The sequence below is a fragment of the Uloborus diversus genome, chromosome 3 (genome assembly GCF_026930045.1).
Source record: "Uloborus diversus isolate 005 chromosome 3, Udiv.v.3.1, whole genome shotgun sequence".
Lineage (NCBI taxonomy): Eukaryota > Metazoa > Arthropoda > Arachnida > Araneae > Uloboridae > Uloborus > Uloborus diversus.
The window spans coordinates 28873374-29017552 of record NC_072733.1 but is presented as its reverse complement, the minus strand read 5'-3'; the positions used below and the strand labels follow the sequence as shown (position 1 = coordinate 29017552).

General features: G+C 32.9%; 2 protein-coding genes across 2 annotated transcripts; both read left to right on the top strand.

Annotated features, from left to right (window-relative positions):
• The first annotated feature begins 12629 nt into the window (after window positions 1–12629).
• On the top strand, window positions 12630–15287 carry LOC129218652 (tigger transposable element-derived protein 4-like). Its single transcript, XM_054852972.1, has 2 exons — window positions 12630–14753; window positions 14840–15287. Exons 1-2 carry the CDS (start codon window positions 13499–13501, stop codon window positions 15082–15084), a joined length of 1500 nt encoding a protein of 499 aa, XP_054708947.1. The 5' UTR covers window positions 12630–13498; the 3' UTR covers window positions 15085–15287.
• A 33705-nt stretch (window positions 15288–48992) lies between these two features.
• LOC129218387 (uncharacterized) lies at window positions 48993–132901 on the top strand. The gene is made up of 7 exons (XM_054852633.1): window positions 48993–49839; window positions 58445–58511; window positions 58706–58757; window positions 64494–64646; window positions 74222–74283; window positions 113052–113276; window positions 132599–132901. Exons 1-7 carry the CDS (start codon window positions 49205–49207, stop codon window positions 132722–132724), a joined length of 1320 nt encoding a protein of 439 aa, XP_054708608.1. The 5' UTR covers window positions 48993–49204; the 3' UTR covers window positions 132725–132901.
• The last annotated feature ends 11278 nt before the right edge of the window (window positions 132902–144179 follow it).

Here is a 144179-nt window from a genome sequence, read left to right as displayed (position 1 = left end):
AACACAAAACAGGGATTTTTCATTCCTATTGCATTGTACAAATAATAAGAGATTGATTACCAAACAGTGCAATTAGGCTCTTGGATATAAATACTTAAGTTTTAAGAGCCTCAAAATGACTAAAATTGTTGTAGTCTTACATAAGAAATTTTTACTTTAATATTCTTAAAATTTTTCCTTTATTTATTTACCTTTTTTACGTGTACTTAAGTGTGGGATACTCTGTCTTCCAACAAATATTTTGAACGAGTGACAAAATACCTCAACACTCCTGAAATTGTGGTTCCCCGTTTATGTTTATAAGGTTTGACTTCAGACGATCCCCCAAAAAATGTAGTCAAGTCCCGACTTACGCGTGGGATGCGTTCCAAGACTCCTCGCGTAAGTTGAAATTTCGCGTTGTAGAAAAGGGTATGTGTGAAATTTTTTTTAATTCAAGCCCAATCCCTTAGAGACTTTTGAACACCACTTCAAACTATTTTAAGTCATTCCTTAACTATACATTTTCGTTTCTTACCTGAAGCACTGAATTTTACTCTTTTATTATTATTTTTCTAAAACTGTGTTATTCAACATAAAATACACTGTTAGGATGCACAAAATCAATGATCAATGGGAAAGAGAGACATAAAATAAACCAGTATGTAGTATTAATAAAATAATGCACTAGTACTGTACAGTAGATTCAATAATAATATTTAACTTAAAAAAATCTGATGGTGATTAACGCTGTTTGACCAAACCGTTATTCTTATATATTTCTAAATACAGTTGCTTCGCTAGTTCTTTTATTTCGTTTCCATCTACGGTAACGTCCCTCGACCAGGTTTCTTTGATCCACAATACAAGATCCGCTTCTATTTTCATAATTTATGCTTTTTGCTTACTGTGAACTTTTATGGATTTCCTTTTTTAGGCTTTTAATTGTACATATGAAAGATTCACTCACAACTTACTGTCGTGCTACCTTCGACTCATTTTTTAATTGTTCTATCTTGCACATCTAGAATAGCTTTTGTCATAAACTTTCTCTGTTTCTTTCAATCTTCAGAAACTTTAGATAAAACAGCGCTTTTAGATATCCCTATATTTCATCAACTTTCGCATTAAGAATGAAAAAAAAAGGAAAAATGAGTAGTAGTTATTTGTATACACTAATAAAGTGATGTTTAGACTAGTACAGTGTGGGAACTTCCGCTGTCAGTAATGCTAAAGGGATGGTCTATTCACGAAAAAAATACTTTTAGTATTCAATAACAAAGTCGAAACTTACATACCGTGATTCCCTTCCGAAAATTTTCGTGTTGCGGACGAGAAATTCGCTTTAGGTCTAAAATTCATTTCTGGTGAAAAAAAAACTCGCGTTATAGCCATTTCGCGTTCGTCGGATCGCGTTGTAGCGCGAGTCGACTTATTTCCGGTCACCCACTATATTAATCGGGCCCTGAAAAATATTGTATACGAAGATCCAGCTCATCACACATCGCGCTTAGGGAATATATGCAAACCAAGAGCTTACTAATTGACTAACTTGTTGAAGCGTTATTACTGAACTTGTTAAGCTTTTACAGCATCTGGTGGATTTTCCTTTAAGGGACAATTTTCCTATCTTCATTTGCCAACTTTCAAATGTAGATGGCGCGGATTTTCACTCGGTTTATAGGGGGGGGGGAATAAAGGCCCTCTCTAAACAGCTTCACACAGAGGGGAGTAATTAGGCGTTAATAGCTCCGACGCGGGAGCTATTAACGCGAACCCCTCTCCCTTCAGGCAAATGCAAAGCCGAAGACCGGTTTGCTCTTTCAACATTTCTCCGGATATAGTTGAAGAGCAACAAATGGTCAAATTTTAGCTTCCGCGCGATTTGTGATGGATGCATTTGTGGGAATTAGTTTTTCTGAAAGGTATTGATACCAGGGCCCAATTTCCCAATAGACCTAAGTACGCCACAATTTTCAAGGGCCGCAAATTTTGCTTTAACCACATTTTTTTTTTAATTCTTTTTTTTTTTTTTTTTGTTCTTAAAAGAAAAATATTAGCATTTTTTCATTTTTCAAAGTTACAATTTTTTCTCGTCATTTAATAATGATTACTTTCACACATCTTATGAAAATCAAATGTGTTTCAATCATGGTAATTGATCAGCGTAAAACAGTAAGTGAAGACGAAAAGAGGGTGTCAATTTCAGAAAGTGTCGTTACGTTTATCCAGAAGTTGCAACAAGATTGGAGTTTGACAAGGATTTTAGTGTTATACTTAAGTTTATTCAGTGCTGGTTTCTTGAGTGATTGACGTTTATTTTCTTTTTTACATTATTAATATTTAAATTGTTTTCTGTTAATATTAAGTCTCGAAAATAAATAAAAATGAATGACGAACGAAAAAGGCTGATTGCTTTTAAATAAAGGAAACATGCTAAATTAAAAACCGAAGAACAAAAAAGAGTCATCAAAAATTTTTTAAACTTTTTTTTTTTCAAATATGCAGTTTTCAAAAGCGGAAACTTTAGACTCTTTGCAATGTATTCCAGTTACAATTTACTAATGAAATACCATTGAACAGTGAGGAATTATAAGAACACAAGTGAGTTAACGTAATAACAGAGTAAATTATTCAAATCGTTGATTCGTAGATGAAAAAAATAATAGGATAAAGATGCTGCTATAAATAAAGATGGTGACTGATAAAATGGTTAACGCACAAGCCATTAAAGTTCAGTGCTCATCAAAGATTCAGCGATATAGATATTAAAGAATTAAGCTAGGTTTGATTCCAAAACACAGTTTTGATCAAAAGAGCACGTAAACGTAACTTTTTTTCAAAAAGTAACAGAATTCATTCGGAATGTAATCGTGTTTTTTTTTTTTTCCTTCTAAATTCAAAATGTCTTTTTGAGCAAACAATGAAACAGCAAAAAAGTTTTTTTCTTCCTTCTGAAAATAAAGATGCTGTCTTATGTGAAACATACTAACATGCGTAGCATTCGAGAAAAATCTCGGTTACTCTTTATCTCCCCATTTTTCATCATTATATTTTCCCTTATAAGTCTAACTCAAGTCTATATCATGTTTCAGTAATTCATCTGCGTGCCATTACAAGGAAATGCTTTAAAACTTCAAAGAATGATAGAAAACATGTTTTATGAAACTATAGGGCCATGGAAAAAAATAAATAAATAGATAACCATGCTGTATTAGTTGATAATTGCAAATGAATATACATATTGCAGTGGCGTATATATGTTTTTATTTTGGAGGGGGCCCAAACAACCAAGAATAGCTCCCCCTCCCACTTTTTTTTTTGTAATTTTATTGTTTTGAGGGGTGAGTAACAGTGCCCTTATCTTTTCATTTTTTCGATGCGGGGAAAGACTTCATACTGTTTGTCCTCTTTATACTGTCATGCAGTGCCGCAACCAAAAAATAGTTTTTGGCGGGCATTCTTAAAAAATCTCGCTTCTGGTGGGAGAATAGATCGGTGGTCCTCCCCCAGAATTTTTTTGTAATTGCAGTCCTAAGAACGCAGTTTTAGACGGTCTCTGGCGATGCCACGGGGAGGAAGAATTCGGAGCCCTTCTGCGGAAATTTTTAGAAATTGAAATTTTAAAAATGCCATTATAGGCTATATTTGTTAAAGTTAGTGTAATGAGCGGAATAGGACTTTTTGAAGTTGCCCCGGATTGATTTTTAAAAAAAAAAATAGAGCGAAATCCATCACCTCTAAGCCCATTTTTCCAAATTTAATTTCTAAAAACGCAGTTTCAAACTGACTCCGATAATTTTACGGGCAGGGCAGTTCTGGAGCTCTCCCCAAAAACTCTTTTGAAATTCAAGTCCTGAAAAACGAAGAGATATTCAATTATACTAGGTGGAGGGATTTAAATGATCTCGACTTTAAATTTTTCGCAATTGTAAATTTTTCATTTTCAAATTTCTTACGGGAGCAGTCGGACCCTCGTCCAAATTTTTTCGTAATTGAAATCTTAAAAGCGCGACTGTGAACCATATTTGGTAATGTTTGGGGTTCGGCCATTTTTCAAAATTGAAGCTCCATAAAAGTAATCTTAAACGATTTTCGATGCTTTTGGCAGACAAGGCGTTTGGTAATTGTCCCCTGGAAATTTTTCGATATTGAAGCCCTGAAAACGAGGTTTGAGAAGCTCTTTAGTGGTTTTAGTGGGTGGAGAGGGCTGACGAAGTGCAGCACTTTGAAGACTTAGGAAAAAGGAAAAAAAAATGGGGAGGAAGGGGTAAAGAAATAGGAGGTGTTGGACGTAATTACCTGATCAATAGTCAGTCACTTTTGAAAATTTTATTTTAAGGTTCTTTTCAAAAGTAATTCAGATTTTTCCCAACATTAGGTAATTTTTGGAAAGGAATAGTTCAAGAATCCTCCCCTGAAAGGTAAAACGCAATTTCAGGTCATCTTTGGAGACGTCTTGAGGTAAGGAGTGGCACAATTTTAGACTATTTTCGGTAGTAACTAGTAACCTTAGTGAATAGGGATTGGTTCGGGGATATTCCTCCAGAAATGAATGAAAAACGCCTAAATAAATGCATTTTTAGAACATTCATTTCCATTATTAGTCCAACCGAACAACTAAAACTTATTTTAAATTTCTAGCTGGGGACGAGAGTTAAGAAGAGAAATATTTAGAAAAACTCTTCTTTTTAGAAAGACAAGGGAGAAAAAAAATGTGTGGGGGGGGGGCGGACGAAGAAAGCGAACTTACTTTCCTAAGCTATAAACTGCATCTGTTAAAAACATTTTAATTTAAAGATTTATTTTGAAAGAATTGAGATTTTTCCTTAATATTATTTGCTTTTCTTTTGTAAAAATAACTTCGCTTTCCCAAGACACATTCTTTTCTTGAGTATGGAGTACGGATCCCCTGACCCCTTCTGAACACCATTGCCTGTTGCCATCTAAAGCAGAATTCCCAAACTTTAACGATTCGCGGCAGCCTTTGAAGAATTTGAATTTTCTCAAGGCATCCTAATCTAGTTTTATATACATATTATTGTTACCATGGACACCTCTTCCTGCGGCACCCAGTTCGGAAATCTCTGATCTAACGTATTATAATAGTTATCACTATCATATTTATTTATTCCTTTTTTTTTTTTTTTGTAGCTAAAAGTTTGGAAATTGTTTGTGAGCAACTGAAACCAAAAATAACTACCTTTATTTAAATTTTTTTAAAGATTTTGGAGGGGGCCCGGGCCCCTTCAGCCCCTTCCTTATATACGCCCTTGACATAGTATAAATATTATTTATATTGATCTTATGTGAATCGCTTTATAACGTGCCCCAGAGCAGTAGGGGAGACCGGGGTAAGTTGTTACATTCGAATTTGAAATTAACTGCCAGTAGAAACTGACTTTCCTTGCACTAGATGATAGCACTCACCCATCTGTATTCCCTGACTCACTGGAGTGCTTATATTTAGTCGCAGGGAGAGTGCTCAAAGAAAAGGGTGTTTTTGAGCCTGGAAGTAATTTTTCTTTCCGCTGTTATTTTTCTATTTGTGACGAAGCCGTTGCAGATAACAGATTGATTTCTATACCACGTGAAAGCCTACATTTTCAGGTAAGTGTTAAGATATTTACATTTTTGTACAAAGGTATAACACCAATAATATGTACCAAGATTTAAAGTGGCGTCATATGAAGTTGTTACAGTTTTGTTGGGGTTAGTTGTTACATTTTTGAGGCGCTCCTCAGCAAAATGTAGCAATTTATTTCGAGTATGAATGTTTATTTATAATCACCGCAACTTTATGCATTATCATTAGTCGTCAAATTGCATGTAAAAAAATGTCAATATTATTTTAATTATGTTTATGATTTTATATTTACTTTATAACGGATGCACCGTTTCTTTATTGAAGAAAATGAATTTCGAGAATTATTTAACTATCAATTCCAGTTGAGTGAAACATTTTCGCTTTGTAATGATATGTATATATTCATCTTGTGAGCTGTGATGCATATTGACTGCATAAACTGCAGAGTTCCTCGTGTACAATCGATTTGAGGCGCTCCTCAGCAAAATGTAGCAATTTATTTCGAGTATGAATGTTTATTTATAATCACCGCAACTTTATTCATTATCATTAGTCATCGAATTGCTTGTAAAAAAATGTCAATATTAAGTTAATTATGTTTCTGATTTTATATTTACTTTATAACGGATGCACCGTTTCTTTATTGAAGAAAATGAATTTCGAGAATTATTTAACTATCAATTCCAGTTGAGTGAAACATTTTCGCTTTGTAATGATATGTATATATTCATCTTGTGAGCTGTGATGCATATTGACTGCATAAACTGCAGAGTTCCTCGTGTACAATCGATTTGAGGCGCTCCTCAGCAAAATGTAGCAATTTATTTCGAGTATGAATGTTTATTTATAATCACCGCAACTTTATTCATTATCATTAGTCATCGAATTGCTTGTAAAGAAAATGTCAATATTAAGTTAATTTTGTTTTTGATTTGATATTTACTTTATATCGGATGTACCGTTTCTTTATTGAAGAAAATGAATTTCGAGAATTATTTAACTATCAATTCCAGTTGAGTGAAGCATTTTCCTCTTTGTATGATATGTATATATTCATCTTGTGAGTTGTGGTGCATATTGACTGCATAAACTGCAGAGTTCCTCGTGTACAATCGATTTTAGGCGCACATCAACAAAATGTAGCCTATTATTTCGTGTATGAATATTTATTTATAGTCACCGCCACATTTTTCATTGTATCATTAGTCATCAAATTGCATATAAAAAAATTTCAATAATAAGTGAAATATGTTTTTGATTTTATATTTACTTTATATCCAATAAACCGTTTCTAAGAGAATGAATTTCGAGAATTGTTTAATTATCAATTCCAGTTGAGTGAAACATTTTCCGCTTTGTATGATAAGTATATATTCATCTTGCGAGCTGTGATGCATATTGACTGCATAAACTGCAGAGTTCCTCGAATACCATCCATTTGAGGAATTATCAATTCCAGTTGAGTGAAACCTTCCTGGAACAAAGTAATCTATATTTGATTGATTTAATTTGAAAGTAATAACTTCAGATAAAAATACCTCGATCGCAGAAATAAATTACTTCCTCCAAGCCCTTCCGTACCATTGCAGATGACTATTTAGTCTCTTGTAAGTTTTGACTACATATGAAAAGCCCCCCCCCCCCACTAAAATTTACTGTTATGTGCTGTGTAGGTAATTATTACGGAAATACTGAGCAAAAAGGAGTCATAAATGTTAAATATTTAGATGAAATTAAGTTAATGATCAATTTGCATGAGGGGAAATCAAAAAGAAAATGAAAAGGAAGACAAGAATAAATTTAACAGTATCAAATTCTTTTCCAAACCATTATTGAAATGAGATTCCTCATTTTTTTGAAAAATAGTCACAACCCTAAAACTTTCAAAACAGGAAAGCTTCTTGGATTTGGTCTGCACATTTTTTCACCTTTCGTTTTTCTCTTTTATGGCCCATATACGATGTTTGTGTAAATCATATACTATTTCTTATTGAGATATTAAGTCAAGAATATTTAGGAAAACTATGATGAAAAGTTGAAATTTCAGAAATTATTCTGAGTGTCGATCGAACAACAGATATTGATGGAGCCTGCTTTTTCCAGAGAAGAAATCCTCTTTATTAAGTGACTAAACCGAAGCAGTCGTTAATAAACCGGTAACTTCAAACCAAACTATACAATTACAGCAAACGTGACAGATTTAGGTAAATTAAAAATTTTTGCTCACACATAGTCGAATACACTATGATTTTTCATTTATCTCATAAATAAAAATAAAAAAACATATATAAATGTTTTTCGTTTCAAAATAGCCAAAAAATCGCTTTTATTATTATTTTTTTTTTTTCATTTTATTAGAGAATGGCATTCACAACAACAAAATACAGACCGACAAAATCAAAAATTGCGAAATGCCTCAGTGAAAAGCTGAAATTAGCAAAAGGAACGCATTCAACCCCTTCTCGATGGGGTGTCGATTCCTTGGGCCCTCGGGAAACATCGTTATCAGACTATGAAGAAAGGAGGAACTCGCAAGTGGCTCGCATTGGGAAAAAGGGGAGAAAGCTGAAGTGATTTATGGTAGAGTTAATTAGGAAAAATGCCAGACACTGGTATTTTTCAGATTTCTTACTTCAGCGACATCTGCATGAGGAAGTTGGAACTAAATGTCCGTAGATTGAACAAGTTTTTAAAACATCCACACTTTAAAATATAAAAATTGATTAAAATGAACTTTAAAAATTATTATTAAGACCCTCAAAGTCTTATGAATCATCGATGAATGTTTTTTTTCCCAATAGTATTACAGGATTTGTAGTAGGAAGCTAAGTTGCTCAGTTTTTAGTGCGTGTATGGTTGCTATTCTGAAACCGTCGCCAAGCGAGATTTTCATTTAAAATTAATTTAAATTATAAAAACGCAAAATTTTTCTACAATATTATCTCAATCCATTCTAGACTGAAAATCACGTCGTATGCAACAAAGATCGGGAGGCTATTTGCTGTTGATTTTGATTACGGGAGTAGATTGATTTTCCCTTGGCGCCAATCTCTTGGGACAACAGCCTTAAGTTGCTTAGCTGCAGGCCAACAATAGGGTACATATGCCAGAAGCAATCCTTGTTTAAGAAGTCTACACTTGCTTTAGAAGTGCGGAAAATGGAGTTCAAACTGCACATTTTGGGTAAAATAGCAGCACTTATCTAAAAAAGTAGAGCTGCTAGAGAAAAACTAATTTCATATTTCGATTCAGAGCCCCAAACAGAGTTCTCAAACTCTGGGCACCAAAGAAAAAAATTTTTTTTTGTTGACCTGTGTAATTAATACATTCGTATTGATATCAAAATGACTTCAAAAGCAGCAAAGGGTACAGATCGAGTCGAGAAATTGTAATTAGTGTTACTTTTTCATTATATTTTTTAAATTGTTCACGCACTCCAGGTTGAGATAGATAAATGTTCCTGAACAATGAAAGATTTTTAATAAATTCTTCCAAGTTTGTTTGAATGGCGCTTGATAGATTTCCGTTTCCCCCCCCTCCCCCGTTCTCGTTCCTTCAATTTCAATGTTCGACTTTCTTAAAAATTAAGATTCTGAACTCTGAATTTGGAAAATGTAGTGAAACGAAAAGCTTAGAACTTCTTTTATCCCACTACGCTTTCTAGATTCAAAAATAACTGTTATCAATTTTTATTTATGTTATAGAGCAGTGGTCTGCAACTGGCGAACCGCGGTGCAGATCTGGAACGCGATCGGTCAAAAATTGTACCGCCAAAACTATTTTGGAAGATTAACTTCCGCAAATAAACTAAGTCTTCAGATAACAATACCTTTGGGTATTTAAATTACTTTTTAAAATATTCTACTGAGGATAACAATACCTTTGAGAATCACCCTCACCATTTTTTTAATATACTATTGTTGGAGCAAACCTAACCTGGCAGCATTGCGAAGGCATCGCATCTCCTAATCACATCTTACGTTGCCAGGTTACGTTTGCACCAAGTCTAAGTTTTAGTTCATCATGTTTTTTAACTTATTAGTTGACTGATTTGAGCCATTTACTGGACTATCATCATGTAAGGTTTACATACGTTTGGGAAACTTTTGGATAACTAATATTGCTCAAACTTTACGGCGCCCACCTTAAACACACTCTGCATAAACAAACTTTTTTTGCGTGGTACCATAAATTCTCCCATTGATTTTTGAATACAAATGAACCTATCGATTGTATTTAATATTAATTTGGGAGTGAAAATCAAAATAAATGAATTGTAAGGCATTTGTTTTTCCTGCACCTCAATGAAAATTTTTCAAAAGTATCCGAATCTCAATTAAAATTACTTGCCGACCCCTGTTATATAGGAATTCAAAAATCTTTTGTGAGATAGCTCAATTAATTTATCCCTTTCGGCCCCGCAAAACTAGCTTCTGAACTTCCCTTGCGTTTAAATCAAATCACCAGTAATTTTACACTGATTTTTTCAAGAGATTTTGTTGTCTATTTCAATGTTTCAATTTTCCAAGAAATTTTAACTGCGTGTGTAGGAAGGATTGACATTACATTGTCAGTAAGTAAGAAAGAGTTCATGATGTTGATTTTGTCTTACTAAAATTTACAACCAGATTTAACTATATTGTTAAGTAAACTAACATTAGTTTTATTAATTCTCGAGAGCTCAAATTCAAATAAGTTCAGTTGCATTCTATCCGAAAATAACTTGGCAACAGTAACCAAAAGAGACGTTTACTCGTATCAGCTTGACCACGGAGAGATGGCAGAAGACCTTGAAGCGAAAACATCATCATTTGTAATAGGGGAAACTAGGGATGTTTGACCCATAGGGAGACTTGACCCATGATGATTTTTGCCATGAAAAGAATATTTAGGGAAAATTTTGGTCATATTATTGGTTGACCAGTCACACAACAGTATTTTGCAGGGACAAGCCATTTCGGAATTGTCAGTGGTTTTCAAGAAATTCAGTGTTAAATGACACTTCACCTTAAAAGTAAAGTTTGAAGATTTTGGAACTTTTTAGATTTTAACCTCTAGTTTTGAGGGAAAAGAATTTTAAAAGTATGCATGCTTTAGTCTCTTTTCTGGCTATCTCTTTATATAGAGTAGTTTTATATAACTTAAATCTAAGATGCTAAATAATTAAGGTAAACAAAAGAAAGCTAACTAGGGAGCTTTGACCCAAACTAAGTAGGGAGACATGACCCAAAGACTAATTTGATTTTTGAATAGATAAAATATTTTCATTTAGGTCTAATGATTTGCTTTTATTCATGCAATGACTCTAATATTGTAAGTATGAATGCATACTAATAATCTTTGAGCCCAACGAGTTGTTACTTAGTAAAATAACTGAACTATTGCTTAGGTCTGATCTGATAAAGTTTTTAATTCGACTTCTGCTCTCCTGCTGATATGGAGTAAGATTAATAATAATAAAGAAAATATATGTAACACTTCAACTATAGAGTGAACATTTTGTATATTCGCCTCAAGTATCACTAATTAAAACAAAAAGCATCATCAAACCTGCGTTCTTGATTTCAATACCTGTGATTCTTCTTGCATTCATGAGGGGGGTCATGTCTCCCTATGGATCAAGTCTCCCCAGCTCTAGGGAACACTTTACCCATTTGCAGACTTGATGAATATAATTTTTTTTTTGTACCATTTCTACTTGGAATTATGCTATTAAATTTAGCCATAATAGTGTGCAAACTGTTCATGTGTATTTTTTATTTCGCTCTAACTATTCTACAAAAAAAAAAAAAAAAAAGGGAAAGGAAAAACCAAAAATTGGGTCAAGTCTCCCTAGTTTCGTCTAAGTAGAATCAGTTAGAAAGTGCCAAACAGTAAGAGGCGTTCTCGCTGATCCTATCTATTGCGAAATAACAAGAAACAAACTATTTCAAATGACACAAATGACGTTTCTGCTTCAAAAGCATCCGCCATCTCTCCGTGGTCAAGCTTTGGTGGCATATGAAGAGTTTCTTTCAAAATAGAGTATAACATGGTTAACTCTATCAATATTTTCATAAGTTCAAACTAAATGTCTTTAACAGATGTGTTTTGGATTATTTTTTTACTTTGCGTCTTTGAGTAAATGATTGGGAGTTCTTTTAAATGTTTAAATTTCTGATTGTGTCTTGAAATAGCATTATTTAGTCATTTAATTGCACTAGTAATGAAAGATTTTGCCACATAAAACATTTATTTATGTTGTTAGTGTTCCTAAGGAAATTATTAAATCTGATTTCAAATATCAAATCAGAATTTTTCCATCATCCAGTTCCTGTGCAATCATATGTTTTAAGTTTCTTATTTTTCCCTTTTGTTTCTACATCATATACCGTTAAAATCATATATAATTCACAGTTCAAAACCTGTTATGAAGACAATAAATGTGGTGATAGATAGTCTGGTTTAGCACCAAATTTAATGATATATGCTGTCAGAATTAAATTATTTTCTGTGTTTTTATATATGAATGCAAACATGGAAGGTTTTATAGGTTTTTACTCTAAGGGAAATGATTAAAGCTATATTTATATCTAAACATCCAACAATTTAGGTGAGATTAAATATTGGCTATTCAAAACTAGTTTAAAAGCTACTCTATTACATAGCACTAACATATTGCCCTAAGTACTAATGGCATTTTCAGTTAAAATGAAGGAAACGTGTGCAGATTTTAAAATTTTATCAGAAAAAATGTAGTACAGCATAAACTGTGGTACAGTGACAAACACAGAGGGGGTGCAAAGGAGCCCCCCCCTCAAGATTTTGACTAGAATGAAACTTTTTTGTTTATTTTTTTTTAGTGAACTTACATCCTGGATTATATAACGACTTGAAAATACCTAAAATATGCACTAAAACTAAAAAGATTTGAAGTGCTATTTTTTTTTAAACTTAAGTTGAAAATTTTACACCTGAATATAAAATGTTTGGCCTCTTTTTTTTTTTTTTTTCACTGTGTTATTAAAGCGATGAATGTATATGTATTATAATTAATTTGATTGAAATACAGTAAACTCTCGTTAGTACGCCCCCGCTTAGAACGACTTCCCGCATATATCGACGTTTTTTTCCGGTCCCTGGGACCAATATGCTTTTAATATTAAAATCTATCCGCTTATAGCGCCCCCGCTTATAACGACTTCCCGCTTATTTCGACGTTTTTCTAGAGTCCCCACAGGAAAAATCCCGTATATTGCGTCCGTATATTGCGTCGCTAGTAAACTTTTGTATCTTCGCGTTAAAACATGAGTTCTGTTACCGGAAGGCAACCAGTTCGACTACTTTATTCCGACCCGTGAAGTACGCCTCTTTGTCCCTGTTCGCATTCGTTATCTCGGAATTCCAAGAATTTCTCACCCCCTCCCCCTCACCTAAGGAAAAGGTCCACCTTGTAAAAAGTCAAAAAATCATTGATGGGGAGCTCTCAGATCAAGTAAGTATGCTCTGCGAAAATACTCAATTTTATCTTAAATCGCCTCCAATGTTGACCATTTTTAAATGAGGCCTTCTAGTAGTATGGTTAAATAATTTTTCACATCAGTTGAAAGATTAAAAGAAATTCAGAAAAAATACAAGCTGGGAAAGTTTGACAAATTCTCGTAGAAAAGCATTGCGCGCCCCATTTGCCTGTGCCGATACGAAAGAGCGAGGAATGGCAGGAAAAGGCAACCCGGATTCGTTTGATCTTCGCCGCCGCGTCATCTCCCCTCGATTCTAGCTCCATGACAGGAAACAGGCTGGCGCATCAGCCATTCTGGTTCCAAAGGGTTGTAAGGAAATTTGAATTCGCCAAAAGAGCGGTGCTTTTATTGGTGCCAAGAGAGCGATAACTACGCCATCTACGCTACGTGCTGTGAGGGTCCATTCGGTTACTTGTTCACACGTTAAGAAATGGCTAAAAGAAAAGCTCTTAGTTTCGATGAGAAATTAAAAATTATACAGCAGTATGATGAGAAAAAAGGAGTTACGAATAAGCAGCAATTTGCAAATGAAATAGGAATACCTGTATCTACATTAAAAACTTTATTAAAAAAACGGGAAGAAATTGAATCCAGCGCCTTTTCAGGCATCAGTAAAAGACGGAGGGTACGTAAAGGCAAAAATGAGGATTTAGAAGAAGTGCTGTACCAATGGTTCCAGCAAGCTCGAGGAAATAACTTGCCGATCAATGGACCCATTATGACGGAAAAAGCCAACGAAATAGCCAAAGGCTTGGGCATAAATGATTTCTCTGGATCAGCTGGTTGGCTGGATCGATTTCGAAAAAGATATGGCATTAAATATCGTCAAATTAGTGGTGAAGCCGAAGCCGTAGACGACGACAGCATTGCTCCCTGGATAGAAAATCTCCTCCCTAATCTACTAAAAGACTATGCACCTGAGGACGTATATAACGCTGATGAATTTGGATTATTTTTTAAATTAATGCCAGACAAATCCTTAGTTTTAAAAGATGAAAAGTGCCACGGAGGTAAGCTAAGTAAAGACAGACTGACTGTATTAGCATGTTCTAATTGGACTGGATCTGACAAGTTGAAGCTGATGGTGATTGGAAAATCTAAGTCACCACGGTGTTTTAAAAATGTGCGAACTTTCCCGTGCAACTACAAAGCACAGAATAGAGCCTGGATGACTGGGTGTTTGTTTACTGAATGGGTGCAACAGTTGGACCGAAAATTCGGTAAAGGAAAGAGGAAAGTCCTTCTGTTTGTGGACAACTGTCCCGCTCATCCCAAAGGAATCCCCCTCAAAAACATCAAGCTCGAGTATTTCCCCCCCAACTCTACCAGCAAGCTTCAGCCATTAGATCAAGGAGTCATTAAAGTTTTGAAGCAGAAATACCGTAAAAAGCTGGTACAGCGTTACTTACGTGAAATTGAATCAGGAGAGGACTCTTCCTGTAAAATAAATGTGTTGGATGCTATCCATTATGTTTCGGCTGCGTGGGATGAGATCGCGCCAGATGTGATAAGAAATTGCTTTCGAAAAGCGCATTTTGAGAGCAAATCTAATGAAAATGACCTGAATGTTGCGGATTTTCTGGACATCGAATTTGAGGAACAGTATCCTGGATATTGTTCAGTTGATGATGATTTGCCTATCACGGAAACTCTAGAAATTCAGGATATGATTGACATGGCGAAAGGTAAGTAAGTTAACTTATTAAATTTTTTCCTTTTTAAAGTTCACCCTTACTTCAGTTTAGTATTTATTTTACTTTCTCATTTAAAGATGGAGAATTCGAGGTTGATAATGAGGAAGAGGAAGAAGATGAACCTCCCCAACTTCCCTCTTTTATTAGCGCCTGCGATTCCGTAAGCGTTTTGCGGCAGGCGCTCTCTTCTACCGAAAACTCGGAAGCGATGCTGAGAGAACTTAACAGGATTGAAAGTTTTATAATAAGAAATTTTAGGAAACCAACTTCTTATGATGGAGGAAAGCAACTCCTTATGGAGAATTTTCTTACAAAAAAATAATAGCATAGATGTAACTAAGATGTAATAAAGTTGTAGAGGTTAAAATGCATACGCGTTTCTTTTGCTTTTAGACTGTTATTTTTATTTCAGCGATTAAAAACGAGTCATCAGATTTTTGTAAGGTATGTTTTTTTTTTCCTGTTATCTTCCAAAACGGCATTTTAAAGAGTTCTGCTTATAACGTCGTCCCGCTTAATACGACGTTTTTCAGAATCCCCGTCAACGGCGTACTAACGAGAGTTTACTGTAATTGAAAATGAAAAAAAAGGTAAAAAAAAAAAGTAAAAATTTTAGCTTCTTACTCCAGTTTTAAAGAGTGCTCAATGACCCCTTCATTTAACATTTGCCACAGTATAGAAAAAGCTACAAGTTTGGAAATATAAAACTTCCCCAGCTGTTTTTTTTTTTTTTAAATAATTATTTTAATGCTATGTATATGCATATTACTACTGTATATTATAATATGTAGCATTGTTTTTTCAGTTCAAAGCATTTTTTAAACCATCCTTCCCATATATATTAAGTTTGGGGGAGGCGGTTGAGCACCTGCTTTCAGTTGAAATTGGAAGCTAAAAGTCTTCCAGTAGGTTGATATCCACAAAGCTAAAAATATTGAGGGGTGTCTCGTTATCTAACAGAAACTTTCTTTTTACATGTATTTTTGAACCACCTGGGGAGGGGACATTTCCACAAAGTGGTGGTTAGTCATTTATTTATTTTTTTCAATAGTTATGTTCGACTTTACAGTTTGCGCCAGTCAATTTAATTTTAAAAAAAAATCTCAATGTAAAATGAACGTATGTACAGGAAAAAAATTCTACGTAGAATATTACAATCTTTAGACATCGTGATAAATAAAATCCATAACAAAAAGTAATAAAAAAGTATGGAATACTAAAAAGCGAATTAAAAAATTAAAACAATAATGGCAACAAACTATCAAGAAAATAAATGAATAACAACTTAACAGAAAAAACAATGGAAGAAAAAAAAAGAAATAAATACAAGTAGACAGAAAAAAAAGGAAGATAATCAAATGAGCGAACGCCCGCAGCAAGCACTGAAAGGGATTTGTTTACTGTCTCTGCGCGGAATCAGCTGTTAAAGAACCCTCCCATTCGCAAAATTTTCTCTACTACTTCAATCACTGACCTTCAAGTGACCTGTGCCCGTGAAAAAGCTTCATGAGGCATCCGCAACTATCCCCGCTAGCCCGCGGCAAAAATTCCGAATTATCACCCACATCTGCCTAAAAGCGGAAAAATCACGTGAAAATACGGGGGTCGTCTCCACGCTGCATTTGCCGTAAAGCATATTTTATTTTAAAAAAGGGGGACCCTAATACTTAAATTTTATTTTTCCATCATGTCAGTGTGTGTGTGGGGGGGGGCGGGGATCTATTCAGACTCATTCTATATTAAAAAACTCGTTTTTTGCTGGTGATTGCATCACATATCACACAAACACAAATATATTCAACAAAATTAGTTGCGACAAAGGAAAAACTTTAAAATCCGGACGTTTTGTCCAGCCTGCTCAGAAAACTGGACGTTATGTCCTAGCTGTCCAAAAATGTGGACGTTCTGTCCTTGGACCTTTTGTCCGTCGGACATTATGTCTGTTGGACGTTATGTCCGCTGGACGTTATGTCCGTCGGACGTTCTGTCCTTCGGACATTTTGTCCATCGGACGTTTTGGACATGGACGTTATGTCCGTGGACGTTTTGGATTTGGACGTTTTGTCCGGATCCCAAATTTTCTATCGATCTTAAGTTGATAAAATAATTGTAAACATACAAAAATGCACATTAACATTATTTTCTACAATCCGGTCCCCTTAATCTCGCAAGGCAAGTTACCGACATAATTTCATTTAATTCCGATAACAAAAACCTGCTAAACGCCTGCTAAAAATATGGTTTTCATATTTCCTTATAGCACTTATATTGGTGCGATACATTATTTTGAAATATATCAGTAATTAATTTAATGATTCTCTTAGGTAGGGGAGGGCGGAAATGATAAAATATTTCATGCATATTTTGTTTTAAAAAGGCTGAGAATTCGAGTAATATTAATCTGATGGGTTTCAAGTGGACTCTAGGTCTTTTGATATTTCCGGCAGACAGATATTCATAATTTGGAGCAATGTAATTTAATTTTTCATAATTCTTAAAATATTAATCCATTTTTGAAGTATGATATTAACTTGATTAGAAGTTATGTTGTTATATTCCATCAAAATCAATTGAAGTTTCATGGAAAACATTTTCATGTTACCAGTTGCAACAAATGTTTTGGCCTAAAATAACAGACACACTGCATTGCAGTACTGGTCTTGTTGAAAAACTTCGGAATTAACGTGATGAGTGACGAAACAGGGCTTATTATTCTCGTTACTGTATCTCTCCTTACTTAGAATAGTGAATAGAAATAATATTAGCAGTTGCGGTTGGCCTATTCAGATCAACTTGCTTTAATTAGTTTTTTTTTTTAAACAGATATATGTCAAAAAATAAGTTTTAAATTAAAGAAGAAAATCCCTTGAAATATAAATGTATTTTATGTGAAAGAAATGTTGAATATCCCATCATGGGCCATGTTAAAGCAGTTTATCACCTGTTACATTAACGTTCATTATTTTTTTACACACGAACTTATGTTTAAAAAAAATTATTTTAAGCTTTAACTAACATTTATAGTTAAAATATAAGCCTAAGTGGGTTCAACCAATATATTTATTTAATTCAGTTACAAATCAAAGAGTAAGAAATGTTCCAAACACACCCCATTCTCTCCCATATGCTTCCAATGAACGAAAGCGACTGTAATATTTGTTTAATTGATAAAAAACAATTCCTTATTATTTTTTAAAACAACGATGCACTTGTTTTAATTCAAAATGTAATCTAGTTACACGTAAGCAATGAACGTATCTAACGTATCAAATTTAAGAACTTGATCTTTAAAACGTTTTCATGCACTGTACTGAATTTTCCATAAACTATTTCATTTTCTAAAATTAAAACTTTAAGAACTTTATTCGTCCTATAACACGTTTTTCTTCGTAGATCCAGTTTTATTGCGCAATTAAAAAATAATATTCATAATCATGAAACTAATATTTACTAACGATACATCACAGAAAAGTATGTCTGACTCCGTTTTTCGTGGAGCCCAGATAGGTCGATCGAAAAGAAGCATATGATTAGTGTTCTTTTTTTGTATCATATTTATCATTAACTAGTGTTCCCCCAGCGTTCGAAATTCGACAGTATTTATAATTGAAAATTTTCAGAGAACTTGTATACGAATTTTCCTGTTTCGAAAACATTTTTATTTCCACTCTTATTTATTTATTTCTACTTCGTTTACTGCACAACTGGAAATATACAATTTTTACATGTACTTACAATACCAAACAAACCAACTTACTTTAATTTTTCCTTTTGTATGTTATTCTCAAAATACGAATGAAGAGGGACATTTCGATGATTGGGAAAATGTTGTGGTCGTCAAATTCTTGGCGTGAATAATTTTATTTTGGATACCATGTTTCTTCTTCATAACCCTACGTAAATATATATATTTCTCGACTCTTTGTTTACGTCTGCAAAGGAAAAACACTACCCGCGCTGGCATTGGTGCCAAAAAATTTGAAGACGAAATAGATTGCTAATTTCCCAATTATCAAAATCTTCCCTTATGAAATGATTGATCAAAACTCAGTTTATGCGTAAAAGTTCTGTATGAAAAACATTACTTTATAAAAAGTCTACTATCTTCGCCACTAGAAACATAAAATTTCAAAGCGTCAGATGAACAAACCCACCCTGCTGCCTTAAAATTTGTCCATTCGAAACCACTGGAAGTCGCAATAATCGTAGGGGAATGCGGGGAAAGTGAAATAGTTAAGATAATTTTTTTTTTCCAAGGTGAACAAAGTTCGAAATTTGTTCTGGAAATTGAGGTACAAAGGAACAATAAATTTTACTATAAAATTTGCATTGAAACAATTGCTCTTTAAATTTTTGACAGTAAATTTGTACCTAAAAAATAAAGAAATAAATAAATAAGTAATAATTTTTAAAAAAGTGGAAATTTTTTACTTCATTTTTCATGGAGTAAAGTGAAAAATAAAATATTTTTCTTATGAAATATTTTCTATTTGATTATTAAAGCTATTGTTAATTCAATGAATGAGTAAATAAAAGAATGAAGAATAAATAATTCTTCATTCTTAAAATTTCATTGTTAAAAGGAAATTAAACAATGAACGAATAAATAAACAGGTTAGATAAAGAGGAAAAATAAATCAGTTAATAAAATAGTGAATGAGAATAACAAAATAAGCGAATGAATGAATAAATAAGCGAATCAATAAATGACTACGTAAGTAATTTGATAAAAGATTGAATATGTAAATCAGATGAATTATTTCGCTTTTCCCCATCCACTTTGCCCCTCAAGCACTTGACTAACTGTACAAAGCATTTAAAATACAAATTAGCTTAATATTACACAAATAAATACTGTACCGAATATTAATAGGTAAATGTCATAAACCGAAAAATGGGCAGAAAGACAAGCCCTCTAGCCGCTAGTGGCGGCTAGTTAGGAAAAGCTAGTAAGAAATATATCTAAAATTTGTATATTTATAATACTGTCACTGAAATTTTCATATTAATTTATTTTTCTCTTCTGCGAAATTGCTTAGGTGGATAACTCTGATGTCTCCACATCTTCACTTTCTGGTACGCCTACATCGTCGACTATTTGGGACATAGGTATATATGCAAACTGTACGCAGCAACTGGAAGACGATACAAAAGCTGGGTTGTTGAAAAACACATGGGCTCCTGATTCTTCCTACAAATTCATTTCTGAAAGTGCAAAAGGAAAAAACAGAAAATTTCAAATTTCTTGGCTAAAAAGATATTCATGGCTTGCCTATTCCCATGCTCTTGGGGGTGCTTTCTGTAAAGTTTGTGTTCTATTCCTTAATAATTCAGAAACTGAAGCAGGTAAAGGTTCCCATCAGTGTTTAGGGAATTTGGTTAAGAAACCCTTTAAGAATTGGAAGCATGCTTTAGAAACGTTTAATGCCCATTCACATGCTCAGTACCACAAAAACGCTTCTGTATCAGCCAGCAATTTTCTAGACATACATCAGAATAAATGTTCAAGCGTTATAAATCAGCTGGAGTCTAAAAATGATGAGGACCGAAAGAAAAATAGAGAAATACTGAAAAGAATTTTTAACGTTATAAAAATCTGCGGACGACAAGAACTGTCACTGCGTGGGCATTCTGACAGCGGAAGACTAACTTTAATGGAACCTGAACACAATGACGGCAACTTTCGGGCACTTCTTCGGTATGGAGCCACATCTGGTGATGAAATTTTAAAAGATCACATTTTAAAAGCTCCTGGAAATGCATTGTACCTTAGTCCGACTATTCAAAATGAACTCATACATTTGATTGGAAAAAATATCCAAATGCAAGTAGTGGAGAAAATTCGACGTGCCAGATTTTTTACAGTTTTGGCAGATGAGACGACGGACATAAGTAGAATTGAACAGTTTTCGTTATGCGTTCGATTCGTCGATGAAAGCGAAAGCTTCATACTAAGGGAAGATTTCTTAGAATTTGTACCTGTCCACAACGTAACAGGTGAAGGACTGGCAAACACCATTAAGACACGACTGCGGGATCTTGGCTCAGATTTAACTCTAATGCGTGGGCAGGGCTATGATGGAGGAAGGGCAATGAAAGGATGTTTCAAGGGAGTCCAGGCTAGGATCAGGCAAGAATATCCAAAAGCTGTATACACCCATTGCGTTGCTCATACGCTCAATTTGTGCTTGGTTGATTCTGCCAAAATTTCCTCCGTAAGAAATTCATTTGGCGTAATCAAAGAATGCTGCGTATTTTTCACAAAATCTGCCCGACGAAATTCTATCCTTAAAAATAATCTGCAGAATTCTGGAAATCCAAGGTTGAGTCTTAAAAAGTATTGTGAGACAAGATGGGTAGAACGCCATGAGGCCGTATCTATATTTTGCGAAGCAATTTCAGAAGTAGTGCTGTCATTGGAGCAAATAATGGAGGAAAACCGGGATGATAGTTCTAAAGCAGAGCAGCTACATTCTGCTTTATGCAATTTCCCCTTCTTGGTGGCTTTGTGTGTGAGCGACAGAATATTGGGAATAACTTATGTTCTATCGCAATACTTGCAAGGCACATGGGTTGATATTGTAACTGCTTTAGAAAAGATTGAGCTGATTGTGAAGAAGTTTGAGGAAATGAGGCTAGATGCTGAAAAAGAATTTAATAATATTTTTGAAAGAGCATCAAATTTAGCCCTTTCATATGGACTGTCGCCATCACAGCCTCGAACAGTGGGAACACAAAGACACCGCTCAAATGTCCCTGCCGCCAGTCCTGAGGAATACTTTCGCCGTTCCGTATTCATTCCCTTTCTGGATGAAATTATTTCTTCTCTTCACGAGAGATTTGCGGAACATAAGGAAATATTGATTGGACTACAATGCTTAGTCCCTAGCAGAATCATGAAGTCCACATTTTCTGAACTGAAGCCAGCAATCGAGTTTTACTCGGACGATTTAGAGAACTCAAATCTTTCAATTTTAGAAGGAGAATGGGATGTGTGGAAGATAAAATGGATGGAGTGCGAAAAGCTTCCAAAATATGCCGTGGAGGCACTAGCACACTGTGAGAAAACAGTTTTCCCAAATGTCCATATTCTTCTTTTAATACTGGCCACTCTTCCCGTCTCTACGGCAGCAGTAGAAAGGACATTTTCTACCCTTAAAAGAGTAAAAACGTATTTAAGGAGCACTACTGGCGAAGAACGTCTAAATGGACTTGCTCTGATGTCAATACACAGAGAACTCAAAATTTCAGATGAAGCTATAGTGGAAGAATTTTTAAAAAATAAGAGACGACTGAATTTTTAATGCAAGATAATTTTTATGTACTTTTAAACAGCTATTTAACATTATGGTAAACACATTTCATTATTTCTGATTACAAATTAAAAATATTTACATTTTTTAGCATATTACTGGTGCATTAATCTTAGTGTGATTTATCATCGAAAATATCCAGCGCCACAAATATGAGTGCAATTCATTTTTATTGATTTTTAATCAATAATTAGTAATAATCTATACTATAATGCGCATAATGCATGATGAAATCTTTTTCAATAACGTGATTCACGATTTAATGAAAAATAATTAATGTGGTAATACATTAATAAAATCCCCTGCCCCCCCCCCGAATCAGAATCCTGGCTACGCCACTGCATGTTACAGAGAATAAAATGTACACCAATGGCCTTGGGTCAAGCGTACTGCTCTTCTGCGATTGTTCCAACCAAGCGGCAGGGGAACGTTTCTTCCCATCAAGATGGACACAAGGGATTCTATAGTCCATTAATGAATGACCTAGGCTATTAATGAACCATCTTTGACAACAACAAATTGCCTCCTCCAGGCTTTGGGGATGTTGATTTACAAAATTCCCTGTGTATGTAATAGGTGTGTCAAATAGAGTCGCAAGGTTTCAATGCTATAAATATAAGTAATTGTAATTATATTTTAATTCGCTGTTTTTTAGTTGTAAACATACCTAAATGCTTATGCAGTTTTTAATTTTTAAAATATAAATTTCGAAAAATTATCGATTACTGCTGACATAAAAATATACTGTATTTTCCATAGCTAAAATATAAATTAAAAACAAATCCAGATCGGAACAATGTGGAAATCTATACTTTAAATTAATTTTCTTCTATTTCAGTACATAATCCTTTATTATCATCAATCTCTTGCGATTCACAAGATTTAGAAACCGAAATGGGTATCTATCCTAACCTGTTGAACTTTTGCTTTCTACAGCTGGTCTACCACAATGCAAAAAAGCTTGACAACTATTGGTATCTGCTCGCCTTTCATCACTGTTAGACAAATGCCATATTAGGGATAAAGATGTTGTTCATTTATTTACAGCCTATGTAGATGCAGTAAATTTAAATCCAAATCACCTAGTGATCAATCGTGCATTCTTTAAGAGAGCAAAAGAAAATCTTCGAGAGGTAAAATTAAATTTCATGAATTTAAATTTAGATTTTGTAGTTATTCACTGGGTTACAAAGCTACATCCAGATGTAACTGGAAAAAGAACACCGACAGGATTACCGTGATAGCTTCAGGTCCTAATATTGAACAGCTACTCGGAATTCCTTAGTTATTTCTTCAGTTGTATATGATATCTTAGATGATAGTTCTTTATTGCTAACTGTTCTAGCTGTTGTGTTTGATGCAACGACTTGCAACACAAACCGTATAAATTGTGCATGCAATTTTTTAGAGCAAAAACTGAATGGTGATATATTACATTTGGATTGCCATCATCATGCACTTGAAATCGTACTGCAGAGTGTGTCCTTAAAGAAGTTCTTGCCTTTCTTAGTTCTAGATTAGATATTCAATTATTTAAGCGCTTCAAAATTTTGTGGAAAGATCTAAATCATTCAAAACTTATAACATTTCAATCAAGTACACATACCACTTAAATTCTAAAAGACGAAGTGGATGACATATTATTGTCCGTAAAAAGCGGAATTGAGAAAGATTACAGAGAATTCTCATAACTTGTAATAATATTTCCTGGTGAATTTCCTCCTACAGGGATACGTTTTCGGCAACCTGGAGCTTATCCCTGAGCCCCATGGGTGGCAAAAGGAATTTTTGTTTGAAAATTTTTATATTTAGGAAATAATTTAAATTGACCTTACATGAAAAAAAAAAACCCTTCAATGCTGTTTTACAAAGCTCTTTTACAATTAAATGCTGCATGAAGATATCTTTTTTCGCAGAAAACCAATCGAGGCTCCTTTGAATAATATAATATGTCTGAAAAACTAGCAGCGTACAAAATGACAACAAACATGCAGCAGAAGCAGTGATTGGAACATTCATAAATCACTTATGGTATTTAGGGGATAAACAAGTAGCTTTGTCCGTATTGGATGAAGGAATTAACTTTGAAGATAGGAAAAGACTAGTTCAAAAAATGCTTGTGATAAGGAAGACGTGTCCGATGACTGTTTAACAAATTTCAGATAACAGTAGATGATTTAGAATACTTTCTTAGTAAAGATCTTCCTCTTTATAGAATCAATTACGAGTCAATAAAATTGTATGATAAGTTGCAAATACTAAAAGATTTTTTCCCATTTGATCCTGATTAACGGCAAAATGTTTAAGCTGTTTAAAGGGAAGAGAGATTGTTAAAATACTGAAAATTGTGTGAATGATACAACTGAAAGAAGAGCACAATTAATCGAAGAATTTCACAACTAATTTACCAAATATGAGTCACAAAGCAATTTATTTCACAGATCGTCCAAGACTATCGGAAAAAAATACACACTATCGAGATACATTGAGAAAAGCGTGCGATTAAGGAAAGTTTCTAAAGCATTATTTCATTCTTATTCAAAGTAAAATCTTTAGATGATATAAAGTGATTAAAAAGGTTAATTTTAGTGCTACATCGCTGTAAAAATATTTTGCAAACCTAGGAGAAACGATGTACTGGGTCTGAAGTAAAAACTCGGATGATTTGTGAGAAAATTATCAAAAGTGTTAAAGTTCAACGGCCTAGGGGCACGTGTTATTATTGACCGATCGAGTTCAAATTTTGCACACGCACGTTACTTTATATTATAGTGTCACAAAACTAGGGGGCGTCACTTGTTGAATTCCGAAATTTTTTTTTCCCATATAAATAAGGACCACCCTAATATATATATATATATATATATATATATATATATATATATATTGTGAAGCACGAGTATATACGTACGTTTACGTGTATACACCAGTACATATATGTATACACGAGTATATAAGCTTATATACATGTGTGAATGCAGAATGAGCAAAAACTCTTGGGCAAAAAATCTAAAGAGTGTGAAAGGGGAGGATAAGAAGCAAAGAATGATAAGGAACTTACGTTTGCTGACGCAATACATGCACACAAAGCCAGAAACTGATGGATGGAAACAAATCGCAATTTTGTTACACAAAGATGATTTTATCCAACATTTTAGTTTTTAAGAAATATTTAGAGCAGTTGCTAAAAGTTACGGCCTGTAGTAGCTCTAATACAAGCATCGCAACAAAGGCGCAGCGACAGATGAAACTTTTTCAAAAATTTCTTTATTGCAACAGAGAGTGCTTTGTGATTGCGACGCACATGTATCACAGCTGCTGGCCGCAAATTTCATCAATCGCATTAAAACTTTCTTGAGACCTAAAATGTTGTGTTAAATTCTCTTTCTGTAATATATAAATTTGTGACTTGTTCTGCTCATCCTGTTTACTTGTATATCATATGCTTGTATGTAAGTGTCTACTTAAGTACGTATGCGTATATTCGTGTCTACCTGAGTATATAAGTGTTTATACATATACGAATATAAGCGAGTATATACGTGTATAGTAGAGTGTATATCTATACAGATATAGATTAAAAATACTTGCAGATACTCATATACGTATTTATTGGTGCATTTATGGGAATACGTCTCTACATACGTCCTTACACGAGTATATGCGTATGCATATGCATATACTCGTAAATTTAACCCCGTTTACTGTAAAAACAATACATATTAAGTGAAATTACTATTTAATTTATATCTGTCTTATACTTAACGATTAAGTGGCATTAGAAGAACAATATTTTGTTAAGCTTAATATTATGACCACTTTACCCCATCTTACTTAAATTGTTCTAAAAAATTATCTAAAAGAGATTCAGCTAACTGCTAATGAGTAAGAATTCTTGAGACATGTAGGAAGCTTCCAATCTGTTCATAATTCTAACCAACAAAATTTCCCAAAGAAGTTAAAAGAGGTGTTTAGAGTTAAAAACTTTTCATATTCACACAAAATATTTTTTTTCACCTACTAAAATTTTTCCAGCTGTAAAATTTTGTATTCAAAATGTAGTTTCTAACTGCCCTACTCTATAATAAAACTTTCACATTCATTCGAACATTTATTTCCAAGCTATAGCCATTTATTTCACGAATGACCACTTTACCCCATTGACCACTTTCCCCCACCAGACCCCAGATTCGTTTGAACCACTTCCTGTTTAGCGTTATTGTATTCAAGGTAAAATGAACTGAAATTTGCTTTCCTAATTAACTAGCAACCTTATTTATATATTCAACTCATCTTTACTTTCCTCAATTTTAGCTAGTCATTATTTTATTGTAACTGAAGTATTTTTTATTTCATAATATGAAAATCAATCAAGAAAGAACCTAGAAAAGTCAAAGGGGGTGGAAAATGTACCAAATCAAGAATTTTGACAGATGCCCATGTCAAAACTAAAATTGAAAAGATGCACAATATAGAAAAGATAAAGCAAACCTCTTAAAATATTAAAAAAAAAGACCAGTGAAGAAGCAAAAGAAAGAAGAATTTGTTTTCAGATAGATGGGGTGAACTCAAGGAAAAAAAAAACTCACGTCTCAAGGGATGTAGGCGATAATTTCAACGATTTCCAAACAACTATTGTATCTTTGAAATTGGGGATTCATAGCAAAACTTTCAACCAAATGAAGTTTCTTACATTATATGGGCTGCTCCATAAAAATAAATGGATATGAATTTTCTATGAATTTTCTTAGGAGATCTGATGCATGCAGCTTCAGATTTATGTACTTGTTCTGAAAATAAAGATGTTATAACTGCGCCCAAAACAGATTTCATTAAGCTCCTTCATCCAATGGTTAGTAGAGGCACACAAAGAGTTGCTTTAAAAAAGAAATTTGGCTGTGACATTTCTGACATTTATAATCTCTACAGACTTAAATTTAAATTATTTAACTATTCATGATACTTCTTTAGACGTAATTATGCTGGTACTTCGTAAAAGCATCTCATTACATAAGTAATTATTTCAGCATATTTTTTATAACTTTTAATCTCTGTGGGTCAGGCCTCCCTAATGGTGGGTCGTACTTCCCTCAAGTGGAGAGATTTGCCTAGTTTGGACCCTCTTAAAAAATCGTTAATAAAAAGATTACAGGGAAACTCGATTTTACTTCCCTTGAATCTACGTTTTCCCCACATTTACCGTTTTCCCTCTTATGTCCCAGTTTTTCCGTTATACTTATAATATTAATTTAACCCAGATTTTAAGTTCGTTATTTATGAATTTTCTGCATTTTACATTCTCCTTGGGAAGGAAAAAAAAGAAAAGAAAAGAAATGTTCTAAAATTAGCAATACAGTCAAACTCGCTTATAACGAGCCCTGATTTTACGCGAACCCGGATTTAGCGAGGAAATCAGAAATACTTGGTTGGTACAATGTTAATTCTATGGGAGCATAACTCACTTTTAACGAGCAAACCCCACTTAAAGCGAGCAATATTTTTGCGATTCATAAAATCTCTATTGACTTCCAGAAATAGGGAACAGCCATCGGCCATCTGGATAATAAAAAATCTAATATTTATTCCAATAAGATTAAAAGCAGCGGGTGTGTACCAAATGGGGAGGGGGGCGTGGAGTGGGCCATGGCGCAGACTGCATCAGTCAAAGAAAGGGGGTGTTTTTAAAAACTATCGATTTTTTAAGATATTGTGTTGGAAACAGCCCCCCCAAACCTCCCCCCTCTCCGTAACACATGAGGGGCTACCTATTTTCCATTGGGGGAGGGGTAGTGCCCTTTCCGCAAGAACTGAACATTAAAACTGCAATAGGGAAAAGTGAGGGTGCCATTTCTCACTCCTGTATAAGGTGCCGCTGATGAACAAGCTTTTCACCCTTGAAAGGTGCCAATCGCAACCTGTAGTTTTAACAGTGTACTAATCCGATAATTTGGTTCCAAAGTGAGCTTAGTAAAACTACTAGTCAGTGTAGCCCCCTCCCCCTCCAAAAAAAAAAAAAAAAAGATGGAGGAGATACCTTACATCCATGTTTTAGATTTGATGTTCAGATGCGTTGATTGATATTTGGCTATTTAAGACAATAAGAACAAATGTCATTGAATCAGATTTTAAAACAGTAAAAAATGAAAATGAGTATTGTTCTGTCTGGGAACATTTTACGATAAACTGCTATTCTGCCGCGGACAGGTAAACGGTAGTATCTTCAGAAATGAGTTTTCGTGATTTTTGAAGAAATGATTTTTGGATTCAATACTGCTACTTTGGGTTCAATGGAGAAATGTTGGAATTTAACGCTTTTTTCGTGGGTTTTTTTTTTTTTCTTTTCAGTAAAACCAAATAAGCCAGCCTAAACAGTAAAGCATATACATAAAAGAAAACAAAAATGAAAATTACTGCCGCTACCTGCCCACGGCAGTATTGTTGCATTAGAAGGTTCAACTATCTTGCTAGATTTAATCAAAATGGCGTTTTTCTCAACTTCTGATCGGTTATTTTTATTAAGTAAAAACATGAAACTATATTACCATATTTTCAGACACTTTAAACAATTCTGGATGAAATGCTTTCTTGGGATCGAATACACGTGATTTGATGACAATTTTACGAACGATTTTTTGCGCGCGTTTAGTGAACGATATCCGCGAACATTAGGATATAAAATGTAAAATATCAAGTTCGTTAGGGTTGTAAAGTTTGAAAGTCAAGCCAAGAAACATATCCATTTTACCCGACTGCGCGTGCGCGACGCAAAGGAGGGTAATGTGTTTATCAGTCTATGTATGTATGTCCGTTTCTATGTGGCGTTCTACAGGCTAAACGCTTTGGCCAATTTTGGTAATTCTTACGTCAATCGATTTGCTCAACCTTGGGAGTGTCACTAAATACATGACAGTAATCAAAAGTACCATTTCAAAAACCAGTTGCCATTTTGACAGTTTGGGATCGGCGCACGCTGAGTGTCGCACGCTACCTGCGTACGACAAATGCAGGTAGTTTTCGCTGCCTGAATTTTTACCAGACTGTGCGTGCGCGACGCAAAGAAGGGTAATGCGTTTAGTCTATGTATGTATGTTTGCTCCTATGTAGCGTTCTGCAGGCTAAACGCCTTGGCCAATTTTGGTAATTCTTACGTCAATCGATTTGTCTTAACCTTGGGAGTGGCACTAAACACATGACAGTAATCAAAAGAACCATTTCAAAAACCAGTTGCCATATTGTCAGTTTGGGATCGGCGCACGTTGGGTGTTGCACACTGTATCCTACGCAGGTAGCGTGCGACACAGGTAGTTTTCGCAGCCTGAAAGTTTTTGTTTACTAAGTCTACTAATTGGGGTCTCATTGGCCGAGTGGTCTAAGCGATTGCTTCTTCCACTTGAGGCGGTGGGTCAAGACTCGCTCGCTCCGGATACATTTTCTCCTCTTTCTGATGTAAATTCTTTCATGTGTTCTTTATATGTACTCTGTACTGTAATTAAAAAAATATTATGCGTAACGAAGGCAAGACACTCAGATTGTAGTCCTCATCAAAATAAACCCGTGCAATAAGCACCAAAAGAAAGAGAGTCTACTAATTCGATTTTCACTTCTAACATGTTGCATTTGTTTTTTCCTTGATTCAAGGGACTGAGTTTCGCGACGTGTACTTTCTTGAGAGGCTTTTTTAGTTTTGCGAGAAAGACTTGACTGACGACGTTTCCGATTTCACGTCATCATGAGTTATACAGGCTGTTTATATAGCTGTGTAGTGGTTGACTTAAGTTCGCGCATTTTTGCCGAAGGTCAAGCCCATGTAGCTTTAAGCCGAGCTAGGTTCCTAGAGCGACTAATTACCAGTAGTTTAGACCACCGCAAGTTACTTAATAAACCTCACGATACAAACAAACTCTCTCAATGCAATGACAAGGTTGCGAAATGTACCGTCTTATAATCATAATAACTAAGTCAATGAAAGTTAAGTAAAAAGTGTAAAATAAAAAATTATTAAATAAAAACAAAAAATCCGACTGAGTAAAAACGAAAAAAACTAAAAAGGAAAATGTATAAATCCAGTAGTTTAGAATGTTGTTAAGAACTACTGAATAACTACACCGTTGAAATAGTTTTATAACCGTACACAGATAAGGCAAATCATAAATTCAAACGCACAATAGAAGGATCAACTGTCGGGAACCATTCAAATTTTACGGGGTTCTTTGAATCAGAAAGGAATTGGCCCCGACTGTTGATCCTTCTATTCTGCGTTTGAATTTATGATTTGCCTTATCTGTGTACGGTTATAAAACTATTTCAACGGTGTAGTTATTCAGTAGTTCTTAACAACATTCTAAACTACTGGATTTATACATTTTCCTTTTTAGTTTTTTTGGTTTTTACTCAGTCGGGTTTTTTGTTTTTATTTAATAATTTTTTTTAACAATCGATTAAATTTGAATGCATCGTTTAGCTTTGGTTTCTGCAGTGGGCGCGGTTCACACTGGGTAACATCGTTTCGGAGGGTAACAAACATTCGAAATGGATTCAAGTGTTTTATTCGCAGAGGAGAAGGTGTGAGAAGGGGCACAGGCAGGGCCAATCCTAGCAGGTGGACAACTCGTGCATCGCACGAAAGAAGTCAAAATAAGAGGCGGCTGTATTCAGTGGCGGACCCTGGCGATCCTTTCGGGAGGGGCGAATTACTAATTCATAATGGGGGGAAGGGGGGTGTGAAGTCCTGAAAACGCAATTGAAAGCCCTCAATAAAGACATTAGGCAAAGGCATGAGGTTCAAAACTCTCTCTCCCCCCCCCCCGGAAATATGTTGATATTAAAGTTCCAAAAATCGTTTAGGATTTTTTTTTTTTTTGTGATGTTAGGGAAAGGAAGGTTTTGTAGTTTCTCCGCGGAAGTTTTTTGAAACTGCAGTCTTAAAAACGCGATTGTTGGATGACCTTGGTAGCATTAGGTAAAGGAATGGGATTCAAGAAATCTTCCATGGCTATTTTTTCGAAATTGAAGTTCCAAAAGTTTTAACGGTATTCGATGACATTGGAGAGTTCCCCTGGAATTTTTTTAAAATTAAAGTCGTATAAATACAGCTGCAGGCAATTTTTTGTGATGTTTTGCGAGGTGGGGGGGGGAGGAGGTTTGGAGGTCTTCTACTGGATATTTTTCGAATTTACAAGCCCCTTTTTTGAGGGGGGGGGGAGGCGATCACGCCAATCACTCCTCCCCTGTGGATTCGCCACTGGCCGTATTGCATATAGTTCTATTAATCAGCTCTATTTTTGACCATTATGCTGCCATCAATTAAGACAGAAACTATCCTTTAACCTGCATATTGAAAAAAAGAAGCATACTAAAAAGAAACTTTCAGAAATGATGACAAAGAAAGACAGGAAATGATACGCTTATCAGAAAAAATGATAAGTTACTCGTGAAAAAAGATAACTTAGGTTTTCCCCCCTAAACGAGCTACAGTTTGTGTTAAGCACTGCGTCTGCTAAAAAATATCGTTGAAACTTTTATTTTGGGATTTGTACAATTTACCAAGTGATTATATAAGTGTAGTGGTTATATTTTTCAAAGGAATTAATATCCAACAATAACTTAGTAATCGGAACAAAAAGGAGAAATAGAGCTTTTTGCGTCTTACCACGATGCGTTAGTATTTGTTCTAGAAGTAAATAGGCAAGAAAAGTGACTCATGCTTTTACATCATGGCGTCAAACTTAGACGTAAGTGCTAAATAATTCTATTTTCATTGATTTATATGATGTTTTTTGTATCTACATATAAATAGGTAGTTAATTTCTTAGTACGACAATGCCAAGAAGCAGCAACATTTTTTAATTTAGCGCTACGTAAATGATTATTGTTTACTTTAGAAATAAGCAATTAAATTTTATTTTAAACATATATGTTTTAATTCAAAGGATATTAAAGAATTCATTTAGTATATTGTCAAAGAAAGAAACTTTTTAATGTACTTTTTAAATAGAAGTCAGTTTATTTATTTACTTTATTTTAAATTAAGGATACATGATTTATCTTTGCGTAGATTCGTTTCATTACAAAGTTTCTGTTGAAATGTCGATTTTTTTTTAAATTAATCCCCCGATTTGTAAAAAAGCCAAAAACGTAGCATCATTATATTGAGCATCAAGCTTAGTTATTCCCTGTTTACAACATTTCTCCCCCCCCACCCCCTTCCCCTCTTTTTTTCTTTTGATTTCGCATTCTTTTATTATTCCATTTAAAATTCTCTATAAAACTTACTACTTTCAGTTCTTCTGATCATGTACACTTCTTTCATCGACAATTCAATAAAATAACTATTTTTTAGCCTACTTTCCCAGTAAAAGTCAGAAAAAGAAGAAAAAAGCATGAAAGAAGGCTTAATGCATCTTAAAAATATCGCGAAAAACAAAAAAAAAGTCAAAAATAAATAAAATAATTAAATAAATATCGAGAAATTAAAAATTGGAAAGTAGGGTATTGAGATGGGAAAAATGTCTGTCGGTCTGTCTGTCTGCCCCCCCCCCCCCCCCTAATAACTTTTGAATGAATAGTCCGATTCGAACAAACTTTCTTTTCTTCGAAAGATCTAGTGAGATAAGTGAAATATGGGGGGAAAGGACACCTCATTCTCATACTTCACGTTTTGATTTGAACTATTTTTTGTTCAATTTTGAACAGTTCAAAAAAACTTAACATTAGCGCTTACGGGGAAATTCAAGGCAATTCCGAACTGTGAGGCGAATTTGCTTTAAACAAACTTTTAGTAGGAAAAAGCTTTAGATGAAAAACTTGTATGTATAATATCTTTTTGTTTTGAACAATTTTCCGTTCAATTTTGAACAGTTCAAATCCCTTAACATTAGCGCCTACGGGGAAACTGAAAGTCAATGTAGATTTCGTACTTGAATGCGGATTTTTTTCAAACAAATTTTGTTGGAAATAGCTCTTGACGGTAAATTCTAGACTCCAAATCCGAGAATTTAGGGGCACCTGACTCCGAATCCGACTCCTGTGCTCGACAATTAATCGGACTCCGACTCTGACTTCGTAGCTTTGAAAAAAAATTATACACGGAGGACAAATGACTGACTTCGATTCTTGGATATTTGTCTCCGACTCCTTTATCCCAAAATGAGATTGACTCCGACTCCGCAGCTATGGTTTTAACTGTGAAATAATTACTGTTGATATGACTTGTTTTTATTTTCATGCTAAAGATTTAATTTAGGTATTCAGTTTTCGGCGAATAAACTCGAAGTCATTTATTTTTCTACATAAAGATTTGCGCAGACGATTTTTTTTTTTTTTTTTTTTTTTGACAATGAGAAGTATTTCTTTAAGTTGACATTTTATTGTTTTTATTTATTTTGGTAAGTGCGTTAATTAATTCACTTAAAAAATTATTTTTGGCAACAGGGGAAAAAGAAACGTTTTTTTTTTTTTTTTGATATGATGTATTTATTTTAATGAGCTTATTGATTTTAATTATTATTTTTTCGTTTTGAAAGCTGTTAAAAACAATTTTTTTAGTGGAAAAAGTGTGTTAGCTGCTTTGTTTAAAAGGTGCTGCTCTTTTATTTGTTCGTTTTTTTTTTTTTTTTACGCATCTAATTTTTTAGATGATTGAGGAACATTTTATTCCCAGAAATTAGCTTAAAATATTAAAAAAATATGTTTGAAACAATTTGCGATTTTAGCTATTTTTAAGAATAATTATCAGGTACTAGAACGTAGTATGGGTATGTGAGAAAGTAGGCACGTATAGTTCTAGACGGAACTTCTTGTTTTATTAACATTTGATAGTTATTTACCTTTTACCTCTTCGGAAAACATTTTTACGCTGCGTAAAGATTTGTCAACTCGGGGAATTCAATAGATTTCAAAACTACTTTGTAATTTAAAAGACAATGCAAGTATAATTTTGAAATCAAACAACTGCCGCTACCTCGGTACATCTATGAATTTGATTTATTTAACCATTTGCATTTCGCTTATTTTTCTTTTAAAGGTAAAAAATTACAAGAAACATTTTAACACAATATATTAGGATTCTGCATTAAAGCTTGAAACTTAACCATTGCTTAAGAGCTTAATTCAATGCTTAATATTTCAGTTTAAATAAGTTTTTACTCTAAAACAATATCTGTTACTCTGTAAAAGTAATTTCAGACAGTTTTCTTTCTTTTATTTTATTTTATTTATTTATTTATTTATTTTTGCAATATTATTGCTGCATTTTCCCTGAGAAGGAAAATGGAAGAATCATTTCCTCTAGAATTTTGAATTGAAACAAAAGTTTACTTCAGAATCTTGTCTTCCTTTCACTAAAAATCGGATGACATTGATTATCCGATGTTAAGAACTAACATCGGACTTAGAAGAAATTGTGTTTTCCAAATATTTAAAATGTACTTTTATCAATCCAAATTGAAAAACAATTTTAGGAACCAAAATTCTGCTACAAAATATTTAATTTATAGAAATGCATAGAAACGCAATCTGTACAAACAGTTATCATTGTTTAGTTAAAAGCAATGACGTTCTCTTTATACGGATCTCATATCTTCTTTCTAATTAAGAATTGGTCAGTAAAACTCCTCAAAAGAAAGGAAAAGAGAAACAGAACAAAAAGAGTTTATAATACAGTCCCATTATTATTTAGATCCATAAAGTAAGATCACAAAATGAGGCCTTTCTATGGTTCACGGCCATTGCCTGATTAGCATATTGGAAGGCCCGAGGCCAAATAGTTTTTTCCGCCCCCCCCATATTTAACCCTTTCAGGGCCAGTGGTTGGGCTGTGAAACCACTAATTTATGAATTTTTTTCTCTCTTTTTTCCGAATTTTTTGAATCAAAATTGCTTGAGCCCTCTTCTTTTAAGTTCAATGAACAACATTAGATGGCGGAATAACAAAAAAAAAAAAAAAAAAAATTCGTAGGCTCAATTTCTTGTTCAAATCATCAAATTTTCAATTTTTCGTTTACCCCAAAAATTGGAATTTTTTTCAGATTTTAAAATTTTTAATTAGCGCTGAAAGAGTGAATCATTTTTCTTCTTTTTTCCTGAGGTAGTCAATCATATTGTTCGAAAAGATTCAAATTCATTTTTACATGCATAAACATGTTTTTGTCCTTCCCCAGGTGGGGGGTGTGAATAAATGGAGACACCACTCCCAGTGAAAAAAATTCTGAAAAAAATTTTTTTTAACTGAAAAATCTATGTCTAGATGATCAAATAAACTCATTTGGGGTGTTTTTTCTTAAGATTTCTCAAAAATTAATGATGCGCCCCTGAAAGGGTTAAAACTTAAAGTTTTAGCTTTATTAGGTTTTTGTCTAAGCAATTTTTGCATTTGGGGCCCCTAAAAAGCAGGAGCCCCAGCCACTGCCTAGTTGGCCTATTCACTAATCAGGCCCTGTTCATGACCTAGTATCGCACTCATTTATGATTCAATTGACTCCAAATTTTGCTTTCCTCACGTCACTCATAGAAATTTAGACAAAAAAAAAAAAAAAAAAAAAAAAATCCAAGTAAAAATTTAAGTTTTAACTATGTCTTTCAGCAGTTTTAACAAAGAAAGGGGATTTGATCATATTAGGAGCACTGGTCCATTAAGTCCTCTGAAAAAACGCCGAAAAGTACTATCAAATTTTAAAAAAAAAAGAAAAATTCGTTTTATTGTTGATACAAAAACATATTAAAATGCATTTGGTAGACTCAAAAGCTATGTAAAAAATTACTTCAGTCGAAAAGAGAAAGACCAATCGTCACGTTCGAGGCACTGATAAGTCGCTATTTTCTGTTCTTTGGTCACTTCTGCCTCCTGCGCACAGTTTGTGCAGAAATGTGCAGCTATGCAGCACAGGATCATATCCCTGTGTTTTAATAAGGACATCGGAGTTCTAATAAGATCAATATCACTGGTCTACATTCTACGTTTCTTCTTTATTTTTTTCTTTCACAGAAAAAAATGACGGTGACAACGACATTTTTCCTTCTTAAACCGTTATTTACATAAAATAGTCTTTTTAAAAACAAATCTTTTTGAATTCGTTTTTAACATAAATTAGGTTTTCTAGAACAATTAACATCTTTTTAAATTCACTAATAACATAAATTAGGCTTTCTAGATGAATTAACATCTTTTTTTGCACTCACTAGTGAACTATAGTAAACCATGAAAAAGCAAAATTTTCTGTGAAACAAGATCTGAAAATTTTGACAAGACTCTTTTGTAAAAACAGTTGCTACGATTTTGCCTGTTGATAGCATACTGCTTGTATTTGTTAAGATGTTTTTCTTGTTTTAGTTCACCCAAGAAATGGAAGAGAACAGAATCAATGAAATCATTGAAGGTAAGATATTTAAAGTAATTGCACTACCAAAATATTTCCTTCAATTCTTTTTTAATGTTTCATTCAGTTATTTATTGAAACATTTAAAATAAAAATAAAAAAAATGATGTGACATACCTAACATCATTTTGTCTTCAATATCTACACAATTGTTTTTATGATAACCAGAAAGAAGGTAATTTCACATATAAGATTGCATGGTTTGTAAACCCAAAGATTTAATTAATAAAACATATAGTAGAAAATTGAGGATATGGGCGCATCTAAGGGAAATATATAAGTTAAAATGTCATACTTGAACTTCTACGAAACCACTAAAACCTTTTCTTAGTAATGTTTCTCAGAAAAAGAAATCATTTCAACCATGGCAAAGCATTTGCTCACAGTTTGTACATTTGGGTAAGGTGGGGGAACTAAACGCGGTAAATAAAATATACCAAGCAATAAGTAAATGAAAATATGACTCACAAATGTGTCTCTCAAAAGAGTCTCATCAGTGCCCTCGGTATAACTTCTCGAAAAGCGCTACATATATGCGAGTCAGTACAAGCATATATAGCTCAGTTACGACATCCAGAGACTGAAGTTTCGTCCTTGTGATGGACTCATCAGTCAATCAGTCTGTCTCCTCTCAATGAATCTGAGATTACCCTTAAACTGGTAGATAAAATTAATTTAGCACCCCAGCGAGAGCTCGCAAGCAATAATGCTGCTCAACTCGTTAAATGAATGTACAAAAGCTGCAGGTAATAAACTGAAAATTACCGCCCTCTATGGAATTCAATCAATAAAAATATATCAACTAAGTAATGTTGCAGCAAACGAGCATACCTTGAAAGAGTAAAATTGATTTTTTTGTCACCCCTTCAAAAGGCTAGTAACTTATAGCTTATTACATCTGGATCAGAAATGCGATATAAACAGGGGCGGACTGGTTCTCCCTCCAGCCTGTGCGACCTTGCGCCCTCGAACCTGTAAGCCTTCTATTTTATTTATTTATTTATTTATTTTGTTTGTTTGTTTTTCACTCTTTTGAAATTGTGCGCCTTCGTTTTCTCTCTTTTTTGTGCTCTCGAACCTGTGAGCATTTGTTTTTTTTTTCTTTTGCCCCTTAAACCTGTGCACCTTCGTTTTTTCTTTCTGCGCCCCTAAACATGTGTGAATTCAGCGTTTTTTCTTGTTCTGCGCCCTTAAACATGTGGTAATTCGTAGTTTTTTTTTTTTTTTTTTTTTTTTTTTTTTTTTTTGCGTCCTCGTACCTGTGCGCCCTTCGGGAGTCAAGGTTGGCTCCTTCTTGGAAGATCAAGTCCGCCAAGGATGTAGGTGACATCAACATCAGTCATGGCAGTTATTCGATCATGAAAGAGAAATACTGTTTGCAATTATCAATTTCATCGATTAAGCATCTAAATATTCATCACACATATCTGTGTTAATTTGAGTAATAGATTATAAATATGAATAGCTACTGCAAATCAAAGAATTGTGCAAGGCACCACTTGTTTCTTAAATAGACCAAAAGCACTAGAAGCAATGCGCAAGTGTTGCTTGCAACAAAAACGTTTAGTAGACATATTGAAAATACTTTCAGATGCGTCCATGATTTTTGTCTGTGCCATTATAGAATGAGACTGTTACATAATTAACATCTTTTTTGATTTATACACATTTTTTTTGTAGCAATCTACAGCAGTCAATGAATATAAACCAAAATCAAACAGCATTAAAATATTTTAATCCACCACGTAGTATTTTTCTTCTTGTAGCCACCTGCTGGCACAATTTTAAATTTTAAGGTAATTAGAGGTAACGCCTTTTAGAAGTTCCTGACACAAGAATTCGATAGAGGGATATTCATAAAAGCGGATTGCCTCCTCTTTTGATAAAATCCTAGAGAGGATGCTTCCCCAATTTTCATTCCCCCCCCCCCCCCCCAAGTCGTCACAATGGCGGATCCAGCCGATTGATTTGGGAGAGGCCATTCGAAATTTTTGAACAAACTCCCCAGTGCCGATTTAGCTCCATGCTGCCCCTAGGCAAATTTGAAATCTGCCGCCCCCAACCCCCTAAAAGAAGTAAAATATGCTTGACTCAAAAAAAAAAAAAAACATAAAAAAGTGTTCCCCAGATTCAAACTGTCAAACTTATGAAGAAATGATGACGTTTCACATTCTGAGGCGCCCCGATGAAATGATCATAGTGATCTCCCAAAAAAAATTTTATTCGGCAAATTTTGCTGACGATTCGGCAAATACTATGATTAAAAAACATTTGACTTTCATAAGATGTGTGAAAGTAATCATTATTAAAGTACCAGAAAAAATTATCTCTGCGGAAAATGAAAGAGTGCTAATATTTTACTGTCAAGAGTAACAATTTAATTCAAAAATGTGTATAATAATAGCAAATTGGCCGCCCCTGCAAAGTTTGCTGCCCTAGGCAGCTGCCTACTCTGCCTATTGGGAAATTGGGCCCTGATAACTCCCCAGAAATTTTATTAGAATGAAGTTTTTAAAACTCAATTTTCGGGGTATCGAGACATTAGGTGAGGGGGTGGATTTAGGAATCTTCCTCGAAAATGTTTTAAAATTTAAATTTCCGAGTAATTTTTGAAAATTAGGAAACTAAAAGCGCATTTTGTCTATTTTTGATGATGTACGGAGAAAGGTCAGGTTTCGGGCGCTGCCTCCAAAATACTTTTTGAAAATAAAGCTTAGAAACTAAAATATTCTGTTATTATACATTGAGAAGTTAGAAGAGGAGGGGTGCTCTTCAGCTGTCCAGCCTAAAAATGTACCTTTTGGTAATGTTTGCTTACATTAAAGAAAGTGTGAAGGTGCTTAGAATCCTTCCTTCCTGGAAATATTTTGCCTTTGAGGCTATAAAAATTCGAGTTTTAATTATATTTATACAGATTTTAGAAATAGATGGAAGATTCGTGAGCTCCTCTAAAAACCCCCCTTTTAAAGCTTCATCACGATATATACTAGGGAGGGAGGGATCCTATCAAAACTCGTTTGTAATTGAAGTCCCAAAAAATCATTTAAGTTGCTTTTAAGCAAGTTAAGTGATAAGGACTGGATAAGCTACTTTCCGTTGATATTTTTTCCAAATAAAAGACTTAAAATGCTATTTTTTGCTACATATCAAGACATTTGTGAAAGGGCATGGGAAAAGGGGGTTCTCTTCCTAGTTTCGAAATTAAAGTCATAAAAACGAAAATTTAGGCTCTCTTTGGTCTTGTGAACAATAGGTATACCAGTGGCGGCTCGTGGCTTAATTCGGCGGGTGGGCTCGCTGTTATCAGAGGCGCCCGATGGGAGGTCACTGTGGCCTCCCAAAAGTTTCTTTATTTGGCAAATTTGGAGACCATATAGCTCTTTAGGTCTAATGTATCTTCTAATTATGTTTAAGTATCTAATTTTTTATCATTCAGTAAAGTTCGGAGTTTCATTTTGAGAATTAAGACACCCTCTCCTCTCAAAAATTTTAGTTTGAGGTGTCTCTGGCGTTTGTATAAAGTTTCCACAAAACAAAAGAAAAACAGATCGTGGTTTTGTCGTCGTCAGAAAGCCTAACTGATGATAAAGCATTATCAATAAGCTGTTTGTCAAAAGCAGGCAAAATTACAGCAACATTTATTGCAAAAGAGTCTAAAAGAGTCTAATCAAAATTGCTCGATCTTATTTTACTGTACATTTTGTTTCTTCGTGGTTCTCTGTAGTTTAATGGTGTAAAAAAAGTTAATTGTTCTAGAAAGTAATTCATATAGTTAGCGAATTCAAAGAGAAAAATGTTGCTGGGTATCGTCAGTTTGAATATGATTTGATTCCCTTTGAAAAGTTTAATGTAGTAGTCCAAAAAGACCACGATTGACTTTATAAAGACACCGCGGTGTCCTTATTAACGTACCGACGGATCGGGTGGAGGGATATGATCCTGATGTATATACTGCACAGACGTGCACAGCAGTGACCTACAGAAGATAACGACTTATCAGTGCCCCAAATGCGACGATTGATTCTTCTCATTTCCATTGAAGTAAATATTGAAATTTTAAAAATGTTACGTTTTTGAGTTTACCAGACGATTGACAATAAACAATTTTTCAATTGTTTTTAGTTTCATTGTACTTTTGGCATCTTTTCGGAGTTGGCCCTATTGGAGGGACACGTGCGCCTAATAAGGTCAAATCGCCATTCTTGGTTATAACTGCTGAAAAACATAATTGATACCTTAATTGCTACTATACATTAATACCAGTCTTTATCGCAGTTCTTTTATAGGCTTTATTGCAATTTACTTATTTCGAGCTTCTCCTCAAGCGTCAAAGTTGAAATTGATGGTTTTAGAAAATAATCTACTTGATTATTTTTTAAAAGTTCGAGGAAAGCAACTTCAATAATATATTTTTGATATTTAAAAAGACCAAACACAAGCCACTAGTAATAAATGACAAAAGGCATTAATCTAACTCATATTACACCCTCGATACCAACACGATCTCTGGGATCATGCAGTAGCATTAGCTTTCACTTTAGCATGCTTCGTTATTATATATCTTCATATAAATAGTATTCGATGATCGAGTAACCCGCGTGATTCAACAATGAAAATCGCACCACGGCATGATAATTTGATACTATGTTTTGGTAATGTTTAACATATGCAGGGAAAGACTTCATTGTGACAAGGCTGAACTCGATCCGGGAACTTAACTGTTTTACTGGTAAGACAGTAATTATAAGGAATGAAGACTCGAAAAAGCGGTAAAATTTAACGTGACTGGAGTGAGGATTAAAATTTCAACCACCAAAACATCACTAAACAGACAATTGCTCCGTTCAAATGTAGAAACAATTTTCACTCGTCATACCATGACGGGCGGTTTTCTAGTTGATACCTAATAACATTTGGATCAAATTACGAAACTGGTAACTAATTTTTCTAGAAACATGCAGTTTACTTAATTAGCAATATATTCTTTTCATAAGAAATTTAATTTACTTTTAATTTTCACAGTGTAATAATTTAGGTTTGCTCAGTGTTAGAATACTCTAGCGTAGAAAAGGCATGACAATAAGCCCTACATGATTAAGACTTATTACTTTAACCAAATATCATAACTTATCAGAAAATTGAAAAAAATCTCACCCAGTGAAAACTATATTAGGAACAGCTTTTAATTCAAAAATACAAAGTCTGAACTCTTATTATATTAGCACAACACTGAAAACCAACTGCACCTAAATTCAAACTGCAACTTAAAAAATGGCAAACACCTTTTCAAAAAAAAATTCTCCATTCAGAAATTTCGAGAATGCGATCAAAGTTAAATAAAGAAAAATAAACAAATTAAAATACGTATTCCATGGAATGAAATCAGAGGGAACCCAAAATATTGTAAATCCCAGTACCTGATAGTAACAGTCGTTTAAGATTGAAGAAAAGGAAAAAATGAATTAAAAATCCATCAAAAAAAGGGAGAGAAAACCGGGAGAGAGCGATGAGAGAACTTTTCTTTTCCCAGTGGGGTGGGCTCCGAGATTTCTGCCCTTTGCTTCGCTGAAACATTGTATAAGCGACGCGAGACGAGACACTTTCCTCCCACTTGCTTCTACTATTGCCATTGGATGAAGATGGATTTCCAAGGGGCAGGAAGGACCCGGCCCAAACACATCGTTCGGGGTGACATCGCTTGCCGTTTTCGTTACTTTGGTTCAATCGTCGCAGACAGAAAAGATAAACTTTTTTTTCTTTATATATTAGCGATAAGCAGAGTGCTAGAAATTTAAAATCAGTTTCATGCCCTGATTTTTTAAAAACTGAAACACCAGAAGATATTTTTTAACAATTTATTTAATTATGTACTATTTTTCCGGGTGGGCCTTGCCCACCCGACTCATAGTGAAGCGCCGCCACTGAGGTATACTCTGAGAACCACAGCATTTAGAGATCGTCTAAGTGTCTGTAGTTGCAATCAAGAATAATGATGTAAAAGATGAAGAAAATTTTTGGAAGTAAAAGTTTTGTTTTGAGGATAGGGATATAATTTATCTCCCAATTAAGGACTATACTTTTTTTCAGTAAAATACGTGTGTTAAATTTTGTTATCTTCTCATAATATTTTTTTTCTTTTTTTTCCCTTAAAAAATTTCTGCAATCACAAGGCTTTGGGAGGGGCCCTGGCCCCCATGGCCCCCCTCTAGATCTGCCCCTGAGTCGTCAGGCGTTTAGAATGGATTGAATGAGCACAGTGCTTGAGCATTATTTGCCGCATCCTCGTGCTAATTTCATTTTGGGGACATCAACCCTAAACTTGTAGATGATCGAAAAGTGAGTTTAGTTTGCTGGACAAAATAATTTATGTTCAGTCGAACCTCTCAATAAGGGACTATACCGGGACAGGTTGTTTTGTCCCTTAAAATCCTTCTTCGGAGATACATGAATTGATGCAACTGAGAATAGTGTTAGGGCAGACTTAACCAATTAATATTTAAGACAAAATATTGAAAATGTTTTATACAGGGAAACAGCGGGCAAGGTGACGACCTTCATAGTTTTCTTAGTTTTCACGAGCGTGAAGAAATGTCAATCGATGCTTTGTGATCTGAAATTCTTGAGATTATTCTTAATTAATAAAGCTACGTGATTAGCATAAAAATAATTTTAAACCTCGGTTTTGAATTTAAAAAATGGACATAGTGCTATTTATTTAACTCCCTGGTACAGAAATGGCTTAAAATGTTCAAAATAATTATATAAATAAAAATTAAAAAAAAAACTGTTGTGGTTATTCCGCTGTTACGTGTGTAACTTTCTAAAACTGTTTCCTAGCAAAAAAAAAAAAAAAAAAAAGCAATAAAAAATTAGATGAAAGTATTAAAATATCTCTTTTATCTTTCTTCAGTACAATAACAAAATGTTTGGATTATTTTAATGGCAATATTTTCATTATAGGATCATTCTAAATTCTTTAACAAAATTTTAAATGTAGTGTTACGTGTATGACTCCGTAAATAAGCTGCAACTCATTTTATTTTATAATTTCGTGTGAAGTTTTGAAAATCTAAGTATTTTCTAGAGCTTAAAACTTATTAAAAGTCTTCATTATAAATTTATGACATTGTTACAGCGGAGCATTTGTTTTAATGGTATTTCATAGTTTTGTGGGGAAAAAAATTAATTACTAAGAAAAATATGGCTTTTAAATTTTTCTTACAAGCAATGCGCTTTTTGCCGCTGTCTATGTGCACACTAAAAATTTTTGTGTAACCTTACTGCATAAAATCGGTGGCAGCATAGCTGCCTCCACTCTTCTGGAGTAACTTAACTGATATAACTGGTGTAAAGTTAAACATCGCGTGTGGAAGGTTACACCATGCACTCTAAAAAAATTCCGAAACGTTACTGGTTATTTCCGTGGAACGTTTCGGGATTTCACAAGTTTTTATCTATTTCCCTGTAAAATCAATTATATTTGCAAAAATGTTCCCTGAATTACTACACGTTGCACAAATGCAGACTTTTCACTGTTGTGAAAAATATTTTTAGCTACCTGGTTCAAGATTGACTAAGTGTGTTTATTAAGTGTATCGGCTTTAGTTCGATTGCAGCCATCCAGATTAACTTAACTCCCAAAAAGAACTAATAAGTCCTTGGAAAGTTGCAGCTTTGCAAAGCAAGAGTTACAGGCAAGAGTGCTTGGTTCTTGCTTGCAATTCTCTCTTAGCTTTGGCCATGGTTACTTTAATGCATCTGGTGCTTCCTTGTTAATTAAAGAAAGTGCTAATCAATTACATTGAACCTATTTAATTTTGTTTGACGGTTCCCGAGACATGACTGCGGCTTTAACAGGGTTATTTCATAATTCTTCAGAAAGTTTCAGGGATGATTTCAGAGTGGTTACTTTTAGCGGTAATCATTCCCGTTTTTTGCTAGACATGTTGCTGGTAGAAATTGGGCATATCAGCTGTCTATTATTCCGTTATTTTCTAGAAACGTTTCTGAATTGTTTTTACAGTGTGGTAATTTAACTATAGCGTAACGTCTCACTAATTTCTGCATAAGGTTACACCAGAATTTTCTGCTGCACCTTCTCTCAGCACTTTCAAGGGAAATCCTTTAGGTTGAATGCAGTTGATTAGAACCTTCCTGACCTACTAAGAAAGCTCCAGAAGCATTAATGCAATCATGGCCAAAGCTAAGGCATAATTGCCTGCAATTCTTGCTTGCAAAGACTGCAGCAAGCTTAGCAGAGCTTTATTTGCTCTTATTGGGAGCTTAGTCCACCTGGATTGGTCGTAATCGAGCTAAAGCCGATATACTCTTTAAACATACTCAGTCAATCTTTAAACCGGTAGCTAAAAATGTTTTCCACTACAGTGAAAAGTCTGTATTTGTGCAACTTGTAGCAATTCAGGAAATTGTTTTGCAAAGATACTTGATTTTGCGGGAAAATAGATGAAAAGCCGTGAAATCTCAAAATGTTCAATGAAAATAATCAGAGGCGATTTGAAAATTTTTTTACAGCGTAACAGTATCTACGCAAGCGCTTTAAGATCTACTGACTGCAGGTGGAAACCATAGTGCAACGTTCCTCCTACAATTTGAGTTTTTAAAACAATGATACTACACTCCAAAATTCATGTAACATTACACTCATTCATACTGGTAACCTTACACAAATTCTTTACTTTGCAGAGGTGCCCCGATGGGAAGTCACTGTGACCTTCCAAAAATTCCAAAGTTTTTTTCGAGAAATTTATCATCATTCGATTACATCCGGAGTTCCATTCATAAAAATTATCACCATTTGGGGGGAAATTTGGAGTTCCTTTCAGCAAAATAATCATCATCCTGCAAAATTTGGAGTTCCATTCGGTGAGTCGAGAATTGCCACCTTGCCAAAAATTTAAGTTCGGGGTGCCCTACGCGCTGCCAAATATGGCCAAAATTTGATATAAAAAATGTTTCTATCTAAATACGATAAGTGAAATGGATAAGAACAGACTTTTTTTAGTCTAAAAATAAGATTAGTTTTTTTAATGTGAAAAAAACACTTCAGTTTGCCAGGACTACTTTTCGGGAATTGCCCTGTACATCTTCATACAAAGCAAATTAGTATAAATTGGTCAAAATTAGCTATAAGAGAACTCTTTTCAAAAAGTCTAATGAGAACTTGGTTATGTAAGTCTTACTAGGGATAATCATGTTCCACTTCCCATGCTACCCATCTAGAAACTATTTCTGAATCCGTTCCTGGGGGTCAACGAATTGTCTGTAGTGCAAAGAAAGAAAGAAAAAAAAAATCCGCTTGGGATTCGGTGCGCCGCTGGACTGTTGTTTACACTTTCTTCTGTATTATTAACTTCGGCAATCAAACAGTCTCGAGGAAAACAAAAATTCTCCACTGAACAGTCTGACTAAAACAGAAAATAAATTGCGCATAACATCGAAATTGGACTCTTTCTGTGCAGCGCTGATGAGAAGTTTCAAGTCCTTTTCTTTTTGTTATTGAAAATAGAGAGGGTGAAATAATGGCGTCATAGAAATGCTGATAGAGTTAGTGTAGTGTAATTTGTTTACATTTCTTTTTCGAGTTCTTTTGCAAGATTGAAGACTTTTACACAATATGTTTATTTCACGTTAGACTAGTTTGAAGGAATCCACGGATTTTTCGTGTGGGGTTATTCATCTATATTTTTTTCCAGTGTTGAAGAAAAAAGTTTTATTTTTTAATCAGTGTATTCGAATGTTTTCAATAGATTTAGGTTTTATGCAGACTTGGATTGAGTGAAGACTGCTGAGAAAAGGTATAAACGAAAACAAAATGAGTTTTGAACAAATTTCTGACAAAGAAGATAAAAAAGAAAGAAAAAAAAAAAGAAATCCTGTCCAAATGAATGATTTTTTTTCCTTTTAAAATATTTTTATGATAAAAACTTTTAAAAGACGTCTTTTTGGAAATAGAAATAAGAATTAATAAACATAAATATATGTGTTATGCGCTGTGATTCTCAACCAATCGTACGCGTATCCACGGAGGCACTCGTAACACTGCATCGGTTAGTGAAGGAGTAGCTCTCCTGCAAATAAATTTGAATTTTAGCCTCTGTTGTACATAAATTTTTTTACTTTCATATTTATAATAGATTATTCAATCATAAGGCTAAATTAAAATTTTAATTTAGCTCTTATTTTTCATTTTAATGAACTGATATTTCATTAAGATAAATAAATACCTTTGTGCTGAATAGTAAAGTCAGACAAAACAACGTAAGTAGAAGCACAAATATGTAAATTACAGCAGACACGTGTTTCGGCGTTACAGGGAACGCCTTTTTCAATGCAAAAAATAATGAGCTTGATGTCTTTTCATCCATAAGCTCATTATTTTTTGCATTGAAAAAGGCGTTCCCTGTAACGCCGAAACACGTGTCTGCTGTAATTTACATATTTGTGCTTCTACTTACGTTGTTTTGTCTGACTTTGATATTTCATTGTTTATGAGAACATTTCTACTACGGTAAGCGTGTGATTTTTTTTTTTTTTTACATAACTGAAAAAACTTTTTTTTTTTTTTCATTTTTACTTTTTCTGTTTTGTGTAATGTATTGTTTCATGCAAACAAGTTGATATCTTTCTCCGAACAAATCTGATCACTCCAGAAGCAAGATTATTATTTAAAAGATTTTAAAGATAAACGTGAAAAAAATCACTTCGGTAAAAATGTAAACCTAAAACACGTTTTTAAAACGCAAGATTAAAATTCAGGAATGGCAATTTAAATTTAAAAAACGCAAAAATTTAAAAATTCTAAAAACTTAGAAGATAAAAAAATATATAAAATATAGAAGCATAGTGTACGAAGATCTTACGAAGAGAGCGTGAACTCTCTGGCTGTCAAGTATAAAGTATCTCCCCTTTGTTGCAATTCAGGGTTTGAAACCTGACAAGAAAATTGTTGTGTAGTTAGAAGGAGCGCACATTGTACCATTGATTGTTATAATTTTCAGATGTTTTTAATACTATAAAAGAAATACGAAAAATATCTTATACATTTAGTTACATAACATTTTGATTTTCATGCTTATATCATTCAAAATGAGCCCAGTGAGATTTTTTCTTTTCATTAATATCGTTAATTATTCGTACACTTACTCTGTCAGAATTTGCCCGAGCAGATTATGAAGTTTTTTTGAGCAATTAACCTGAGCCTTAAAGGGAATACTGATCCGGACTCATTTAGAAATGGACATTTTATTTTTCCAAAATAATCTATAAATACTCGAAAAAATGTTCTGTAACTTTTTCACGTAAAGTGTATGTGAAAAAGTTCATCATCTTTTACTGAAAAGCCTCAGCATCATATCAGAATAATCTGTTGACATTCCCGCAGTTATATTAGTTGTTTAAATTTTGATTTTGTTGTACAGTGGCCGCCGTTTACATGAATCATGTTTGTTCTCAACATTTTGATTCCATAAAACAGCTGATTCAATAAAACGGTTGATTCAATAAACCACTGATTCATTTAACCGGCGTTCACTGTACCAGTATTCAATTTCAAAGAGTGATCTAATATTAAAATGATCATTTATATTTTGTAGCTACACTTGCCATGAGCAATAGAATACAGACGTCGCAGCAAGGAATCAATAAATTAAACCATGATTTCTCAAACGATCTGATGATTTTCAAATCAGAAGCTGATTCTAGAGCCCGAACCAACAAAAAGGAAAACAAAAGAGTTATACAAAGAACAAAAAGTTCAGACGAAATCATCTCAAATCATGAAAGAAGGCATATAAATCGGCGATCATATGAGAAGCCGAATTCCAATTCTAAAACACATTTGCAGATTTTGCTGAATAAGAGCATGTCCCTCAATACACTGAATTCTCAGGCGAGAAAAAAACTTATTTCAAGCGTCATACCAATTCTTCAGCAAACCAAACCTTGCTACATGAATGTGAATAGCAATAATGAAAGTCCTCGAAGCTTGATTTTAGGAGAGAACAATAGTCAAACTCAGGATTCAAATTGTTCTGATCCTTTAAATGCTGTTAACAATATTGAAACGAAGCAATTGAACAGTTTTCCAGGACCAAAGGAAAAGCCTGGAATTGTAGTTCCCAATGCTGTTAGTCGTGTTAATAGTGAGGAAAGAGATCCGGGAATGCTTGACATTTTCGCAGAATATGATGATATCTTGCTAAATACAGTAGACAACGAGTGTGAGAAAGAAAAACATGAGGCAACTGCTTCTCCTTCACCCCTAGTTTTCAGCTATACACAAGGTAACTCAGTTACAAAAAAACGTCAAAACTGTCCTTCAAGTAAATTTTCTGAAGACAGTAAAACAGATTTATTTTCAGAGATTTTTCTGGAATCTGCTTCGTCAAAATCATTACCTAGTTCAGGAGGTACATCATCTGCAGAATTTGGGCCCGCTTGTGAAAGTGTAAGTGAAGTTGGTCAATCTGTAAATATTTCTTCTTTACTGGAGAGTTCATTTTCTAAAATAGAGAATATCACTAATACACAAGCAAACCAAAAGAAAAAAAACAGGATATTTTGTCGTTCATTTTCTGAATTTTCCAGTCAAACAGTTGCGAATCATTTAGCATTACCTTCTAACTGCAATAAGTTGCAGTCTAAGAACTTAGAAACACTTGACGTAATTATAGCTAGAAAAAAGGAAGATGATAGTGATGAGGAAGATTTTTTTGAAAAAACAGAAAATATTAAATCAATGCAATTATTAAAACCGCTGTCAAACTCGCAAAACATGACTTTTCAGGCACCCCATTGTACTTCCAGTCAAGAAGGAAAACTAACCTTTGCCAAAGGACTCGATTCTCAGGCGGATATTTTTTCTCCTTTGATCACCGAAACAGGAGTGAATAAAAAGCCAAAACCGCCTGTACCTCCAAAGCCACGTTTAAAATTAAAAGAACATGCTACCGATGCGTCGAAAACGCACTCAGATTGCGGTAACGGAAAAGAAAATCCTGCACTATTTCAAAAATGCCTTGACGAAATGTTTCACAAGCAAGTGGAAGTTAGCAGGTCACAAATGCACAAAGATGTAAAACTTTTTCAGAATGAAAAGGATAAAAGTAATGAGTTTCCGAAAGATATTGCAACCGAATGTGTACGGAAAGTGAAACATAATTTTCAAAGTAAAAGAAATGCAATTGAGTCAGGAGTACTTCAAAACTCTTTAAAGCAAGATATTGCAACGAGTGAAGCTATTACAAATGAAGAGAATGTAACGACTAGCGTTTCAACGGAGACTCCAACGATCATACATCCTCTCATGCCGGAGTATGAAACAACTTTACAAGACGTTGATGCAAACTCAAGCAACGTGTCACATTTTTTCAGGTAAAACAATTGGTGCATAAGTGTATAAAGATTTTTAGAAGAAAATTGAAAATGTACTGTTCAATATCACACGCTTAAACTTCGAGGAGAAGGGGGGGGGGAGTAACATAAATGCATTTAACTCTCGAATAGAATCCCTTTAAGCGGGGTTTGCTCGTTAAAAGCGAGTTAAGCTCCCATAGACTTAACATTGTACTAACCGAGTATTTCTGACTTCCTCGCTAAATCAGGGCTCGGTTCTAGTTAGATCAGGGCTCGTTATAACCCAGTCGACTGTATTCCGAATATATGAGCAAAAAATCATTCTGAGCAATTTTCAAAGTTTTATGGAAATAGTTCAACGTTTTCAGGGTTCTTTTCTGTGTTTAGTAGCTTTTGTACTTGTAAATTAGAGTGGGTCGAATTTAATTGAACATTGAAATGTCCTGCGGTATTTATTATTTCAGAGCCCACAAAATGGATGTGTGTCGTTCTTTAGAATAATGTGAGCAATATTTAGAGCTGTGACATTTCAAGCAAATATGTCGATTCTTGAAAACTAACCTATAACAAAATGAGATACATCTTGAGAAGTGAAACAATTTTGAATTATTATTCCTATCTATAATGCGCTAGACCAGAGATTCTCAACTATTAGTCCGACGACGGACTCACATCGGACCGCGGGAAAAAATTCCCTGTCTTCGGAGATATTTACCCATCTGTGTATAACATTTTCCCCTTTTCATATATTAATAGCAAAACCATTTTAAATGATTTACTTTCTTTAATTATGTGACCACAATTTATAATTTTCTATGCTCTTCTCAAACGTTCTTTCACTAAGGAGCTGTCGATATAGATGATGGCACACTTTTTCCCCCCACCATATTTGACCCCTTCTTCACTTTTTCACAAAGTGTCACACTTCATCTTACCCCCTCAACTCCCTTTGTCGTATGTCGCGCTATAATATATCGTCAGCACCATGCTAAACTAACGAATGTGAAAAAGCGAGAATCGCGTTTTTCAAATTCGATGGCTTGCCGTAGTACTCAAAGAGGGCTACCTACTGGTTCTAACAACTCCAAACCATAGTTTTACACTTAAACTTGTCTATAAAAATTAAACATTGAAAATAACTAAACGCATCAGGTGCGGAAAAATATTGTTTTGGCTTTCTTGAAAAGTGACAATTTTCATTCTTTAGTTTAGGATGGTGCTGACGATATAAATCAAATGTTTTTTTAAAATATGTGACTTCACACTTCTAGTTACCCCCTCGCTCTCCCTTTGTCACCCACTGACAAAATTTTACGAACTCGCTCCAACCTCAATTTGCATGTGCTCAATATAGAGTTACTCGGAGTATGGGGAAAATTGGAAATTTCGGAAGGAACAAACTATTACACAATTTTAAATGCGATTGTAACAATTCATGACAGAAAAAATAGATTTTCAAGTTGGGAAGAAAAAGTTCCAAATTAAATAGTAGATACGAAAAGAGACTTTAAAATACCTATAAGTTGATTTTAAATGAAGTTTAAAAATCTTTATCAAAAATTACTTAAGTAGAAATGTGTGTGAATTACATGTGGTTAAGTTTATATTTTTACTAATATGTAATAAGTGCAATGAACAAAGATTTAAATCATTGCTAAACAATTTGTATTATTTATGATATTGTAAGAATAATTCTATCTCTTTTTACTACCATAGCTTTAAAAGTCGAAATATTTATGAAAAGTAAATTGAAAATATTGTAAAATATATTTTATATCAATGAAAATACACTGGCGTGCAAAATAATAGAGTCATTTTTTTTTAAATTTTGTTTTAATCATAACTTACTCAGTTTAACTTTTTTTCATTAGAATGAAGATGAAGAATTGAAAAATAGTACTGAATTCAGTATAACAGTTCAATTAATTTTAATAAATAACGTCAGGAAAAAATTTGCAAATTGAATATTTTATCAATACGTGAAACCTGGACAGAAGTATAAGCTCAAAGAAAAAACCTTCTGGATTAAGGAAAAGTTTTTCTCAAATAAGTTATTTTAAAACCGAGATATGCATTAATGTTGCCATTAGTGATCGTTGGAAGCATTATTTTCCAAATTACTAACACATTAAAATACACTGTAGGACAAAATTATAAACTTAAAAAATTAAAAAATGTTAGCTTTTTTTGCTCGTAACTTAACACAGTTTAATGTTATTTTGTGAAAATAAATATAAATGGCTGAAAATATTGTCCTAAATTCAATATAACTCATAAATTTAATAAAACAATTAATGTAATTTTTAACAAATGGGCAAGTTTAATATCCTATATTTGTGTAAAACCTGGACAAAAATATGAAGACAAATGTAAAAATTCATTCATTACCGCAAAATTTTGTTCGAATGAGTTCATTTAAAGCCATAACATGAATGAATGTTGTAATTAGTGATCTTTAGTTGCTTCATTTTAAAAACAAATAAGAAACAATAACAATGTTAAGTAAAAATGCAAAATCTTATGAATGAAATTCTAAGTGTCTTTTTCTCCCTCATAAATGTGTTTAATAACTGGAAAGTAAAACATACAATTAATCTCATCTTTAAATATTGTCATTAATTGTATTATTTTACTTTTTAAAAATTACGTCAAACAATAAAATATGACTTAAAACAAAAAATTAGAAAATCGCTGTTTTCAATACAATTGTCACTTTTCCATTAAAAAAAAAAGTTCAAAGAAAACGGTTTTACTATACGATTTTATGATTAGAATGATTTGAGGTTTTAGATATGGTTTCTATCTTGTAGAGTCGTTAAATACTGTTCTCCGTATAATGAAGTTCGAAGGATTTTGAAATTTCTAGAGTTTTAACTGCTACATAAAAAGTGGCCAAAATTATGGCCTAAAGAGATGTTGATAAAAAAAAAAAAACAAAAAAAGAAAGAAGAAAATACCAAATTGCTGGCAAAATGCCCAATTCAGCGTATCCTCTCCCCCTCCTCCGCTCCTTGGGAGCATCTAACTAAAGCAGTAATTTGGCTTTGGATATTTTAAAACTCCAAAGGCTATAATTTTTTTTCCACTTGCCTTTCTGTAAATAATAATACTCCAGGCATTTCGGAGTCTGTTGCATTTCAAAGTCAGAATAGCAGTGTTTATCAACTCAACAAAAAAGAAAACACGCTTTTAAAAACCTTAAACAGTTCTGAAGGTAAAGTCAGACATTAAATGAGTTTTCCTTAAACAATATTTAAAAAAAATGGGAAAATGACTTTATTTACAGAAAAAAAGTTCACTAAATTTCTTTTCTTTTTTTTGAGACATTTTATCGTTTGGCAGAATTTACGAAAAATAAAATGACAGCTAATGACGATATCTAAATACGAGATTAACTGTTTGTTTTATATTCCTGCCATAAAAAGCATTTGTGAGAAGAGCACCAGAAATTTAGAATTTCATGCGGAAGATTTTTTTATTTTTCTTTCATATTTTTATTGTTTGTCATTAGTTTTGAAAAAAAAAAAAAAAAAAAAACTAACAATAACTAATTGCAACATTGCTTCATGTTATAACTTTAAATGGCCACATTCAACCAAAATTTTACTGTAATCCAGGAACTTCTAGGTTAGGCTGTATACTTTTGTCTAAGTTTCACGCAATGATAAGGTATTAAAGTTGCCAATTTCTTTTACTTATATTAATTGTTTCATTACCTTTGAATTTATAATTTTTTCCAGTTTTCGTGTAATGATTAGATATTAAAGCTGTGCATTTTTAATTAAGAAAGGGTGGCTCAAAGCGGGTAGGTCGACCAAAGCGGGTAGGCCTTCGTATGCCCCCCCTCCCATGGTGCATACGTATGTCGGGTTTACACGAACACCCCCGAGTTTTAATCAGTCACAACGAAGCAGCAGTGAAGCGGCATGGCGCAAATAGGATTAAAATTTAAAAAAAAAAATGATACATTTATAAAAAAAATGAAGTTTTGTAACTTGTGATTAGTCGAAGACCAGCTTATTTTTTTGAATGTCAATAGTATTACGTTATTCTGACACCATCCACCTACAAACTACAATAGTCATTTCGTTTGTTTCTTTTTTAAATTTAAGGTTATAATTATTGAAATAAAAAACGTGCCTTCGGGCAAAGCAGATTTTTCAAATGTTTGTAAAGTTTGATAATAAATAAATATTGGGTTTGAAATAATGCAAAAATCACTTTTTCTTTTGAAGTTTTGTGAACCCTGCTAGGAAATAAAACCGAAATTGTTGCGACAAAAATCCAAAAACTACAATTTTCGAGCGTTCTTCGAAAACCTACCCGATTTGGGACACCCTCCCCTACGTCAGTTTTTTAATTTAATTGATGCGTAATACTGAATTGGGAACTATTTTCTCAATCATTTGTCCTTAGTAAAAAATAAATAAATAAATAAAAAAATTAGTTAATTTCTGAACAAAACAAAATCAAAAACTTTTTAGTCTATAAGTTTGTCTACCAGTGTATTTTGTGCCAATCATACTCAAGCAACACGGCAACTGGCCAGATGAGGATACAGAAATACTTTTAGAGGGAGCATCGGAGAGTAAAAGCGGTTTCCCCTCATATAGAATTAATCATAACAAAGTTCACATGAAGTTCTTTTAAATTGTATTTCCGGAACCCTTAAGGCTCCTGAAATAAAACATACATTCAGAATATTTTACTTCAAGGTACAGAAATATTCTGAACTAATTTACTTCGAATGGGAATTTAAAACATTTTTTTATAACATCACCCAATTATAATAATAATGAGCGGGATTAATAAGACACATTATCATACATTATCATAATCAGGGTTCGACAAATCGTGGGGCCAGGTCGCTTGGGACACACAAAAAGAAACAAATGCCGTGGCAAATAGTTCTTTAACATGCAATGTTGCACTAATTTTTCGTTTCAATAAATGATAATGTATTTAGTACGTTAAAAATGTTCTTGGCTCCAAAGATTTTAGTTTTTTTTTTCGGTCTCCTGGTAAAGACAAAAACAATCGGGAAAAAACAGAAAATTTCGAAAAAAACGGAAAAAAGATTTTTTTCCGAAGGGGTTTATTCCTACTCCGGAAAAATTGAAAAAAGAATTTTTTTTAACTTTTCAGGTGGTTTTAATTGAAATTTTCAGCAAAAAGAGATTAGAAATTTCTCACACTTAAATTCTGCTGCAATTTCCTCCCCCCACTCCCTCCTTGTAGGTTGAAATACTGTCTAACTTTCATAATGCAAGTTGTTGTATGATAGTATAATTTGCATTTAGATAAAAAAAGATTTAATACTTTTTGCAAAAAAAAAAAAAAAAATTAAACAAATATCCTTAGTGACGAATTTACCACTCTTGTCTCTTTGGCCGTATAAAGTGGTGTGGAGTCAAATCGAAATGTCCAGTCTACATTGCTGTGCCGAAGGGCTTAGGTCCACAGAAATTTCTAAAATGTCCTTCTCGTACACTTTTTGATTCATTTTATGGCCCTCATTAACACAAAAAAAAAAAAAAAACCCACACAGTTTTTTTTTTTTTTTTGTCGCTTAAGCTGATTTTATCACAACGCCTGACTTTGGATTTTGGCGATATTTAACATTTTCTACACATCTGCTTGGCGTGTCTACAGGCTAAATCCTATTGTTCTGGAGGTTATGAGCTGGTTCAACTGTGAATCAGTGAAAGGTATCTCTTCCAGTGTGGACTTGCGGCCCGTCTCAAACGTTTCTGGCACCTTTGGAGTCATATGAATGGCTGAATTTTTTGGAACTCGTTAAAGTTCTGTTAGAGCTGTTTTTGCCCTTAGTCGCACTTATCGGTCACAAATTCCCATCTTATGAACGACTTGTCTCGTGGAAACCGTAGGATTTCATTGAACTCTCTTATGGATGACGTAACGATTAACTGAAATGTTCACTGTTCGTTTTTGCACACTTTCCGGACATTGACTATCATTTCCATGCCACTTGAAGCGGTACACCGCCTCAAAAGCTGTTTGCCGAGGCACAACAAGCAAACGAACTGTCGTTCTACTTCGTTAAACAGCTTCAGAAAAAGCAGGTCTATTGCTTAAAATTTTAAGAAAATCGAAAAACAATACATAAACTAGGAGATAGATTGCAAATTATTTTCTAATTAAGTGAGGGACAAAATTAAATAAGATATTCATTAAAATGAAATTACTATACTTCCACTCGATGATGCAATCTTTGTCCGAGTTATTTTGTTATCTTTTTTTTTCTTTTGCCGCACCCTGTATATTGCCGTGCTCAGCACAAAAGTGGAATCTGCAGTTGAACTGAAGCTCAACTGCATATTGTGATATTGTGTTATCTGATATTGCGTTTTGAAGTTTTGCTCTTTCATACATTTGATTCATTTCAGAATTTTTTTAAAAAATAGTTCCTGATCAAATGACCCTAAAACATTTTATTTATTAAGTAAAATACGAAATAGAGGAAAAAATCTCAGTTTTGTTCAAAAGTGCAGGTATGACTACTTTTACTACTGTGCTTAGCACGGCCGTATGAACAAACTAAAAACTCTAGTTTAAGTTTTGGATCAGCTTTAGAAACCATTACACAGTTTGTTTGGAGTTTCTGTTGGAAAGAAAAACCAATTTAGTTTTGATTTGGACTCAGAATGGATTGGAAAAAATCAAAACGCAATAGCTTTCATTTTCAGACGGTAAAGTTACATTGTAAGGATGGGAAATCATACTTATTTTTCGCTCAAATAATATCAATCATGTTTGAAAGTCAAAACTTATAACTCTTATTTCAAACTTCAAATTGAATCTAAAATAGATATGTCGTTGTTATGATTAGACACACCTTATCCAATATTATTGGTTGAACGACGACTTGACTTATTTCTGGTGTTTGACCAAGAAAGCTCTCTGTTATAAAGCAAAAAAGTTTTTTTTTCCAATTAAACTTACTAATTAATTAATGTGTATTTCTGTCAAGCAAAAAATGAAAATGCGTGGATCGCATATAATTTTTAATGCTTAACCCTTTATATGTTCCAAGAAACGCAGGGCTAATCAGAGAAAACTTATTTTTATTCATAAAAAATCAATTTTTCCATCTTTTCCAATTTTTCCCGAAAAAATCCGGTAAAAAACCGGTTTTTTTCAGCATTTCAAAATTTCCGGAAATTTTACATCTCTAGTCTCTGGTCATAATGATTGTAACATGTGAACGAACTAGCTTATGAAAGAGACCCATAGTCTCATGCTAACTGATCTCTGACTCCGATATTACTCCTGCAACAAACAAGGGATTTTTTTCAAGTATGTTTTGTGATATTTTTAAAAATAGAAGTTTTAAAATCTTCATACACGTTATGGAGAAATGAGTTAAAAATCATTTAACGGGATAATTAAATTATTTTTATCCTTTTGTGAAGAGCACGTGTCCCCAGTTCACCTTCCCCCTAAAATCTGCTCCTGTCTCCGGTGTGAATCCTTAAAACATTACAATAATAATAGTTTTCTGAAAAAGCGCATTGAAAAGAAAGACAATGAAACAAAAAATACAACGGCATCAAAGAAGAATTGAAAATCCCCCAAAACGAAGACGTTTCAAAATTCCCTATTTCAAAGCGAAGGGGTGAAAAACAGGTAATTTTCAGCAGATCCATTTCTACGACTTTTCCAACAAGTCTTGCCCAGAAGTACTGTTTGACCATGGCTAGCGGATGGGAGAAGGATACCCACGTCGGGGGGGGGGGGGGGCATCCCGCGAAGGTGTCTTGCGTTTTCTGGGTCCTGTTTGGAAACGGGATCCAGTACATGGTAGCAGAGATCGGTACAGGTATATGATTACTTCGACTTAACTGTTAATTCTTTCACTTGAAAATTAATATCGGAACATCTTTCCGTTGCATTCCGGCATGGGGTGAATACTGCAGTAGGTAACTACAATTTAGCTGTTTGGAGGAAAACTCAACAAAGTTTTTTTTTTCCCTCGTTTTTTGGAAAATGTGAAGACTTAATTAAATATTATGTTATTTTTATGTTACTGCATTTAAAAAAAAAAGAAAATTGAAGTTGAAGTCGAAGTATTTTGTTTTTCTTTTCGAACAAACCAAACTTTCAACCAAAGTGGAAAAGTCTCTTTTTTCAAGTTTGTAGTTATGTAATTGTAGTACTCACCCTACGATACATATGTTGCTTTGAAAGATCAGATTTGGTGAACGTCAACATTCAACGGTTAATGTATAAAAATGTAAATAAATATATAGTCGGTCTTTCTCCGGTGTATTTGCTCTGCGATTGCTGACATTCGCTGACGAGTGTAAACATTTACCAGATTTGATCTTTCACAGTCTATTTCACTTTTTAAAAAAATCATTTTGGTTTTTTACAGTATATATATATATCTAACTGCTTACCCATATTTTGTATATAGAAGTCAAATAAACTTCCATGTTGCTTTAATGTCATGGCAAATGATTTTCTTCACGCAAACTGAAATTTACAACAATATTAAAACTACTGTTTTTACGACTGAAAAAAAAAAAAAATTATTTTGATTATAAAAATGGAAAATGTTAGTTTCCCTTATTCAATTTTTTAAATTGAGTCATTTATTTAGTTTTAGTTCTAAATCTGTATCAATCAGCCGAAACGAAGAGATGAATGATGTACCACGACGGAGAAAAGTAAGAAATAAAATTTTTAATAACCAGTACAAAAACTGTTCAAATATTAATGCGCAGCTTGTGTACCGTATTTTTCTGCTTTTTTGTGCTATCGATGAATAATATACCTGATGTAAAGCTACATTATAAACTTGTTTTAAATTTAAACTTTTTTCTCAGCTTAGATCTGAAAGTTTGTTCTCCTTTAATTTCAGGTTGTAAGTTTCTCTGAAAGTATAGAAAATATCTTAGATGCACCTTCTTGGGGTAAGTTAAATTGAATCTAACACAAAAAAAACTTCCTATTATTTTGAGATTTATTTGTGCAATCCATTGATTAAAGTTAAGAAAATTATTTCATAATATTATTCCTTTTCTCAAATGAAAAAAGCAGCTTATGGAAAACTTTGTTTTTTGATTGTTGTTTGATTTTAACTTCTTCAATATTTTTACTTAAATTTTGAATTAATTTATTTTAATGTCTCCATTTTATATTACTCTTATTATTTTAATGTTTTACAATCCCTATATTGCTATTATTTAGAGAATAATTTGTGCATTCCATTGATTTAAGTTAAGAAAATTATTTCGTAATATTATTCTTTTTCTCAAATGAAAAAAAAGCAGCTTATGGAAACAAATTTACTTTAGTTTTTTTTTTATTGTTGTTTGATTTTAAATACTTTAATAATTTTACTTAAATTTTGAATTAAGTTATTTTAATGTTTCAATTTAATGTTACTCTTATTATTTTAATGTTTTATAATCAGTATAATGCTATTATTTAGAGAATAATTTGTGCGATCCATTCATTAAAGTTCAGAAACTTATTTCGTAATATTATTCCTTTTCTCAAATGAAAAAAGCAGTGTATGGAAACAAATTTACTTTCGTTTTTTTTATTGTTGCTTGATTTTAAATAATTTAAAAATTTTACTTAAGTTTTGAATTAAGTTATTTTAATATTTCAATTTCATGTTACTCTTATTATTTTAATGTTTTATAATCACTATATTGCTATTATTTAGAAAATAATTTGTGCGATCCATTGATTAATGTTCAGAAAATTATTTCGTAATATTATTCCTTTTCTCAAATGAAAAAAAGCAGCTTATGGAAACAAATTTACTTTTGTTTTTTATTGTTGCTTGATTTTAAATACACTTTAATAATTTTACTTAAATTTTGAATTAAGTTATTTTAATGTTTCAATTTAATGTTACTCTTATTATTTTAATGTTTTATAATCACTATATTGCTATTATTTAGAGAATAATTTGTGCAATCCATTGATTAAAGTTAAGAAAATTATTTTGTAATATTATTCTTTTTTTCAAATGAAAAAAATTGCTTATGGAAACAAATTTACTTTGTTTTTTGATTGTTGTTTGGTTTTAACTACTGCAATATTTTTACTAAAATTTTGAATTAATGTATTTTAATGTTTCAATTTTATATTACTCTAATTATTTTACTGTTTTACAATCACTATATTGCTATTATTTAGAGAATAATTTATGCAATTCATTGATTAAAGTTAAGGAAATTATTCTGTAATATTATTCCTTTTCTCAAGTGAAAAAAGCAGCTTATGGAAAACTTTGTTTTTTGATTGTTGTTTGATTTTAACTACTTCAATATTTTTACTTAAATTTTGAATTACTTTATTTTACTGTTTCCATTTTATATTATTTTAATGTTTTGCAACCCCTATATTGCTATATTGCTATTATTCAGAGAATAATTTGTGCATTCCATTGATTAAAGTTAAGGAAATTATTTCGTAATATTATTCCTTTTCTGAAATGAAAAAAAAAAAGGCTTATGGAAACCAATTTAGTTTGTTTTTTATTGTTGCTTGATTTTAACTATTTTAATAATTTTACTTAAATTTTGAATTATGTTATTTTAATGTTTCAATTTAATATTACTCTTATTATTTTAATGTTTTATAATCACTATATTGCTATTATTTAGAGAAAAATTTGTGCAATCCATTGATTAAAGTTAAGAAAATTATTTTGTAATATTATTCCTTTTTTCAAATGAAAAAAGTAGCTTATGGAAACAAATTTACTTCGTTTTCTGATTGTTATTTGATTTTAACTACTTCAATAAATTTACTTGAATTTTGAATTAATTTATTGAAATCTTTCAGTTTAATATTACTTTAATTGTTTTAATGTTTTATAATCACTTATCAAAATTGACCGTGTCTGATACAGGCAATCTTGTATCTCACGTTATTTTATTTCCATTGCCCATATGCGATCCGTTCGGTTAAAAATAGATAGGTTACATTATAATTAAATATATGTATCATAGAAAGTACCACTTTGCAGCATTTTTTATATTTATTTATTTATTCATATTTATTTATGTGTGTGTGTCTAAACGTAGTGCATTTTGATGATTAGCAATAAGATTGTTAAGAATTCTGTGTTAAAAAGCACATATTTGGAGTAGAGAAGATTTTATCGATTTTTATTGCGTTTATTAGCATTGAAGTAAACAATTTGTCATAAACTAATTTACGTATACGAAGGATTTTTGCTACTTGTTTGGAAAAAGTTATCTGATAAAGGAGCGTGGATAGGGGGTGCGGGAAGATGAACTTCATTTACTGAAAAAGTAATGTATCCCCTCGTCAAGATTTTGTATAATTTTCATGACCCCTCGATGAAATCTTGAATAATCTCGTACCCCTCTCGCCTCCCTTACATTGTAAGGTACCGACGCTTCAAACTGTTACAAATCAGCCTACAACTGCTTCGAAATATTTTCATTTACTTTGTGTGCTTAATAACCATAGTATTGACAGTATTGACTAGAGGTGTACTGAATATCACATTTTGCTGAACACCAAATGTTCCGTTACAACTCAAAACCGAATATTCGGCCGAATACCGAATGTTTTTTTTTTTTTTTTTAACTCTAAAATTGAGAGTAAACGTCTGTTTTCGAAAGCGCGGGGAATTTTTATGAACCAAAATGCAATAGGCTGTTTTTTTTTTTAACTGCATACTGTCCAAAAAATATTAGCAGTTGACTTCACATATTTACGAAAACTTAATACATACTATGTTTTCCCCCTAATTTCTGTTTCGTATTTAAATGTGTTGGCACTTGTGAGGTTCAAGGTTATCTGATATACGTATAACATGATACATATCCAATATTTATTTTGAACATATGGTATTGCGATCTTTATTTTTTGAACTATGATACTTGCAATTTACAAATTATATGCATTAATCACATTAATATTATTCATGTTTTATTAAAAATAATCAAAAAGCAATACACTGTATTTGTATGATTTATTAATTAGGATAATGTAATAATCTAATATTCTTTTTTTAATTTATATAAATAAAATTATTAGTAATGTTACTATTTTAATAAAGATTAAAAATGTCTAGTTGAAAATTAAAAGTTGGTTAGAAAAAAGGAAAATGTCGCGTGGTTGTGCACTGACTAATGCATTTTGTTTTAATTTTGTAAAAGTAGCTGACTAAAAGAAAAATTTGTATAGCAGTTAATGCTTAACTCAGTTGAAATATATAAAAATTTATAGTGCAATATTAAATCTAAAATACATATAAACATTACACACTACAGTAATATATATGCAATCAGTTTTACAGAGACTATGAATATAATAGTCAATGTTCAAAATAATAGCCAGTATCAGTTAATGCTATGGTATTGTATTTTTATGAATAAAATTGTAAATATCATTCATAAAAATATAGCATTTCAAGCGCATAAATTTTTACACCAAATGTACATCTATACTAATCATATAAAGCTGAAGAGTTTGTTTGTTTGTTTGAACGCGTTAATCTCAGAAACTATTGGTTCGAATTGAAAAATTCTTTTTGTGTTGAGTAGTCCATTTATTGAGGAAGGCTACAGGATATTCTTTTTAAAGAATCAGATTGACCGAAATAATTGCAAATTAAATGTTTAATTAATTGTTTTGTTCTATGAATTCTTAATAAATGGCGGGGTAAGTTTAGTTCTATGAATTCGTAGTAGATGGCGGGGTAAGGCTCATTCCCCGTTCAGGCTCAGACGCGTGGCACTATTGTGGGATGTTGTGGTCAGCGAATTGATTTTTTGATTGCGTTTTTTTTTTTCGATCCCCTATTTTTTGAGTGATAACTTCTTATGGGAGGGTAAACCGTTTTGTGACATAACGCGCGTAACGGCGCAACTCTCGTCTGGCATTCCTTTCGTTCGCGCATACGACAAAAGCGCGCATGGTCGCTGAAATTTTATTTCTTTACTCTTTGGGTCACCTTTAAGCGATAGTAGAAAAAGTAATGAAACTAACAGAAGATGGACGATCGTCGCATCATAACGCACTCTCATAACGAAAGGTGAGTCTAATAATACAATATAATACCAATAACATTGTAAACAATATATATTCAAAACAGCATTTAATCTTTAAATTTATTTTCAAAACAAAAATATTTTTGCAATTAGTTATACTAAAAAAATATATCGCTTCATTTAGGGTTTTGAACTGTGATAATGTGTACATATTTTAAACGAACTTCATCCCTGCAGACTCCGCAATGCAGGGGTTGTGGACGGCCAAGAAAACAAAAAATAATAAACAAACATTTATTTTGTGCATCACAGAATAAAATCTAAACTGACTTTAAAACAATCACTCGTTAAAAATTTAGTTATTTGGGGGGGGGGGGGGAGGGATCCAATAAAGTGTGCGGTTAGGGTCCCTGGTGATTTTTGTAGAAAAGTGGGGGGGGGGGGGCAAAAATGATGATACTGAAATTATTCCATCTTTTAAACGTATTGTGCAATTAAAGCGTCAAAATATAAGAGCAGGAGGCGTAGCAAGTTATCAGAATGATCTTGATTGCATAAATATTGTCGCTCCAAACATAGGATTACACGTTAATAATGATACAAGCTTTAATACGGCACCACAAAACGATATTGGTGAAATGTGAATAGTGGAATGTCTCAATGAAGCAAAGAAACAAATTATTATTGCCAACATATATATATCTCCAAACAAAAGTGTTTCAAGTATTGTTCAATTTATTCATAAACAGCTTTTAAATTATACACAAGAAGGTTCTGCTTTAGTTAATGAAGATTATTATGCAATTCCTTTAATTTCAACCGCAGATTTTAACGTTAATTTTGCTTCTGATCGAGCTAAAAATTTACTATCGTTTGTACAATCCTAATTACAATTACAAATGATTAATAAGCCAGAAGAAGCCACTACAAGTCACGGAACTGTACTTGATGCAGTATTTGCAACATTTTTAGATAACATACAATGTAAAAATTTCGTTGCTTATTATAGCTACCATAAGCCAATTGTTACTTTATAGGATTAAAAAATGATAATAACTTAATCCTATGAAAGTTATCACTTATGCCGAGCGTCCCGTGTTATTTCAGAAGTCGAAATCCTATGGTTTTTTATGTACGGCCATAAGTTTTGGCAATGTTTCGTCCAATACTTCAGTCGCTAGAGGGCTCTAAACACCTCTCTTATAACCACGAATATTTTTTTCCATAAAGATGTTTGTGTGTGTGAACTGAAGAACAGGTTCTAGGTAGCTTTGTAAGTAGCATATATTATATTTCCATGGCTGTTTTTCGCTGTACACTTTACACTATCTTGTATAATAAATATACAGGGTTGCGACATTTTATTTCCTTGTTTCTGTACGTTTGTAATACAGTGTTTCTATCCTCGTTGAAATCACTTTCCGATATGAAGGTGAAAGAAAATTAGATTTATAGCTTCGTTTTTAAACGCAAATATAGCTAGTTTGAGAATTTTTGTTCTATTTTGAAATAATATGTAGAAAGAGAAGTATCTTGTACTTGAAGTATCTTGAAGTATCTCTAGAAGTACCTCTAGAATTATCTTGTACTCTTGTAATAAAAATGCATAAAATATGTGCTTAAAATTTGTAAATACAATTAGTGCTTTATTTTATTTTGCAGTTCCTCCTCGTCCGCCTTTACCTCAAAGGACGCACAGATCTCTGTCCTGCTCGAGCTTAGTTAAATCATTCCAAGAGTTTTCTCTTGGAAAGAAGACTAAAATTACAGCAAAGACTTCAACTGACTTAAATCAAGGTTCAACCGAGGAAGATTGTAAGTATATAATTAACACCGAAAAAAAAATCTGTTGCCAAAAAAGAACAATGTACGCACCCAGAAAAAAATGAACCACTGCTAAGACTCTAATCATTTGCATCGTGCTTGCTTATACATGAGCACAAAGTCAGTGGATAAGAATTTTTTTGACTTGTAACCAGAAGAATCAGTAAAAAAAAGTCAAATTTCAATAACTTGTAAAAGGAACCTTGCTAACTGTACAATTCAATACTCGAGGGTTCAAGAAGTCTATTAAATCATTAAAATATGGGTAGGAAATGTTGACTTTTGGACTGTTTGTGAGCTAAGTAATCATGTCTCCTTTTACTCTATAGACTAGAGAGCAAATGGAAACAACCCATTTATTTTCCCATATTCTTGATGATGGTAGAAAATTTTCACTATATACACTCAGTTTAAAAGCTTAAGACGTTCCACACAACAATACTAAATCTGTGGGCTGTAGGTCGCATGGACCCATTTTAATAACCCAAATGTTATCTCAAAGCATTTAAAGAGAAAAAAACATGCAAAAAATTAACTTTTGCCCAGAATTTTTGTAAAATGCACATAACAGTAAAATTTACATCAAATTTTTATTTTATAAAGCAATAGGAAGAGTGAAAAACTCAGCGCTTTCCATAGACCCCTGAGTACAATATTTATGAGGTAAATGGAAACACTTAAATCTAGAGATGAAAACAGTCGGAAAAAACCGGAAAATTTCGGAAATAAACGGAAAAAAAAAACGTTTTTTTTTCCGAAGAAGTAAATTTCCACTAAGGAAAAATTGAAAAAATTAATTTTTTCAACTTTTTAGGAAGTTTTAATTAAAGTTATAAGCAAAAAGTGATTAGAAATTTCTCATACTTAAATTCTGATCCATTTTCCTCTCTCCACCTCCTCCTTGTATGTTAAAATACTGTCTAACTTTGATAATGTAAGTTGTTGTATGATAACCTAATTTGCATGTCGATGAAAAAACATTCAATACTTTTTCAAAAAAAAAAAAATATATATATGTATAATAATAAATAAATAAATAAATAAAAACCAATATCCTAAGTGAAGAACTTATTTTCCTTCTTTATAAAACAAACAAGCATAACTTAAATCACAGAACTATGTTTCTGCTGACTGTGAACCAAATGTACAGGGTGCGGCAAAAAAAAAAAAAAAAAACGCGCAAGAAATTTTCTATGTAATTTTATTAAAAATAAATGAACGAAACACAAAAAATAACGATATAAGAAGACCTTTAGCAATCAATAAATTAATTGGTTTCAAAATGGCCGCCTTTTGAAGTAATACAGAGGTGTAACTGCTTACTGAAATTTTCATTCAGGGGCCGGGCTACAAGTCCTTTAATAAATCATGTTCCCTATAAAGCAATTGGTTCGGAGAGTCCAAACTCTCCGAACCAACCGTAGTTTAGAGTAGATTTTTGACTCAAGTAGGACAAGTGATTTTTGACTAGTGTAGGTCATACAGTGTAATAAATGGGATTCAGGTCTATCGAGTAGAGCGCCCACTCTAGAGATAATATCATGTAAAACAATGCACCTTTTGCACTACTCCTGTCTTTTTGGCCGTATGAACTGTTGTAGAGTTTAATTGAAATGTCCAGTCTACATTGCTGCTCTAAAGTGCTCTTAGGTCCAGAGAATTATAACGGTTTCTAAAATGTCCTTCTGGTACACTTTTTGATTCATTTCATGGCCTTCATTCACAAAAAAACCAGAGATTTTTTGTCGCTTGTGCTAATTCCATCACAGACAAAAGCCTGACTTCGGATTTTGGTGATGTTTAACGCTTTCTATGGTTCACACCATTCATGGAGTGTCTACAGACCAAATCCTATTTTTCTGGGGATTACGAGCTAGTTGAACGGCAAGTCAGTGAAAGGTATCACTTCCAGCGTGGACTTGCGGCCCGTCTCAAACGTTTCTGGCATCTTTGGAGTCATACGAATGCCTGAACTTTTTGGAACTCGTAAAACTTCTGTATGAGCAGTTTTTGCCCTTAGTCTCACTTGTCGACATATCGGTCACAAATTCTCATCTTACGAACAACTTCTCTTGTGGAAACCAAAGGTTTCATTGAACTCACTTTTGGATGACCTGACGATTAACTGTTCACTATTCTTTTTTGTACACTTTCCAACATCCGGTATCATTTCCAAGCCACTTGAAGTGGTATACTGCATCAAAAAATGTTTGCCGAGGCACAAAAAGCAAACGAACTGCTGTTGTACTTGGTTAAACAACTTTAAAATAGCAGTTCTTTTGCTTAAAATTGTCAGAAAGCCAAAAAACAATACATAAACTAGAAGATATGCAAAAATAAATAAGACACTCATTAAAATGAAATTACTTTACTTGCATTCGATGATGAAATCTTTTTCCGAGTTTTTTTTTTTTTTTTTTTTTTTTTGCCGCATTCTGTATATTGCCGTGCTTACAGACACAAAAGTGGAACTTGCAGTTAAGCTCAAGCTCAGATATGGTGCTTTAAAGTTTGACTCTACCGTATATTTGGTTCAGATGCCTTTTTTTTTCAGAATTAAAAAAAAAAAAGTTCCTGATCAAATGACACTAAAACATTTTATTTATTAAGTAAAACTCGAAACAGAGAAAAATTTGGTTGTAATAGCTCAGTTTTGTTCAAAATTGCAGGTGTGACTACTTTTACTACTGTGCTTAGCACGGCCGTATGAATAAACTGAAATTCCAGTTTAAGTTTTGGTTCAGCTTTAGAAACCATTGCGTAGTTTTGATTTGGGGTTTCTGTTGGAAAGAAAAAGAAAAACCAAGTTAGTTTTGATTTGGACTTATACTGGACGGGAAAAAATCAAAACTCAATAGCTTTCATTTTCAGACAGTAAAGTAACATTGTAAGGAATTGAAATCATACTTATTTTTCTTTCAAACAATATTCATCATGTTTGAAAGTCAAAAATTACAATTGTTATTTCATTTTTCAATGGCAATCTAAAATAGAAAATGTAATTATTATAATGAGACACACCTTACTCAAAATTATTGGTTGAACAACGACTTGATTTTTTTCTGATATTTGACCAAAAAAACTCTTAGTTATAAAAGAAAGTTTTTTTTTTCTAATTAAACTTACCTTTATGTGTATTTCTATCAAGCAGAAAAAAAGATGTGTGGATTGCACATATTTTTTATGCTTAACTCTTTCTATGTTCCAAGAAACACAGAGCTATTAAGAAACCCTATTTTTATTTATAAAAAAATCAATTTTTCCATTTTTTCCAATTTTTCCCGAAAAAACCCGGTAAAAACCGGTTTTTTTTCCACCACTTCAAAATTTCCGGAAATTTTACATCTCTTGTTAAATCTCACATCAAAAATACTTGGGAAGTTGAAATTCCAAAATAAATGTCTTCACAATCCTCGACATGGTGTGTAAAACATGTTGAAACCAAATACTTTCAAATCTGTAGACTTGCTGAAGAAGAAAATGTAAGATCACTAAATTTAATTTTTTTCATTTTTTTATTTTTACAGTGCTATCGTCAAGCAATGCTGAAGCCAACACAATTGTTTGGCAACGCGCAGCACTCTCAGAATGTCTTCTATATGTTACCAAATCATTACTCACCGACAGTATAAAATTCAATAACTGCCACTTGTGTGGTAATAGAACTTGCTCCCAGTTACCTCATGTTTTTATTTTTCACCCCCGACTAATGCTAACTTAATTTTGGATACAAATTTAGAATTAAAGAGCAATGGCAAAGGAGCTTTTTGAAAATACTGCAGCATATTCTTCCTACCTGATTAAAATCATTGAAAATAAGTTGACTTTGAATGATAAAGTTTCCTAAAAAAAAATTTATTATAAACTAATTTTTTCTATAAGCATTACTTAGGTGAAAAAAATCATTAAAATATTACTAAAAATTATAACCTGCTGGAGAGGAAAATGTAAAATTACTAAACTTTAAAAATCATCTTTTTTTCACAGCGTATTTAAGCAATGATGACGCCTGCACAAACACGCAGCACTATCAGAATACGTTACCTAGTCATCACTCACCGTTAGTTTAAAATTCAAAAACTGCTACTTGTGTGGTAATAGAGTTTGCTCATATTTACTTGAAATTTCTTTTTAACCCCGACTGAATCTACTTTAATTTTGGATATAAATTTAGAAACAAAGTGTAATAGCAAAGTAGATTTTTGAAAATGCTGTTGCATTTTCTTTCTACATTAATAAAATCACTGAACATAAGTTGACTTTGAATGATAAAATTTCCTAAATAAATTCTCTTAACAACTAAATTTTTCCATAAGCATTATCTAGGTGAAAACAATCATTCTTTTGATTCGGAAATAGAAAGCACGATCCCTCATTTTTCAAATTTGTGCTCTAGAAACTGGATGATAAAACTGACTCAAAGTTAATACTCATAAGGTGATATTTTCTTGAACTTTTATGCAGTTGTTCTCGTATGGAATCAGGAGGGAATCAGAGCTGCCCCGATGGGAGGTCATGATAGGTCGCTGTGACCTCCCAAAAGTTCCCTTATTCGGCATGGAGACAGTAGTGCAATATGAAATTTTTTTTTAACTCGATGACTAATATGTAATATATATTTTCATTCGGCGCTGATCTGTGATAATGCTCAAATTTTATCATTCCGTAAATTGAATATTCCCTCCTCCCCAAAATGTAAGTTCTGTACACCCGTGAAAAGAGTTCTTCTATACCAACAATTATTTTTATACCTCAAAACGCAAGTTGAAAAATGCGATTTTCCGTTTTTAGTGCATTTTATGTAGAATTCTATTCCGTATCAAGTCATGTGAACGTAGTTCTAAAAACAAAATCCTTTGTAATTTTTTACCAGTGTTAAAAGAGTGCGGTCCCATCCTTTGCATGTGCCAGACAAACGTTTTCCATCTCTCCTGTAAAGTAGCAATTGTATGACTGGCGTTGTTCTGGCTCTGAGGTACAGATTTTAGAGCAGAAAAATGTACAAACATAATGTTTCCTAACTTAAGTTTCTCTGGTTCCAGAAACCCGAAGAAAAAATTCGTCAGGTGATGTTTTCTATCAATTTTAATACAGTCGTCTAGTACGGAATAGTCGGAGAAACATAAAAGCATGTTTTATAGTTTTTATCAGGGCTGTGGAGTCGGAGTCGGAGTCGAAAAGTCGGAGTCGAACTGATTTTGGGTAAAGGAGTCGGAGTCGTTAGAAAACATACTCCTTGCATTTTTTAAAAACTGATTACCAATTGGTTCGATTACATGTATAAAAAGATACTAATGAGAAAATAACTGCCATTATGTCAATCAGCTAGCTTGAATGCTTACCGAACTTTCTGTGGCCGTCCCCTAGTTTGCTTGCTTTTTAACTTAACTAACAGCAACTGTCAGCAAACGGTTTTGTTGCCTAACATTTTCAAGTAACCACTTTCAAATGAAAATAGATATACTGTGTTTTGTTCGATCTCAGTTATAAAATAGTACAAGAAACGTAACAAATTAGTAAGTCCATGCCCTTAGCTAAGGTTGAAACGTTTAAGGGTGATCGGCAAATTCAAAGAAGTTCTGGCGCGAAAGCACGAATCCAAAAGATTCGATGAAATAATATAATGTTTTTTTCTTTATTAAGACTATTTCTATAAACTTGGTTCTCACTAAAAAGTATGGAACAAAATAAGTGTTAATGATTTCTTGATTACAACACTCAATAATTGCAGTTAATCTTAAAATCTTCATATTAAGGTTAATTCTAAAGCAGCCAATAAAATTTAAATTAAAAATTTAGCGAAGAAGAAATTTTGGTATAGTAAAAGCTATTCGTACAAATTTGTATACCGCCGCATTTTGTGTAAAATTAGCTCCTGACGTATATGTGCCCTATTTTCGTTGAAATTTTATTGATGAAATATAATTTAAAATATATTCGCGAAAATTTTCAGAATTAAAATATTTATATTTTTTATAAACTCTGAAATTAACTTTGGGTGTCATCTACCAGATGGGTGTCACCCGGGGCGAACCACCCTCTCTCAAGAACTTGGGTTTAGAAAAAAAGCTTTTTTCCTCTCAAGTTACAGCTTTCAAAAATTGAAAGCACACGATTTGATCAATATCTATTTGTTAAACATTAAAGGGGGGCAATTTACAAATAATCCTTTTAAAATTTTTTGAAAGGGATTTTTAAGTCATCTCACTTTTTAACTCGTAACTATTGGAAAATTTGATTTTTAAATTGAATTTCCAACGTTGTATGCGTCTTGGGATTACAATAAAAAACAAAATGCGAAATTTTCATAAAAAGGAATTAATATTTCAATCTCTGTTTAGAGGTTTCCCCCCTTCCTCTGAAGGAAGAGAGGGAGTTGAAAAAATACAATTTAAAAAAATTAAAAATATCCGGAGTCGGAGTTGGAGTCGGAGTCTGGCGTTTCAAAATCCAGGAGTCGGGGTCGGAGTCGGTCATTTTAAAATCCAGGAGTCGGGGTTGGAGTCGGCCATTTCAAAATCCAGGAGTCGGGGTCAGAGTCGGCCATTTTCCTTCCGAATCCGCAGCCCTGGTTTTTATGACTCCACTAACATGGATGATATCTTCAATCGATGACAGATTCGCGAGATGCTAATTTCGTGCACTTTTAATGCAGATGTTTGATACGGCAGGGATGCCCACGAGGGGGAGGGGGCGGGGGAGGAAGATTCATGGTGGAGTTATGTCATTGAAATTTTAAGGGAGTTTATTTGGAAGTGTTTTGACCTCATTTTTGGGAGCTCTCATCCTGGTGGTGCTCTGTAGCATTTGAGGGGATGTGCTATCATCACCTTTGGGGCGGGAAGCACTCTTGAGTACAAAATAGGTAGGAGCTCCCACAGGTTGCTAATTTAGAGCAAAAAAAATTAGCAATGTGATGTGTTACTTGCAATTGAAGCCAATCAGTTTTTTTGATACAAAATGAGTCCAGCAAAAAAATTTCCTTCAGCAGTCCACGACAGAGATAAAAGAATCCGAAAATAGTCTGCAAAATTAACCGTCGTGAGATTAATCATAAAATCGATTATAGTTTCTGAATGGCTTGTGTAAATTTCCACCTAGAGCCAAATAACTTTAATAACTAAGGTAGAATTCAAAATGAATGCGTAAAGATAAGCACCGAAGCAGAGCTCGTAAACTCAAAAACCAACAAGAGCCTCCACGGCCGAATGGCGAAAAGCTCTTGTTTTGCGCCTGTGGGCAGTAAAACAGATGTGGGTTCGATTCCACCCAGTCGCCCAGGGTGTTAATTCATTTTTTTGTGCAGCAAAAATGCCTTGTCTATAAATGAAATAAACTTTGGCAAACAGATGTAAAGTTAATTGGTGTACTCTGGTTGTCAGAAAGCATGAACCTAATAATTATTGAAAAACTACTAATGATTGAAAACTGAAAAAAAAAAAAAAAGAAAGAAAGAAAGAAAGAAAAATTGAAAAACACAACAACAACAAAAATCAAACACTGTCAAAAAGTAAAACAAAACAACTTTTAAACTTGATATTGCTTTTTTTTTTTTTTTTGAGCAATCACGATTGCTTATTGTTCTCTTGACTGTTTTTGGCGTGCTATGATTTTATTTTCCCCCCGCCTCCACCAGCACCACCGTCGACCGGCCTCACGATGCTGCTCCTCTAGCGAAATCGTCTCCAGGTTGCGTCCATATCCTACACACACACGCATACATACACATACCCACACACACACATACACACATACCCACACACACACATACACACATACCCACACACACACATACACACATACCCACACACACACATACCCACACACTCATGCCTGCGCACAGACACAAACACAAGCCTACACACACACACACACACACACACACACACACACGCCTGCACATACACAAATACACACACATACCCACACATGCCTGCACAGACACAAACACACACGCCTACATACACACATACCCACACACACACACATGCCTGCACACACGCAAAAAAACACGTGATTGCGAAAAACATAATTTGAATTCAAGATGTCAAAATTCAAATTAATTATTTTTATTTATTTATTTTTTATTTTGATGATCTTACAGCAAAATATCAATGATTATGTATAGTATAACTTGCTAGTACACTCAAAAAAAAAATCCGAAACGTTACTGGTTATTTCCGTGGAACGTTTCGGAATTTCGCAAGTTTTCATTTATTTCTCCATAAAATCAAGTATCTTTGCAAAAATGTTCCCTGAATTTCTTCACGTTGCACGAATGCAGACTTGGGACCAAGGGTGCTTGGTTCTTGTTTGCAATTCTCTCTTAGCTTTGGCCATGGTTGCTTTAATGCATCTGGTGCTTTCTTGGTTAAGAAAGGTGCTAATCAATTACATTAAACCTACCTAATTTTGTATGACGGTTCCCGAGACATGACTGGGTTTAACAGGGTTGTTTCCCAATTCTTCAGAAAGTTTCAAGGATTATTTCAGAAAGGTTACTTTTAGCGGAAAACGTTCCCGTTTTTTACTAGATATGTTATTGGTAGAAATTGAGCATATCAGCTGCCTATTATTTTCCAGGAACGTTTCTGAATTGTTTTGACAGTGTACATATGGCATACAGTGAAACCAATGTAAGTTGACCACTTGCGGTGCAGTACTTTTGCGGTCAATTTAAACAGGTGGTCAACTTATAGAAGTTGAATTATATGATATGATCTAATTCTGTTCCTGAAAATAGCGGTTAACTTAGACAGGTGGTCAACTTATAAGGATGGTCAACTTAACAGGTTTTACTGTATACGAAATCATGGTCACATGTTTGGAAGTTTAAAGCATTATAACCAAAAGATTAATTTTTACACTTTCAATTTATAACTAATTAAAAGAAGTTATTGCCTGAACATTCAATAGTTTTGAATTATTTAAATCATCGATTAATTAACGTGAAATATAAGTCAACTTACACTTAAATATGAGTAACCTTCCAAGAAAGTCTGATGAAAGCATATTTTTTCTAATGTGTAACCATTCGAATAATTTCTCTATAATCTTGTTACAATGAATTCTGGTGCGACCACACATATAAATAACCCTGTATATATACAGTGGCGTCACTACGGGGAGGGCAGTCCGCTCTGGGTGTCACTCGTCTGGGGGGTGACACCCTAAGTGGAATTGCAAGTTTTTAAAAAATATAAAGCTAAATGCATTTTTAAGACTGGAAAACGGACTTCGGACCCCGGAAAATTTGAAAATTTTCCGGGGGGGAGGGGGTATACCCCCGGGCCTCCCACTTTAATCTGTTTTTGTGCATTAGCAGACTCAAAATTTCGTTATAACACGAATGTAGCTGTTTCTGAATTGCATGAATTTCTTGTTTACATATTTTTTTCCGCAAATTACCGCCCCGGGTGTCACCCATGCTAGGTACGCCACTGATATATATGTACCCGTCTCCAGATTCCCCCCCCCCCATACTCTTTCGAAATCAAATTGCTTCAAAATTTCTACAATGTTAATTGTTATCTGCTTTGATTTCTTATTATGTTATTTTTTCTTAGATCACCTTGTACACACCATAGGTTTTCATTCTCCAGCACGATTCGTCCGGCCTACAACCAGGGTAAGTCACTTAATTGCTAAAAGCAGCTCTGTTGAAAGCCAAATAACAGCAGTGGTTGCTATAACTTTAAACTAACGAAACCTCCTTAATTACTCGAAAAACTTTTGTAAAGTTTCATCTGTTATTTAGGGAGTTATTGGCTTGACCTCCTCGGACGCAGACAGTGGGCAGCAGAGAGACAGGAGACCTCCCTAGATGAGAACCACTGACTAACAAAATCTTTCCAAATATCCGCAACGAGTATAAAATTGCAGTTTTAGGACTGCAATTTCGAAAATTTTCTGGAGAGAGCCACATAACAGCTTTTTCCCCTTCTTCTGACAAAAAATAGCGCAAAATGTTCTTTTTTGGGAAGAACGGGACTATAATTTCAAACAATTGCCGAGGTCCATACTAGGGGGAAGGGGGCAACTAAAAGCCACTATTTTGTTGAGTCTATGCTTGCCCCTCCCTAACGGGAATCGAGGTTACGCCCACGCATTTGTCCGTGTCTAACACGGGCGAAATTTGCCAGTAAATGTGATGACCGTGTCACACACGGAAATCTTATATCGCTCGTCATCTTATTTCTAAGGGCTACCTGAGATCAGTTCTGGTAAAAATTTACAAGCTAGATAAGGGGTCCCCAACTCTATGTCCACGGCCTACACCGTACTTACCAAGTGTTTCACGTGTGCTCGCTGAATGCGATTAGGTTTTTTTTTTTTTTTTGCATTTTAATGAAATCTGATGAAAAAGTTTTTTTGCTTTTAATGATTAACTATCAAAAATTAGAAATTGCACAGAACATAAATAAAAGCACGCTTTTCAGAACTTGTTTCTATAAGAAGAGAAGAACTGCAGGTATAGAAATTTTGTATATTCAGGGTGACATTATCAAAAAATCTATTATATGAAATGATAATTTCTGAGAAATGATAAAGAGAAACATATTAGAAAACGAAAAAGTATCCCGATTTCATATGCTTTTGTATAAAGCATAATTTTCGACAGTAAGTGTCACATACAGTGCCGGCAAAAAAAAAAAAAAAATCTTTTCATTTGGTTCACAATTAAAAACTTAACATGCAAACTTCTTGTCATGATTTTACTTGGCATGCTCCCTACCCAAGCAGCACAAAGGAGTTCAAAGCTCGTTCTATAACACGTTCAGAGCACACCAGCCGACACGTTCAAATTACGTTCTCTCAGAACGGTCTAAAAAGCGTCTATGTGTCTCGTCGATCGATGTCGTATAGCACGTCGAAATATGGTGTTGTACCACCACTTTTGCACCAATTTTGAACGTGGAATATTACGTTATGTTAAAGTGGTAGGATGACGTTTCATTTTGGTGTTAGCAAAGCAATACTGAAAATTCTGCTTTCACAGGTAAAAAAAAATTCGAAAAAAATAATTGTGTACCTTATAAGGAGGTTTTCCATCGATAAATTCAGTTTTCGTCAGATCTCTGCCGAATTTCGTGCTGAAGCCTTTTGATAATCGAAAATTCCTCATAGAAAGACCCCCCCCCCACCCCCCCCCCCCCCCCCCCACCTCCCTTCAAAGAACACCACAATGAGGATTTTTCTTTACGAAAAAAATCCAGTTTATGTGGGATGTTTGAAAAACTTAGCACAGTCAATTTTGTTAAATCATTTGATGGTCGAGAAGTGTCATAGGGGAGTCTTCGCCCCCTTTCTATGGTGTGCAAATGCTCACATTCAGGACTTTTCTTTTTACAAATTGTGTTTACCAAATCAGACCCGTAGATACTTTGATGCTCAAGAATTCCCTTGAGGTTTTCGCTCCCTGCGGATGGGAAACGATGTATAGAGGGTTTTTCCTTGTACACATTTTGCAAAATTTGGCTCATAGGTCTTTTGATGCTTAATAATTCACATAGAGGCTTTCGCCCCTCTCTATAGGGGCGAAACTCTCCATAGAGGGTTTTCCTTCTTACAAAAATCTAGTTTACACTGGGACTTTGATAGAATTTGCACATAGCTTTCTTTGATTCTGAAAAATCCACATAGGGGAGTTTTCGCCTCCCTATGGGGGTGGAAATTCCCCCAAAGAAGATTCGCCCTTATGCAAAATTCAGTTTATTTTGGATCGTTTAAGAGATCCTTTGATGTTCAGGAATTCACATAGGGGAGTTTTCTCCCCACCCTGAGGGAAGAAAAACCCCATTAAGTGTTTTTCTTTTAACAAATCGAGTTATGATCTTTGCCAAATTTGGCACACAGTTCCTTTGATGCGCAAAAATTTACAAAGCGGGGGGGGGGGGGGGGAGGAAGGAGTTTGGCCTCCCTTCATAAAGGGTTTTTCCTCTGACAATTCTAGTTTACAACGGATCTTTTCCAAATTTAGTACAGAAGTGTTTTGATGCTCGAAAACTCAAGTAGAGGAGTTTTCGATTCTCTAGTAAAATGCAAAAATATCTTATACAAAAATCCAGGTAATATCAAAGCTTAGCCAAATTTAGCACACATAAATTTAACGTTTTGCAAAATTTTGGCACATTGAGAGGAGACAAGGTCCTTCGATTCCTCCCGTAAATCTACTTTGAATTATAATACTCAGATTTTTTGCACTTTTTCCTAAAAGTAGTTTTTTTTTAACCTTTTTTTTACAATATCTGTTAAATGTGTACAGTTTTTGTAAATTAGGGTTTTATATTTTATGTTCTGCAGACTAAATAATAACACAAAATTTACAAAAGTACCGATTAATTTACAGACTTTGATGAAATGAACACTTGTATAGAGGCTTTACTGTCCTGAAATGCAACTCCCTAGAGCAGTTTATAGCAGTGCGTCTTGCAGCCACACCACAATTTCGAGGTTCGACTCTTGGGTTTATTCAAGGTGTATTACAACATAACTTCAAAAGTAATTTCCCATGAATACATGAACAGGGTTTGAAGAAAAACCGGGGTAATTTAAAAAACCTCAGTTACCCTGGATTTTTTTTATCAAGTACCCTGGTCATTGTTGAAAATTGCGGACTTTTTTTACAAGAAAAAAAATTAATCTTGATCATTTTTTTAACATTGCTTAAACTGTACTACTTTGTTACTTTTTTTCATAGAGATATGAATAATTTTAAATCCTGAATTTATTTCTACTCAAATTTATTACAAAAATCGTCAAAATTGAAGAAAAAAATGAATTTGAAAACCATGTAGCATTTACATAAAATACTTAAAATACACCGCTAGCTAACTTCTGGAAAACTTACTGAAAATATTTAGCATTTAGGTGAAATATTATCAAAATTAATTTTTCTGAAACATGACCACACCATAAATCGAAAACAGATTCATCCATACAGAAGCAAGTATGTCACATTTTGAGAAAAGCTTTCCTTTTAGTCCCAAAAGGCATTTAGTAGTATTTTATTTCTTCAGTTTGTTTAAAAAAAAAAACCTCTGACTAAATTTTGCGTTAAAAAGAGCCGCATGAACCATAACCATGAATCATATCAAGTATTTTATATATCCTTCCACACGAGAAGTTGGAAATAAAAATTTGAACTGTATTAAAAAATATTAAAATTAGTAACTATAAAGTCACAAAATAATTTTGCACACAATAATTCAAAATATGTGAGAAAATTTTCAGGTATTATTACAGTTTATGGAATCTGGAATAATCATCACACAGGTTGGTTAATTTTATGATATTATTGTAATCTACCTTTACACTTTGCAATCTTGCATTAAAAATCTATTAAAAAAAGAAATTTCATGATGTAGTTAATCAAATCATTTTTTTTCAACAATACAAAAAAAAAAAAAAAAAGAAAGGAAATAAAATAAAATTTTCAAAAGTGATTGAAATAAATTAAGTAAATTGCTTAGTTTGGCTTCCCAGCAAAAATATATTTTTTAATTAATCGTGAAATCCATATGCAGTTTTAATTCCTAAAACTTAAGAAGTTGTTCAGAAAGGCAGATGCCAATTTTCATACTTGGTATTATTTATTTTAGATCTAATATGTAGTTTGTTTCTGAAGTAAATGTTTCAATATGCGGTAAATTTTGAAAAACAAATCCACTTTATCGAAATAGTTTATTTTTTTCAAGTGGCCCGTGTTAACAAACCCACGAGTTTTTTTTTTTACGTGCTGTTCCCGGTTTGACGAATCCTGTACGTTAATAAATTAAAATAATTCAATAAATAAAATACATATTTTAAGGGGAGTTAGTACCCCCTATACCGTCAATGTTAATTTCCACATGTTCATGTACCTTTTTCTGAAAATCTATTAAAGGTACAATTATGAATTTTTTCTGTACCTTAAGTAGACTTTTTTCTCGATACTGAAGTAAAATTTTACAAAAAGAAAGCTTTTTTAAAATATTCTAATTAGATGTATGGAATTGGTGGCAAAAATTTCAAAGCCTAACACAATCTAGGTTCTGAGAAAAGGAAAATTTAGTTTCAAAAATACCATTTCTCGATATAGCAATTTAAAGAAGAAAATCATACCTTATCAAAATATATTTACATTTTTTAAAGCTTATTTTAACTTACTTCTCATATGAGCACAATCAAAAAGTTTGCATCATTAAAAAGGTATTTAAATGGAGTATCAAAAAAAAAAATATATTTAAGGTATTGACTCCCCTAAAAGGTCTTACAATTTTCAAATGATGCACTATAATGGCTAAGATGTGTCTACTACATATATGGAGGCATAAATTTTAAAAATGAAATACAGCGACATTAGTAAAACTATCACAAATGTAAAAATTTGCTAGGGAATTTTTTTTTTTTTTTGAAGTGCCTGCTTCTTTTTAGTTGGTGTGTGATGAATAATATTTGGATGGTAAAAAAAATTACTTTAGTTGAATCATTTTATGATTCTACTTGAAAAGGGACTCAAATTTTCAATGGACTTCCCTATTAAAGCTATTTTACAGCATTAACTTTTTGATTGATTAAAGAATTTTATGGTTAAAACCCTGAATTTCCTCTACTCCCCCTTTTCTCTCTCTCTAAAATGCAAGATGTCTCTTAGCCCTCAGAAAAATTCATGTGAATTATATTCTTCTATTCCTTAGTTAATTGCAAAAGAATCACGTAAGTCACACAGAAAATCAATGAAGAATACATACAAATTAATAAAAAATTTAATCACAAAATACCCTTCATTTTACATGATAAACTCTTACACATATTTTGATTTTAGGAACAACCAATAAGGAATTAAAAAGAAAGGCGTTGATCGTTTTGTCCCATTAATGACCTTGGCTGCCTGAAATTAAAATACAAATAAAAAGACAAAAATTGCAGCTTACATTAAGATTAAGTGCGTAAAAAATTTGAAGTACAGTCAGAAATCACCTGACGTAAACATTCTTATTTTTTGAATGATACAAATTAAACTAAATAAGTTGGAAAAAAAATTTAACCCGAAGTGTTCAAATCCAATAGTACAATACTACCGTTGATCATACCTTGGGAGCCGAGTGTGTTCATCATTTTTTTAGAAATAGTCATAGAGAGACAATACATTCTTTTAACATAAGAGACAATTTGACTTTCATTTTCTTTAATGAAAAAAATTACATAATAATGCATGTATAAAAATACAAAGGATGATTCTAATTTTAATCACGGAAAAACCATGCTGCTTTTAAAGGAATTTCAAAATCCAACTCGAGTATCCATGTTTGTGACTTGTGTGCTATATATCGAGCAAGACCCTTAATTTGTCCAAATGGGGAAAAAAACCACTAAGTTCTATGCGTTTTCTATGATAGTACTTTTTTTTCCACCATTTCATACTGCAAAAAACATATTTTCATTATTTTAAAAAGAGATACTCTTTATTTCTGCATTTATGCATCATTTTCGCGTGTTTATTTGTTGTTTGATTTGGAACCTAAGTTGGTTAGTATTTTTAGTCTAATTGGGTAATAATTTTAGTTGTCATAACTTGATTCTACTTCTACACAGTAAAACTAGTTTGCACACATATAAAACATGACCTGCTGCTTTCAGGAGAAGATGCTAGTTGCATTACTTAAATTATCTACTTTGTGCACATCTCAGAGTAAATAATGAAGAAAGGTAAGAAACAATGTACCAAACATATATTCAGAGATATTACTAGAATTATTTTCAAGATATGAAAATATTCAATGATATTTTTCCAAAATCGCGTTTATTAAGACTTATAACAAAGGATGAAATGGAAGTTGTCGGACAAAGAAGAGATGTGCACTAATTTGTTTTTTTTCATTGTAAAAAAAACCCCGAAATGTTCCTAGAAAATAACGGACAGCTAAAGTATCTTATTTCTGCCGGTAATAAATCCTGCGAAAAACAGAAAAGTTTTTGTCCCTATCAGAATCTTCCCAAAATTAACCTAGTATTTTTTGGAAGTATTAAAAACCTTTCCACCTTTCCAATACAGACAAACAAAGCCTCTTCACTAAAAATGTTCATGATTGAATGGAGTAATTTTCTCTTTCTGATACTATTCACTATTTTGAGGTTGTAGAAGACCTATTATGTATAGAAAAGCACATGCTGTATCTTTTATATTGAGAATACGTGGGGTTTAATCTGAAAATGTCATTTGATTATTTGGTGTGACATATAATTGTTTTGATTATTTTGTATGCATCTTACTTTCATGTTTTCAAGAAACAAAATTATATGCGAGGATCACATGTCTAATTTTAGCTGTTTTTTCCCCCAAATTCATGCTATAAAGTATGTAATTTAACACGTTTGTCTTAAAATAATTTTATAATTACGTAACGAATTATAACAAGTGTATTAATGAGTGCTTAGATGCTTTTACCTGTTTTTTATTTTGCATTACATTTACTTCCTTCAACAATTTTATTTTGTTTATAATTCGAAAGATGCAAAGATTTGTCATTGACTTTAATTTCTAGGAGTTGTAGACAATATAATTCAAAACATATTAACAAGCTTATTTTATTTGTTACTGTTTTAATTTCATTGTGCTCTATTTTGTATTGAGTAACTTCGTGTTAAATCAGGTGGGCACTGAACCTGACCATTTCATACTAACATAAAACTTTCAGAAATTTTGCTCTTTTATATAATAAAGATACCTATGGTTTAAAAAAAATCTTTCATAAATCATCCTATATAATTAAAATCTGAGCGTCTGTAAATATCAATCTATTATTAATCTATATACATATGTCCGAGTAACTTCTCCCGAACGCCAGTAAACTGATCATCAAACCAGGTACAATTGGATTCGTAATTTTCCCGTCTTATGTTTGGCTGTTTAACATAATCCTCCGATAATAATTAGCAGAGATGTCAATTGAAAACTATTTATTACTAGAATGTCACCCGTCACGGTATGACAGGTAAAAATTTGCTTCTACATTTGAACGCAGCCATTGCCTGTTTGGTGATATTTTGGTAGTTTTAAATTTCAACCCTAACTCCAGTGGTTCAACTCTAAACTCTAGTGAAAATTTGTTTTGATATACATTTAAACGCAGCAATTGCCTGTTTGGTGATATTTTCGTAGTTTAAGTTAAATTTGGCAGTTTAACCCTAACTCCAGTGGATTAAACATTAACTCCAGTAGATAGTGGTCATTGTTGACCCTTTTTACGTTTCTTAATTCTCCTAAAATGAGTCTTACCAGTAAAACAGCCAAGTCTTCGGATCGAGTTCAGCCTTGTCACGATTAAGCATTTCCCTGCATGTTAAACATTACCAAAACATTCTCAAATTATCATGCCGTGGCGCGAGTTTCATTGTTGAAATACACGGGTTACTTGATCACCGACTATTATTTATATGAGGATAATACATAGGATAATACTTAGATTTCTCGACATAAAATCTCTATTTTTCGATGGCTTTCATCCATTCAAGTTATCAGTGCTTCATCTCAACTTTCCGTAACAATGCTTTTATTGAAATTTATAGCGTGAAGAAAACCATTGAGAAGGACGATCTGTTGCTATTTTTTTTCTTGAACATAAACAAATAAAATTCTGGGTTTTGCTTTGAGGCTTTTCCTGCAATCGGTAGACTTAAAACGTTTCCTTTTTGGTTATTTTTCCGGAATTTGTCGCAAAATTTTACTGTTTTTTTTTTGTTCAAGCGTGATTGTTGAACACGCGTCACTTGACACAACTTTCATTTTCGAGGTAGACCGTGCAAAGCCGGGAGACGCAGCTAGTGCGTAATGAAGTTTTGAGGTTTGTTAATGTTCCTTCCTTCGGTGCTTTTGAAATCATATCTCAAAGCTATGGGAGCATCAGGATTGTGTAATAGCTGACAATTACATACACTTTGATTTGTGTGTGGTGGTCAGTAACTTAAATACTCTTCAAAAAAAAAAAAAAAAAAAAAAAAGAAATTCACATAATTTAATATTTAGGAAAACAAATCTCAATTTTAAGACATTGTCTCTTTGAGATTTTGAAAAAAAAAAGGGATTTTCACTGGAACTATTGAGAGATTAGCACCAGGGGTGATGGTGGATTCAAGTAAAATTTTCTGGAAACAGTGAAATTTTTGGAAGTTGCCCCCCTTTACCCTCCCCCCCCCCCGTGAAAAAAACTTGTCAAATATGCATAGAAAAATAATTTGAAATCATTTGAAAAGTACCACTTTAATAGATTTATTTTAAATATTTTTTTTAGTTTTAGAATGTGTCGGCCGAAAATTTTCGGAAATTAGAACCGATTAGAACCAAACAACCTTGATTAGCACTCATTTTTTGAGATGAAAGACAATATTTGTGAGAAGCATTTTTTGAAAAGGTTTTCAACTTACATATCGAATCAAAGAGCACGTAGTTGTCTTTTAAAAGGAGCTATTTTACAAGACTGAAGTTCCCGTAGAATTGAAGTTAAGCATGTAAGCACTGCCGACCAGCAAAATAAACTTTTTAACGAATTTCAAAATCATAAGTTATGGATGATTGAATTCTTTTTTAAAATTCTTTACAAATTTAAGATGTGGAAGTGTAAGATTTTTGAAAATTTCATGAAAATATGAAAAGGTCAAGTTGGGGATTTTTTTGCCCCTTTATTCGACACTAGTGGCACCCGCACGGCTTTGCCCGTAATAGAAAAATTAAAAGGTCTTTTGGTTCGCCAGTATATTTACAAATAATGTATGGTGAATTTTCTCGCCAATCGGCTTGTACCCACGTTACAGTTCCACGTTATGATAATTTCGTATCTCGCCAATTCGCTTGTGCCCATGTTACGGTTCCACGTTATGATAATTTCGTCATTAATGATAGTTTTTTCTTAAAATTGGAATAGAAAAAGAATCACATCGAATTTTCGAAAAATCGCTTCGAGGTGCACACCCCCATGCTGCATACTAACTTTGTGCCAAATTTCATGAAAATCGGCAAAACGGTTTAGGCGCTATGCGCGTCACAGACATCCTACAGACATACAGACATCCTCCGGACAGAGAGACTTTCAGCTTTATTATTAGTAAAGATAAATTCGATCCCATTTAAAAATTGCACAAAACATACTCAACTCATAATTAAATACAATTTAATTCCACTTATCAGATGCCGATTGATTCAAGAGCAAGGCTGGGTTTTTTCCGTCAAAAAGATGTTACAAATTTAAAACCCGAATCTAAAACTCTAAATAAAGACTTAAAATAAAAAAAAATTAAAAAAAAATCTGAGTTCAAGCACTTTGTTACAGGATGAATATTTTTCTAATACAGACAAAACTAGCAGATAATTTTAACTCTTAAAGCCAACGCTTCTGTTTAATATTTTTTTTCTTTCCCCATCAGTTTCCAATTCATTAGTTGATTTTTGCCAGTCTTTTTTGTTTGTTAAATCTGTGCAGAAATAATAAACGCAGAAAACTTTCAAGCACCAGGTGATGACAATCAACAGCTGGTCGCCGCTCGCCATTTTGTTTTGTTGCGATAAAATAAACAAGCAATACGCATTCTGCATGGAATAACTAAAACAACCCCTTTTACGGAAATAAATGTAGCAATCATTTCGGATTCAGATCAGAAATGAAAATTTCACCAAGAAACGTTAGCAAAAAATGTATCCGCGAAATAGTCATTGATATTAAGTTATACAAATGGAACAATTAAGTTTTGCAGAATGTTCGAAGCTAAGAAAAAAAAAAAAAACTCAATTAACTCAAAATTTAAATGAAATTCGACTTATAAACCAAATTTACATGTGAATGATTTAAAAATAATTATAATTAAATTAATCACTTACTTTTGATAAAAGAATATCCTTTGCTCCGATTGTTTTTGAGCAGTTGCTCCGAAAGCTGTTGAAGTTGGCAAGCAAAGAAAGTTTCTGAAACTATTCCAAGGTATACAGATATAGAGGGCGCTCGGATGCAGTGATATCGGAACGTCAAATATTACGTTATTTTAGCACGGGAATAACACCGTGGCATTAGAACGTTTTTTGAACGTCTAATATGACGTCACCTCAGAACTAAACTGGCACCGTGATAATATCACTGTTGCTGTACGTCTCATTTTACGTGCAAGTAACACTTAACACCGTCATTCGACCAATAACACGATTTCTGTACCAGATTTGAACGTTCTGGTGCTACTGGGGTAGTGATTTGGTCACAATCTGGAAGAATATTCGGTTTTCGGCCAAATCACTTAGGGAGCATGCCAAATAAAATCATGACAAGAAGTTTGCATGTAAAGTTTTTAATTGCCAACCAAATGTAAAGATTTTTTTGCCGGTACTGTAAAATCAAAGTACATATCGCGACTTACACTGCCGTGGAAGGGTAAAGAGCAGTATCTGGATTTTTTTTTTCATTTTTCATTACTTTGCGTTTTTGTTATCTTTTATACTTTAGCTTTATTGTACAAGCTTGCTTATATTTGGTTTCCGCTGAAAATTAAGCACTTAGATAAACGTCAAATTCAAACATTTACCTATTGTTAGTATGGAATTCAAAACGCGTTTCTTCAAACATCTCAAAAACCTTTTTTCGGCAGATACTGCGCTTTACCATCTCACAGCAGTACAGATGAGCACCTTGACCATTGCTTACTACCTGAAAATTTTTCCTACTCGACTTATTACGAAACAATGACCAACAAATATAATTCCGAAAATCTTGTTGTCTCTGAGTTTTATACATTTTATGTTTCAGATTTTGTATGGAATGCTTTCATTATTTATAATTTACTTATTTTATACGCAAGAATTTTTTAAAAATTGACTTAAAATTATTTTCTTTTTTATACATTGTGTGTATATATTATTAGCTATGCCCACCTCCTTAGTAACATCTTGAAAAAGTCAGTGGTGTCCGCCGTAAGACTGGTATTCTAGTACGTGCTCTTAGGTACAAAAAGGTTGCGGACCGCTGGGATAGACATAAGTTTAACTCATTTACCACTGATGATTCCCGTATGCACGTCTTGCGTAAACCACGTAGTGAATTTCAATGATTAACTATGAGTTTGTCAGAAATTCTTTGTTATAAGACAAATGTTTGGTGTGAAAAAACCAATATGCCTATATTTTTTCGTTTAAACTGTGTGACAATTTGATTCGATTTTAATTTTGAAATTCAAAATAAAAACATGTAGAATCAAGCAAAAAATTGCATCCTTAAGACAGGGCTAAGGCAGAACAACTTGCAATGTACCGATAGACCGGTTATCACATCCAGAGACTACAGTTTCATCTTTATTGTGGACTCGTCAGTCTGGAATGGGGGATAACCGAGCTGGAGGCAGATGTCACAAGCCTTGCCTTCAATTTACGAGTTGAAGCACATCATTACCATGCCTGCGGACTCTCGCCGGTGAGATAAATTTATTTCATCTACCAGTTTGGTAACACTCTCGGATACAACGAGATAACATCTGCCTCCACACACACAGGTTGGTTATTCCCTATTCCAGACTTATGAGCCAATAACAAGGACGAAACAACAGTTTTTGGATGGGATCACCGGTTTGTCCGAATATTGCATGTAATTAAATCGTTTACTCTTTGTTTGTATACTATTTTTTAAAATATCTTTTGCTCCCCCCCCTTCCCGTTTCCAAGTCTTCCCTCTCTGCTGAAATTGCGGAAAAGGGTTTACACTATACTTATATCTTCATTTTCGAGCAAAAAAAAAAAAAAAAAAAAAATTTCTTCCGAAAAAAAACTCATGTTTTAAGGGGGAAAAGAATAATATCGTCAAAGTTATGAATAAAAAGGATAAACTAAAATTTAATACGAACTTCAGTTCCAATTAGAAATGAAAACGGTTGGAAAAAAACCAAGAAAATTTCTGAAAAAAAACGGAAAAAACGTTTTTTTTCCGAAGAAGTTTATTTTTACTCCGGAAAAATTGAAAAAATGAATTTTGTCAACTTTTCAGGTAGTTTTAATTGAAATTTTCAGCAAAAAGTGATTAGAAATTTCTCAGACTTAAATTCTGATGCAATTCCCCCCCCCCCCCTTGTATCTAAAAATACTGTTTAACTTTAATGCAAGTTGTTGTATGATAATATAATTTGCATATAGATCAAAAAACGTTTACTAATACTTTTTGTAAAAAAGCTTAAACCATTATCCTTAGTGAAGAATTTATTTTCCTTCTTCATAAAACAAACAAGCATAACTTCAATCACAAAACTATGTTTCTACTGATTGTGCGAACCAAATGTACAGGGTGCGGCAAGAAAAAAAAAAAAAAAAAGGGCATTAAAAATAAATAAATTAACAAAACATAAAAAATAATAAAATGAGAAGACCTTTAGCAATCAATAAATTTATTTGGTTTCAAACTGGCAGCCTTTTGCAGTAATACAGAGATGCAACTGCTTATTGAAATTTTAATTCAACGGCCGCAAGTCCTTTAATCAATCCTATTCCCTATAAAGCAATTGGTTTAGAGAGTTCAAACTTATGTGTAGTTTAGGGTAGACCTTTCCCAAGCAGCACAAAGGAGTTCAAAGCTCGTTCTATAACACGTTCAGAGCACACCAGCCGACACGTTCAAATTACGTTCTCTCAGAACGGTCTAAAAAGCGTCTATGTGTCCCGTCGATCGATGTCGTATAGCACGTCAAAATATGGTGTTGTACCACCACTTTTGCACCAATTTTGAACGTGGAATATTACGTTATGTTCAAGTGGTAGGATGACGTTTCATTTTGGTGTTAGCAAAACAATACTGAATATTCTGCTTTCACAGGTAAAAAAAAACTCGAAAAAATAATTGTGTACCTCATAAAGAGGTTTTCCATTGACAAATTCAGTTTTCGTCAGATCTCTGCCGAATTTCGTGCTGAAGTCTTTTGATGATCGAAAATTCCTCATAGAAAGACCCCCCCCCCCCCTTTCAAAGAACACCACAATGAGGATTTTTCTTTACAAAAAAAATCCAGTTTATGTGGGATGTTTGACAAACTTGGCACAGTCAATTTTGTTAAATCAATTGATGGTCGAGAAGTGTCATAGGGGAGTCTTCGCCCCCTTTCTATGGTGTGCAGATGCACACATTCAGGACTTTTCCTTTTACAAATTGAGTTTACCAAATCTGACCCGTAGATACTTTGATGCTCAAGAATTCCCTTGGGGTTTTCGCCCCCTGTCGATGGGGAACGATGTGTAGAGGGTTTTTCCTTGTACACATTCAGTTTACGTCGGATCTTTGCCAAATTTGGCTCATAGGTCTTTTGATGCTCAATAATTCACATAGAGGCTTACGCCCCTCTCTATAGGGTAGTTTTTCTTTTAACAAATCGAGTTTATGATCTTTGCCAAATTTGGCACACAGTTCCTTTGATGCGCAAAAATTTACAAGGGGGGGGGGGAGTTTGGCCTCCCTTCATAAAGGGTTTTTAATCTGACAATTCAGCCATTGCCTGTTTGGTGATATTTTGGTAGTTTAGGTTAAATTTGGCAGTTTAACCCTAACTCCAGTGGATTAAACATTAACTCCAGTAGATAGTGGTCATTGTTGACCATTTTTACGTTTCTTTATTCTCCTAAAATGAGTCTTACCAGTAAAACAGTTAAGTCATCGGATCGAGTTCAGCCTTGTCACGATTAAGCATTTACCTGCATTTTAAATATTACCAAAACATTCTCAAATTATTATGCCGTGGCGCGTGGTTCATTGTTGAAACACGCGGGTTACTTGATCACCGACTATTATTTATATGAGGATAATACATAGGATAATACTTAGATTTCTCGACATAAAATCTCTATTTTTCGATGGCTTTCATCCATTCAAGTTATCAGTGCTTCATCTCAACTTTCCGTAACAATGCTTTTATTGAAATTTATAGCGTGAAGAAAACCATTGAGAAGGAATATCTGTTGCCATTTTTTTTCTTGAACGTAAACATATAAAATTCTGGGTTTTGCTTTGAGACTTTTCCTGCAATCGGTAGACTTAAAACGTTTCCGTTTTGGTTATTTTTCCGGAATTTGTCGCAAAATTTTACTGCTTTTTTTTTTTTTGTTCAAGCGTGATTGTTGAACACGCGTCACTTGACACAACTTTCATTTTCGAGGTAGACCGTGCAAAGCCGGGAGACGCAGCTAGTGCGTAATGAAGTTTTGAGGTTTGTTAATATTCCTTCCTTCGGTGCTTTTGAAATAATATCTCAAAGCTATGGGAGCATCAGGATTGTGTAATAGCTGACAATTGCATGCACTTTGATTTGTGTGTGGTGGTCAGTAACTTAAATACTCTTCAAAAAAAAATTTTTCACATAATTTAATATTTAGAAAAAAAAATCTCAATTTTAAGATATTGTCTTTTTGAGATTTAAAAAAAAAAAAAAAAGGATTTTCACTGGAACTATTGAGAGATTAGCACCAGGGGTGATGGTGTATTCAAGTAAAATTTTCTAGAAACAGTGAAATTTTCGGAAGTTGCCCCCCTTTATCCTCCCCCCCCCGTGAAAAAAACTTGTCAAATATGCATAGAAAAATATTTTGAAATCATTTGAAAAGTACCACTTTAAAATATTTTTTTTAAATATTTTTTTAGTTTTAGAATGTGTCGGCCGAAAAGTTTCGGAAATTAGGGATCACAAACAACCCTGATTAGCACTCATTTTTTGAGATGAAAGAGAACATCTCCAAAAAATTTGAAATTTTGTGAGAAGCATTTTTTGAAAAGGTTTTCAACTTACATATCGAATCAAAGAGCACGTAATTGTCGTTGAAAAGGAGCTATTTTACAAGACTGAAGTTTCCACAGAATTGAAGTTAAGCATGAAAGCACTGCCGACCAGCAAAACAAATACTTTTTAACGAATTTTAAAATCATAAGTTATGGATGATTGAATTCTTTTTTAAAATTATTTTCAAATTCAAGATGTGGAAGAGTAAGATTTTTGAAAATTTCATGAAAATATGAAAAGGTCAGGTTGGGTATTTTTTTTGCCCCTTTATTCGACATAAATTCGATCCCATTTGAAAATTGCACGAAACATACTCAACTCATAATTAAATACAATTTAATATAATTAGCCGATACAATTTAATATAATTAGCCGATATATCGGCATCTTATAAGATGCCGATTGATTCAAGAGCAAGGCTGGGTTTTTTCCATCAAAAAGATGTTACAAATTTAAAACCCGAATCTAAAACTCTAAAATAAAGACTTAAAATTAAGAAAAAATCTGAGTTCAAACACTTTGCTACAGGGCGAATATTTGAGAATATTTTTCTAATACAGACAAAACTAGCAGATAATTTTAACTCTTAAAGCAAACGCTTCTGTTCAATATTATTTTTCTTTCCTTATCAGTTTCCAATTCATTAGTTGATTTTTGCAAGTCTTTTTTGTCTGTTAAATCTGTGCAGAAATAATAAACGCAGAAAACTTTCAAGCACCAGGTGATGACAATCAACAGCTGGTCGCCGCTCGCCATTTTGTTTTGTTGCGATAAAATAAACAAGCAATACGCATTCTGCATGGAATAACTAAAACAACCCCTTTTACGGAAATAAATGTAGCAATCATTTCCGATTCAGATCAGAAATGAAAATTTCACAAAGAAACGTTAACAAAAAATGTATCCGCGAAACAGTCATTGATGTTAAGTTATACAAATGGAACAATGAAGTTTTGCAGAATGTTCGAAGCTAAGAAAAAAAAAAACCCAATTAACTCAAAATTTAAATGAAATTCGACTTATAAACAAAATTTACATGTGAAAGATTTAAAAATAATTATAATTAAATAAATCACTTACTTTTGATAAAAGAATATCCTTTGCTCCGATTATTTTTCAGCAGTTGCTCCGAAAGCTGTTGAAGTTGGCAAGCAAAGAAAGTTTCTGAAACTATTCCAAGGTATACAGATATAGAGGGCGCTCGGATGCAGTGATATCGGAACGTCAAATATTACGTTATTTTAGCACGGGAATAACACCGTGGCATTAGAACGTTTTTTGAACGTCTAATATGACATCACCTCAGAACTAAACTGGCACCGTGATAATATCACTGTTGCTGTACGTCTAATTTTACGTGCAGGTAACACTTAACACCGTCATTCGACCAATAACGCGATTTCTGTACCAGATTTGAACGTTCTGGTGCTACTGGGGTTGGTTTTAAAGGGAAATTTAATAGGGAAAATTAGAATAGGCTTGAAAATGCGATATTTCTCAAAAAAACAAAAGTATAATTATTGCATAATTTATACGCAAAAATTATGCTTTTTTTTTTTTTTTTTTGAGAAACAACGTATTTTCAAGCCTATTCTTTCTCCTTCTTTATGATAAATCAAGTTAATTCAACAACATTTGAAATATATTATCATAAGAGATTTTCTTTAAAGTGTCAGTTTGATTCCGTTTTACTTTTGGTAAGTTTGAATCATGCAGGTTGACCGTATTATGAAATATTGAAAATATGTGCTAACAAAGAAAAACCACTATTGAAAATAACTATTAAAAAATGAAATTAGTCACACGTTAAGAGAACTTATATTCAAATACCGGTTAAAATATGATTTGCAATAAATAAATGTAGTAATGTAAAAAGTAATGGATAAGAGAGAGAGTTAATGTAATAATGTTTGTTATAAAAATAAAATTGAATACACAGTAATGGATATATATATATATATATATATATATATATATATATATATATATTTATATATATATATATATATAAACATTTATTTATTAAATACAAAGATTATGCAAATATGTGCACACAAAAAGAACAAAAATATCCCAGATTAAATTAACAAAATGTACAATATGAACGAAAATTTATTTAGTGAACATATTCTACAGGCGGCATTTTGGCACGATCGTTAAAAATATATTTTTCTTTGGGGGCTGTCCATAAATGATGTCACGCTTTGAAGAAGGGGGGAAGGTTCGTAAAATTGAGTTTGTGACAAGGGGGAGCCAGGGTCTGGTAAGAAGTTTTACATCACGCATTGTTTATAAGAATATGCTTATAAAAAGAGCGGGATATGTCTCAAAGGGGGTGGGGGTACGGCGAAGTGTGACACTTCGTCAAACTGGGAAGTGGCGCCCATATGTGCAATTTTAAGAGGGGGGGGGGGGTAAGAAATTTCTTTTGTTCCAAGGCTTTTATCAGAAGTTTTTTTTTTTTTAACTTTCTTTTTCTGTTTACATAGTAAAAGAAAATTACATTCGTGAAGGGATTCCTGTTTTAAAATTAACCATTTTGAGGACATCATTTATGGACAGCTCCTTATGAAAATAAACTCAAAAGTGCTTTACAAAGATTTATTTTTGTTGTTTGGAAGCCTGCTGAATGTCACACACAAAAGAGAGAGAGAGAGAGAGAGAAAGTAAAAAAGCGGCAGGGAAGATATTAAGTTTCTGAATGAGTGGGAGAGGGAGGGGTACATACGGAGGAGATAAAAAATAAAAGTTCGAAGGGAAGCGAGTGAGATCTTTAAATGCGCGTGGACAGAGGGGTGACTGGCCAGCACGTGTGTCGTGTGTGGATGAGAAAAGACAAGTTGGTCGTGGGAGGGAGTACAGGATTTGTTTGTTAATAAGGGGTGGCGCGATGCACATGGTTGAAGGCTGGAGATTGACTAAAGAGACAACAAATGATACAACAGACATGTTTATTTACTCTAAATATATCTTTTTTTTAAATCAAAGTTAATCACTAAAGTGGTTGAAAAGAAGTGCTTATGATGCAGTATTCTGTTTAGTTGCATAAGTTTGTTGATAAAGCGTCACATTTTTTTAGAATTACCATCCAAAGATATTTTGTGAAAAAAAAAAAAAAAAAATTGGGTGCACATTGTACAACGCCGCAGATGAAACGATGACCGTTTTTTCACAAAACCATATGGCAAAAGAAAAAAAAAACTCTTTGAAAATAACCATTAATCTGAGCTAAAGGTTTTTAATTACTATGAAGTTTAACAATATGGTCTGTATGGAAGGCTGGGCATTATGTCGAATGTGACCATACGTCCCTTTTTGAACGGGACAGTCCCGTAGTCCCCGCTCTTCGTATCGGGGAAATATCCCATTTCTGACAAGCAAATTGAAAATAAAAAAAAAGTGAGAAACTTGGGCACTGATGTTTAAGTGTAGAGCGGCAATCAAATTCATCGCATTAGAGAAAAAATAAGAGTAACTAATTGAGCAAAGTAAGCATATGCATGAGATTAGTGTGTAGAAAATGGTTACCACATTTGGCAAATATTTGCAAATTTGGCTTTTTAAATAAATCATTCCATTAAAGCGACAATGATATTGTGTGATCTTAAAAATTTTGTTGATAAAAATACGAGCATTGTTTGAATTTAAGTGTGGTCATACATTCCAATCTTTTTAAATTATGGAAAAGTGGTGGAGTTCTCACACGTGGGAGCTATTTTTGGCTAATTTTAAGGAGTGTTTCCGCTGTTTTCAAAACTTTTCATCTGACAACCCTATAATCTGACAAATGACAGATGTGAATACAAAATACCTAGTGAAAGTTCTCAAATAAGGTTTAATCATTGATAATGGTTGACTAAGTGTATCACTATATGTGTGTCTATTGAAATCTGAGGTACCTTTCTTCTTTTCAATCTCTTAGTTTCTGTTCTTTGTAAGAAGTGCAAACCGTACTTTTTTTTTCTTTTTAATTTATTTATTATTATTATAATTTTTTAAGTATTTAATCATACTGTTGCCTAAAATTCTAAAGCCTCCCGTTTTGAGGGGAATCAAATTCTGATCACAATAATTATATCCCACCAATAAATTGTGGAGGATGGGACTTGTTACCATTTTAAAAATCAAAGTTGTGGTCTTTCAATGCTACTGTTTTTTCTTTATTATTGTTTTAAACTTCTAACATTTTTATTAAGTGCCCTGGTAGCAGATCTTTTTTCAGTAGCCAGCAACAAAGATTGAAAAATCCAAAATTAATCTGCAAAGTAGATCAGCATTCGATTATTCGTAACACTTATTATGAATCGGCAGAAAAGAATGCATGAAAATAAAATGCTAAATAAAAAAAATACAAGTAAAAAATGTCAAAAAGCTTTACACTGCAATAGAAAACTGAGGCACAGGTAGCTGCAAGAGCAAGTGCTTTTGACTGCTTAGCCACTGAGTACTCCTATATAGATTAAGGCACCTTATTTACTTATTGATTAGTTTTTAAATTCTACTTTGAATTGTATTTTTCTGCTTTAAATTTAAGAAATTCGGGCAGAATCTGAAAAAAATAAAAGTTTCAATTCAGAAATTATCTGTAGAACTCCTCAAAAATCTGCGAAGAGCCTCGTAGTATTGCGCTGTTTCTGCTACAAGGTTAAGGGCTATATTTTTTGAAAGGTGAAAAGCTAAATTTGAAAACAAATTCTATTGAGGATGGAACACGTTAAGGCATCTTAGAAGATATTGTCCGTATTCATTAACCATATTGTTAAGCATTTTGCTAAAGCTTTTTTCCGCATTTCAACTTTTTGGCTAATGAACTTTTGAACTCACTTAAACCCTGCTGAAATGCATTCATATGAAATATGAATAATAAATGTGAAACATAAAAATACAGATTTGACCGTAATATGAATTATTTTCTATAACTAATAATGTAAAACTAAGTACCTGTAAATAAAATAAATGTATGTTCCTTTGGCACAAAAATGTATTTTTGCCAAATGTATTTTTGCTAGGACGATTTTTACGGTTTTTAAATGCAAAAATATGTACAGACACAATTCAAAAATGTATACACATTAAACACAAAAATATTAACAAAAATTTTAAATAATTTGCAAAACCTAATCTGTATGGAATTCAGTCTAGAGTTTTCACCATTTTTGGTGAGAGCTTTTCTCATCACTTTTTACTATATCCATCACTTTAAGTACTTTGCTCGTAGGAAAAAGAAGTTCAAGTTAGGTCTTTCCTGATGATGTTTGTTCATTATGAAAAAAGCTAATGATCTTGATGTTTTTTTAAAGCTTTTCTAGGTAGTGTTAATACAATTTAATTATTTTTTTAATTGTATAATTATGTCGAAAATTTGCATGCTTCAACCAATCTTTAATGGTATTTTCAACAACCTCTACTGCAATTCCTGTTGAAAATGGATTTTGTCTTATTGCAGCTAAAAGAGAAAAAAAGAACATAATATTAATGCAAACGTATAAAAAGCATGATATAAAAATTCATAATTTCTTCAAAATTTGTGAATTTTCTTTAGTTATTATGAAGCTGGGAATTTTTAAAGGGGTAGGATTTTTAATTAATCTCTTTCTCTCAAAACAACTCGTGTATCTTTTTCTCAAAAGCTGCTTAGCATCCTACTTTTCACATTTTTATGACACAATGCATGTAATGTTACCGTACCTAGTGAAGCAAGAATTTGGAAATATTTGTTACACATTAATGAGTACACTAGAATAATGTTTTGATGAAAAAAAAAATTTACATGATGTTAATGATATATTAATATATCACTTTAATATAGTACATTATTTTTTGGCAATTTTTAATGATAAATAAAAACTATTAATATTATTAAAACACATGTTTTTTTTTACCGAAAGTATTGTAATTAGAAAAGTTTTATCAAAATATCATAATTTCAGAAAAATATATTATTAAGATAAAAATAGTTAAACCTTCATTTTATAACTTTTTGTATGCAGATTGAGAATTCATATAAGAAGAAATGAAAAAGTTTGAAAAAAAAATTAAATTTTATAATCCAATATTTTCAACAAATTTGGAAAACTTGATAATAAACGAAATTATTATTATTTTTTTTATTTTTCAAGCTTTGAAAAATTCCCAACGTTATAGGGTAGAGTTACAATGAATGGGACAGCTGCATTTATGCCAAAGTAAAATTGAAAAAAATGCCTAGCTTTGTCCTAAATATTGAAGCTGGAGTTTAAAGCTGCAACAGCTACTGGACAAGCTAGGAATAATTTTTCATTTTATTATGCAGAGGTGGTCATATTCTCCAAGGTTGCACCCTCTCAAATGCCCCCTCCACCACATGAAATCAAAAACCCTCTCACATTACTCCCTAATCGTTTCAAGTGTGTATTTTGTGTCATGGGTACAACTGTATTTCGGTATTAATGGATCATTAGAACATTCTACCAAACTCCCATACTGTTTTCTACTACGTAAAATCTGTAAAGTTAACCACCTGTCTAAACTGACTGCTTTTGTGAGACAGAATTTCTTTTATATCTAATTTATCAACTTTTACGGACCACTTAAGTACTACACCAGAAGTGATCAGCTTACACAGGTTTTACTGTACCAAGATATTCTTGGTTTCCTCTAGTTTTATGTACCAATTAAAAAATAGATTAAACATCTAAAAATCTCACTTATATTGATATTTTTATGAAATACATTAAAAATAATAGCTACCAATAATTAAGAGAACAGTTTTTGATGTCTTGAAGCATCTCTTTGGCTTTTTGCCTGCCCAGTTGAAATATATTGCCAGATGGTTTGTCAGAATATCAGACATTATTTTTCTTGTTGCCAGTTTCACATCTGCCCCAACTTTGGATGAAAACACTTTTGCCTAAAAAAAGGGAGGAAGAGAGTAACTAAAAGATTTTACACATGTAGTGGTCGCCGTTTAATTGAATCAGTGGTTAATTGAATCAACTGCTTTAATGAATCAGCCGCTTTATGGAATCAAAACGGTTTAGAACAAACGTGGTTCAAATAAGCATCAATCACTGTATATTAATGACTGAACAAATATACAGCAGTACCTATTTTAAGGGGCACCTATGAATAAGGGACATTTTTTCTGGTCCCAGTTCCTTTAATTTGAGACTTCCACGTTTTTTCCTCTAATTAAGGGACAGCCAGAGAAAAAAACTGCAGTGATTATTGTAAAAATCCATTGACCATAAAGTTTTTTTTTTTTTTTTTTGTCTAAAAATTAACTGGTAGGAGTTATGCTATGACATTAACATGCAAAGCAGCAATTAAAATTGTATTTAAAATTCTTGTTGAGATTTATACTCATGTTTTTCCTTCTCAGTAATTTATTCACATGGGTTCAACTCAGACAAATAGTGCACCGCCAATGATCAACTTTTTATAAAAAACCTAAAACATGATCACACTGTATTTGCATTGCATTGCATTGTAAATTATGCGACATGAAGCAAATCCATGAAACAAGTTATACTAAAATTATTTCTACGAATTCCTAAATTTGATTCTACTAAAATTTTGATTAAATTTTAATTTTAAAGACAACCTTTTTTTCAATTTGAATAACTTTAAATTTTAGTTTAGCTTTTTCAAACATTTGCAATATTTACTCTTAATAGTTAATGTCCACTATGATTTTTTTGCAAAGTACACAGCATGCATCAATTCATATGCCAGTGACACCTTTATTTAAGGGACACAAAGTCTAGTGCCTTTAGTGTCCTTTATTGAGAGATTCTACTACAGTAAGCTGAATCTTAATATTAATTTGTTTATTCACTTCTTAATACGAGGCTTGTTTTTAAAGTAAGGTCCGTTTAGAAATAAAAAAGAACGAGTATCGATAGAGCAAAGACATTTATTGCACAAAACTCTACCATCTTTTCGCTAAATTTTGGCATTGCTCCAGTGATTTTAAAAGCATTTGTCATAGCGTGGTACAGGTTTTTGTATACCTATTCGTACAAATTTGCCGCCTGTGTAGACGACCATGAGAACTCTTACAGGGCTTTGGTTGGGACATTTTTCAACATCCTCTGGTCTGCCCCCACCTCACTCGCAGCAACTTTCATTTGTTTCGGCATCTAAAGTCTTTCCTAGGTGGTCTGTGGCACAACAGCAATAATGAGCTCAGAGAACATGTTACTCCATGGTTGACTACACAGGCAGCAATTTTCTACGAATAGGTATACAAAAATCTGTACCACGCTATGACAAATGCTTGGAAAATCACGGGAGCAGTGTGGAAATGTAGCGTAAGGGTGGTAGATCTTTTTGTAATAAATGCCTTTGCTCTATCTGTACTCGTTCTTTTTTTATTTCAAAACGGACCTTACTTTAAAAACGTCCCTCGTATGTAAAATCGTAATTTGGAATTTGGTTTTAAAAAGATATTAAACTTACAGCATTAGAAAAATTGTCCTTATTATTCAGAAAATCTTCCCATTCATCAAACTCCTCCATTGTTTGATTTGGAAGCTTTGGCAACTCTACTTGGGACAAACCACCGGTAGCTGAATTATTTGCAAGCACCAACTGATTTAATTTTGTAAGATTTTTATTGATATTTTCTAAATTAGCACTCACAGCTTTTTGCCATTCTGAAATCAAACAAATGATTAGTAGTTTTTTTTTTCACATAATGTGCCAAGTTAAACATAATGATGTAAGAAAATATTAAAATTGTTTAGCTATGTTACATTGAATCACCAGTTAAAATTACAAAACTGTAAAATTAATATGTCTGAATTGCATTAAAGTTGCTATGATATCTCTTTTTCCTTTTGGTTACATACATTAGGCTTCTGAGTCATTTGTAGGCAGTTCCTACAAAAGCCCCATATGTGACATATATTAGGCATGCAGCAAGCAGTCATTTGACCGAATGCTGACAATTCAGAAAATATCAAGGCTAAATAGTTTTGTCTGTGAAGCAAAGCTCTGATGTGCTACAAAGTACTTTTCTTTTTTGGAAGCACGAGAAAAATCATTCTTACCCATGACGTTAAAGTTTAAATTATTTTGTAAGAGCAATCTACAAGTTCCTAGAGGTTAACAAATTTTACATGTATTAAATATTTAAAACATAGTCAAAAAAATTTAGAAGTACCAAATCGTTTCAAAAGAAAGAAAATGAGAAAAAGTAAGCATTAATTATTTACACATAACAGCTAAACTAAAAATTCAAAGCAAATTCTTAAGAAAGTACAGCACATAGCTAATTCGAAGCTACAATAGAGCCCACTCATCAGTGCAAAAAACTCACCCCACAACAAGAAAGTCATGAGAGAACTTCAGTGAGGGAGAGGATCAAGGTATTTTATTTACAATCTTAAGTCCAATTTCTAGTTAGATCTCTAAATTTTTACTACTTAAACACACTTTCGAAGGTTTAAGGTAAGCAAACAAATTTAACCAATTCACAGTATTTTTTTAAATGTACAGACATTTTGAAAAAAGAAATTAAAGGAAGCCTTAAAGAAATCAATTAAATATACAACCCAATTTACTATAAATGTAATTTACCTGACAAAACACAGTCTTTAAGTGTATTTTCAATCGTCGATTGAGTCGCAGTCTCTTTCATAGCTTCTTCAGAAACTCCTGCCAATTGGCTTGAATCGTAATTAATAAAAGGAGCTTTTGGCAACTTCTTTTTTGTCATTATTTCATTTTCACTATCAGAATCTCTCATCTGAGATGGACTTGTTCTCTTTTTTTTTCTTTTTGTGGCTCAAATTGAGCAAAATTTCTGAATCATCACTATCAATATTTGATGTGTATTGTGATTTTGAACAATTAATATCAGCCTTAGCGAAATTATCTAAAAGAGAAAAGTTTTAATAGATGACAGAATTAGCATTACTTAAACGTGTACATGTTTACCAAGCAATATTTTAGAAACTTTGAAAGTTTAATATATAGCTGAAAAAATGAGTTTCAGAAGTTTTAATTTTGAGAACAAATTCTAAGTAAAGTGTATGATGTTAGGAATGTTCCCCTAGTGATACAAAGGACAGTGTTAGGAAAAATTTGGGGTTTTGCACAATGATACAGTCTGTCTAGATTTTTCTGGAGAGTTGACTCATTATGTATGTTAGGTCTTAATATAATAAAAAATCATAAAAATCTATGAAGTGAGGGAGAAAAAATCTTCTATCCACATAGTTAAAATAATTTTCAATGTAATCAATCATTTTGTAAATGTAGTAAATGAAAAAAAATATAAACTGGAGTTTTAAAATTAATAAGTATTATATGTAGAAAATAAAAACAAGTGTTAAAAAAGGAAAATCGTCATTAGAAATAAATCGATACAATGTTGGAAACTTTTGCCTGTCCGATTATCCAAAAGTTTTTAAAAAGGTTTAATTTATAGTTTAGTAAACATATATTACAAATTAATAATTAAAAGTCATTTACCATATTTACCCATTACTGCGACCTCATACGGTATCCAACTAGCGTTAGGAGCATGATGCAAGAGCAAAGCGCGTTTCACTGATATATCATTTGCATTTGATGGCCAAAAACATTTTGTGTTGTCCTCGGACAACCATACCGAGCTTGCAACAGAAACTTCATTCGTATTCAAGAAATGAACAACAGCATACATCCTGAAAAATGACACACAAATATTCTGTAACATAGAATTACACACTCTATTTTTTGTTAAACATCAAATGATTTTCTTTAACAATACTGTTACACTTCTTTTTTATTTCTATTAATTCAAGCCTTTTATTCTGAAGCTCTTTAAGATTCAACATCTAAAAGCAGAGCAATTTTTTTTCTCCTTTATCTCAAAATATGGTTTGAACTTTTTTTCTTTCATGTACAACATTTTTTTATCGTCAAATTGCGAAAAAAATAAATATGAAACCCATATGCTTGCAATTTAGCATAACTGACTAATTATGATGTCCCACGCTTTAAATCATTTCAATGATACTTTCAAAGTTTTTCAAATTTTTTACTATAAGGAAAAAAGTATCATGTTGAGATCCTTGCAATTTTTTATCCTTTAAAAAAAATTAAAAAAATAAATAAATAAATAAAAAAATGACCTATCAAAAAGTCCATCTTCAGGACAAAAGAACATATGCATTGAAATATGTTGACAAAAATTCTCTTGAACTAATGGAAGCATTCAAAATGTGAGACTTTTTTAAAAGTAATTGATTTTGAAAGTTAAAAGGAAGAATATATAATCTTTTTTCATTGCAAGGTTAAAACACCGTGCTTTTATGTAACACTTCGTTTCAAAATGCATTTTAGTTATTGGTATAAATATGTGAACCTTTCCTTAAATAAACTATGAAAATTCATAACAATCAAATTATGTGTTCAAAGTTCCTTAACTACTTACTTTCTCACATATTAAAAATTTTCCGTCAAACTCAGGGATATAGGTATGTTGCTTCTATAACAAATATGCATTTCAGTAATCTCATCATTACAATGCATTCCACTTTTTTTTTTTTTTTTTTTTTTTGTTTAGTGCAAACTCACTGCTTAATACCAGCACACTATACAAACTGTTGACAACAGTCCGACTTTAATTTCAGCACTGGGCTTTGAGATTAGTCTGCAACATTGATTTTCAAACCTTCTTCTTTTTTGTAACCGATTTATTTTAATAAAATGCTAAAGATTGCAGTTTTATTAATTTTTTCCTGCCAAATAAAATCTTCTAAAACTTGCATATATTTCAGTGACTAATACGATAGTTACATTTTATGTAACTAATTTATTATAGTTTCATAATTTAACAACACATAAGTGAATGCTAATATCATTTGGCTTCCACAATGTTCAACTTCCCATAATTTTTGAAGCTCTGATTAAATTTGGCGAATTTTTCCTTAAAAATTAAAGCATTGAAACAAATCATACTTAATGTGCGCAGTTGAAAGAATTTTTTTTGTAAAATAAATGACAGAGGTATATCAAACAAGTAAAAAAAATAAAAGCTATACATCAGTAAAATTAACTTTTTTCAGATCAATTGTTGGGCATATAACGGGAAAGCAACAAAATTTTGGCCATAAGGTTATAGCATACATTTACATTTAATATTTTGTATTGAAGTTGAACAAAAATCTGACGATGGTTCGGAAACAACTCTTATGCCTAAATTATTCGAACTAACAGGATATGAATAAAATTCTTCTTGTTTTTTAAATGCTTTAAATATTATGGAGCTTTTAAAAGGTGACTTGATAAAATTTTTAATAACAACTACAGAATTATCATTTAATAAACAAGAATTATCTCCATCTTCAACAGTCAATTTGCATAGTGGTGCTTCAATTAAAGAAAACTGTTCACCTTCACGTGATATTATTGGACCTAAGTTATGCTTTCTTTTAAAAATAATTTCATTGGAAATGCTTGGCTCATTTTCCTGTAATTTTTCTATTTCAGAATATCTTTTTGCCAACTGCTGCAATGGTTTTGATGGGGTTCTTAGAAGTTTTTTCAGTTGTCCTAAAAAGTTTTCAAATGGAAAACAACTAAATGTATCTAGTGGTCCAAATTTTTTGGCATCTTCAACTATATGTATTAATGCATGAACATTGTAGGAAATAAAGCTTCGCCCGTGGAGCTCAGAGCAATGCTGAACAAAAGAAGTTAACAATTGTGAAATAAATTCATGCTTCAAAAAATGGGCATGTGGTTGGATGAGGCAAAAGATTGAGACATGGAGCAACAAAAAATTTTGATAAACTTCCTCTTCTAGGAAAGATTTCAGGACCACTGGACCAGTATATAATAAAAAAAGGCGAAATTCTGTTGCTTTCCATCGATTTAATTCCCTGAATGACCTGGGCTTACGACTAAATTCTAATGGAATAAATGGTGACAGGTTCGAATGCATCAGAGATATATTGTCTACTACTGTCCAGTGGAGTTTCCTTAATTTTGAAGGGATCCCATTTACCCATGCAAGCATTAGTTTTCTCACCACTCCAAGGCACACAAGGTGCATATAATCCAGTGGAAACTGTGTGACAAACCCAATATTTAGTTGAGCAAGTGGAGAGATGTCTTTATGGTGTTTTTTATCCAATTGCGCCAAAAAAGATGCATCCGTTCTAAGTTCTTTATTGTTTTCTAAAAATGCAACATGATTTAATGTCCAATCCCCTTCCACTACACATTTTTCACAAGAATGACGCCCTGTGTGCCCAACAATGCATTTCAAATAGGCTCTTGCTGGTGCATCACAAATGAAGGCCCTTAAATAAAAATTGTAATGTTTTCCATTGCTTTCAACACAATCTATCAACAAGCATTTTAGTTCGTCAATAGTGTCTTTCAGAAAATCTGACAGTGAAAGAGGTTTTCCCACACCACAAAAGATGCCTACTAGAAAAGGCTTGCTGAAAACGTGTGAATTTTTTTCACTTAATTTTGCTAATATAGGCCAAAAGTTTTTCCCTGAACTTTTATATAATGGTAACCCATCTACATTAAAATCAATATCGATTTCAGAAGAAAAATCTGTGTTGGATACAATTTTGTTGATATTTTTTACCAAACCAAAATGACAATATTCTCCATTTCGTAGATCTATTATATTTACATTTCTTGCTGTTTCTAAAACTGTCCGAGCATCTTTAGGCAGATTCCACTGTTTGAGGAAAATTCCACTGTTTAGGAGATCATTGATTGCTGTATGGGAAATTTTATGCTTAAGACACCAGGTACGAAATTTTGAAATATCAAAACATTCATTAGAATCAGGGCCACTTTCATCAGATGTATATTCATAACTTTCAAAAAACTCATCTGGACACTTGATATTTGAAATAGAATTTAAAGAAGAATTGCCCAATATAACATTACTGATTGATATTGTAGATGCAGAAGTAAAATTGGGAGGGTCTTGAGGTAAATAATTAGAGGATGAATGATTGGAATGATCTTGAAGTAAAGAAACAGATGTTGAAGGACAAGAAAGGTTTTGAGGTACATTAGATGTTGAAAGACCAGCTTCAGAAATGTCGAGATCCGGAGTGGTATCAAAAAAATTCGAAGTATTTCTACTATCTGCAACAATTGCATTTAAAACAATTTCTTTGTATTTCTTATTCAAAAATTTTTGTTTAATTCGATCATTTTGACGTTTACTTCTATCCATCGTCAACTAAAAAAAATAATAACTTTCTATAAGTTAAACGAAAAAAATCTTCAATAATTTTAAATAATAATAATTTATTCTTACAACAAGTTTATCTTAACATGAATCACTGAACAGAATAAGTGTTATAAATCAGAGGTGCTCCCCCTCCCAAGAGCATCGGGGCACCCTCTAAAAGTAAGAAAAATACCAGCCAATCCTAAAAATTACAATGGCCGTCCTAGGTGGGCACCCCTTCCAAAGAATTGTAGTTTTGTCAATATAAATTTTAAAATGTTAACAGCTTTTTTATTTCTTATAGACTTAATTTCTTTTGTGTTCCATTTCAATTGGGTCATTTCATGTTAAATCAACTACACACTCAACCTGACCATTTCATTTTCATGAAACTTTAAGAAATGTTGTCCTTTTACATCTTGAAGTTACATATATACATTTTTTAAATTTATCATTCATAATTGTTGAGTAATTGATTTTTGAAAGTTGTAAATGCATCTTCCAGCAGTGCTTTGAAATGATATCTCAAATTCTATAGGAGCATCAGGATTGTGTAATATTTGACAATTACATGCACTTTAACTTGATAAGTATAGCTTAAATGCTTTCGAAAATAATTTTTTTTCACAAAATTTTTATGTTTGGAGACAATTTGTTTTAACTTGTCTTTTAGAAATTAAAAAAAAACCCTTAGAAACTCGCCCCCCCCCTCCCCGTAAAACTCGTCAAATATGCACACAAAAATCATTGAAAAATACTACATTGAAAGTTTTTGGATAAATTTTCAGTTTTTTAAAAGTGTTGTCAGCTCAAAGTTTTCGAATTGCAAACTTTTTTTGAGATAGAAGACACTATCTCAAATATTTTTGAAATTTTGTGAGAAGCATTTTTTTACATATCATTAAAGACCACGTAAGTGTCTTTGAAATGAGATATTACACAAGTTCTCATAAAAGTGCATTGGAAAGCACTTTTATGAGAGCAAGCCGACCAGCAAAAAAATTAATTCAAAATCATAAGTTATGAATGTTTTTTTTTTTCCAAAATTATTTACAAATTTAAGAGGCGAGAGAGTAAGATTTCTGAAAAGTTTCATGAAAATATGAGGTCAGGTTGATCATTTTCCCCCCTTGTTTTGACTGCATAATTAACAAGAAGTTCCGTCTATAACTATACGAGTCTACTTTCCCGCATATCCATACTACTTTCTAGTACCTGATCAATATTCTCAAAAATAGCTAAAATCGCAAATTGTTTCAAACACATTTTTGCTAATTTCTAGGAATAAAGTATTTCTCACACATCTAAAAAAAATTAGATGCGTAAAAAAAGCACCTTTTAAACAAAGCATCTAATACACTTTTTGCCTTTAAAAAAATTCTTTAACAGCTTTCAAAACGAAAAAAATAATAATTAAAATTAATAAGCTTATTAAAATAAATACATCATATCAAACAAAAAAAATCGTTTCTTTTTCCCGTTTCCAAAAATAATTTTTTAAATGAATTAATGCACTTACCAAAACAAACAAAAACAATAAAATATCAACTTTAAGACATATTTTTCATTGTCAAAAAAAAAAAAAAAAAAAAATCGTCTGCGCATATTATTATGTAGAAACATAAATGACTTCGAGTTTATTCGCCGAAAACTGAATACCTAAATTAAAATTTTATCGTGAAAATAAAAACAAATCATATCAACAATAATTATTTCACAGTGAAAACCATAGCTGCGGAGTTGGAGCAGGAGTCAATCTCATTTTGGGATAAAGGAGTCGGAGACGAATATCCAAGAATCAGAGTCAGTCATTTGTCCTCCGTGTATAAAGTTTTGCCAAAGATACGAAGTCAGAGTCGAAATCGGGGAGTTGGAGTCCGATTAATTGTCGGGCACAGGAGTCGGTGTCAGGTGCCTCTAAATTCTCGGAGTCGGAGTCTGGAGTTTGGCTTCAAGAGCTATTTCCAACAAAATTTGTTTGAAATAAATCCGCCTTCAAGTACGGAATCTACATTGACTTTCAGTTTCCCCGTAGGCGCTAATGTTAAGTTTTTTTGAACTGTTCAAAATTGAACGAAAAATAGTTCAAATCAAATCAAGTGAAATATGGGAAAGAGGTGTCCTTGCCGAGATCTTTCGAACAAAAAAAAGTTTGTTCGAATCGGACTATTCTTTCAAAAGTTATTAGGGGGGACAGAGACAAACCGACAGACATTTTCCCCCATCTCAATACCCTACTTTCCAATTTTTATTTTTTCGATATTTATTTAATTATTTTATTTATTTTTGATTTTTTTTTTTTGTTTTTCGCGACATTTTTAAGATGCATTAAGCCTTCTTTCATGCTTTTTTCTTCTTTTTCTGACTTTTACTGGGAAAGTTGACTAAAAATGGCACAAAACATAGTCTACTCATGTTAAATACAATTTATTGCACTTATATGCCGATTCATGTAAGAGGTAAGGTTGTTTTTTTTCCGTTAAAAGATATAAAAAATTCAAAACCTTGATCAAACAATTCGTTACGGTGTGGAATATTTTTTCCAATAGAACAACAGTGGTAGATAATTTTAACTCAAGCCATGTTATCTAAATAAAAAAAAATCTAAATAAAAAGCCATCACGTCTGTTTATTTTTTCTTTCCCGATCTGTTTTCAACCCAATGCTAGTTTTTTTCCAGTAAGTTCTTTTCGTTTGTTGAATCTTTGCGGGGGAATTCTTGAAAACTTTCAAGCACCAGGTGAAACATGACAAATCCAGATGGAAGCCGCTCGCCATTTTGTTTTGCTGCGATAAAATAAACAAGCAATACGCATTCTATTCTAGAAAACCGAGAGCAAAACCTAGCATTTTATTTCAAGTTACTTCTAAAAGAAAGAAGAAAACTACAGTAATAAGTGGAATATTTGGTAGTATTTAGTGATTTATCAACTGCGTGCTTTACAGAAAGTGCTTTTTTTTTTTTTTTTTTGTAAAAGTAGCTGAACTTTGAAAAAAGTTCCAAATGTTCTTAGTTTATACACGGAAATATCGGTAGTTATAAAACGTAACACAATTAAATTTACTGAAAACCTTTTCAGACATAATACCCTTAACTACAGCATATTGCTTTGCAATAGAATAAATTGTGTCTTACAACGAATTTTATTTTTTTTCTCTTGACTATTTTCAACTTGATTTTTAAACACTATTTTGATTGAGACCTTTTCTGTTAATAAAATTGATTCTTTATCATGAATATTTTAAATTGAATAACAATTCTTTGAATAATTGTATTCATTTTCTCTCTCAATATTCAAGTATATTAATTTTTGAGTTTCAGTTCAGTATGGACCACATTTTATAGCAGCAACACCTTTTTAATAAAAATTTCGTTGTCGGAAATAAGAATAAGCAAAACGTTTACTTTAAGGAAAACAAATGTGTACCAATCAATTCGAATACAAATCAGAAATTAAATTTTCACTAAGAAATATTAGCGAAAAATATATCTGCGAAATAGTTATTGATAATAAGTTATCAAAATGGAATAATTATTTTTCGCTAAATGTTCGAAGGTAAGTAAATGTTTCAAACTGGATAAAACTCAGCAAGTAAAAAAAATCACAACTCAAAATTTTAATAAAATTCGACTTCTAAATAAATTAACATGTGAAAGATTTTAAAAATAATTATAATTAAATTGATGACTTACTTTTGATGAAAGAATATCCTTTTGTTGGAACTGGTTTTGTTGCGTGCAACTCCGGAAAAGGTTGAAGTTGGCAAGCAAAGAAAGTTGCAGTAATTGTTCCACGGTTTTCAGAAATAGAGGGCGCTCGAGTGCGGTGACATTTGAACGTCAAATATTACGTTCTTTTAGCACGGGGAAAACACCGTGGCATTAGAACTTTTTTTAAACGTCTAATATCACGTCCCCTCAGAACTAGACTGGCACCGTGATCGTATCACTGTTGCTGTACGTCTAATTTTACGTGCAAGTAACACTTAACACCGTTATTCGACCAATAACACGATTTCTGTACCAGATTTGAACGTTCTGGTGCTACTGGGGATTATTCTAGGAGATATGAGCTGGTTGAACGGTAAATCAGTGAAAGGTATCTCTTCCAGCGTGGACTTGCGGCCCATCATAAACATTTCTGGCATCTTTGGAGTCATACGAATGCCTGAACTTTTTGGAACTCGTAAAACTTCTGTTTCAGCTGTTTTTTCCCTTAGTCGCACTTATCGTTCACTAATTCCCATCTTACGAACGACTTCTCTCGTTGAAACCCAAGGATTTCAATGAACTCACTTTTGGATGACCTGACGATTAACTGAAATGTTCACTGTTCGTTTTTGTACACTTTCCGGACATCGACTATCATTTCCAAGCCACTTGAAACGGCATACCGTTTCAAATACTGTATCCGAGGCGAAACAAGCAAACGAACTGTCGTTCTACTTGGTTAAACAACTTAAAATATCAGGTAATTTGCTTAAAACTGTAAGAAAACTGAAAAATAATACATAAAATAGGAAATATACTGTAAATTATTTTCTAATAAAGTGAGAAACAAAAATAAATAAGGCACTCATTACAATTAAATTACCTTTCTTCCATTCGATGATAAATTTTTGTCCGATATTTTTTTATTTTTTTTTTTTGCGATATTCAGGTACATAATTTGATTTTGTAGGATTTTTCTAATTGGGTTTTGATTTCCTTATTTCTTCAACGTTTGTTTTTGTTCTCATAGTTGAAAATAGTTACTTATCCAAAGTAAATAATTTGATTTATCGTATTATTCAATTGTGATTGTTCTTTATGACGTTTTATTATAGTATCTATTGTTTATTTGGCGAAACATTTTAAAATGCAGAAAAGAAAACGCTTACTTGCTAAAGGTCAGGGTTACGGTAGCGTGGTTTCTTGGCGCGTTAAGCGATGAACTATACAGTTGAAGGATTATTTTGAATTTTAAAGCTGTTAATGTTTTTAAGTGTTTTGGCGAATAGTTTTAAATTCCAAAGAGACTTAAATAAGTTTGTGTGCACGCAAAAATTGTGCACGCATTTTAGTTGAAGAAAAATTATCATTTCACATCAGAAGGGGGGGGGGGTGTAATTATTATTATTAATATTATTATATTATAATTATTTTGTTCAACGAACTTCCTTTTGCCTCTTAGCACGGGCATCGCCGTGCGGGTAATACTAGTAAATTATAAATTTATAATAGCAATGTATAAGAACGGTACATCCTGATTGCTTTAAGTACTGTAAATATTTTTTGGAACTGTGAAACAAGCAAACTATACCCTCCACAGCGAGTCCGACCACTTTCTAGTCATAACATGAAGCATCAGATTCTAGACTACTAGTTGCAAGAATCTCCATCGATGTGGGATGCATGTGAAAAAGAAAAAATAAATCCTAATACCCTATACTAGGAGGTACCGCCATATTGAAGGACTTTACCTAGTATAAAAAAGTTCCTCAGAGCAAATATTAAGGCTAGAAGTGTAAGGGTAGTAAGTGTAAAAAGTATTTGATCTGAGTTTATTCAAAAAGATTTTTGAAAGATATTTATGTCTACAAAATGCTTCACGTGTCATAATTTCTAGTCAAAATACACGAACTTAGTGACTTAACTTCGTTTTTATCTTGCATAGAAACGCGTTAAAGAATTTCTATTTATGAAACTTAAAAAATATCATTTTAACGTCTCCTCAGCGTACGGCAATTTCATAAAAATGCAGACTAAGTGCAAAAAAAAAAAAAAAATATAAATAAATAAATAAATAAATAAATAAAATAAATTGAGCATTCAAGGACTTCATTAACTTATAAGTTTTTCTACAGTGACTTTCAAGATTATAAACACATAAAATTAAGAAAAAATTTTAAAAAATTAGATCGCATAGTTCATTTATAATAATAATAATTAAGTAATAATAAGGGTGACAAGGATGATGATTATAACGAATATGATAATGACAATGATGATGGCCTTAAACTGTAGCTGATTCCAAAATGGTTTGCATTGCATTTAATATCGTTATTTTGAAATACATATGCATACAAGATAAAATATTTAAGGGATAGGGTAAACAGGGGCACGTTTACGCAGTGCCCCTTTTCGAAAACGAGCTATAACTGGAGAGCCAACAGTCATACCAGATTGATGCTGCTCCCTAGCAAATATTCTCACAAGTTTTTGAGCATCAGTCGAGCTTTGGTTTAGCATGCGGATATGAAAAGCTGTTATCTACCAAGTCGAGTAAATTTTGTGTTGAACGTTTTGAAGCTTATTGTGAATAAATAATACATAGTTAAGAACAAATAAATATATAAAAATGAGCAGAATTTTATCATTTTCTGAGAATTATATTTGTGTGGACCGAAAAGTTATTAAATTTTGTAGCACATTAAATATAAATCAAAACTTGCCGACAGGGCACTTTACGCATTTTCATCGGGGCACATTTACGCACGTTGTTCTTAATGTGTCTTACACTGTTAAAAGCAGGGGTTCCAGACGAGTGAAAATATTCCCTCTAAGGTGAAAGCATAGTGCCTGAAGGTGCATCACAGGCTAGAAAATAGAGCAGAGGAGCCAGAACATCATGCAATCGCAGAAAGACTCATTGCGCATGCGCTTTTTGCCTTAGACATACATTCAACCACCTCAATATGGCGGACAAATGATGATTGCGTTTGTGTGTCTTTCACATTGAATGAAGTACACTATTGGATTAAAACCCAACTTTTCTAGGATTAATTATCCGAAATTACAAGTAAGTACAGCTTTTGATCACTTTGTAGCTTTTAGGGCTTTCAAACATAGTTAAGTGTTTAAAAGTGCATTTATTGCTTTTCACAGTAACCGTTAGTCTTCTAGTTCTCGTTTACCATTACTATCGTGAAATTTCCATCATTCAAAACGCTACTAAAAATATCTGTCATTATTTTCTTGAATACTCGATAAGCAGCTTTTATTAGTCACCAAAAGAACCTTAATAAAAATGTTTCTTGTGCTTCGTAGATTATAACATAAAGATAGCGAAAAAAAAAATCTCTCTCAGTCTAGCTCTTTTTTTCTTTTTTTTTGCTTTTTCATTCAAGTGTTAGAATCATTTCCTGTTAGCAGTCCTCGAAAGCGTTAGAACTTTCTTTTGGTTTTTTATTTAACTGTTGAAAAACTTTATGTGCAGTTTCTTTTGTTACTCTTGATTAACGTTTATGAAACGATTTTGTTTTTCCGTAATTGTAATATCCCTGAATATTTTTGGCTCATCATTTAAATAATCCATAAGTACAGCTATGCTTCATTTTCGGAATACGTCAAGTTTTAGTAAATGTATAATTTCTCACATGTTTTAAATAATTACTCGTTTTTAAATTATAACGTATTTGTGACAGATCTTTGATACAAGTGAAGGGGTAGATATTTATTGTTTTATTAATTTTTAACATTACTTTTTGTAAAAAAAAAAAAAAAAAAAAAAAAAAAAAAAACATCAGAACCCTGAATTTTTTCACATGTTTTTTAACGACCCCAGAGTTATTATTCATATTATTTATTTTATGATTCTTTAAGAAAACGATAAAGATTTCACCGGTCCGCAAAGTTTTTCATTTGCTTTTACCGCGCCCGTGGGTCAAAAGAGGTTGAGAAACACTGAGTTAGAGCACGATCAGATGAATTAACGCTATGAGCACTTCTTAACTATGTTGAAAACTCTGAAATATGATCAAATGCTGTAATTACATGTTTTAATCATTTCCAATACCGAGTTCAATGTGAAAAATGTCCAAAACGTAGAATATCATAAATCAAAACAAAACTAAAAAAAAAAAGGTACACAACTGTATTTAAAAACGCACACAATACGGGGAGGGGGGAGGAGGATCTATAGTAAGGGGTGCCATTTCTCTCTCCGAAGGATCCTTTTTTTCACTCCGGCTGTCTAGTTTTTAAAAGGTGCCTGTTTTTCACCCTATTTAGAGGTGCGATTTCGGCTCCGTATTGGGTGCCGCTGGTGAACAAGCGTTTCTCCCCTGAAAGGTGCCGAATGCATCCTGTAGTTTTAACAGTGTACTACTCTGTCTTATTTCTAAACGGTTCTCGGACGGTTTTTTCGCTTTGTATTGTTTCAAACCTTTGGTATTTTCAGGTTATTTAATTTTAAAAATAACCATTCATTTTAAACTAAGTAAAAGATTCGTATCTCATAGCTTACAATCATAGAGTGATGTCTTCAAGCTTGTTCAGCTTTAACTTTATACACTGTTTAGCCTCTGATACTTTTAAAGATGGTAAGACATTATGTTCAAACAGAACCACGATAGATGTCAAGATAATGAAAAAGTTTATCAATAATCCAATTATTTTTCCCAGGAAGCCTTCTACATCACCACATACGAACTACTCCAAGTGAGACCATTTGAAAAAGTAGGACCAAAGCTTAGGAACCAGGAAAGGAAAAAAAAAATAGGATGCTCACAATCCTAACTGATAACTCCGATTAAAGAAGCCCTCAGAGAAGAGCAGTTAGAAGCTGCAAAGAAAAGAAACAAAATGGGAAGAACAAAACAAAAAGGAGAAATTACTTTTAAATTTACAAGTTTCTATTGAAGCAGAAATAGAAGATATCAAAGAAAAAAGTATGAAACCGAAACTTGCGACAGGGAAAAGTTAGTTCACTCTGTAAAAAGGAAATTATTGAATAATTCTGTTTACGATGTATGGAATTGCGCTTGCATCTATTTTTTGAAAGCACACAACCAATCGAAAAAAGGAGAAGACAGGGTTCAGCGTCTTAGATGTCAAAACACAGTACCATGACAAGTATGCGAAAAGAAATAACTTTATTTTTGTTATTAAAATCTAACAGTTATGAAGAAGATGAGTAAATAGTTTCTGCTTTTGATTAGCAATAAGTCCTATGATTTTAGTTTAGCCTATAAAATGATCTTTAATTAATTATTTGTGATTTTCTTATTCTTAAAGTGTTTTAGGAGAAACAAAATATTTAAATTTGGTTAAATATCTATTTCACTTACCATTTGGTATCATTTTTAATATGCGTGAAGGTGCCCCACTCGATGCGTAAACTTACTCCGTGTTCGGGGCAAGTTTACGCAACCGACTTGGACTCAAAAAACATTTTTTTTTTTACTGTTAAAAACACAAGCTGAGCAACAGTAACTGAATATACAAATTTTGATTTCATTATCTGTTTTATAAAACCACAATATCTAAAATTTCCTAGTCTCAAACATAAAAATGAGAAAATTCATTCAAAAAAGTCCTCGGAAATTGTCCCGGTATACCCTACATTAATTCAGAAAGAAACTGACGTACCCTTTGATAATAGTTAAAAACTTTTAATTACAAAACTGTTTCACGCAAATTCTAATTTCTATCAAAATAACGACATATTTTCTCATGTAACTTTATCTTTTGTTAGGAACCAGCCTGGTTTCATAATGTCGAACCGTTTGAAGCGAATCGACGTCTCTTCGCAATGGGGCAGGATGGTGCTTTCCTGGTGCGTCCAACCAGTGGGATGCAATATAAAGAACCTTCACGGCTAACACTTTGTGTTGCCGTAGCAGATTACATATTGAATCTTCGAATACGTCAGCAAGAGGATGGCACTTATGCCTTTGGATCATACAAATCAGCTAAGAAAGTACGTTTTTATAATACCTTCACATTAATAATACCTTCTTTTAAGCCTGTTATGTTAACTACGTATTTCCAGGTGAACATGATCGGAGAAGTACAAATACTTCAACTCAGAGGTTCTTATAAGCCCAGGTCATTACGGATCCCTATTTGAAAACGCACTAAGTATGCAGACCCCCCCCCCCCAAAAAAAAGGCTTTTGATAAAACTTTTGAATATTATTTTCTGTTATGTATCTTCGTATTGTTCCACGTAAGTCTACTTATTTTTAAGATTACTTAAAATTATTATTTTGGATTGTGATATTAAAAATTCATTTCAAAAATAATTATCAGTAGGTTACATCTAAAGCAGTGGATCCTAACTTGGGGTTATAGAGCGACAAATTGGTAAGGAGTGATAAGGGGATGATGAGTATTTAAAAAACTAGATATCAATAACAAAAAGTCTGTAGTTATCGAAATTGAAAACGTTTGAGAGAAGGACAGTTGAACCGGTTCAACCGTCATTGATTGAAACGGTTTAGAGAAGGAATCACAAGTGAAAAATGAAACAAATGAAAGTTCAGGAGCTCTCTACTTACACCTTGGTTGAACCTTAAAGAAGTCCTTCATCATTCATTGCAAAGTTTATAAATTATTATTATTAATATTTTATTTTAGTTTATTTATTTATTTTTTGTATTTTTAACTCTTCCAGTTCTCAAATCAAAAAAGAAAATATTTTCATAAAAATGTGCTTCTGTTTTTGAAAAGAACGTTATTGATCTTATATAAGTACGTGCATTTCACTTCAAATACCTATATGTTCGTTTTGAAGAAGAAAGAAAAAAGGGAAAAAAATGCATTCAAGGTTTCAATAATATCGATCTTCAATACCGTTAAGTTATGCTTTGTTTTTTTTTTTTTCAAGAAAGAAGGAGAGAGGAGTGGAGGGCAAAGGGTCTCAGTAAATCTCTAGAGGAGGGGGGGGGGCAAAGGGCTCAAAAAGGTTGGGAACTACTGTTTTAAAGGAAAGATAATTGTCCAGTAACCCACAACTGGAAACATTAGGGTACAGCGGTAAAGGAAGTAGAAGATCTGACAGAGGAACACAAGACAGTTAGGTTTTAGGACATACTTTGAACAAATAATGAAATAGATGAATACAACTCATGTTACTGCAAAATATGCTCGAAGTTATCACAATATGGGTTCTGTAATAAAATTCCGTGTTTTTGACCACGTTCGGCCAGGGCCGGATTTAGCTTCATGCCGCCCCTAGGCAGATTTGCAGTCTGCCGCCCCCTCCACTTAAGTGATTTATTCAAGATCAATTTAAGTACTGAAAAGCACTTATTTTCACGAGGTTTTAATTTTTACGAGCCAGTATCCCAGTAGCACCAGAACGTTCAAATCTGGTACAAAAATCGTGTTATTGGTCGAATGAACGGTGTTAAGTGTTAATTGCACGTAAAATTAGACGTACAGCAACAGTGATATTATCACGGTGCCAGTCTAGTTCTGAGGGGACGTCAAATTAGACGTTCAAAAAGAATTCAAATGCCACGGTGTTATTCCTGTTCTAAAATAACGTAATATTTGACGTTCCGATGTCACCGCATCCGAGCGCCCTCTATTTCTGTGTACCGTGGAATAGTTACAGAAACTTTCTTTGCATGGCAACTTCAACCAACTTCAGAGCAACTGCTGAAAAACAATCCGAGCGAAGGATTATTCTTTAATCATAGGTAAGTGATTTATTTAATTATAATTATTTTTAAATCTTTCACATGTAAATTTGGTTTATAAGTCGAATTTCATCTAAATTTTGAGTTGATTGTTTTTTTTTTCCCCTTTGCTTCGAACATTCTGCAAAACTTCATTGTTCCATTTGTATAACTTAATATCAACGACTATTTCGCAGATATATTTTTCGCTAACGTTTCTTTGTGCAATTTTCATTTCTGATCTGAATTCGAATTGATTGCTAGATTTATTTTCCTAAAAGTGGTTGTTTTAGTTATTCTTATTTTCGACTATGAACTTTAAGTTGCAATAGAGTATATATATATATATATATATATATATATATATATATATATATATATATATATATATATATATATATATATATATCTTACTACTATTATATATGCGAAAGTTTGTCTGTATGGATGTATGGATGAATGGATGTTTGTTACTCTTTCACGCAAAAACTACTGAACGGATTTTGATGAAACTTTACAATAATATAGCTTATGCATCAGAATAACACATAGGGTAGTTTTCGTCCCGTTATGGGGGGCAAAACCCCCTTAGGGGAGCAATAAAATACAATTTTCGTATAAATTCTCTAATATAGGGATGAAAAAATACTTGCACGTATTTACATTATATGTCCATCGAAAGCTCCGATTTTTCTGCTGAAGATGGCACCTGTTCAAAATTTCTAAGTAGAATAAAAAACGAGTTATGAGCTTTTTAGTTCCAGTGTTAGAAGGCTTTCCTAAACTCAATACAGTATTTAGTGTATCATCTCAACTCCCTGTCGATAGCGACAATTGTTGTATTGTTGACTATCTTTGCTTTTCGTGACTGTTCAAGGCTTTTCTCAAGTCAAATCTTGAAGTAAGATTTTTGCACAAGATTGGCAAATAATATATGATTTGGCTGATCATTTTCCATTTAAACGGAACTTTATTGTAATTAATGGTTTTTATTATTATTTATGCTGATTGAACACTTACTCATTATCCAATCAACCAGCAGATCGCCAAACGTTTTGCAGAAAGATTTCCGTAGCTGATGCATTTGGCAGTTTTTTTCAACGTCGCTGTTTTTGAAGCCGAAGACTACGTCATAATGTTTCTCAGCTTTCACCATGTAAACAAAATATCGCCAATCAAAGAATCTTTAAAAAACTTTTTTTACTGTGTGTTAAATAATCCAGCAACTAAATTAGGCAAATCCATAAACAGCACAAAAACTTCCATTAATTTTCCTTTTTGCACAATTTCAAACATTCGCCAAATTTTACTACTTATTTTGGAAACATTTTGGATGAAGCTCTTCAGCGCCATTTTATGGTGACCAAAAGTGTATCTCAGCACCTGGCGATAATACCTTTGTAACGAAAATTATTATCATATCGTTTTACAAAGTAAGGAAAGAAGGAGGGAGCATCATCGAAGGTATCCCAAAACGATTCCCGCAAATTCGGTAAAATCGCACCAAGAGCCCACAATGATTGAAATTTCCCAAAATAACTAAAGCAAGTATAAGGGGATTACGAGCAACTTCAATAGCAATACAGAGAAGGTTTTAGACTCCATGTTAAAAATAAAAAGCATCAACAGATTAATTTTTTTAAACATGAGAAGAGTAATTTCATGTTTTGGAAATTTGTATATGCTTAAATATAGTGCTTTCGTTTCTAAATCAATACTATTTTGTTCTTTATACTTATTTCTATTTTACTTTTATGGGTAAGGAAGAAACTCGATTTTTAATCACGTCAAAAAGATGTGTTTTAAATTCTTTCACTTAAACCAGAAAACAAAAGCAAGTAACGATTTTTTCTCATAATTATTACTGACCCAGGCAACGCCGGGTATTTTTGCTAGTATATATATATATATATATATATATATATATATATATATATATATATATATATATATATATATATATATATATATATATATATATATATAAATTATATATATATATATATATATATATATATATATATATAGATAGATAGATAGATAGATAGATAGATAGATTTCTTTTTTGCTGAATTTCAGTTTTTGATGTATTTAAAAGGAATATACTTTAAAAAAGTAGACGGTTCACATAATGCTTCTATTATTGCAAAAATAGACCCCCAAAAATGTTATTAAAATGTGTTGCTGCTGTAAAATGCGGCACATACTGTAAAGAAATGAGAAAATTAATATTCTTGAATATTGAGACAGAAAATGAGTGTAATTATTTAAAGAATTTTTCAATTTAAAATATTCATGATAAAGAATCATTTTTATCGACAGAAAAGGTCTCAATCAAAATAATAATTAAAAAATTTATGGCGTTGAAAATAGTCAAGATTATAAAAAAAATTCCTATCATAACACATTCAATTTGTTCTATTCTAAAGCAATATTTCCTGTAGTTAAAGATCTGAGACAATTAAAGATCCTGTAGTTTAAAGTCTGACTATGCTTTGTTGTTGTTTTTTTTTTCTTCAGAAGCAACTTGAAATAAATTGCTAAGTTATGTTTTCGGTTTTCAAAAATAGAATGCGAATTGCTTGTTTATTTTATCGCAGCAAAACAAAATGGCGAGCGAATACCGCTGTTGATTGTCATCACCTGGTGCTTGAAAGTTTTCTGCGTTTTATATTCCCGGACAGATTTAACAAACAAATGAATTGAAAACGGATGCGAAAGAAAAATATTAAATAGAAGTGTTGGCTTAAAGAGTTAAAATTATCTCCCAGTGTTGTTTGTTTTAGAAAAATATTCGCCTTGTAACGAATTGTTTGAACTCAGATTTTTTTTTTTTAATTTTAAATCTTTATTTCGAGTTTTAGATTCTGGTTTTGAATTTTTAATATCTTTTTGACAAAAAAACCAGCCTTGCTCTGGCATCAGTCGACATATTACAAGTGGAATTAAATTGTATGTAATTATGAGTAGAGTATGTTTTGTGCCATTTTTACATGGTATTGAATTTATGTCGAATCAAGGGGCAAAAAAATCCTCAACCTGACCTTTTCATATTTTCATGGAACTTTCAAAAATCTTACTCTTCCACATCTCAAATTTGTAAATAATTTTGAAAAAGAAATTAATCATTCATAGCTTATGAGTTTGAAATTCGTTAAAAAGCATTTGTTTTGCTGGTCGGCAGTGCTTTCAAATGCTTAACTGCACTTCTATGGGAACTTCAGTCTTGTAAAACAGTTCCTTTTAAAAGACAATTACATGCTCTTTAATTCGATATGTAAATTAAAAACCTTTTCAAAAAATGTTTCTCACAAAATTTTAAAAATATTTGAGGTAATGTCTCCCATCTCAAAAAATGAGTGCTAATCAGGTGTGTTTGTAATCTCAAATTTCCGAAAATTTTAGGCTGACATATTCTAAAACTAAAAAATTATTAAAAAAAGAAAAAACTTTTTTAAAGTGGTATTTTTCAAATCATTTCAAATGATTTTTCTCTGCATATTTCAAAAAATTGAGAAATTGTTTTCTACATATTGAATTATGTGAAAAAATAAATATTTTCGTAGAGTCTTTAAGTTACTGATCAAATTAAAGTGCATAAAATTGTCAGTTATTACACAATCCTGATGCTCCCATAGCTTTGAGATATCATTTCAAAACACTACAGGAAGGCACATTAACAAACCTCAAAACGTAATAACTCACTAGATGCTTCACCCGGCTTTGCACGGTCTACCTCGAAAGCAAAAGATATATGTCAAGTGACGCGTGTTCAACAATCAGGCTTGAACAAAAAAAAAAAAAAAAAAAAACAGTAAAATTTTGCGGCAAATTCCAGAAAAATAATCAAAGAGGAAACATTTTAAGTCTCCCGTTTACAGGAAAAGCCTCAAAGCAAAACCCAGAATTTTATTTGTTCATGTTCAATAAAAAAAATGGCAACAGATTCTCGATGATTTTCCTCACGCTACAAATTTCAATAAAAGCATTGTTACGGAAAGTTGAGATGAAGCTCGATATATAGCACACAAGTCAAGAACATGGTTACTCGAGTTGGATTTTGAAATTCCTTTAAGCAGCATGGTATTTTTATGATTAAAACTAACAAACTAGAATCCTCTTTTATGTTTTTTTTACATACATCATTACATTATTTTTTTTCATTAAAGAGAATCCTGGCACAAGTCAAATTGTCTTTTATGTTAAAAAAATGTATTGCCTTTCTATATAACTACTTCTAAAAAATGAAGAACATATTGGGCTCCCCAAGTATGATATTTTTCAACGATTGTATTGTACTATTGGAGTTGAACACTTCGAGTTACTTTTTTTTTTTTTCACTTTTTTTATCTGTTTTAATTTGTATCATTCGAAAAGTAAGAATGTTTACGTCAGGCGATTTCTGACTGTACTTCAAATTTTTTACGCACTTAATCTTATTATTAACTGTAATTTTTGTCTGTTTGCGTTTTAATTTCAGGCAGCCAAGATCATAAATGGGACAAAACGATCAACTGCTTTCTTTTTAATTCCTTTTTGGTTGTTCCTAAAATTAAAATATGTGTAAACGTTTATCATGTAAAATAAAGGGTATTTTGTGATTAAATTTTTTATTAACGTGTATGTGTTACTTAATTGATTTTTTGTGTGACTTACGTGATTCTTTTTGCAAGTAACTAAGGAATATAAAAATATAATTCACATGAGTTTTTCTGAGGGATAAGAAACATACTTGAATTTTAGAGAGATAAAAGGGGGAGTAGGAAATTCAGGGTTTTAACCATAAAATTATTTAATCAATCAAAAAGTTAATACCTCAGATTGGCTTTACTAGGAAAGTCCATTGAAAATTTGAGGCCCTTTTCAAGTAGAATCATAAAAGGATTCAATTAAAGTAATTTTTTATCATCCAAAAATTAGTCATCACAGACCAACTTAAAAGAAGCAGGCACTTCAAAAAAAAGTTTCCTAGCAAAATTTTACACTTTTGATAGTTTTACTAATGCTACTATATTTTATTTTTAAAAGTTATCCCTTCATATATGTAGTAGACACATCTTAACCATTGCAGTGCATCATTTGAAACCTTCTGCTCACCAAGCAACCACTTCACTTTAAAAAGCTTTCCGCGAAACAGGATAAACAATTTAAAGGATTTATCCATATTTCTGAGGAGTTGAAGGTGGGAGGAGGTTCTAATGGAAGTAGGTGTGATGAATGAGGAGAAGAGGGAGGATGTTCGTTTGGTAGATACTTGGCGGGCAAATTAGATATTATAACTTTTTAAAGCTGAGGGTTTTTGGGTTTATGATGAAGGTGTCCTTTTTTGTGCGGAAAAGTTAAAGGTTTTCTTGGCGGGGAAATTTTTACAACAGGGTTGTTTTTGATGAGATAATATTTCACCTAAATTCTAAATGTTTTCAGTAATTTTTATTTTTAGAAGTTAGCTACCGGTGTATTTTATGTAAATGCTAAATGGTTCTCAAATTCATTTTTTTTTCTTCAATTTTGAAATTTTTTGCAATAAATTTGAGTAAAAATAAGATCAGGATTTAAAATTATACATGACTCTATGAAAAGTAAAAGTAACAAAGTTGTACAGTTTAAACAATGATGAAAAAATGTTCAAGATTAAAGTTTTTCTTGTCAAAATTCCGCAATTTTCATCAATGACCAGGGTACTTGTTAAAAAAAATCCAGGATAGATGGGGTTTTCTTAATTACGCCGGTTTTTCTTCAAACCCTGTTCATATATTCATGGGAAGTTACTTCTGAAGTTAGGTGGCAATACACCTTGAATAAACCCAAGATTCGAATCTCAAAATTGTTGTGCGGCTGCAAGAAACACTGCTATGAACTGCTCTATTTAGTTGCATTTCAGGACAGTAAAGCTTCTACAAGTGTTCGTTTCACCAAAATCTGTAAATTAATCGGTATTTTTCTAAATTTTGTATTCTTCTTTATGTATGCAGAACAGAAAATATAAAACCTTAATTTACAAAAATTCTTCGCATTTAACTGATATTGTGAACAAAAGGTTAAAAAAAAAAACTCTTAGGGAAAAAAGTGCACGAAATCTGAGCATTGTAATTTAAGGTAGTATTTACGAGAGGAGTCGAAGGACCCTGGCCCCACTCAATGTGCCAAATTTCGCAAAATGTTAAATTTATGTGTGCCAAATTTGGCTAAGATTTGACATAAAATGGATATTTGTATAAGATATTTTTTGCATTTTTCTAGAGCGGCGAAAATCCCGCACGTGAGTTTTCGGGCATCAAAGCACTTCTCTACTAAATTTGGAAAAGATCCGTCGTAAACTAGATTTGTCAAAGGAAAAACCCTTTATGAGGGGAGGCCGAAAACCCCCTTTGTAAATTTTTGAGCATCAAAGGAACTATGTGCCAAATTTGGCAAAGATCATAAACTCAATTTGTAAAAAGGAAAACGTTCTATGGGGTTTTTTCTCCCTCAGGGGTGGGAGAAAACTCCCCTATGTGAATTTCTGAACATCAAATGACCTCTGTAACGATCCAAAATTTACTGAATTTTGTATAAGGGCAAATCTTCTTTAGGGGAATTTCCACCCCCATAGGGAGGAGAAAACTCCCCTATGTGGATTCTTGAGCATCAAAGAAAATTATGTGCAAAATTTGTTAAAGATCCAGCGTAAACTAGATTTTTGTGAAAGGGGAAACCCTCTATGGAGAGTTTCGCCCCTATAGAGAGGGGCGAAAGCCTCTATGTGAATTATTGAGCATGAAAAGACCTAAGTGCCAAATTTGGCAAAGGTTCAACGTAAACTGAATTTGTACAACGAAAAACCCTCTATATATTGTTCCCCATCGGCAGGGGCGAAAACCCCAAGGGAGTTCTTGAGCATCAAAGGATCTACGTGTCAAATTTGAAAAACTCGATTTTTAGAAGGACAAGTCCTGTAGGAAGGCATCTGCCCACCATAGAAAGGGGGCGAAAACTCCCCTATGCGATTTCTTGATTATTAAATGACTTTTGAGCCAAATTTGTCAAACATCCGACACATAAACTGGATTTTTGTATAAAGAAAAATCCTCTTTGTGGTGTTCTTTGGGGGGGGGGGAGGGAGGTCTTTCTATGAGGAATTTTCGATCATCAAAAGACTTCGGTATGAAATTCGGCAGCGATCTGACGTAAACTGAATTTGTAAGTGAAAAAACCCCTTATGGGATTACACCCTTAATTTTTTTTATATTTTTTACCTGTGAAAGCAAAATATTCAGTATTGCTTTATTAACACCAAAATGAAACGTCTTTCTAGCACTTTAACGTAACGTAATATTCCACGTTCAAAATTGGTGCAAAAGCGGTGGTACGACACCAGAATTCGACGTGCTATACGACATCGATCGATGAGACACGTAGACGCTTTTTAGCCCGTTCTGAGAGAACGTAATTTGAACGTGTCGGGTGGTGTGCTCTGAACATATTATAGAACGAGTTTTGAACCCCTCTGTGCTGCTTGAGTAGTAGGATAAAGAAAATTTCTCGCGAAATATTTCAATTTTATATATTACTTGAAAGTAGCCCGTCGAGATATTATGGGTGAAAATTGCTTCTCTTCTTCTACATTTTAACGAAACCATTACCTGTTTGGTGATATTTTGATAGTTGAAATTTTAACCCTAACTCCGGTGGATTAACCCTAAACTCCAGTTGATAGCGTTCCTAGTTGACCGCTTTTCGTTTCTCCATTCCCCTGAAACATCAACACATGAAACGACAGTCTTACCAGTGAAAGAGTTAAGTTACCAAATCAAGTTCAGCCTTGTCACAATAAAGCCTCTTTCCCTGCATGTTAAACATTATCAAAACACATAATCAAATTATCATGTCGTGGTTAGAGTTTCATTGTTGAAACACGCGCGTTACTCGATTTTCATTGGCTATTTATATGAGGATAATAAAATTTTGATTCTGTAAATAGTAAATTCACAAAATATTCAAAACGCGAAATCGTCGATAGCTTTATTTTCGTGAAAATATATGTCTATACTCCTTGTACTTTGTATAGTCATGTAGTGCATGCACCCCATGTTTTTCGTTTTAAATACTGCAAGTATTTTGATTGCTATTAAAATTCGCAATCACAAACTTTTCAGGCAATCTGTAAGACATGTTGAATCTCTATGGGGCTTTAAATCTACACGAGGATTAAAGAGTTTTTTTATTCCTTTTAGTTCGTTTCAAAAGCGTGATGAATTCAAAAACTATTTATTACAATTATATTCTGCCTTTTAGTATTTGCGTGTCAGAAATTTTGCATTCGATTTTAAACACTTTCATAAGACAGTGACAACGGCATTTAAATTGACAAAAACGTAATTTAGTTCTTTTTTAGTTCATAAGAGTATAAAGAGGAATATAATACTCTTTTTAAACGTAGAAGGAGATAATGGTCACTCAGCCCTTCCAGTGCTGCACGCTGCACATAATCTTTTTAAGAGAAACCAGATGTCATATCTGTTTTACCTGAGACTCTCTAGATCAGTGCGTTTTCTACAGATGTACTCCGTCCCTGCCGCTAGCTAAAAATGAAACTGATTACCCATTACCGGAAGTCTGTCACACCGCATTTTCTGCGGTTTCGATAATTACGTTAGGATTAGTTACGGCGCTGTTTTGGGGAAAAATTTAAAAAGAACTGATTTTTTATTTTCAAGAATTCAAGAATAATAATTTAAAAAATGAGCTTAAAGTGAAATTTGCCGCCTTAGGTAACTGCCTACTCTGCCTATTGGGAGATTGGGCTCTGCGTCCGGCAACAAGTGACCCGTCCTCTTTACATAGCTCAGTGATTCTGACTGCAGTACAAAAAATAATTATGTCATAGAGCGTAGAAGTTTGATTTTTCTTACCCAATAAATTCTAAAAGGTATTATTTCGACTATCAAAATCCTTAGACTGCAATAAAAAGTAATTTAATGTGATACAGGGACACCTGTTAATTGAATCAGTGGTTAATTGAATCAAACGCTTTAATGAATCAAATTGTCAGAAACAGAACAAAATCCAGCTTTATTGAGTCAGCCACTTTGTGGAATCAAAATTGTTTAGAACAAACGTGATTCATATAAGCTCTGTAAAAACGATTCAGAAACGTTACTGGAAAGTAATAGGCAGCTGATGTTTCTATTTTCAGCCAGTAACATATCTCGCAAAAACCAGGAATGTTTCCCCCTTAAACTCAGTAACCATCTTGAAATTATCCTGGAAAATCCGAAACCCATCACGTTGAGAGCCAGTCGTGCCTCTAGAATTCAAATGAATCTGAGATAGGAATAACATAACAGCTCCAGAAGCAGTATGAAGCCAGAATTGCAAGTCATGATTGCAATTCTTGCAAAGCTCAGTAGTCCAAAGACTTATTCGCTCCCATTGGGAGTTTAATCAGTCAGGACGAGCCGTATTTGTATTACAGTCGATACACCTTATAAATACTCTCAACTAATCTTTAAACTGGGAACTGTAAATATTTTTTACAGCAGAGAGAAGTCTGCATTCCTGCAACTTGTAGCCATTCAGGAAACATTTTGACAGTGATACTTGATATTTCCAGGAAGTGGATGAAAACCATTAAAATCCCGAAACGTTAACGGAATTACTCAGTAATGTGTCTGAATTTTTTTAGTGAACAGCGGCCACCAGGGCAGTATCCAGAGGGGGGGCCTGACGGGCCCGGCCCCCCCCCCCCGAAACCCGAAATGTTTTGTACCGTAAAACAGAAGAAGGTTTTTTTTTTTTAATTCCTAATGTCAGAAAAGGAAAATAACAAAGTTTTTTTTTATTCTTAATTTTGCTACTATTCAAAATTTATAATATTTTGAAGAAATACAGAAAAAGCAGTTCTAGTTCTCATTAGCTGCAAGGCACACTTGAAATTTAGACCTTTAATTAGGACTTCCTGCTCTCTTTCCCAATTCAATTCAGGGCAGTCCAGGGTTAAGGCAAGCCCTTTGTCAGTTCGGTAGATTTTTCAAGTCTACCAAACTGACTTCTGTGAACTTCCTCCTCCAGGGGCGTGCACAGAAATTTTGGGACTGTCAAAAATGCTTTTTCTGGGCCCTCTCCATATTGTTTACCCATATTTTCAACCGTAGGTTTTAAAATATTGGGCCCCATTTAAACTCGGGCCCGGGCCAACAGGTGTCCCTTCTCCCCTCTCTGCACGACCCTGCCCTCCTCCCCCTAAAACTGCTATAAAACTTGCACTGTACTGATTCGAGTCGGGGATTCCCCAAAGGCTGGGCCCCTAGTTTCCGATTAGGCGAGTATTTTGTTACCAAGATGTGCCAAATTCAGCTCCTTGATACATCCTGAGTAATAAATGCAAAAATCACGATTCTCGCGTTTTTGTAGCATAATTTTCAAGATCATTTTTGTGACTGATATGTTTCTTGTCTTGCATTTATTTAATGCCAAATTCAGTATCATGGAAGTTCTTTTGTTATTGCTTGTTTTTTTTTTGTTACTTCTACTGCATACTGTTTATACCATTAGTATGAGAAAAAAAATAACACTTACTCTACTCTCTTTCATTTTCTGCAATACATGTGATTGAAAAAAAAAGTTTGTTTCGAGAAATATTTCGTTGCATTTATTTTTAACTTAAAACGGGTGTGTCTTGCAAAGTTATAATCATTTTGTAAGATTGTGAAATCAACTTCTGAAAAGTGTATAAAGAGCTTCAAATAATTTCAACTGTTCGAGAGTCTTTGAAAATTATTTAAGTTTTTGAAATTCCTTGAAAAGTTCTTGAATTTTGTATCTTATCAAGAAAATAAAGTATGAATTGTCCAAATGGCCAGAATATTACTCTTCCGTTCTTATTTTCTGAATGTCTACACCATTTCTTTTAAACTATTTTTTTACAATTTTCATACTGTAGAACATTTAATGAAAAAAAAAAAAAAATGGGGGTAGGGGGAGTGATCAAAAACAAACTTCACTAAAAGCCGATATGAGCAGATGACGAAGTGCTTCTCTTTTCTCCTCTCTCGTTTTTCCTCTCTGTCCATGAAGTTCCATGATTTGTCGAGCAAGCAGTTTTTATTTTGTTTGATCTTGATTTGTAAAAGAATGTATAACTTTTAAAAGGCTTTGTTTGCCTTTTTTTTGCTTCATATTTTTGTAGTCTCAATTACCTAATATAAGGCCTCAAAATACAGATTTTTTTTTCGAAAATTTCTCGGGGGGAAAAACCCCCGGACCCCCTGAAATTATGGATGTTCTACATCCGATTTAAAGGGACACTCTCTTGTCATCCTTACCACTACAAGGTGAATAAGAAAAATAATAAGAATTAAAATAACAACAGTCCAAGCAGTGAAATTATTAAAAATTGAGACAAAAAGGCTTCTATGTTAACATTTTTATGCGTTTGGTGTGTCTATATATACTATATGTGTGTGTGTGTGTGTTAGGGCAATGTGCTAATCCGGGCCCCTCCCGAAAAAAAATTCTGGATACGGCCTTGGCGGCCACTGTAGTTACAAGTTTATTTTACCTCTCTGTGATCACATCCCAGGTATCATCAACTCATCGGATTTTGCTCGGCCGATCATCGACTCCTCCTAAACTCATCGGCGTAATGTACGCTGATATCGTTGCGATCAGAATCCGAGAACGGTTTTCGATGAGCTGTTTTTTTTATCGGAAAACTATATCCTTACGATCAAATTTTGCGATGAAAATTTGCCGAGCTGCATTTCATCGGAAAAAGAGATCGTAACGATCAAATTTTCCGATGAAAATTTGCCGAACTGCATTTCATCGGAAAAAGAGATCGTAACGATCAAATTTTCCGATGAAACTTTGCTGAGCTCCATTTCATCAGAAAAAGAGATCTTAGCGATCAAATTTTCCGATGAAAATTTGCCGAGCTACATTTCATCGGAAAAAGAGATCGTAACGATCACATTTTCCGGAAAATTTGCTGAGTTACATTTCATCTTAAAAAAAGTAGGTCGTTTAAATTTTCTGATAAAAATTTTCCCAATTTAAAATTTTTGGAAATCTCCCAACTGTTAAAATAGGATAAGTTTTATTATTCGAATATCCGACTATTGATCAAACGTAAGGCTATACGGATCAACATTCAGGGTTGAGAATCGGAGGAAAAATGACTGAGACTTTGACTCCGAATCCGACTCCTGGATTTTGGAAGGGTTTACTCCGATTTGCTGCAAAATCAATTCAACTTTATATAACTCCACAATTCCAACCCCGATTACCTCACTGGAATTGCGAACAAAATGAGACTCTGACTTTTGAATGATTTCTCTCTATCTCCAAAACAATTCCACTCCGTTCAATTTGACTCCCAAAATTACTGACTCCGACTCGGTTTGCGGGCAAATGATCGACTGCGACTCTTCACTAGCTGGCGCCACAAGTATATTCACTGAATAAAATTCTCACTTTCTGTTCAGAAATCTGTCATGGCCTTGCCACCCGATAGACGGCGCCAAAAATGATTTTCCATTTAATACATTATTTTCCCTTTTTGAAAGAGCATTAGGTGTCTAGTGGTTAGCATATGAATCTCGAATCCCAGAGGTCTAGGGTTCGATTCCCGGCTAAAGCGTCTTAGATTGAACTCATTAATCACGTCATCAAAAGTTGTTGAATTAGAAATTAAATAATCAAGTTATTAAAAAAATTAAAATATATTAAATAATTGTCCCAGATGACGTCATCCGGAAATACCCCTCCTGAAAGTTTTCAAGACGGCGGAAGGGTCACGTGATCATCCAAGATGGCGGATCCCCTTCCCACTGTTATTTTTTTTCCTCCTACTTGTCCCTATATCGCAGTTGTTACTACTTCTCATCGTATTTTCATCCTAAATTCATCGCCTCGGAACAGCACTGATCGTATATTGCTCCAAATCTCATCGGTATAGGGAGCAAAATTCATCGGATTCTACTATTGCCGATGAGACATATTGGAACAATTTCCGATGAAAACTCATCGGAATCCGATCATCGGCTGATCAAAGACTGATCAGATTTCGATGAACGGCCGATGATCGGCCGATGAGTTGATGCTACTCGGGATGCTCCTCCTCCTCGCATAAAATCCGCCACTGTATCTCTGCGTGAATAACAGAACTAGTGTATGCTGCAATCATTAAATGTTAGACAGAAACAAAAGCATCCTGGATAGACTGGCCAGTAAGCATAAAAAGTAAAAAGGTTAGTTCAGTACAATCTCATTTATCCGGATGAACTGGGACCAAAAGCAATCCGGAGAAACTGAAATTCAGATAATCCGGGTAATAAGCAAACCAAAACCGAAATAAGCAAACTTATCTTTCAATATGATAATGTTTTATGACAAAACTACATAAAATTGTTCACAAGACATTAAAACGTATTAAAAAAAATCTTTAACAGTATTTCCTAGCAAAAAAATTGTGCATTGTCTTGTGCCTTTTATTTCAGTCACATAGGCGTTTGACTAAAGCACAGCCATGCAAATACAGAGGCTGCCGCTTATATGAATCACGTTTTTTCAAACATGTTTTGATCCCTTAAGCGGCCTATTCAATAAAACGGCTAATTCAATAAAGCTAAAATATGCTCTGTTTTTAACGATTTCATCCTTTAAAGCGGTTGATTCAATCAACCACTGATTGAATTAACCAGCGTCCACTGAATTTTATCGAATCGTTCGGCTGGGAGTAGTGTTAAGCTGAAGCTCCAAGAATCTCACGATGTTTGCCAGATTAATATTATTTATTGCACAAGGTGATTCAGGAATGACTCCCTTACTTTGAAACGACATAACAGCAAAACTGAGAGATAGAAAGAGGAAGCCAATGATAAGCTAGACAGACAGGACTTTTTGTACACTTTTATACACCTGTTGGAAAAAAAGTTCAAAGATTGGACATTAGAGCGCGCTGTAGTCACACATGTCCTTCAAATTGTGTATGAAAGTGTGTTTATTGAAAAGGGGTCAAATTTTTCATTGCAATGCAGGGGCGAACTGGCCCGCGGGCCGATGTGCCCTCTCGCCTGTGCACCTTCGAACGCCCTCTGTCCAACTGTCGTTTATTTATTTTTTTGCCTCCGTCTTCAAATCTATGCGACTTTGTTTATTTCTTCCTTTCTTTTTTTTTACGCCCTTGAACTTGTGCACCTTTGTTTTTTTGCGCCCTCGATCTTTTTTTCTTTTTTCATTTATTTTGTTTGAGCCCTTGTTTTTATTTCTTTCGTTCATTTTTTGTTGCGCTCTTGAACCTCAGCGTCTTCGTTTTTCATCACGCCAGAACGCCCCCCCCCCTTTTTTTTTATTAAAGCCATCAAACCTGTGCACCTCTTCTTTTTTCTGTCTTTTCTTTCCTTTTTTTTTTTTTTTTTTTTGCACTCTTTGTTAGTCTATGGTTGGCGCCTTCTTGAGGGACACTATCCGCCATAGATCTTTAAAAGGATTAGATAGGCCTTTCCTCCTACAGCGCAGCGTATTTCGCCCGGAGAAAGTGGGGTCATCATGATTCTGCCGAGAATCACGTGATCAAGGGACATCGTGTCTCCCTCTTCTCGGGCAGCAGTGATATAACGATGCGAAGCGTCGTTAAAAGTCTAGGATTGTGTGAAGATTTTCATTATACTTATGGGAGAAATCTCTATATGTGTTAATCTGAGATTTTCTAGTGAAAGAGGGTTTGATGAATGCGATGCTAGTGCCAATTTTATTAAAAAATAAAGACATAGTGGACTTTCTGAGTAACAGAAATCTTTCTTTCTGCTAAAGGCAGAAAAAGTCCCCTGCAGAGTCGAAATTAAGAATATTTTAAGCAATTTATTGTAGAGATGCCGAGCATTATATTAAACCACTAAAAACAAGCGATGGAAAATTAGTTATAGTATGTCCTCGAAAAACTGGATTTTTAAGTTTCCTAATTTCTATGAAAAGTGTGCTGGGAACATATGAAAAGTATGTAGGTGCCCGAATTCCGTTTCTAAACTGCGTAATGACTTATAAGCTTACTCAGGATCACCTTGAAACTTTTTTTAGTGCGATCAGGTTGTGAGGGGGGATTCAACAATAATCGTCGGACAATTTCGAAGTGCGAAAAAAAGATTATTCATTCATACGGAAATTTAAGGAGTTCAGTTCTTTAAATTGCGCTGATTTTGACAACCTTCAAATGCTAAGATTAAATTTGAAGCGTAACAAAAATGATTTGAAAGAAAGCCTTTTCTTCCGATTCCTTTGACGACGATTTGGAAAATTCAGAAATCATCTCAATTAACATGACGCAGTATATTAATGATGTTTCTGACTACGCTGGATTTTTTGTCCGGCAAGTGCACTCTGTTGTGAACTGCGACGACTGCAACGCAGTCTCAATTACAATAAACCAAAAATTGGCATAATAAAATTTAAGAATTTTGAGACACATTCAAGTATGATAACTTATTGCAAGATTGCAACCATTGAAATATGTACATCTGTGAAGAACAGCTGAGCGAGAATGTGAAAAAGTTTTGGGAGTAAAACACAAAAATATAATGTTACTCATGAAGCCACAAGAGTTATGAGAAAAATTTCTAATTCCGTTTTTCTAAGTTTAAATAAGCATATGTTGGAAACAGAAGCAGCAGATTTTTTCGTCAACAAGTTTATAAAATTAATCGTTTCTAAATATTGAAGCGTTAGAATGTATCGCGCAGTCAATTCAAACAATGAAAATAATTCACAAAGACCAATAAGTAGGAAAGTGACAAAATTAATATTCTTGAGGGACAATAATCACTAGTTTTCTTCACCCTCGAGTTGAAATTGTCAAAATTATCATATCCTGTAGGACGAAAAAAAAAAAAAAATTGGGGAGAGGGCGGAAGTCAAATGACCATTTATGTAGTTTATAATTGCAAATGAATTTATTTTCTGAGTACTTTAAAAAAAAACACTGAAGTTGCTTAAAAATCAGGAACAAACCAAAGTTATTTGTTTGGCTAATAGAGTGTTGGTGCGAAACGCATGCGAATCTTAGAATATTATTTAATTGAGTTAATTGACATTCGATACTCTTTACATTTGTATTTCTAATTGGTTTATGGTTTTAGATAGGGTTTTATGTTAAATTGTTGCACTGCCTTCAAAAGTTGTGGGAAAATTGAAACCATTTATCTGTATTTGAAAAATTTGATTGAAATAAAAGAAAATTTACAAGGTCAATTTTTGTTTAAGATTTTTGAAGACGTCTATTTCTGCTCAGTATTTAAAGCACTTGAAAAAAGGTTTAAATTGCTTGTGCGCCTGCTTCAAAAGGTTTGAATGGGAAAATATCTAATGGACCATTCCATGAAAAAGCTGTCATTTTGTCCCGCATTTCATTAAAAAGTAGTAACTTAAAAAGTAACAAAGGACATTTTTTGCAAAAGTACAACAAATACATTTGCGATTTCTTAATGAAAAAAAAAATTGTTACCTTTTTTAATTATTACTTCTAGTGAAAAATATGAGGTGTTGCGTGAGGGACAGAGCGTTCCCTTTTTCTTTAATAATGGGTTAAATGCTTTAATTTAACCCATGCTTAAAGGGAAGTTTAACCCATGCTTAACCCATGCTTAAAACAATTAACCCATGGGTTAAATGCTTTAATTTCCCTTAATTGTGCAAATGATCGCGGCGCGAAGTGATTCTCTTCGATAGGGGAAACAGTTTCTTGTGAGAGGTGTCCCTTGATCACGTGATGTCCAACGGGGGATGTTGACGCGCGCTCTGAGGAGAAAAGTGGGGAGAAGGCACATCTATTCTATTTTAAGATCTATGCTATCCGCCCCTGTTGCGATGGGTTCGATGTGGCCATCTTTAACAGCAACAACATGAAGTAATCGAAAGCTAAAGTTCAAATTCACTCCTCTCTATTGAGACGGATACTAATGCCTCAAACATTGCAGCGAGTGTCTTTGAAGCTTCTTGTTCAAATTTCTGCATTTCACTGTTTTAGAGCTAAGCCATTTGAAAGTAGGAGAGTCCTTTGTGAAACACCCTGTACTATCTATATTGGAGCTGTACATTTAATCAAAATAAAAAGCGAACGTTTGATTTACTTACAGTTACGCTCTCGCTTTCAAAATTTGAAACTATTTGTATGATGTGCCTACAAAGTTTTAAGGAGTAAAGATATGATACGGATTTTCTGGAAATCCTGATCAACGAGTACCGGATACACGACGTTATACTGTACTTGAAACGCAGTAACAATTTAAAATCAGTCTGTACTTAGATCACAATAACTATAAACTCATATTCCTTATAGTTACGCTCTCGCTATCAAAATTTAATTTTTTTTGGGGTACATATAAAATTTTAAACACTACAAATGTGATCCAGATTTTCCGCTGATCCGGATCAACGAGGACCGGATGCACGAGGTTATACTGTATTTGAAATGCACCTGTCTGTTCTTAGACCGCAATAAAAATAAACTAAGATTCCTCAGTTGTTATTGCTTGAAATATTTCAGAAAAATTTATATTTATGAATAGAAAGTAACAGGCAGCTCAAGAGTTTTTTTTTTTTTTTTTCTTTAACAAAACGTTTACGTGTTTTCTTTCTCCTTCCAGACGTTCCGGACTGTCAAGGAACTGCTTCATTACCACCAAAGCGTTCCCATTGAGGCCTTCCTAACTGAAAAGAGAGAAAGAATGTTTGTCCGCCTTCTCGTTACCCCTCCGAAAGAACTCTTTTGAAAATCAAGACTGAAAACTTTTTACAATGCCGAATGTGATTTTTTGAACCGAGATTAAATTATACCAATTTTTTACTTTGTGAATTACATTGCAATTACATTTTTATGTCTAATTAACTGAGACACAAAATTGAATTTTTGTGCTGAAACAAAATAAATAAAAGACAACTTGAATGGAGCTCGAAATTCGCAAGTTATTTCAAATTTAATTGCTATCAAAATCAGAAACCAAAACCACAGTGCAACTGTCAATAGCTCGTAGAACATAATGACTTAAACGATGCAGTCACAATCCCCTTATTAAACATAGGTGACTCTGGCGCTATAGCCTACAATCTGACAGAACTAGGGTTTTTATTTTTATGAACATAAAGCAGAGTAGCGGCAACTGTAATCTTTTGAGGGAATACCGTAACTTTTCCAATACTTTATCAACCTTCATAAGTAAGTATGGGCGCCGGCAGAATCAGCAGTTGTTTGCACCCGAACTATGTAAAAAAATTTTACTAAATTTTTTCTTCATTTTTATGTTTTTTTTAAAAGTTATTATTTATTTATTTTTTTACGCATTTACTTTAAAGTGAGTTCTGGGATTTGTTTTCACATTTGTTAAAATTATTCAGTCTATATCAATTTTACAATATTTTTGTAATCTGTCCTTAGATTAAAATGAATTTAATTTCCCTTGTAAGCAAAAATTACTTTTAAAAATATTACTATTTAAAAGGTATTAAATTATGTTATTTTTTAACATTTATTCTATTTTATTTTTAAAAGTCAGGGAGTAAAAGTGCATCTTCTTGTAACCCCCTGTTGGCACATATGTAGATAAATGTGAGATAAATATTTTTCGTGCTGTATTTTGCAGTTTTTTAAAGTAGTTTGTACTTTTCCTTGTTTAATTATTTTTTTTTAAGTCAAAGGGTATGAGAATATACCTCCTTACCGGGGCTAGTGGATATAAACAAGAGGTAATGTAGGGTAGACAGAGCAGTGAATGAACACTTAACGACAATTTCATTTAAAAAACGTCGAGTACAATTTTTAAAAATCATAATATTAAGTTCGTGTTCATTAAAATATTTTAGTTGATGAATGTAAATGTGTAAAAAAAAATCAAGAACTTAAATGGAACCGCTTCCGGCTTTTTTAGGTGTTTAATGGGAAAATGGCACAACGACCCAGTGAATGAACACCTCGATCCAGTGAACGAACACAAATTTTGCCAGTGAATGAACATTAGCAAAATTCCTTTTGATTTGAAAAGAAGTTAGAAATTTCTTTGAGATATTTCTATTTTCGTTCTTTTTTGTAATGCAGATAGTTTTATTTGTTTATTTATTTATTTATTTAATTTTATATTTATTTATTTTTTTGTTTGCAAACAACACTTTTTAGCAGATTACAGATATTTTTCCCTTAATTATTTTACATTACATTATATTGCATTACATATTTATTTATTTTTTTATCTATATACATTTCTATCACTCTATCTATACACCTACCTATCTCTATCTAGCTACCTACCTAACTATCTCTAGCTCTCTATCTACCTATCTCTCTTTATCTTTATCTCTCAATCTATATATATATTCTAGCTCCCTACGGATTTATCTATCTATTTATATCTATTTCTATCCATATATCTATCTATTTCTATCTATGTATCTATCTATCTATCTATCTAACTATCTATCTATTTCTACCTACCTATTTCTCTCTATATCATTATCTACCTATCTATCTACCTCTTTCTTCGTAATCTCTATCTCTCTATCTGTGCATCTACCTTTCTTTCTCTCTATTTATTTATCTATCTACCTGTATATCTATCTATGTATCTCTATATTTCTTTGAGGAAAAAATACGTGACCAAAGTAACCATTCCGGTGTCAAATATCTTAGAATATGAATAAAGAAAGCTATTGTTATGAATTTATTTAGAAAAAATCATCTGGAAGCTTATTTAAAAAAAATATTTTGAGTTTGTTCATTCACTGGGTAATGTTCACTCACTGATCGGTGTCATGTTTTACAAAAAGAGAAAAAGTTTCATGATGTGAATTTTTAACTGTGACTAAAGTCACGACCGATCCTTAAAACAGTTCATAAGAGACAAAGGGTTGAGCCTGTCAAAAATGCGTTGAAAATATGTGCAAAAAGGGAGATGGTGTAATCTTTTCTAGTGAGAAGAAAATTTAATTAGGAAGGACTAGATGGTTTTTGGAACAATCAATGTTAAGGAAAGAAAAAAATCTCAAAGCGTTCAGTTGGATGCGTCTCAGTAATGGTCTGAGGAAGTTTTGCAATGGACAGAAACTAGAATAATATTTTTTGTGCAGGGCAAAATGAATTCTGACAGTAATTTTGGTGCACCGAACGATATTTTTTTTCAACCAAAAACACCGTTAATTACGAGTTTAAACATTTTTTCCCAGCAGGATAATGCCTAACTACATGTATTTCAAGCCTCAAAATAATTTCTTGATGCTTACTTTGTGAAATTACTCTACTGGTCGGACAAAAGGGCCGATTTAAGTTTAAAGGAAACATTTTAAAGCATTCTGGCAGCAGAAGTATTCAATGTCGAAACAAACAAGAACTTATTTTCTTCATCGAAAGAGCCTGGATAAAAATTTCCAAGAGCGCTCTTCAACTTCGAAGGACTCATAAAAGTTATTGAAAAAAATGGGGCCATTATTGATAACTAGGATTTTTCAGGGAAAAATTGTCCTTATAATTTTGTCGAGTTTTAACGATGGGTGTTTTTTTTATTAATCATAGCAAAACATTTAGGGGAGGGTGGCCCAAAGCGGGTAATTTAACGAAGAACGCTCGAAAATTGTAGTCTTAAGATTTTTATCGCAACAGTTTCGGCTTATATTTCCTAGCAGCGTTCTTGAACTTCAAAAAAAAAGTGCGATTTTTGTATTACTTCAAACTCAATACTTATTTATTATCAAACATTACAAACACTTGAATAACTCGCTTTGTGAAAAAGTTAATTTGCCAATCAAATATGAAGTTATAAATGATTAATTTAGTTGACTAGTCACCTGCCATTATAAAAAAAATAGATACAAAGTTATACTTATCCAATTTAAAGTCAGTACAGTTGTTTATAAAACATAAGAAATAACTGATTAAATTAATAGACAAATTAAATGCCATCATAAAAAAATAACTTTTTAAAGTTATACTTATCCTATTGAAATAGAAAACTTAAGTCAGCACATGCGTTATGAAATTATAGATTAAATCCTATACCCCGCTCAGAACCCCCCCCCCCCTTAAAACCCGATTTTGAATTCCTTCTGTCGAACGAGAATGGCCCGCCGGGCGCTCTTCTACAATATAATTTATATAACACACTTACGGCCTTGACAAACTTAGTAAGTTTATCAATAACAAGATCAGTTTTATTAAAGAAAAATGCATTACAAGAAAACCTATTGAAAAGGAAAGAAGTTCACCACGAAACACGCAACACAAAATGATTTAGCACTATTATATTACGTTGAAGCAATAACTTATACATAAGTCAAGCTTCAATCGGAAAAAGGGCAATTTTTTTAACTGATCTTTTAAGTTCATCTGTAGCAGTTCGAATTTTTACAATTCGAACTTTCTCATCGGAACCCATATCCACTTGTATAATGCTACCAAGAGATAACTTGCAGAAAGCTAGATTGTCTTTCTGTTCGATTGAGGAATCTAATTTAACTATATCCTTTTCAAACCCAAGTTTTTGTTCGCTGTTGAAGCGTGCTTAAATAATCAGTTTTCCACTTTTCCAGATAGTTAAAAGTACCTTAGTAGTTCTTCGTCAACGGCTTAACCTATCGTCATTTATTTCAAGTAGTTGAGGCTCTGCAATTGCAGAAATTGACCTTCTACCTATAAAATGACCTAGGGTGAAACATTGAATGTCATCGTCATCATTAGATAAAGGTTTGCGAAATTTCAGGCTCCTTTAATTTTAGTCTTAACATTATATGTTTCAAATGGTGTAATCAATAGTGTACCTCCAAACCCCAAAGTGTCCCAAAATGTGGGACTTTGGAGGGATTTAAGCAATACTTTTAAAATTAAAGAGAAAAGCTTATCTTTTATTTGGAAACTTAATCATATTATACCACTTTTCTTAAAAGAGAGCTGCCTCCAAAAACATTTTGTAGCATAATCCGTAAATACCCCAGTAGCACCAGAATGTTCAAATCTGGTACAGAAATCGTGTTATTGGTCGAATGACGGTGTTAAGTGTTACTTGCACGTAAAATTAGACTTACAGCAACAGTGATATTATCACGGTTCCAGTTTAGTTCTGAGGTGATGTCATATTAGACGTTCAAAAAACGTTCTAATGCCACGGTGTTATTCCCGTGCTAAAATAACGTAATATTTCACGTTCTGATATCACTGCATCCGAGCGCCCTCTATATCTGCATACAGATATAGAGGGGGCTCGGATGCATGGGTATACCTTGGAATAGTTCCAGAAACTTTCTTTGCTTGCCAACTTCGACAGCTTTCGGAGCAACTGCTCAAAAACAATCGGAGCAAAGGATATTCTTTTATTAAAAGTAAGTGATTAATTTAATTATATTTATTTTTAAATCTTTCACATGTAAATTTTGTCTATAAGTCGAATTTCATTTAAATTTTGAGTTTATTGGTTTTTTTTTTTTTATTTTTTTTATTCCTTAGCTTCGAACATTCTGCAGAACTTAATTGTTCCATTTGTATAACTTAATATCAATGACTATATCGCGGATACATTTTTTGCTAACATTTCTTTGTGAAATTTTCATTTCTGATCTGAATCCGAAATGATTGCTACCTTTATTTCCGTAAAAGGGGTTGTTTTAGTTATTCCATGCAGAATGCGTATTTCTTGTTTATTTTATCGCAACAAAACAAAATGGCGAGCGGCTACCAGCTGTTGATTGTCATCACCTGGTGCTTGAAAGTTTTCTGCGTTTATTATTTCTTCACAGACTTAACAAACAAAAAAGACTGGCAAAAATCAACTAATGAATAGGAAACTGATGGGGAAAGAAAAAGTGTTTGAACTCGGATTTTTTTTATTTTTTTTATTTTTTTTATTTTAAGTCTTTATTTAGAGTTTTAGATTCGGGTTTTAAATTTGTAATATCTTTTTGACGGGAAGAAAACAGACTTGCTCTTGAATCAATGGGCATCTTATAAGTCGAATTAAATTGTATTTAATTATGAGTTGAGTATGTTTTGTGTGCAATTTTTAAATGGGATCGAATTTATGTCGAATAAAGGGGCAAAAAAAAATCCCCAACCTGACCTTTTCATATTTTCATGAAATTTTCAAAAATCTTACTCTTCCACATCTTAAATTTGTAAATAATTTTAAAAAAGAATTCAATCATCCATAACTTATGATTTTGAAATTCGTTAAAAAGTTTGTTTTGCTGGTCGGCAGTGCTTTCATGCTTAACTTCAATTCTATGGGAACTTCAGTCTTGTAAAATAGCTCCTTTTAAAAGACAACTACGTGCTCCTTGATTCGACATGTAAGTTGAAAACCTTTTCAAAAAATGCTCCTCACAAAATTCAAATTTTTTTGAGATATTGTCTTTCATCTCAAAAAATGAGTGCTAATCAGGGTTGTTTGTGATCTCTAATTTCCGAAAAATTTCGGCCGACAGATTCTAAAACTAAAAAAATATTTTAAAAAAATCTTTTAAAGTGGTACTTTTCAAATGATTTCAAATTATTTTTCTATGCATATTTGACGAGTTTTTTTCACGAGGGGGGAGGGTAAGGGGGGGGGGCAACTTCCAAAAATTTCAGTTTCCAGAAAATTTTATTTGAATCCACCATCACCCCTGGTGCTAATCTCTCAATAGTTCCAGTGAAAATCCTTTTTTTTTTTTCAAAATCTCAAAAAGACAATATCTTAAAATTGAGAATTTTTTTTCTAAATATTAAATTATGTGAAAAAATTTTTTTTGAAGAATATTTAAGTTACTGACCACCACACACAAATCAAAGTGCATGTAATTGTCAGCTATTACACAATCCTGATGCTCCCATAGCTTTGAGATATGATTTCAAAAGCACCGAAGGAAGGTACATTAACAACCCTCAAAACTTCATTACGCACTAGCTGCTCTCCCGGCTTTGCACGGTCTACCTCGAAAATGAAAGTTGTGTCAAGTGACGCGTGTTCAACAATCACGCTTGAACAAAACAAAAAAAAAAAAAAGATAATTAATTTGAATTCTGAAATTTTGAATTCAAATTATGTTTTTCGCAATCACGAACTGAGACAGGACCCTCCTCATTGGAGTTATTGTTTCTAGAAACAGCTCCGTCCCCCCCCCCAAGCCTGCCTCTCCTCCTGGGCGGTTACGTGTGCATAGTTGTGTGTAGGCTTGTGTGTGTGTGTGCGTAGACCTGTGTGTATGCATGTAGGCGTGTGTGTGTGAGTGTACGTGTGTTTGTAGGACATTGACGCCTTCGACCAGGAGAAGCGGATAGCTCAGGACCGGAGCAGCCGCGTCGCGCCGCCTGCAGAGGAGGGTGGGCGGTGGTGCTGCAGAGGCTTCTGGTCCAAGCTGAAAAAGGCACGGAACATCAAAAACAGTCAAATGAGAACAATAAGCAATCGTGATTGCTCAAAAAAAAAAAAAAAAAAAAAAAAAAACACAGTAAAATTTTGCGACAAATTCCGGAAAAATAACCGAAAAGGAAACGTTTTAAGTCTACCGATTGCAGGAAAAGCCTCAAAGCAAAACCCAGAAGTTTATTTGTTTATGTTCAAGAAATAAAATGGCAACAGATATTCCTTGGTTTTCTTCACGCTATAAATTTCAATAAAAGCATTGTTAAGGAAAGTTGAGATGAAGCACTGATACTTTGAATGGATGAAAGTCATCGAAAAATAGAGATTTCATGTCGAGAAATCTAAGTATTATCCTATGTATTATCCTCATATAAATAATAGTCGGTGATCAAGTAACCCGCGTGTTTCAACAATGAAACTCTGAGAATGTTTTGGTAATGTTTAACATGCAGGGAAGTGCTTAATCGTGACAAGGCTGAACTCGATCCGATGACTTAACTGTTTTACTGGTAATAAGACTCATTTTAGGAGAATAAAGAAACGTAAAAATGGTCAACAATGACCACTATCTACTGGAGTTAATGTTTAATCCACTGGAGTTAGGGTTAAACTGCCAAATTTAACTTAAACTACCAAAATATCACCAAACAGGCATTCGCTGCGTTTAAATGTATATCGAAACAAATTTTCACTCGAGTTTAGAGTTGATCCACTGGAGTTAGGGTTAAAATTTAAAGTACCAAAATATCACCAAACAGGCAATGGCTGCGTTCAAATGAAGAAGCAAATTTTCACCTGTCATACCATGACGGATGACATTCTAGTAATAAATAGTTTTCAATTGACATCTCTGCTAATTATTATCGGAGGATTATGTTAAACAGCCAAACATAAGACGGGAAAATTACGAATCCAATTGTACCTGGTTTGATGGTCAGTTTACTGGCGTTCGGGAGAAGTTACTCGGACATATGTATATAGATTAATAATAGATTGATAGGTACAGACGCTCAGATTTTAATTATGTAGGATGATTTAGGAAAGATTTTTTTAAAACCATATGTATCTTTATGATATAAAAGAGCAATATTTCTGAAAGTTTTAGTATGAAATGGTCAGGTTCAGTGCCCACCTGATTTAACATGAAGTCACCCAATACGAAATAGAACACAATGAAATTAATACAGTAACAAATGAAATAAGCTTATTAATACGTTTTGAATTATACTGTCTACAACTCCTAGACATTAAAGTCAATGACAAATCTTTGCATCTTTCGAATTATAAACAAAATAAAATAGTTGAAGGAAGTACATGTATTGCAAAATAAATAACAGGTAAAAGCATCTAAGCACTCATTAATACACTTGTTATAATTCGTTACGTAATTATAAAATTATTGGAAGACAAGTGTGTTAAATTACATACTTTATAGCATGAATTTGGGGAAAAAAACAACTAAAATTAGACACGTGATCCTCGCATATAATTTTGTTTCTTGAAAACATGAAAGTAAGATGCATACAAAATAATCAAAACAACTATATGTCACACCAAATAATTAAATGACATTTTCCCATTAAACCCCACGTATTCTCAATATAAAAGATACAGCATGTGCTTTTCTATACATAATGGGTCTTCTACAACCTCAAAATAGTGAATAGTATCAGAAAGAGAAAATTACTCCATCCAATCATGAACATTTTTAGTGAAGAGGCTTTGTTTGTCTGTATTGGAAAGGTGGAAAGGTTTTTAATTCCTCCAAAATATACCAGCTTAATTTTGGGAAGATTCTGATAGGGACAAAAACTTTTCTGTTTTTCGCAGGATATGTTACCGGCAGGAATAAGATACTTTAGCTGTCCGTTATTTTCTAGGAACATTTCGGGGTTTTTTTTACAATGAAAAAAAAACAAATTAGTGCACATCTCTTCTTTGTCCGACAACTTCCATTTCATCCTTTGTTATAAGTCTTAATAAACGCGATTTTGGAAAAATATCAGTGAATATTTTCATATCTTGAAAATAATTCTAGTAATATCTCTGAATATATGTGTGGTACATTGATTCTTACCTTTCTTCATTATTTACTCTGAGATGTGCACAAAATAGATAATTTAAGTAATGCAACTAGCATCTTCTCCTGAAAGCAGCAAGCCATTTTTTTCATATGTGTGCAAACTAGTTTTACTGTGTAGAAGTAGAATCAAGTTATGACACCTGAAATTTTTACCCAATCAGACTAAAAATACTAACCAACTTAGGTTCCAAATCAAACAACAAATAAACACGCGAAAATGATGCATAAATGCAGAAATAAAGAGTATCTATTTTTAAAATAATGAAAATATGTTTTTTGCAGTATGAAATGGTGGGAAAAAAGTACTATCATAGGAAACGCATAGAACTTTCTTAGTGATATTTTTCCCCATTTGGACAAATTAAGGGTCTTGACCGATATATAGCACACAAGTCACAAACATGGATACTCGAGTTGGATTTTGAAATTCCTTTAAAAGCAGCATGGTTTTTCCATGATTAAAATTAGAATCATCCTTTATGTTTTTTCTTTCACATACATTATTATGTAATTTTTTTCATCAAAGAAAATCAAAGTCAAATTGTCTCTTTTGTTAAATAATGTATTCCCTCTCTATGACTATTTCTAAAAAATGATAAACATACTGGGCTCCCAAGGTATGATCAACGGTTGTATTGTACTATTGGATTTGAACATTTCGGGTTACATTTTTTTCCAACTTATTTAGTTTAGTTTGTACCATTCAAAAAATAAGAATGTTTACGTCAGGTGATTTCTGACTGTACTTCAAATTTTTTACGCACTTAATCTTATTATAAGCTGCAATTTTTGTCTTTTTATTTGTATTTTAATTTCAGGCAGCCAAGGTCATTAATGGGACGAAACGATCAACGCATTTCTTTTTAATTCCTTTTCGGTTGTTCCTAAAATCAAAATATGTGTAAGAGTTTATTATGTAAAATGAAGGGTATTTTGTGATTAAATTTTTTTTTAACTTATATGTATTACTTCATTGATTTTCTGTGTGACTTACGTGATTCTTTTGCAATTAACTAAGGAATAGAAGATTATAATGCACATGAGTTTTTCTGAGATCTAAGGAACATCTTGCATTTTAGTGAGATAGAAAAGGGGGGGTAGAGGAAATTAAGAGTTTTAACCATAAAATTCTTTAATCAATCAAAAAGTTAATGGCGTAAAATAGCTTTAATAGGGAAGTCCATTGAAAATTTGAGACCCTTTTCAAGTAGAATCATAAAATGATTCAACTGAAGTAATTTTTTTATCATCCAAATGTTATTCATCACAGACCAACTAAAAAGAAGCAGGCACTTCAAAAAAAAAAAAAAAAAAAACAAATTCCCTAGAAAATTTTTACATTTGTGATAGTTTAACTAATATCGCTGTATTTCATTTTTAAAATTTATATCTCCATATATGTAGTAGACACATCTTAGCCATTATAGTGCATCATTTGAAAATTGTAAGACCTTTTAGGGGAGTCAATACCTTAAATATAAATTTCTTTTTTTTTTTTTTGATACTCCATTTAAATACCTTTTTAATGATGCAAACTTTTTGATTGTGCTCATATGAGAAGTAAGTTAAAATAAGCTTTAAAAAAATGTAAATATATTTTGATAAGGTATGATTTTCTTCTTTAAATTGCTATATCGAGAAATGGTATTTTTGAAACTAAATGTTCCCTTTCTCAGAACCTAGATTGTGTTAGGCTTTGAAATTGTTGCCACCAATTCCATACATCTAATTAGAATATTTTAAAAAAGCTTTCTTTCTGTAAAATTTTACTTCAGTATAGAGAAAAAAGTCTACTTAAGGAAAAGAAAAAATTCATAATTGTATCTTTAATAGATTTTCAGAAAAAGGTACATGAACATGTGGAAATTAACATTGACGGTATAGGGGGTACTAACTCCCCTTAAAATATGTATTTTATTTATTGAATTATTTAAATTTATTAACGTACAGGATTCGTCAAACCGGGCACAGCACGAAAAAAAAAAAAAAAAAAAAACTCGTGGGTTTGTTAACACGGGCCACTTGAAAAAAATAAACTATCTCGATAAAGTGGATTTTTTTTTCAAAATTTACCGCATATTGAAGCATTTACTTCAGAAACAAACTACATATTAGATCTAAAATAAATAATACCAAGTATGAAAATTGGCATCTGCCTTTCTGAACAATTTCTTATGTTTTAGGAATTAAAACTGCATATGGATTTCACGAATAATTAAAAAAATATATTTTTGCTGGGAAGCCAAACTAAGAAATTTACTTAATTTATTTCAATCAGTTTTGAAAATTTTATTTTATTTCCTTTCTTTTTTTTTTTGTATTGTTGAAAAAAAAAATGATTTGATTAACTGCATCAGGAAATCTCTTTTTTTAATAGATGTTTAATGCAAGATTTCAAAGTGTAAAGGTAGATTACAATAATCACATAAAATTAACCAACCTGTGTGATGACTATTCCAGATTCCATAAACTGTAATCATATCTGAAAATTTTCTCACATATCCTGAATTATTGTGTGCAAAATTATTTTGTGACTTTATAGTTACTAATTTTAATATTTTATACAGTTCAAATTTTTATTTCCAACTTCTTGTGTGGAAGAATATAAAAAATACTTAATATGATTCATGGTTATGGTTCATGCGGCTCTTTTTAACGCAAAATTTAGTCAGAGGTTTTTTTTTTAAACAAACTGAAGAAATAAAATACTACTAAATGCCTTTTGGGACTAAAAGGAAAGCTTTTCTCAAAATGTGACATACTTGCTTC

Bases quoted from the DNA above. Each gene is read 5' to 3' on its own strand.
- LOC129218387 (XM_054852633.1), top strand. From the start codon at position 49,205: ATGCAATTATTAAAACCGCTGTCAAACTCGCAAAACATGACTTTTCAG. The intron at 49,840-58,444 runs GTAAAACAATTG...TCATTTATTTAG, and splicing joins AACGTGTCACATTTTTTCAG to TTTTAGTTCTAAATCTGTAT. The intron at 58,758-64,493 runs GTAAGTTAAATT...TTTATTTTGCAG, and splicing joins CTTAGATGCACCTTCTTGGG to TTCCTCCTCGTCCGCCTTTA.
- LOC129218652 (XM_054852972.1), top strand. From the start codon at position 13,499: ATGGCTAAAAGAAAAGCTCTTAGTTTCGATGAGAAATTAAAAATTATA. The intron at 14,754-14,839 runs GTAAGTAAGTTA...TCTCATTTAAAG, and splicing joins TATGATTGACATGGCGAAAG to ATGGAGAATTCGAGGTTGAT.